At 37.2% G+C, this 132,130-nt stretch overlaps 3 protein-coding genes across 3 annotated transcripts; 1 reads left to right on the top strand and 2 right to left on the bottom strand.

The window, feature by feature from the left end:
- Positions 1 to 10,329: 10,329 nt before the first annotated feature.
- LOC109107297 (alpha-2,8-sialyltransferase 8E-like) lies at positions 10,330 to 23,484 on the top strand. Its single transcript, XM_042751161.1, has 8 exons — positions 10,330 to 10,602; positions 11,497 to 11,605; positions 17,818 to 17,898; positions 18,101 to 18,187; positions 18,516 to 18,657; positions 19,406 to 19,521; positions 22,507 to 22,590; positions 22,744 to 23,484. The coding sequence occupies exons 1-8, from the start codon at positions 10,590 to 10,592 to the stop codon at positions 23,204 to 23,206; spliced, it is 1,095 nt and encodes a 364-aa protein (XP_042607095.1). The 5' UTR covers positions 10,330 to 10,589; the 3' UTR covers positions 23,207 to 23,484.
- A 2,610-nt stretch (positions 23,485 to 26,094) lies between these two features.
- Positions 26,095 to 31,126, bottom strand: LOC122142001. Its single transcript, XM_042751186.1, has 6 exons — positions 30,047 to 31,126; positions 29,730 to 29,866; positions 29,452 to 29,545; positions 29,001 to 29,336; positions 28,685 to 28,870; positions 26,095 to 28,598 (listed from the first exon to the last, which is right to left on the bottom strand). The coding sequence occupies exons 2-6, from the start codon at positions 29,780 to 29,782 to the stop codon at positions 28,482 to 28,484; spliced, it is 786 nt and encodes a 261-aa protein (XP_042607120.1). The 5' UTR covers positions 29,783 to 29,866; positions 30,047 to 31,126; the 3' UTR covers positions 26,095 to 28,481.
- A 4,684-nt stretch (positions 31,127 to 35,810) lies between these two features.
- On the bottom strand, positions 35,811 to 80,642 carry opn7b (opsin 7, group member b). Its single transcript, XM_042751031.1, has 6 exons — positions 80,264 to 80,642; positions 48,425 to 48,512; positions 46,127 to 46,289; positions 44,274 to 44,401; positions 37,119 to 37,453; positions 35,811 to 36,836 (listed from the first exon to the last, which is right to left on the bottom strand). The coding sequence occupies exons 2-6, from the start codon at positions 48,510 to 48,512 to the stop codon at positions 36,345 to 36,347; spliced, it is 1,206 nt and encodes a 401-aa protein (XP_042606965.1). The 5' UTR covers positions 80,264 to 80,642; the 3' UTR covers positions 35,811 to 36,344.
- Between the last annotated feature and the right edge of the window lie 51,488 nt (positions 80,643 to 132,130).

Here is a 132,130-nt window from a genome sequence, read left to right as displayed (position 1 = left end):
CTCAGTGCCCAGGTGTGCATAGCAGATTCGAGCACTCCAGGCACATTCTTCGTGGTAGAGGAAGGTATTGCATTGCTAGGTATGGACTTAATTAGCAACTTATATCTCTGTATAAATGCTGATACGATCACCACCTCAGATGCAACGGCAGCTACTCCTGTTCTTTCCACAGCCACTACTGAACCACTAATTACTCCTCCACCTGAGATTGGGTGTGTGAAACAGTTCGTACACAAGATCAAAGTTGATCCTATAGTCCAACCTGTGTGCCAGAAACTGCGGCGTTTACCGTTCACAGTTAGGGCTGCTGTCTCGGCTGAACTCGATCATCTCCTGCAGGCTGGCATTATAAAGGAAATTGATGCATCTGCTTGGGTTTCTCAAGAAAAAAGAATGGAGGCATACGAATGTGCACAGACCTTAGTGAATCAAACAAAGGTTGTGGTCACCGACTAATACCCTCTGCCACACGTCGATGAGCTTCTCTTCAGCCTGCGAGGTGCTACTCTTGTCTCTACTATCAACCTGGCCAATGTGTACTACCAGGTGCCACTTCACAAGGACAGTAGAGACATTACGGCCTTCATTACAAACAAGGGTCTATTTAGATTTTGTCCGGTTCCATATGGCCTGGCATCAGCTCCATCAGCTTTTCAAAAGATGATGGCAACCATTCTGGTAGGAGTACCTGGTGTCCAGAATTATCTGGACGATTTAATAGTTTACGGTGCCACTGCTGATGAACACGATCAGACTCTCCATACTGTCCTGCTAAAACTCAAAGAGGCTAGACTGGTTCTGAATGATGAACAGTGCCATTTCAGAAAGACCATACACCGCTTCCTTGGCCGTGTCATTACTGCAGATGGTATTTTGCCTGACCAAGAGCAGGTTAATGCAATACTTCAAGCTCCCGCACCATCTGATGCTGCTGCCTTACAATCCTTCTTGGGCTTTGCTTCATGGTACTCAAAGTTTATTCCGAATTTTGCAATGGTGGTGGCTTCCATGCGTGAATGTGTCAAATATAAAGAGACTTTCACATAGTCTGCAGCCCAGACCAGTTTGGATGAGGTCAAGCAGCTCTTAGAAGGTTTGTTCAGGCGCTTCTTTGGCTCATTGATGTGGTCATTTGTCTGTGATTATGGACTGGGTGCTGTGTTTGGTGATATTTTTGCTGATGTTATGGAGGATGGTGTAGATTTTGCTTTAGATTTTGTTTAAATTGCCAGAGCGTAAATACTCAATTGTGGAAAAAGAGGCACTTGCATGCATGTGGGCTACAGAAAAGTGGTGCATGTATTTGTGGGGCAGGTGCTTTACTTTGCGCACGGACCACCAGGCACTCACAACCTTACTCACTACCAAAGGAATGAATAGGGCTGGATTGCGCATTGCCCTCTGGTCAGCGCGTCTACTTTGTTTTGACTATGATGTCGTTTACAAGCCAGATTCACAAAACCATACAGCAGACTGCCTTTCACGTCTCCCTCTGCATGTGCTAGCGGATCCTTCTACAGATCTGGAACCCGAACTTGTAGCTCTGATTTCTTCCACACTGAGTTCCCTTCCAGTCTCTGACTTTGACAGTGCTTGTTCCTCATGCTCAGATATGGTGGCTCTTCGTGAACAGATTAGCCGTGGCTGGCTTCCATCTATATGGGCTGTTGCCCAGAATCTAATGCCCTACTACAAAATTAGGGATGAACTCTCAGTGCAGGGTCCTTGCATCTTCCGTGGTTCCAGATTAGTGGTGCCTGTCTCATTGTGTCATACACTGATCACGCTGGGCCATGAAAGCCACCAGGGGATTGTACGCACTAAACAGCATCTGCGTGACCTTTACTGGTGGCCTTGTATGGACTCTCAGGTTCAGACCTGTATATCTGTCTGTGACCCTTGTCAGTCTAATGACAAAACAGCTCTCACTCGTCCAGTGCCTCTACAACCTGTTCCACTCCCTGATGGTCCCTGGAAGAAATTAGGCCTCGATATTGTTGGGCCATTCGAGACTTGTCGGTATGATGTGACATTGACCGACTACTATTCAAAGCGGCCTGAACTTGCCTTTTGCCCATCCGCCACAACTGACGGTGTCAGACTTTCTGACCACCATTTTTAGCCGTCATGGAAATCCGGAAAGCATTGTCACTGATAACGGTATGCAGTTCACATCAGCTGCTTTTGCTGAAATTTCTTAAGACCCAGGGTTTACACCATAACAAGATTTCTGTGTACTACCATGCAGCAAATGGAGCTATTGAGGGGTTCCACCGTTCTCTGAAGGGCTGCATACAGACAGCCATCCTGCAGTCACAGCCTTGGAAGAAAGCTGTGACCAACTGGCTTCAAGAGTTTCATGCGACACCTCATGCCACTACCTCAACCTCACCTTATGAACTGCTCTATGGACGTAAAATGCGAACCAGACTGGACATTTTGCCTATTGCTTCTATGTCAAATTCATCTGTCCATGAAACTGTGGAAAGGAAACAAGCCAAGATGAAACAGTACACTGACATTAAGCGGCATGCACGTACCCCGTCTTTGGCTCAAGGGGAGAGAATGAGGGTCAGAATATCTCGCTTTGTCCCTAAAGCACACTCCAGATTCTCTGCTCCGTTAACAGTGGAAATAGACTATGTAGTATTATTTTCAATGGGAGAAATTTAATTATTGCATAAATATTAATTAGTACCATGAAATTCTCTCAAAATACAAAATAAAAAAAAAATGTATATATTATTGAATAAAAATATTGATTTTACTGAAAATAATAATAATAAAAAAAGTTACATTTCAGGTGTTCGGTCACTTTTGACCACAATCAACACAAGTGTGAATAATACCACAGGGTGGGGGGCTTATTGATGAATTAATTATTTAAATGGAATTGAAGCATGTAACTTAAACTGCCAGTAGGTGGCAGCAAGTCATTGTCTTTATGAGCTGAGTTGATTATTTCAACATGAGAATAGAAGTGTCTGTAGTTTTGAAAGGACAGCAAATAAAACTGCTGCATTACAACAAGATATTTGTGCCAAAAGAGGTTATAGTGCAGCAATATTTAGAGCAAGAATACATGACAGAACTACATACTTTTACAGACATTGTATTTCGTCTCAAACAGCTACAGTTACATATGTTCCCAAATCCAAGGTAAGCATAAAGAAATGAACAGGTTTTTCAGTGTTCACTACAGTAGGCATTATTTTAGCCCTTCGGTGGATTGAGAGAGAGAAACAGATGATGTTGTCATATATTCTGATTCATCTTCAGCTTTATCAAGCATTTTAAGGGTACATGTTAAACAGGATAAGTAATGATGAGTACACTGTAAAAAAAATAATCCTTTAAATAACAGAAAAAGTACTGTTTATCAAGCATTTTAAGGGTACATGTTAAACAGGATAATTAATTATGAGTGTAAACTGGTAAAACACTTGTAAAAAAATAAATACAGAAAAATTCCTTGAAAATATTCAGTATATTGTGCACTATTGTTACAGGTTTTTAGAGTGTATGGAGGAGGATAAAGGGAACTGGTCATATGGTGATTAAGAAGAGAAAGTTGAGCATGTGATATTACATTGCATGACATGTGAAGAAGACAGAAATTTTTGCACAGATACTGAAGGATAAATGTGACAGCCAGGACAAGCAAAATATACAGGACATTATAAGACAACTGGTTTAGATGGAAGGAATTGAATGAATATTATAACTGGATAATGTTTTGTTTTTCTTCTCCTCTCTGCCAGCGCTTCACACTCCTGTCCAGTTGGTGGTGGTAATGCACTATTTTAGCTGGTTTGCCAACCGCCACAAATCCTCAAAGAAGAACAGAGATATTTTTTTCAAATGGCTGTTTGATTCTGTACAAGAACCATGAACTGAACTAATTTATTTAAACACAGATTCATTCAGTAATGAAGAACTCCTGTGTATGGCTTGGAGATGCAAAACAGTTCAGCTGTGATTTCATTTGGAAATGTTCATTTACACAAGGCAAAACAGACATTGTTATATATATATATATATATATATTGTTATATATATTGTGTCTAAAATGTAAGTGACAATAGTAACTGTTTATTGGACTGTTTTATAAAATCCATACATTTGCAGTCGTGCTGATATTCAGGGGAAAATAACTCTTTTGTTTGTGTGATAGGCTATTGCTTATCATTTGGTATAAATATAAAACAAAAATATGGCCCTGCATGCATAATTATTATGCAAGGTGATATTCTGATCATATTTTTTTTTCAAGCACATTTTACCAATTCCAAACCACATCAATCTTATAACTAATATTGATTTTATATTGAATAATTTATGTGATATAATTGTCCATGAAGACTGGAAGTGTTAAACTTCTTATATCCAGGTGTGCAGAATTATTAGGCAGGTTTTCTTTTACTGATAAAATGAGCCAAAAAAGAGATTTGACTCAGAAAAAAAATATTAAATGCACATGAGAAATGTTCAAAAACTAATGCAATGCAGTAATTGCAAAGTAAAGGAATGATCTCTGGACAGTGAAATGCTCACTGGGACAGCGGAGCCAGAAAAAACAGGTGGAGAATGATGCCATATACAGTTGTGGGTGTTTCAATTTTAATTTTATGGACGCTTCAAGTGCAGTTAATTAGCCAGATTAAGCTAATCAAAAATCTCTGTTTACTGTTTACATGGTAGATTCTTAATCAGAGTATTGTATTAATCGTGTTAAAATTGGAATATTGTTGTTGATGTAAACTTACTCACTTATATTTTCCTAACATTGTTTTTTTTTTTTTTTTTTTTTTTTTTTTTACTTTATTGAACAATGTAAACTTTACAACCATAAATGGCCTGTACAAAAAGGAAAATTTCTTATTCAGACAACAGACAAGCATCATAACATAAGGAGAAGAGGAAGAAGAAGAGAGAAAAATAATAATAATAAAATAAAATAAATCAATAAAAAAATACTAGGGGTTTTCAGCAAGTTTAAGATTTTCTATTAAATTGCAGAAATTTAAGGCATTCTTTTTCTTCATTTGTGTCAGTGACAAAAAGTAATGACATAGTTCCTTGTGAAATACGTAGAAATTTGGAAGAATTTTCAGGAATCTGTTCTTATGCAAAAAGAACTTCCCAAGAATTTTCCCTAACATCTTACTGGAAGAAGAAGAGAGAAAAATAATAATAATAAAATAAAATAATTATTATGTCCCGCCCCCTGAGCTGAAACGGAAAACCCGATTGGTTGGAAACTACGCCACGCGGCTAAACTGAACGTTCTTATTGGTTTGTGAATATCGTCAAACTTGTCGGTCTTGTCCGTGCCTTCAGTTTCACACAGGGATGTGCAGAGAGGTTCAGGGGCAGGGGCTCGAATGTAAAATAGGGGCAATGTAAAAAAATATATAGGTCAAAAGTTCGGATACATTATTTTTTTATTTTTTTTGCAAGAAGTGACTTATGGTCATCAAGCCTGCATTTATTTGATCAAAATTTTAATATACTTTAAAATACATTTTATGCAATGCTAATTGATTATCAGTGTTGGAAATCTGTGATACTTTTTCAGGATTCTTTGATATATAAAAAGTTTTTTAAAAGAACAGCATTTATTTAAAGTATAACTTTTGTAACAATATTCACTACCGTTCAAAAGCTTGAGGTCAGTATTTTTTTTTTTTTTTGAAAGAAATTAGTTTTTATTCAGCAAGGATTTATTAAATTGATAGAAAAAGTGATAGTAAAGATTAATATTATTAGAAAACATCTACATTTTGAATAAATGCTGTTCTTTTAAACTTTCCATTTATCAATGAACCCCACAAATATTACAGGTTACAGATAAATAAATAAAATTAAGCAGCACAACTCGTTCCAACATTGATAATAAATCAGCATATTAAATTGATTTCTGAAGATCATGCGACACTGAAGACTTGAGTAATGATGCTGAAAATTCAGCTTTGATCACAGAAATAAATTATATTTTAAATTATATTAAAATAGAAAAACATTTTTTTAAATTGAGTACAATTACTCTTTTAAATGCATTTTTTTTTTCTGTATTTGTGTTCAAATAAATGAAGGCTTGATAAGCACAAGACACTTTCATAATGCTGCATAATTATCAAAAATGGTAATATAATAAAGCCCTTTCACATCGCCATTTCGCCAGCCTACACTTCACATAATAGGCCTGCAGGTGGCACCTGGGTTTCATTATTTATGATAGTTTCATGAAACAGTAAATTTAGATTAGATTAGATTAGATTAGATTAGATTAGATTAGATTAGATTAGATTAGATTAGATTCAGCTTTATTGTCACTGCACATGTAAGGTACAAGGCAACGGAATGCAGTTAGCATCTAACCAGAAGTCCAATAAGCAGTAAGTACAGGATCTACAGTGTGTACAATTTGTTACAAATGTACAATAATTATACAGATAAGGCAGTATTATGGACATAATTTACAGATTTTTAAATACTATCAGCATGATATACAGATAGTTATACTATGAACATACTATACAGATGGATTATGTAAAGTGTATGTGCACTATAAGCAGAAACTATGAACATATGAACATCATTTACTCTAGTGCAATGGACAGTAAAGTGCATAGAAAATATTTCAGTGTGCAAATGGATTACTCAGTATTCTGGATGAACAGACAGTGGTGCTAGTAATAACAAGTTTACTGTTTTTTTTTGCTTGTTTGTAAATCAGATGTAGTGATGAGGAGGGGTGAGGAGTCTGTGTGTATGGTGTGGGGGGTGTCAGAGGGCAGAGTTCAGCAAGGAGACAGCTGTAGGGAAAAAGCTGTTCCTGGATCTGCTGGTCCTTGTCCGGAGGCTCCTGAAGCACCTCCCGGAGGGCAGGGGGTAAAACAGTCCATGGTCAGAGTGAGAGAAGTCCTTAAGAATGCTGGGAGCTCGACGTAGACAGCGTTTCCTCTGGATGTCCTCAATAGCAGGAAGTGGTGTCCCTGTGATGCGTTGGGCAGTTTTCACCACCCTCTGCAGTGCTTTGCGGTCAGCCACTTTACAAGAAATGCATAGTACGGAAAATAATGAAATCGGCAAGGCACTGCAGAGGGTGGCGAAAACTGCCCAACGCTTCTGATGGACGGGTGTACCATACATAAATACAAGTGAATTGAATACTGGTTACCAATCTTGCACCTTTTGGCGCTGCATGGTTTTGTGCAGTGCTTTTGTAGGCATTTAGCATCCGTTTTCTCAGCAATGTAATTTGATTTATAAAATGAGACAAACCGCAGATCCAGATCGCTCCACAAATCATCTGTCCATGTCATTTTCAACTGATTTATGAATAAGAATAGAAAAAACTGACCGCTCCACTTCTCATTATTGTCCAATGAAATGTGAACTTCTTGTGCCAGATCATGATTGGTAGAAACACTTTCACTTTACAAACCAATTTAGGATTCAGCGTGTTGTGTCGTGTGGTTAAATGAAAGATCGTACTAATAACGAAGGTAACGATTGAGTAATATTGTATGATTACACATTAAATTCACAGATTTTGGAAAGCGAGTAAGAGAGGTTTATTTCCCAGGATGAAAATGAAACTAAACAGGAAACCACCAAAATGGATCCTCACACATCACATCTATAAAGGTCGAAGGTAATGTATAATGTAAAGGTGTATCTGATCTCCTTTTACTTAAAACAACGTCTTGTACATGATCCTTTTTAATCATCATATTTGTAGTCTACCTTCCATAACTGAAAATAAATGTGGCCACAGTACTGGACACACTTTCTCAAGCCAACCTAAATATTGGAGAGGGTTTTTTCACCCGGCCCCTCCTCCTCAGACTTGACGCACACGCAGGTTGCCAGATTGACTACACCAACAGGAACGAGTGCACTTGACGATAAATGAAATGAAATACGCTGTGTTTTCGGCCAACTGGCAACCCGGGGTGCCGAAATACATTGGGTTTCACAAACCAAAACAAACACCGACATTCCAGGCCAGAACACACATTTTCAAAGGAGAATAACTGACTGTAGCATTGTTTTTCAGATAAACAGCTATGTTAACTTAGCATGTTTCTTAAATATCTGTAAACATATTATGATATTGTTATGCTTTAGCAGAGGCAAAAACGTACATACAGCACCTTTAAGTAAGTAGGCAAATAAGGCTAATAAAACACAGGTGAACAGATTGACACAATCAGACACGAGGGAAACTAGGTCACAGCACACGAGGGAAGAAAACACAACAAAAGACCACGAGTCTGACAGATAGACAGGAAGTTTGGTGAGAATTTTTATTGTTTCCAGTTTAATGATTATGATTTTTATTTTTATTTTTCACATTGGCCTTTAAACATCACAGTCTGAGTTTATAGGCTATTTGTCATACATTTAAAAAAATAAATAAAAAATAAAAAAATAATTGGTTGATTACAGTCTGTAATTTCACTTCTTGCTACACGCACATAAGCTATTTAATTGTTCATGTGTGTAGTAGAATTTTTCTCTGCTTTCTATTGAGACAAACCAAATGTTAGCACAAGAGGGTGCTTTAAAACTGGACAAATACCAAATATATGAACACACGAATAATGGGAGAGTCCAGAACTATTTGTAAGGGAACACAACAAAACAGAGATCATTACAAACACACACACACACACACACACTAACACACACACACACACACACACACACACACACACACAAAAAAAAGATAAAAAAGAAGAAGAAGAAAAAAACTGTCACCACTGACAAAATGTGTGACACAAACACATTAACCATGAGATACTGTATAAAAGTTCATGTCACGTTAAATTCTTCTCAGAAACACATACGTATTCCTGTCATCTGCTTTAATGCTGTTCCTTGAGCCCATTCAACAGTGCACATTTATATAAATGTCTCCCTAATTAAACAACTTAACTCAAGTCCATTATTATTTGAATAGCACTTTGCACAATACAAATTGTTTCAAAGCAGCAAGCTGGTGATAATACCTTAGTGCTTAATCGTCCACATTCAGCCATTTTAGAGCTGAGCAATAGGATAGTTTGGTGTCAGTATGAACTACTAAACAGCTAAGATTAAATTGCTTAATCTGTGTACTTATGCATGCTGATATTTGCTGGATATTTATAAGAGCTTAAAGGGGTCATATGATGCTGCTAAAAAGAACATTATTTTGTGTATTTGGTGTAATGAAATGTGTTTTTGATGGTTATTTATAAGAGATTATTTTGGACATACTGTACTTTATTGTTTCTCCTCTATGCCCCGTCTTCTGAAACACGTAGATTTTTACAAAGTTCATCGTTCTGAAAAGTGAGGTGTGCTGTGATTGGCCAGCTATCCAGTGCGTTGTGATTGGACGAATGCCTCAAGATGGAAATGTTACACCTCTTAACATATTGTGATGCCTTGTCCAGCCGGAGCTACGAGACATAAACAGAAAACCCATTATAAACATGATATAAACATGTTTTCTAGTCGTGTCAGCTCCAGTCAGTCATGTCAGTCGTGTCGGATCAGCTCCAGGCATGACGAAGCGGATATCGTCCTCTTTTGCAAGGCCAAACAAAGTAGTTTCGCTTTCACAGTGAAACACACAGCGTCTATACGACCTGACGGTGGCGGCAACAACAATACTACAACGAGAATAAAAGGTACGCCTTCTTTCTTTCCGTGAACATCTGGGCAGCGTTATGCAAATATTCCCACATACTGATGTAGAGATGTGGGGCGTGTTAGAACGAGCCGTTTAGGGGGGCGTAGACGAGTGTTAACTTTTATAAAGAAAATCTCTTTGGATTTGAGACTTTAGTCTTTGCAACTTCACAGATCTTCTTTATTCACCAAGAGCTTGTAACACTCCAAAGAGAAAGAAAACTTGAAATCGCATCATATGACCCATTTAAGTTATTAATTCATTATGTGATATAGAAATCTGTGACATGGAAGGTTTGAAAAGTATAAAATCTTTAAGGTTTTGGTCAATTCATAACAGTTTGGTGATCACTGTCATGGGTAAATGATGCATTTAAATGACTGGTTTTAAGATTTTTTTTTTATTTTTATTTTATATGAGCAGTTTAACTGAAAAGTTAAATGAAAGTCATGCCACAATTTTTAAACAAAAGACATACTAATACTTAATCTTTATTCACCTAACATGCAAGCCAAAGTGACTGTGGCAAGGAACAAAAACATCAAAAACAAACCTAAGAGAAAACCAGTCTCCACCAGGAGCCACTTCTATATAGTCTGAATAACATCAGTAATAAAGTACTGCATTTATTGAGGGTGTACAGTAAAAGGGTTTGTGAGGTTCATTTAGGAATATACAGACAGATATATTTAGCCTATTCAGAAGCAGCAGTTCATCCTCTGATCGAAACACTCATGTCTCATTATGTTTTTTGTTTGAACTTTTGACCTATAAAGCCTTTTGCTTTTTCATCACTTGTTAATGAATTCTCCAATAGCTCTAAGTTGCAATATTTACATAGCCTACTATGTAAATTTTGAGGTCGAGGCATCTTGTCAGAAAGAGGAACACAGGCACCAGGATGTGCACCACGGGTAAGTTAACTCTCCTTATTTTTAACATAGAAAAAAATAAAAATAACTGTATGAAGGTATCTAAAAGCATAAACGTTGTCATTTTTTCTCCGCAAAGAGCACTTTCAAACATATCTCTATGAACTTCTGAACAAATCGGTATTCTATAAACCAAAAGATCAAATATCTATGAAAGGACAAAACAAACAAAACTCTTCACTAAAAAAGCATACGCTTTATACCATCAAAGCAAAACTTCTACAAAACCTTTGCAAATAGGAATTATTTTACAGGTTAACCGTATAAAATGGAAAGTATGCGAACACTACTGTAATATACTGTAACTTTTACATGTAACTGTGAATCCTGTGAAAGTCATTTTTAAAATGTTTATTTGTAGAGTATTTTGATGCTGAAAGTAAGCTACTGTAAAAAAAAAAAAAAAAAAAACTAAATAATTAGCGTACAACATAGTGTAATTTGTGTGTGTGTGTGTGTGTGTGTGTGTGTGTGTGTGTGTGTGTGTGTGAAACAAGGTATATTGCGTTGGCACACACACACACACACACACACACACACACAAAACAACAACAACAACAACAACAAAACATACTATGTGTTATTAGCCTCCCAATTTTGCAAATAAATACTTTGGGCTAGACATCTATTTTTAGTATATACTATTTATGAAGAATTTTTTCAAGCATTTGACCCTTGTAAGGCTACTTAGCAGCAGTTTATTATGAAGATTATCTCAGAGTTTAATGTTCGGCATTTATTTTTCTGAATGTCTTATATTAAGTCAAAGGGCTAAAAATATCATAACATACAACTCATGTTGCCACTGTTTCTGACTCATTCTATCATGATTTCAGAATTAAATAACCTGTTAACATTTGTCTGCCCTCTCACAAGCCAGAAGCCTTCAGATGGATCTCTTTAAATGGATCTTTGGACTTCTAATTGTTCTGGTAATCTATACATGCCTGTATTTGACCTACTGTGGAAAACATGAGATGATGGGGTGAGAAATTGATTCAGTCTTCATTTTTATTTTTATGTTTAATCTATCCACACTTCTCAAACTATGTACTAATCTAGTACTAAACTAGTACTAATACTATTTTGTATTTTAAATGGGTCATATGATGCTTTTTTAAAGATAATTATTTGGTGTATTTGGTGTAACAGAATATGTTGACAAGCACAGTCTGCTCTGATTGGCCAACTGACCCAGTGCATTGTGATTGGCCGAACACCACAAGCACTGGTCAGAAATGTTAGGCCCTTTTCTATAATCGCAAGCTTCATCTTTCAAAATAAATGTAAAGACAGTTAATGATGTAATTAGTTTAACCATCAGTTCAAGCCCAAAAGGCAAACAGATAGTACCGTGACAGACACAGTGATGAAGCTCCTGTGTGTTTGCAGTACACAAGCCACAGACGGTTAAGACAGCTGACTCCACTGTGTGACCCTCTCTCTCACTCACTCACTCACTCACTCACTCACTCACACACACACACACACACACACACGCGCAAAACTCCTCATTTGAACAGTCAATAGCAAATACTTAAACTAATAACAAAACATACTCACAGTAGCTGATTCAGAAGCACCAGATTGTGGTAGGAAAGACAGAATTACCTCCTCTCCTAGGTTCAGGAAACGGTCGTCCATAAAATGTGTTGCTGTCCTGTTGTAAGTAATCTTAAAGATTCCTAAATGCATCTACTTTCAGAAGACCAAATAAAGTGCTTTTGCTTTCGCCTAGATACACACAGCACCTGCCTGAAATGGCTGCTTCAACACTTAAGGCTGATTTATACAAACCCGATTCCAAAAAAGTTGGGACACTGTACAAATTGTGAGTAAAAATAGAATGGAATAATTTACAAATCTCATAAACGTATATTTTATTCACAATAGAATATAGATAACATATCAAATGTTGAAAGTGAGACATTTTGAAATGTCATGCCAAATATTGGCTCATTTTGGATTTCATGAGAGCTGCACATTCCAAAAAAGTTGGGACAGGTAGCAATAAGAGGCCGGAAAAGTTAAATGTACATGTACGGAACAGCTGGAGGACCAATTTGCAACTTATTAGGTCAATTGGCAACATGATTGGGTATAAAAAGAGCCTCTCAGAGTGGCAGTGTCTCTCAGAAGTCAAGATGGGCAGAGGATCACCAATTCCCCCAATTATGCGGCGAAAAATAGTGGAGCAATATCAGAAAGGAGTTTCTCAGAGAAAAATTGCAAAGAGTTTGAAGTTATCATCATCTACAGTGCATAATATCATCCAAAGATTCAGAGAATCTGGAACAATCTCTGTGCGTAAGGGTCAAGGCTAGAAAACCATACTGGATGCCCGTGATCTTCGGGCCCTTAGACGGCACTGCATCACATACAGGAATGCTACTGTAATGGATATCACAATATGGGCTCAGGAATACTTCCAGAAAACATTGTCGGTGAACACAATCCACCGTGCCATTCGCTGTTGCCGGCTAAAACTCTATAGTTCAAAAAAGAAACATGATCCAGAAGCACAGGCGTTTTCTTTGGGCCAAGGCTCATTTAAAATGGACTGTGGCAAAGTGGAAAACTGTTCTGTGGTCAGACGAATCAAAATTTGAAGTTCTTTTTGGAAAACTGGGACACCATGTCATCCGGACTAAAGAGGACAAGGACAGCCCAAGTTGTTATCAGCGCTCAGTTCAGAAGCCTGCATCTCTGATGGTATGGGGTTGCATGAGTGCGTGTGGCATGGGCAGCTTACACATCTGGAAAGGCACCATCAATGCTGAAAGGTATAAAAAAAAAAAAAATAATAATTTAAAAATAAGAATAAAAAAAAAAAAATTAAAAAAAAAAAAATACAAAAAAAAAAAAAAAAATTTATGGATATATGAAATGGGTTTTATTTTTATATCCTAGTTCTAGAACAACATATGCTCCCATCCAGACGTCGTCTCTTTCAGGGAAGACCTTGCATTTTCCAACATGACAATGCCAGACCACATACTGCATCAATTACAACATCATGGCTGCGTAGAAGAAGGATCCGGGTACTGAAATGGCCAGCCTGCAGTCCAGATCTTTCACCCAGAGAAAACATTTGGCACATCATGAAGAGGAAGATGCGACAAAGAAGACCTAAGACAGTTGAGCAACTAGAAGCCTGTATTAGACAAGAATGGGACAACATTCATATTCCTAAACTTGAGCAACTTGTCTCCTCAGTTCCCAGACGTTTGCAGACTGTTATAAAAAGAAGAGGGGATGCCACACAGTGGTAAACATGGCCTTGTCCCAACTTTTTTGAGATGTGCTGATGCCATGAAATTTAAAATCAACTTATTTTCCCTTAAAATTATAAATTTTCTCAGTTTAAACATTTGATATGTCATCTATGTTGTATTCTGAATAAAATATTGAAATTTGAAACTTCCACATCATTGCATTCTGGTTTTATTCATAATTTGTACAGTGTCCCAACTTTCTTGGAATCGGGTTTGTACTTCTGCGCTGGACATACTCCATAGCCTCTATGTCATAGGATGTGCGTCATTTTTCATTTATACTTCTGCATCGTTGTCCGCATCGACGTGGAGTACACATGCAAACCACATGTTGCTTGTGTAGCCCACAGATCATGGCAAAAGCCAAAGAAGAAGCAGCTTGTCGGAGAAGAGATAATTTATTAAAAAAAAAAAAGACGACGACAATGGAACAGCAGAAGATGCCATTCTTTCAATCTCCACAAGGACTTGTACCATGGCAGAACAACTGTTTGTTGTGGACAACAAAGTGATGTAACGCTACATTTTATAATTAATAATAAGACACTTCACTTCAATGAGGGGGTTTGGCATCACGGCATCTTTGTTTCATGATGGAACGTTAAGTTAAATAACATGACAAACACGTCTCCTGGAAATATTGTATAATTTAATCGTATGACAACTTTGAAAGTCCTGAAGCTTTTGCAATTTTGTGTGCCGTATGCATCAGATGTTCAGCCAGCGGTCTTTGGGCGTGACGTCTGAAACTGAGACTCTGTGCCTCTAGCCTCTTTATTAGGCTGCTGACTTCCTGTGTTCCTGCTGTAGTTTAGTTCCCCGAACCCAACTATCATGCACACAAGCTGAAGATATCAGAGAAAACGGATCTATCTAGCACTGGGGAGGACATTTTCTGCGTTCCTGCATGGAAATATGGAGTGGGGCTGGGACTCAGTTTGGAGAGAGAGTGTTTTCCAAAGGCTTGAGTTGACTGCACTGTGGTTGTACCAGCTGGATATAAAAAAGTCTGTTGTAAGCCCTGTGCTTACTCTTCACTTGATAGTTACATCATCTGTAGCTGTGACTAGAAAGATTTTATGTAAATGATAATTATACGTACAGTGCTGTGAAAAAGTTTTTGCCCCCTTCCTGTTTTTTTTATTTTATTTGTATTTTTGGAAATTTGTCACTTTTAAAAGATTCAGATCATCAAACCAATTTTAATATTACACAAAGATGACCTGAGTAAATACAAAATGGGAAAAAGTTGTCCAAACCTGCCTGGCCCTACGTGAAAAAGTAATTGCCCCCTAAATTCTAATAACTGGTTGCGCCACACTTTGCAGCAACAACTGCAATCAAGCGTTTGTGATAACTGGCAATGAGTTGAATGAGTGGAGGAATTCTGGCCCTGTCTTCTTTGCAGAATTGTTTTAATTCAGCCACACTGGAGGGTTTTCAAGCATGAATGGACAGTTTAAGCTCATGCCACAGCATCTCAATCGGATTTAAGTCAGGGCTTTGATTTGGCCACTCAAAAACCTTAATTTTGTTTTTCTTGAGCCATTCAGAGGTGGACTTGCTGGTGTGTTTGGGATCACTGTCCTGCTGCATATCCCAAGTGCACTTGAGCTTGAGGTCACAAACTGACGGCCGGACATTCTCCTTCAGGATTTTCTGACAGTGCGTAAATTTCGTGCTTCCATCAATTATGGCAAGTCAAGCAGCCCCAGACCATCACACTACCTCCACCATGTTTGACTTGTCGCTATGATGTTCTTTTTATGAAATGTTGTGTTGGTTTTATGCCAGATGTAACGGGACACACACTTTCCAAAAAGTTCAGCTTTTGTCTCATCAGTCCACAGAATATTTCCCCAAAAGTCTTGGGGGAAGATTATAGATATTTTTTTTGGAATGTGTGAGGAGCCTTTGTGTTCTTTTTGGTCAGCAATGGATTTTGCCTTGGAACTCTCCCATGGATGCAGTTTTTGCCCAGTCTCTTTCTTATTGTTGAATCATGAACACTGACCTTAATTGAGGCAAGTGAGGCCTGCAGTTCTTTAGATGCTGTCCTGGGTTCTTTTATGACCTCCTGGAAGAGTCATTGTTGCGCTTTTGGAGTAATTTTGGTAGGAAGGCCACTTCTGGGAACGCTCACCACTGTTCCAAGTTTTGTCCATTTGTGGATAATGGCTCTGACTGTGGTTCGCTGGAGTCCCAAAGCCTTAGAAATGGCTTTATAACCCTTTCCAGACTGATACATGTCAACTATTTTGTTTCTCATCTATTCTTGAGTTTCTTTAGATCGTGGCATGATGTGTTGCTCTTTAAGCATGCTTCACTTTGTCAGACAGGTTATATTTAAGGGATTTCTTGATTCAACAGGTCTGGCAGTAATCAGGCCTGGGTGTGGATAGTGAAATTTAGCTTTCTAAAATAATGTTGTTAATTACAGTTCTTTCATGGCTTTAACAGGAGGGGGCAATTAATTTTTCACATAGGGCCAGGTAGATTTGGACAGCTTTTTTCTCTTAATAAATCAAATCATCATTTAAAAACTGCATTTTGTATTTACTTGCATTATCTTTGTGTAATATAAAAAATAGTTTGATAATCTGAATCTTTTAAGTGTGACAAAAAAAAAAAAAAAAAAAAAAAAAAAAAAACAGGAAGAGGGTAAAACCTTTTCACGGCACTAAGTAATGTGTTGAGTGCTTCTCAACATCTAAATAAACACAACACACAAATTAATGACAGCAGTGAGAAAACAGTAGTTAAGAAAGTTTTGTAGCATCGTCATGTGGATATGTTTGCATGAGCTCTGCAACTGACCGTTCGCAAAGACCTGCCCTCCTTAGTTACTGACTGTTGCTATCTCTGACAAACAGTGCCGCTTTCACACTACACAACATGTTCTCATGCAGTGAAATATACATCTCAGAAACTGACAACACACCGACAGACAAGACACAGCAGGTTACTTCTGGTATGAAACAAGGTCTCAGGACTCTCAGCTTTCACATTTTGTCATTTTTAAGAAATATTGTTTTGTGGCTCTTCAGTGTATCGTGAAAGATTGCTGTATTGCACCTCACGTGTATCGCACCACACGTAAACTGATCGTCTTTTCATATTTACTTAAAGCATGAAATAAACATTAATAAACATCAGAATGTATTTTATTTCAACTATGGAACACACTGTTTTTAAAGTTTAATCCACCGAAGTTTATGTACTGATCTGTCTGATTTGAGGTTATGGCTAGAAGGGATACAGCTGTGGCTACTGGGCATGCGCACATCAAAATGGCGTAATTTTTGTCACATTGTTCAACAATAATTACTGGTTTTGCATTATTGTTGCCATAGGGTTGGGATAGGTGTAGATGTTAATAAAACACGATCTAATAGGCAGAAAATTTCATTTATTGTTAGTTTCCAGCTGTCGGACAAGATGGTGGATTCGGCGTTATGATTGGTCAGATTGCCTGTCAATCAAGCTCTTTGTAAAGGGTCAATTCGCCACTCAAGCCAAGTTATGTCATGTTCATGTATAAAGTATTTTATACAATATTTTGCTTTAATTAAAGCAGCTTTACTGTATTAAACATGAAAAAAAAACTTTTAGGTTAACTTTCTATTGTACATCATCTCTCCAGTTATTTTATTTATTTATTTATTTTTACTCGTGGACATCTGAAAGACTGGTTTGCTTCTCGTTTGGATGATGTGGTTGTGTAGGCACGATTTTTGATTTGTGTTGATCATTCTTGACTAGGGGCACAGATTGAAGCTTAACAGCAATCCAAAGAATGTCTCAGTATTTCTATTGGCCTAAGCAATAATATTTGTGGCAGTCATTTTAATTGCCTTTGTTTGGTGTGGAATGTTGCAGATTACACCAGAATTTATATCTGCTTTGTTCTCTTATTCTGCAGAAGTGAAATGACAGACAGATTTAAATTACTGAATTGTATGAAACTTCATCAAAAGTTCTCCAACATCACTTCAGCTAACAGGTGAGAGGCTAAGCAAATAATAGATTATTTCACAACAGGGAGAATGATGGCATTTAAATAAGAATACGAGCAAATAATCTTATCTAAGAAATAATATACAGTGATAGTATACAGTGACCAGGTTTTGTATCAGCCTCTTTCTTTCTTTCTTTTTTTTTTATACATAAACAATGTAGTAATGTCTCTTATTCCTTTCCCTCAGTATTGATATGATGAATGTGATTGGGAATCTCTCAGCATTCATGAGCTGTCTACATGTGACCAATAGAACCCAAAAGGAGCTACACAGGTGTGTGAGGAAACAGACAATTAAAGTAAATATGCCTTTGGTGGTGCATAAGTGTAATGTGTCCAATTCTGCTCCTGGAGGCCCAGACTTCCAGGCAGGTGTGTTGATAAACAGATAAACTAACCTTTTAGAAGCAGGACTGCACACCTCTGGTATACATGAGACATGCAGTAAAATCATCCAATGCAGACAATAAAAACAGACAAATTATCTACCATAGATGTCACATTAACATATCTGCTTCTGCATATAGAGACAATGAGAAGCACAGGTTAAAGCTTTAAGAAAGTAATTATGTAAACTAAGTATTTTCTCTCTCTCCCCTTAGATTAAGACTGCGTTTCTGTTGTAACGGCACAGATTTATTATATCTGACAAAGAAGAACACAGCTGTGAATCAAAGCATTGCATATGAGACCTCAAATAGGGTGTACAAAGTGGGAGCTGCACTTCACAAAATGCTGCCTGAGGTCTGTCCTTTCCACCAGACTTTCACTGTTTTTCTGATAAGATGGGACAGAACTTTTTTTCACAAATTGTAGGCCTATAACACTGTGTCCTAACTACATGCGCTGTGATAAAATGTGTCTTTTCCATGTTAATCTGTGTTTTTGTCCTAAGAAGCTGTTTCTATTTCTGCGACGTCACAACAGGAACAACAACATAGAAACTATGACAATGCTTTAATGCTTTATTCAATGTTAAATGTGTATAATGTGAGTTGGAATATCATATTGCATGACATTTATAGTCATACAGAAAGCAACAACAGATAGTTTACCTCAGATCTTGAAAATAGGCTAAAGCAAACATGTACGGTCAAACTACGAACTCAGTGCGAGATGACAAAGAAGACACTGGATTTCATCTTTGTCATTACATGATCACTCAGTTTGAACTTTTAATTAATGTTAAAAAGGTTTAATATTCATTAATTAGATAAATTAGATTATAAACTTGTCCATGCAGTGCGCTTCTCACTTCTGAATGGCTGTGATATTTGATTGATTCTGTCGCATTGTCGCGTTGCGTCTAGTTAGGACACGGTGTTAGGTATCATGAACTGGCAATTTTCACAGCATTTATTAATCTAGGTTAATATTCGTTCATAAATACTCTATTCATAATTCATGTTCCTTCATTAAGTTATGTTCTTTTGTTAACAGTGACAGGTACTTTCACTATGTAACTGTGATAGTTTGTTCTTTCTTTCTTTAGGACTTTCCATGGAGTAGGCGTGGTCATCTGGGCCGATGTGCTGTGGTGGGCAATGGGGGGATTCTGAAGAACAGCAGTTGTGGAAGAGAGATTGACAGTGCAGACTTCATCATCAGGTACATCCTGCACTACCCATATCATATGCCATAATTTCTGACGTGCTCGCTTGCAGTATGTATAATTTTTGCATTGCGGTTCATGCTAACCTTATCAGACAACGCAATGCAACACAAAGCTGCACTGTACCATTATTGGTTATGGTTATGGTTATTTATTAGTTTTATTATAACTTTATTTTGTCTTTGTTACAGTGTAATTATACAGTAAAGTACTGTGTAATATTAATTAACAACATGTACTTACTATAGGTTTATGGTATATAATTATGTGTAATTTACTGTTATTACTATAGTACATACATACAGTGGCATGTGAAAGTTTGGGAACCCCTTGCAGAATCTGTGAAAAAGTTAATAAGTTGAACAAAATAAAAGAGAGATCATATAAAATGCATGTTATTTATTATTTAGTACTGTCCTGAGTAAGATATTTTACTTAAAAGATGTTTACATATAGTCCACAAGACAACAAAATAGCTTGTTGTCATAAGTTTGTGAACCCTTGGTTCTTAAAGGGGTCATATGATGCGATTTCAATTTTTCCTTTCTCTTTGGAGTGTTACAAGCTGATTGTGCATTGATAAGATCCCTGAAGTTGAAGAAGGCGTTGTTTCAGTAACCACAGTTAGTGTTGAAGCAGTCATTTCAGAGAGATGCTGTGTGTATATAGGCGAAAGCAGAAGCACTGTGTCTGTCACGTGACTCTGTTCCCCTTTCAGGCTTGAACTGATGGTAAAACTAAGGATATTATTAACTGTCTTTACATTTATTTTGAAAGATGAAGCTCGCGATTAGGGAAAGGAGCGTTACATTTCCGACGAGTGCTTGCGGTGTTCGGCCAATCACAATGCACTGGATCAGTTGGCCAATCAGAGCAGACTGCTGTTGTCAAAAGGAGGGACTTTGTAGAAAACGATATGTTTGAGAGAGGCGGGGCATAGAGGACCTACAATAATGTACAGTATTTGAAAAATAATGTTTTTTTGAATATAAAAGCATGTCAACATATTCTGTTACACCAAATACACAAAATAATGATCCTGAAAAAAGCATCACATTACCCCTTTAATACTGTGTGTGTTTACTTGGATGATCCACGACTGTTTTTTTTTTTGTTGTTGTTGTTGTTTTTATGGTTGTTCACAGGGACGATTTTAGGATTTTGGGGAGCACAACAGGGGCCACATTTAATACAGAGGGGCTAGTCTTATGTTGTGGATTTGGTCACACTATATTTTAAGGTCCAAATCTTGCTATTAACAAACCATTAATATGACTTGTCTCAAGAAACTCCTTATATGCTGCTTATTAATTGTAAGTATGGTAGTTGTTAAGTTTATGTATTAGGTAGGATTGGGGAAGTATATGGTCATGTAGAATAAATGCTTTATAATTACTAATAAACAGACAATATGTTAGTAATAATAGGCATGCTAATATACTCTGAGACTCTGATCAGAGGCGCCGGCGCCGCTGCTTCCGTGGCAAGCAGTTTGGATAGACTATTAGTTAATGTCACGTTGATTTTTAAATTATTTTTTAAAGTTTAATTGCAGAAATAAACATGGTATGATTTGATTCGCCATCTCGCTTGCAATATCAATTGCGTATCATCAGGAAAAAAAAAAAAAACAATGTAGGAAAACCCTGATTGTGTTTGTATTAGGCTACATTCAGCCACAGAGAATTGTAATAAGCAATAGCTTGGCTAACACTGAACCTTCTACTGGTTTTAAAAAAATCTCCGTCCACATAAATGCACGCTATGATGCGCTGTCAAGAGCATGCCAGACCAACAGGTAGCGATATAATCTAATAGCGATAATAAATCTAAACCGTAAAGCCATGTTGGCCAATCAGAAGGTTGAAAAAGTTTAAACTAGGCAGAGATAACAGCTCTGGCTCTGACATAAAAAGCCAAAAACTTTTTTGAAAATCCTCACCCTGGCAGGAATTTTTGAAAATGTTTGGTTTCAGTAACCTGGCGCTGCGTTTACATGTGGACGAATGGCCAAACCGTGTAGAAAAAGCTGCGGTTTAAAAAAAAAAGTCACATTCGTGTGGACAGGGCCTAAGTGTAAATAGCCATATTTTCTTAGTGATAGATGATATTTACATCTAAGTGCAAATAGCAGCATTTTTTAGTGATATGCTGTTTACACTAAGTGTAAATAGCGATAGATTCTATTTACACTATGTTAAAATAGCAGGATTTTCTGCTTTTTATAGTACTTATTGCAAATAGTGGCAATAGTGGCAATTACCAATTATCCTCAGTATTGTAGTACATTATAAAACAGTATGCAATAATAACTTGGAGTGTAAATTTTAATTCAAAATATTAAATGGATGCCACCTTATAAAGCAATAAAGTTCACCATTAGACAGATTTGAACCTGGATTGATCGCATCAAAATGAACACAACACAGGTTTTACCATCTGCACCACTGGAGCTGACAACAATCAATTGTCTTTTGTAATATTTCTCAGAAGGAAACACGATGCATTTAGAGCCGGGGGGTGAAAACTTCTGAACAGGATGAAGATCCAAATTTTTCTTTTGTTGAAATAGCATTTTTTTTTTCTTTCATTTAGTACTGCCCTTCGGAAGCAACAGAAGATATTTGCATGTTTCCCGGAAGACAAATTAAGTACAATTTACCTTGATCTTCAAATTCAAAAAGTTTTCACCCCCCGCCTCTAAATGCATTGTGTTTCCTTCAGGAGCATCAGTGAATGTTTGAACCTTTTTTAATAGTTGTGTTTGAGTCCCTCAGTTGTCCCTCAGTGTGAAAAGATGGATCTCAAAATCATACAGTTATTGGTTATGAGGATCTGTCATATAACTTCCAGAAAGGCTGTTGTTTGAATTCATGAAGCTCTCATTTCTATGACATTTTAATAGCTCTACTTATCAGAATTTTGCCTTGTTCAGTTGAGCTTTTAATCCAGCAATTTTAAAATATATTTATATTTTTCAGGTTTAACTTGGCTCCCATTAATGACAGTGATGTTGGGGTAAAGACTGATCTAGTGACCATCAATCCCAGTCAGCTCTCAGCAGAGTGAGATATTGATATTATGATATTAATGATATTAACACAATTATTAACATTAAGATTCAAATGAACATTATTTCAGTGACAAAAGTAAGGTAGAATTTAATATACTGTATTTATTAATGTTTCAACTGATCATTTATGTGTATATCTCTGCAGTTACAGAAATATGGCTGAGAATCCAGATCCGCTGGTGCGGCGCGTAAGTGTGTATGGAAATGCTTCTCTGATGATTCCAGCCTTTGCATACACACACTGCACTGCAGTGTCAGTTAAAACCCTCCAGGTGCTCCAGCCGATCAGACCTCAGCAGCCCGTGGTGTTCTTTAGTCCCTACTACCTCAAGACATTGGACTGTTTCTGGAAGGGGCTTGGCCTGAAAGAAAAACGCCTCTCCACAGGTTTCATGTTAGTTAATATGGCACTAGAGCTGTGTGATGATGTGCACTTATATGGATTCTGGCCATTTGACATCAGTCTAAAGCAGCAGACACTTCAACACCATTATTATGACAACAAACCACCCAAACCGTTCATGCACGCCATGCCTGAGGAGTTCGTCCGCTTGTTACAGCTTCACAGCCAGGGGGCGCTAACACTGCACCTACAGCCCTGCTTATAACACACACACACACACACACACACACACACACACACACACACACACACACACACACACACACACACACACACACACACACACACACACACACACACACACACACACACACACACACACCTTGTCATAGGGTGCTTTTTTCTGATGTTTGGACAAAAATATTTTAATATTTTCTATTTTGCATTTGTTTTCTGTTTTACTTGCAAAGCGTTCTGGCCAGGTGGCTAAAACATAATGTTATTAGAGTGCAAAGATATCTGAATAAATCCCTTTATATCGAGGAGGAGGCTGAATTGCTCAAGTTATGAAATGCAATAGATTATTTTGTTTTAGATTTAGCTTTACTTGATTTTAGCCAACACAAAATTTCGAATATACCCATTAAATATACTTGACATTCATATTTCAAAAATAATAATCTGTTAGGCAGGACATGAATTTTATATTATATCAAGTTCAAGTTTTTAGTTCTAGAGCAGATAAAGTAAGTCCGTCAGATAAGATGGTGCTACATTATTTAAGGATTTATAGACCAGTAATAAGATTTTTAAATTAAATTCTATACTGAACAGGCAGCCAATGTAGAGATCTCAGAAGGGGCGTAACTTGATCATTTTTTACATCCCATCAGGAATCTAGCTGCTGCATTCTTTGAGCTACTTGTAAACAGGGAAGTTAAGTCTTGGAAACATGTAATATAGAGTTGCAATAATCCAGCTGAGATGAAATGAAACCGTGGATAGCAACCTCTAAACAGGCTTTAGAAAGAAAGGTTTTAATTTAAAAAACACAGTAAATTTGAAATATGAAAAAACAACACCATTAGAGTTATTTTCAACACTTTGAAAGTGTATATATGAGAACCACCCACAAAGTGTTACTTTAACACTTTAAAAAGTGTTGCCTCATGCAACACCAACACAGTGTTCAAATATGAACATTAAGAGAGTGAAATATTAACACCGATGCAGATAAAAACAACACTGTTACAGACCCGGTTGCAGCTTTGTAGCAAACTCTTTGTAAAAATAGAAACCACAATATACTCAACTTGTGATTTCCAAAAGTTAACCATCCTGGTGTTGATAGAACACTTTTTTGGGAGTTACTTATGGTTCTGCATTACCTACTTAAAAACTGAAAAATAAACTAGAAATTCACTATGAAGAAAACATCACTCTGTTACAGTTTGAAAACTTTATTTCAGCACAGAGCAAGAAACCATAATGCCATGACATTATTACAAATAACAGTCCACAACAATGTAAAAAAGACTGTCATTGCCATAGGACATTTGTAAATCAAACAGCTTGTAATACATCAATTCCTCAGGTTTTCTGAGTACAAGACTGTGCTCTCGTTCAACAACACTGAAAGCATGAAAACATGATGTCAAAAAATTAATTCCATCCTTAATAAAAATTTGAACAATCTTTCAAAAAACAGGTGCATCATCAACAAACTAAGCAAACAACAAGATCACTGCGATACTCAGTACCATGACACTTTACCCACAGTGTGACCATGACCTCGCTAGAGATATCAATCTGGGCCCGGTTCCCCAAAACATTCTTATCGCTAAGTAGTTCTTAACCTATTCCTCAACCTCTCTCTTAATGTTATGGCATGATTCCCGACACGTTCGTACGCTAAGTATATCTTCTGTAAGTCACACTTTCATAAGGTTGGTCTGGACCATTCGTAAGCGCTCTCTTAGCGTTGTTTGAGCTCAAGACGCTAGTCGCCGCCACTGTGCAGCAGTCTTTAGAAATCAGCGCAGCACAGTACAAGTCCAACTATGGTATGTTGACAATGTTGTGGCTCAACAATGATTTTATGTTATGGACATTTTAAGACTAATAATAAAATATGTTCACAATGGATACAGGCCTATTTATGAAGTTGACTTTATTTGGTATCAGAACTAATATGGTGATCATTAGCCTAGGCTATTGTGTAATGTCATTAAAGCATTTCAATTGGCAATCACTTTTGATAATTAACATCTGGCAAACAATTTGGTTCTAAATGGCTAAGATGTATAAATGGTTTAGCATGGTGGTGTCCAGTAAGCGACCAACTATGGCAGCGATCCAACGTGTCCTTGTATTGAATCAAAGACGGCGCCGGCTGCGGAGCCGTTTAGTCCATGTCAATTTTTTTTATTCGGCAAAACTTAAGCCCTTTTGACATTTTGCCTGACGTGGCTATATTAAAAAAAAATCGCCTCCCAAGACAACTCATTATGGAGCTGCTGGACCTTCTCAGACCTGCGCTTGCCAGGCTAACGTGGCGGAATTTTGCTTTAAGCCCTGAAGTCCAGCTGCTTGCAGCGCTAAGGTTTTTTGCTACAGGGAGCTTCATCGAGGTCGTGGGAGAGGGCTACGGCCTAAGCAAGACCTCGGTGTGGAGGTGCGTCCACACTGTCACCAACGCCCTTCTGCGTCATGCCGGGGATTACATCCGGGGAATTCTGATTGTAAAGTACATTACCATTAATATAAAAGTGTATTACATAATTTTTAGAAGTCGTTAAACCCATGTCAAGAAGCGGCACAAGTGGCACAATGGGATAAGGAGGGTGGATGGTTAGCGAGGGATACCCGGTTCGTCTACCCGTCACAACATATCGTGTGAACATATTACTGACAATTTGATAATTTAATTAATAGTCTATATTTTACGGATAACTTAAACTATGTTAAAATAAATGTTACTGGAATAATTTGAGGAATGTTTCATTTGCATAGAATGTGTTGTCTGTCTTAACGCTGTAATGCACCTTCGCGTGAAGTGGAAAATTGATTCCTGAGCAATCGATGCCAAATAATTCAGCACCTTCACTTGGGACAGCGCCTTTGTAACGTCGAACTTAAGAGGCAGCGTGTTAAGAAGGTTCCTAAGGGACACTTCGGGGAACACACTTAGGAACATAAACAACTTTGGTAAGATATAAATTTCGAGTCTTCTTAGCACACTAAGAGTGAGCGTTATCGGGGAACCGGGCCCTGGAGCTTTTCACAGTTTTCTATGTCAGACAACAGCTCATTTGAAACAGGGCCAGACTACCCTTGATAGTACAGGACTCCCAGTGATAAGCAATGGCTAGCTGGTGTTTTTTGCAAGTGATTTGGTCAGGTTGTTGAATTTTTTTAGATTTTTCTTAAAAAAAAAAAAACACTGTGTTTTGCCTCATATTTCATTGTCCATACATGAATCAATGGGCCAATTTGTCTGATGCATTCAGGGTAGTGATCATAAGGTGGTGTTTTGGAATTAGATTCCTAGGATACAAATCCTTGAACAACTGATGATGCACTTTTATCAGATGCTTCAAAAATATTATATTATTAGGAGAAAAGATAATATTAACACTATGTAAGAGCAGCAACATCAAATGCCAGTGCTTATCTCCCTCTGGGACTACATCTCCAGATATGAGAGGGATGTTCTTAATGAGACACAATGTCTGACTTGCATTGAGACCAATGTTGTTTCGTGCTTGTTGAAGGTTGACCTTGGTTGGCCGGTTATTTCTTTCTAAAAAGCCATAGTTGAAGCCATACAATCTTTGAGGAATGGAATCACCAGAAATTAGATTGCAACTCATATATTCAAAAAGCAGTTTCATTCACTGTGCAACTCCCTCCAGGATATCATGCATAATATCCAGCACAAAGTTCTCAGATACATTAAATTAAGTCAAGGTATTGAGTATAGAATTTCTTTTAACACCATAACAGGATTTTTTATTGGGCTCCAATAAAAAAAAGATTCAACATAACCAAGAATACTATTTAGACCTAGGTTATCACCCGTAATTTGTGCAATAGTACCAAAGATGGGCTCCTCAGAAAATGACAATGTCATTCCCTTCTCAAGTACTTTCACATCATCAACCAATGGGGCAAGTATTTTGTCCATGCCATACTTTTTTCCATCTTCAGAATGGAACAAAGAAATAAGATGTATGTTCATTAAGGAAGAGTTCTTGTGTGCTGGCAGGTTATGAAGTACAAAATATAAACAGCCAAGTTTATGAATCCCTGCTTTAGACCCTAATGGGTTTGCTGTTTCAAAATCATCATAGTAAATTTGGATCTGAAGTGCATTGCTGTGGATAGAGTACAAAGGATGTTTTTTGTAATACTGTCCATCACAAAAATCTCGATACATGTCATTTTGCCGATCCTCTTGGATACGATTACACACTTTATCATTCCTAAGAATGAACTCAAGAGTCTTCAGAAGAAGGATATACATCAAAGTGTCATTAACTGTTGTCTGTTCATACATTCCAGAGATTTTATTTCTTCTTGAATCGTATCTGACACCTACGTGTATTTCAATAGGTTCAACAACCCCCCATTTCTCACTGAAATATTTTCTCCATTTTGTTATCCATTCTTATTAAAATCAGAGAATGGATTATTAAACTATTAAAAACTTCTTCAACTGAACTTCTACTTGTGCTGTCAACAGGCACAACATTTTAAATGTTTTCCCTTAAACTTATATGGAAATCATTAACAAAATCCTCCATGCTTTCAACAACTGATGTAATTACACTGTTTGCAACATCGTTACCCTGTAATTTGGCTATTATTGATGCACACCTTTCCCTCGAACTATCCCTTGAAACAGAAGAACATCATGCAAACTCGCATTATTATCTGATCTTTGCTCTGTGTCAGACACAACAAGTGACACTGCTTCACTGAGATCTGGAGCTTGATACATTTCCACTGCTTGATGCTACACCCCTAAAATGAAATCTAGTTAAATGTTTTCTAAATCCTTCATAACTTTTAAATGGCAAGGAACAATTCACAATCAGATCACAATCCAGATTTTTTACCAGGATATAAACCATGTACAAGTTTTAGGTGGCAAATTAATTTAGCTATTGTAGCAAACAGTGATTTAAAGATGTAGCATCTAAACATTATTCAAAAAGCTCTAAGGTCCTTTACTCTTGAGCTCTCACTTGTGGTGCCAACATCACTTCTGTACACTGTAGTCTTTTGACTGGAGGATCATAACTGAGACATAACTGGAAACAAAATGAACCTTGAAGAATTCACCAGTGGCTTCCAGTGAAGAGTATTCTTGACAGGGATGAGCTTTTCAATTTTATTAATTTATTATATTAACCTCCATTTTACATTTTATCCAATAGTGTAAAATAAGCCGAAGAAATTACTGAATCAATTCCAAGTTTACGCTTATAGCCCTTGTATTTTGGCACCAGTGTACCAGTTACCTACTTGGTGAAACACTACCAGATGGTCAATAGCCTGTGAAATACCGATCCTTTGGATTTTCTTTCTTCCTGAAGCCTGGGCTGATAGGAGATGCAAATGTAGAAGGAAGGATGATATATCCCTGTCCCATTCTGAAAAACACAGGACATTGTTAAATGTTTACACAAAAATAACTATGTATAGTATAATTTCACTGCAAACTCATTGCAAGTTTCACCTGGGGAATCCTGTGCCTCGCTGCTTTCTTGGCTCTGTTTGGCAGATGACAGTAATCTTTCAGCGGTGGAGTGGAAGTCAAGGTTTCTCCTAGTCTGAGAACCTTTGCTTTGAAAACAGTTGGCCACATTTCCAAAAGTCTGGAAGCAGTTTCTGGCCCAAAGAGGAGTGTAAAGTCCTGAAGAATCTGAAGCAGTTTGAAGAGATTACAATATATTGACAAGCTAAATGTAGTCAGTTTCAACAATGCAGACCATTAGACAGTTCTCTGAAACTAACATTTCAATTTTTTAAAAAAGGAAAGAGAAAATCCATACCAATCCTTTAGTGTCCAGGAAACAAGGAAAAACTGAGGGAATGGTGGTGTATCCCTCTGGATCATGGACAAGGCGCTGTCTGTATTCAAACGTTGCCTTCATCTTCTGCATGATGACCTCACGTTCGCTTGTATGATTCATCAAAGAGATGGCCTCTACACTTTGATCATTATCTAGCTGATGTTCTTGGTAACATAGCTGTCTGTCAAGCAAAGGACCTCCCTTTTCTTCTGTTTTTAGATCATCCTTATTTCCAGAAGGTCTTGTCCCCCTTTGTACTGTCTTGAGGCACCATGACAAGAATCCAATGCATTTTTGGTCATCATAGAAATGTTCCTGTTGAAATGATACAAATTCTAAATTTTAAACCTCCGTTAAAAATGACAACATCCTAAGACATTTCTAAATGAGCACAAAATATTAAATGTTCTGATCAGTGATAATGACGTACATATCCAGTCCTCCCTTGGGGATCTCTGAGTGAGGGAAACAAGGGGATGATTCCCAAACCATACTTCTGTTTGGTTAGTCGATGTGGGACCCTTCTGAAGAATGGGAACACTCAATGTTACTTTACGCTGATAGGAAATGTTAAAGAACATTTAATTAAACTGTAACTTTCAAAAAAAAAAAACATCTATATTTAATCTATATACTTCACAATCTATAGAGCGTCAAAATCACTAACAAACTGAATTATTCAACACTGAATTATATTTTTATAATTACCCTTCTGTCTCCATCATGTCTGCAACTAACATGTTCACCATCACTTTCCTCATGTCATTACTAATTGTCCCTGTATCTTCATACTCCTTAGGCAAATTTCCTCCACCTGGTCTTGTCTGTAGAATTTGTTTTATCAGCTATAAAACAAGGAATATTAACATAACTCATAACTATTATGAGAGAAGATAATGCAGTAATATCTTAATTACCCTTAAATATGACCCTGATCTGAAAAAGATCAGCATTATACATGGGGATTTAAAAAAAAAAACACATTAATGAAACTGCAGTGTCTGTGTAAGGCTACTGGGACTCACATCTCTGGCCTGTGATCGTTGTAACGCCTCATCATCATCATCCTTTCTGAATCCAGCAGGGTTCCCACACTTTGGTTAACTTCAAATTCAAGGACCTTTCAAGGACTTTCCAGGTCCAATACCCTCATATTCAACGACACATTTGTGGACACATTTCAAGTGAGAGCAAGGTTACATTATGTTACCTTGTAAGATACATTGTTACAGTTTTCATGTGTCAAACACAACTATGCAAAAAAGCCTCTTTTTTATATTATTTTTTATTAATTATTATTTTATTTATTATTTAATTAATTATTTTATATTTTGCCCATATGACAGAGATCATATATTCTATCTGTTTTGCATAAAACTGAAGAATATTCGGTACTTATGTCATTTCTGTGTCTACAGTTATATATGTGTATAAAAGGTGTATAAAGGTTCTCAGAAATAATCACATTTGTTTTGCTTAACCTATGTCCAAATATTTTAAAAAATAAAGTTTAATGTCATACAAAAAATGTCAGGCATGTTATACACAAAGCATCGGCCTGAGTAAATTTTACCACTATAGAATTGTGACTGCACAAGTGTAGTAATTTAAGAGGTGAATATACTGTAAAATTACACGCAATATATGGTAAAATATTTTTCAAGTATAACAACTGAATGTCTATGAAACTTCAATCAATAAAGCATTTTATTTTTTTAAACAATGACATGTCAAATTTTTAACTAAAATGTTATTGCAACCATGTAGCCTATGAATTCATTAAAATTAATATTTTTCAATTAAAGAGAACTTGGAGTGTGTGGGCTGCTTTTGGTGCTTGAATTTGTTCTTCAGTATTAATTTGGTCCAGATTTAGGAATATGCTAGAAGTTACCATTTTAAAAGTGTTTTGGACTAAACCAGTCACTCTCTTCACTGCTTTTTGAAGTTAGAGTGTGTATCTGTATCTAAGCTGACTGAAGATTGAGGTGTGGAAGATCCTGTTAAACGATTACTCCACTGCAAAATGAAAATTTTGTCATTAATCATTTACCCCCATGTCGTTCCAAACCCATAAAAGCTTTGTTCGTCTTCGGAACACAATTTAAGATATTTTGGATGAAAATCGGGAGGCTTGAGACTGTCCCATAGACTGCCAAGTAAATAACAGTGTCAAGGTCCAGGAAAGACATCGTCAGAGTACTCCATCTGCCATCAGTGATTCAACCGTAACATTATGAAGCGACGACAATACTTTTTGTACACGAAGAAAACAAAAATAACGACTTTATTCAACAATTCCTCTCATCTGTGTCTCTCCAAATCAGCGTAGCGCCATTTTGGCGAATCTGAGCTGTACGCAAGCGGCGTACGCTCTTCTGTGTCACTCTTCAACAGACTCCTCCTCGTGATTTTGTTCCTGATATGTAATGGTTTTGTTGGCTAATTTGTTTCACATGGTGCTTGGAATGCCTTATTTTATAAAGCTCAGATGCTGTAGCAAAGTTTTCATCACTGATATTTCTTGGCTGTAACTCAAAAGTGACATTCCCTAACAGGCCTCTTATCTGATTGCTTCTTTCTGCACTTAGTCCAGTGATGTCCCAGTAGCGGCTCCTTCTCCAGCTGCCACGTATTCTGAAAAAGACAGAGGCCAGGGCTAACTCCTTTATTTTATTACATCAAAACCACCGGACAACTTGTGTCTAACAACAATGACCAGAATTCTTTTAATAGCGCTCCACCTTGTTACTTATGCTATTATACTGCCACCTAGCTGTCATATGCAGAATCACAGTGTTTCACAGAAACCAACACATTCCCATGTCTTAAATAATATAGTTATGTCAGGAGCGTCCATTTGATGACTTCCTTACATCTATGCAAAAAAAGAAAAGTGGAAGAAAGAATGGAGAAAAGATTCAGTTCCAAAGGATGGTTTTACAGATACAGCCTTGATTAGCATGTGTAAGGCATCTTGTAGGGAATAGGTCACCCAAAAATGGAAATTTGCTTTAAAAAAGTTGAGAAATGTAGCATTCCATCACTTGCTCACCAATGAATCCTCTACAGTGAATGATGAGTGGGATAATATTGGTTAAAATAGCAATTTTCAATTGAGCTGGTCACAGTGCATAGTTTTTGTAAGAGTTTCATCCTCTACATTGAATGGGTGCCATCATAATGAGAGTACAAACAGCTGATAAAAACATCACAATAATCCACAAGTAATCCACACAACTCCAGTCTATCATTTAACATCTTGTAAAGTGAAAGGCTATGTATTTACAAGAAACAGCAGTTGTTTACAACGGTCCCACTTTATATTAAAGGGGTCATATGATGTTGCTAAAAAGAACATTATTTTCTGTATTTGGTGTGATGCAATGTGGTTTAAGATTATAAAAAAAAAACATTATTTTCCACATACTTTACATTATTGTTTCTTCTCTATGCCCCGCCTTTCTGAAACGCGATGATTTTTACAAAGATCATCGTTCTGAAAAAGCGAGGTGTGCTCTGATTGGCCAGCTGTCCAGTGTGTTGTGATTGGCCGAATGCCTCAAGCATGTGACGAAAATGTTACGCCCTTACCATACTGTGATGCCGTCTCCCGGCACAACGAGACAAAAACATTAAAACCCATTACAAACGAGGCATTTGTTGCATCCAGTGGGGACATAATTACGGATTATAATGACTTATACTGTGTTTTGACTTAATGACTTATACGTTGCGTATCGTGCTGCGTAAACATAAAACCATGTCTGCATTTGTGATCTGAGAAACAACAAACAGCAAGTGCTACTCTACATGGCTCAAAACTCGCGTTTGAATCATCAGTGGCAAATTCTTTGAATATGAAAACATACTTACAGGCTGTGAGTCAGAACAGCCGGTATTGTAGGTTCAGGAAACCTCAGTCCTTTGTTAAATGGATATTTGGTTTGAACTGTTCTGGAACAGTGTTGAAATACAACGTAACCACTGATTTCTACTTTTGCTCTCTTTTGGAAGGCCAAACAAAGTAGTTTAGTTTTCACAACGAAACAACATGGTGGCGGCAACAACAATACTACAGCGAGAATCAAAGGTTACCCTTCTTTCTTTGCGTGAACATTTGGCCGGTGTTATGCAAATCTTTCCACACAGTGACGTAGATGTGGGGGTGAGTTTAAACAAGGGGTTTTAGGAGGGCGTGGACGAGTCTTAACTTTTATAAAGAATATCTCTTTGGGTTTGAGACTTTAGTCTTTGCAACTTTAGGGATCTAATCTATGCATGAACAGCTTGTAACACTCCAAAGAGAAAGGAAAAACTTCAAATTGCATCATATGACCCCATCATATTTAAGTGGCCATACATGCTATGGATATTTTAGTTAATCTTTTGGTACAATGCACTTATTGTGTACAAACATACATGGTTTTGCATTGTATGCATGTAGTTATATCTGTAATTAATTACTGTAATTAACCTACCCATACCACCAAACCTGTCCCTAACCTTACCCATATCCCACCTTTAATAGCAGTAGAAGTGTTTTGCAGTACAATATGAACACAGTAAGTGCAATGTACTTTTTTTTAAATTATTATTATTATTTTTTTATGTAAGCACATAGGTAATGCCACTTAATATAAAGTGGGACTATTGCAACCACCTTACCAGAAATCTGAAAGCAGTGTAGGTCACAGTGTAGGCATATTAATTAATTATTATTATTTTTTTTATTATTCCATTTCACCTGTGTCAGCAGATAAAAGGCTATATAGTTTAAAAAATGGGCAAGACTTTATTCTGAGGGTCTCTTTTGAGCATTCTGTTGACAATAAGTAACTTTTGCACCTTAGTCAACTAAATCTTATTATAGTATTAGTAGACTGTCTGATTAATATCTGCTTTAAATTCTTTATAGTGATGGTCTCTCAACAGACACTCTACTGACTATCAGTAACTTTCCAAGAACATGTCAGCTTATTCTAACCCTAACCCTACCAGTCTACTAATACTCTACTAATGAGGTACAATGTTACTTATAGTCAACAGAGTGTGTTAAAGGGACCATCAAAATAAATTGAAAAAAAAGGCCCTTGCAATGTTAATTTTTTGATCTGTCCACATTAAACAGAAAAGCCTTTTTTATGTGAAAAAAAAAAAAAAAAAACACCTTAGATCAAGGCCTAAAAGTAAAATCAAGTGGACTAATTAGTAGGAACAAGAGCAAGAACACCACTGAAGAGGAACTCATCTGGTTTGATAACAAGCATTGAACCCTCATGTCACGATCAAAAGAACTTCCTGAGCCCTTCAGAAGAGAAACTGTTGAGGCTTACACATCTGGAAAGAGATTTACAGCCATTTCCAAGCTATTTAAAATCAACCATTCTATTAAATGTACAATAATTTTCAAATGGAGAAGGTTTCACACCACAAGTAAACTGTCCAGGCTCGGTCATCTCTGGAGAGACTGAAGTTGTTTGCAAGTTCTGACTATGATGTTAGACAAAAACCAAACATTCCATTTGAGGAAAAGAACCTCATGCTGACCAGTCTCTCTCTTTTACAGAAAACAGCTTACTTTTGCGTTGAAAAATAAAGTGGATAGGGGTGTATTTATTTTTGTGTATATATATATTTTTAATGGGGGAAAAAGATTAAAAAAAAAAAAAAAGCATTTTTATTTAATAAATTATATTACCTTGAACCCATCAAAGTTTCATTATTGATATGCTCACATATGTTGAGAAAGGGGTTTACTTACCTTTTCATATCACTGTATGAGTGAGATCATATTAAAATGTATGCTTTTTGTATTCCAGCATATCAATCAAGAAAAACTTTTTTTTTTTTTTTTTTTTTTTTTTTTTTTAATTTTATAAATCTTTTTTCCAGTGATTCATTAGGACCTACAGCATAAATTGCTGTTATATATTATATATTTTATATATTTATATATTACTTGCATTTGAGCTTCATTTAAATAAATAAATAATTGAAGAGCTAAAACTCTCACTTAAGGAAAAAATAAAATAAAACTTTTTAAACCAGTAACTGGCTACAAAAAGCCTGAATGAAAGGTTGCCACATTGATTCAAGTTTAAAAGTTTAAAAAAGGAACATTCTGTCATTAACATCCACCTTCCAAACCTGTATGCTGTTATATATTTGAGGAATCTTCATGCAGCTCTTTTTCATAGTTCATGGCAACCACGTCTACTGTAACTAAGCTCAAAAATGACTAAAACAATGTCAAATAGCTCCATACATATAGTACATGTAACTTGTGCACTCCAAGTCTACTATATAGCCACATGAGTTCTTTGCAAGAAAAATACGAAAGGTCCCCCCCAATATTTGAAATTCTTGCACCAATCTGCTGCACTCCATCACTCAGTGCTCTGTTTTTAGGATGACAAAAATGGTTAAAAGTTAAATTTTCAACCTGGTCTGCCTCAGCGGGCTAAACAGTTAAATCAAAGTAGGTGAGGTTTACCATTCACAGAAGCAGAGCACGAATTCCAGTGTGATGGCATCAGTTTAACATTGAAAAAAGCATGATAAGAAATTAAAAATCTAATATAAAATGTATTATTAGTCAACTGTTTTACAATAGAAATGTTAAATGGCTGAAAAAGTCACAGAGTTGGCAAATTTCTGTGCTCCTGAATGTTTCTGTGTGTGTACAACGTGACTGGGGAGACCAAACTATATATACAATATATAGAGTGAAAGAGGGAAAGAGAGAGAGAGAGAGAGAGAGAGAGAGAGAGAGAGAGAGAGCACCCACCCCCCCCCCCCCCCCTCAAATTTAAGATATGGTTACGGCCTTGTTTTTGACTAATTTGACAATTATAGTTATTGTTATTGACTGTTATTGAATAATCCGTAGCACAAGAGGGCGCTGCTCTTGTAGCGACCGGCAACACTACTACACGTCCAATATGATCCTTTCAATGCATCTGTCATTGGACCTCAATAATGTCATGAAGCATTAATGATTTTTGTGCGTCACTGATAAATAAATGCAAACTCATGCATACAGGTTTGGAAGGAATGAGAAAGAACACATAACGACAGAATTTTTCATTTTGGATGAACTGTTATCTGAAAGTGGCATGTCAAGTCCAAGTGTGCCATGTAATTTTGCTACCAAATCAAATGTTTCTTGGTATTGTGACTTACCAGGTAGCCAAAAAGTATTTTTTGCTTAATTAACAAGTCAAGTGGTGTAATATCCTCTTGCATATGGAATACTAGTTAGTATGAGACTTTAAGGCAACCTTTTTTTTTTCGTTTTTGCTACGATCAGTTTCTCATGGTCTAAAGGAAGTCGCTGTTGATTTCATTGGAGAGTTGGCTCACTGCCACCTCACTGTGGGTGGAGCCGATGAGGATGCGTGCTGTCCTTTGGGGGGTGATGTCCAGGTAATGCCCTGTTTGTCCTTCTGGACATTGTCTGCATGACTGGGGGCTCTCATTCAGTCCATTAGAGACCCATTTGAGGTTACACTTATCCTTTGTGTTCAGTTTTGAAAGGCTTGTTGTGCTTTTTTGCTGGCTGTCTGTCTGGCATATGCAGGGACAAAGTGTTCTCTTGCATCTTGTGGCGTCCCGGCACAGGGATTTTCGAAAGCTGGGCTTAAAAACGAGGTAGACCATTGGATTGTAGAGGGTGGATGACTTGGCAAACATGGCCGCCAGGGCAAACGCTATTGGAGGTACCAAGTCTGGTTCAGTAAAGGCCACCCACATGGATACCACAGCGTACGGACTCCACGCCATCAGAAATCCAATACATACTGCCACTGACAGCTACATGAAGAGGAAACACATACACAGACAAAAATATCAATACATGTCCTTTAATACAGATATATACATTTGCAAAGGGTCAATGATATGTTTGATTGATTTATGGATTACTAAGTGTATTCAAAAGGACATTAAAAAGCAATTTACGAACAATGAATACAATGACATTATTAAATGTTTTAAATACAAGATATGGTTGCAACTAGTGAGGAATCAGTATTTCTACCACAACCTCCAACAAGATCAACAGAAGTGGAATATCTATTCTCCTTCAGCTCTTACCTTGACGAGAAGTGTCTGCATGTTGGAGATTTTGTTCTGAGGAGAGACGTGCTGCTGCACTGCATGCTGGGCCCCCCGGACCGTCACCAGGATAAGCGTGTAGGAGAGGATGATGATGGTGCAGGGGACGATGTAACAGAAGAAGAAGAGGCAGACTATGTAGACCATGGCAGGTGTGTTGTAGCTGGGCGCGTGCCAGTCGATGCAGCAGGCAGTGCCGTAAGGCTCTGAGCCGTACTGACCCCAGCCTGAGAGCGGACCTACTGCAAACACTGCAGCATAAAACCACACCCCAACCACCAGCAGACGCGCGTTGGACGAGGAGAACTTATTACCTGATCAGAAAAAAAAATGTATCATGTGCATACTAGCATACTATTTCTGCTGTACATCATATACAAATTTCAGGTGCACTTTAGTAGACAGCGTGAGCAAATAAATGCAACCACAGGCAGAATACATTTGGAGTGAATTTCTTTGAATGGGGGGTGGCATAATTACGTGTTTCATAGTACATAGCAAATTGCATTCAACTATCTTAACAAGTTTTTTTTAATTTCATAGAATCACAGCCTGCAATGAAATGCAGTAATCTGTGAAAATTTTAAATTATAAACATCCATCTCCTGCCCCCCCACCACGCACCACACACTTTTTTTTTTTTGCATTAGAAGCTAAAAGTGGGACTTTTTCAAATGCTGAATATGACACTTCGGCTTCAGCACAACAAGATCACAATATATGTGTGAATGAGTCAGAGCCTCAGTAACTTACCGTAAAAGAGGGCAGACAGAGTTAGCCTGTAGGAAAATATTATCGCTCCTCCAGTAAAGGAAAGGGTTTAAGTATACAGCTAAACTCACTCGCAGCAATGAGTGAACGAGAAGGGTTATAATCACTTTAGCCTTTGGCTTTAAAGTACCACCATAAAAATATTACAGTTAAAAACTCATAGGAACTTAAAAAAAATAAGCATTTTACAATGGTTAAATATAAGCAGTGTACTATTAGCAGTCCACAGTTTGTGTTCAGGGTGGAGTGTAATTGTTAATCTGACTTGTTTTCAAGCTATCCTAGATTTCTCTGCCTCCACTGAAAGTTCATTCCACCGCAAACCATGATACATTATTTTCATATTTTAGCTTCTGTTTATCATTTAATGTGTGAATAATGTTTTTTGTAAATAAAAGCCTATAAATCATATAAATCAAAAGTGTCTCTTCAAAACCACTCAATTCATACTGATTTTTATTTGTGATGTCTTTATTTGTGATGTGATGTTTAAACTCGGAACAACATGAGGGTGAGTAGATATGATCCATTTAATATGAAACAGCTAACCTTGAATAATTGAATTTATAATTCATTTATATAATCTTGGTTTTGAAAGAAAGGAGACCTGCTGTCGACATCCAGAGTTTCTGTTTGACTCTACAAACTATTTGAAGTGCAACCGGCTCATAGACAATATCGACACAATACAGTCTGTACTTCACGGAAACAACACAAGACAAATGAACCCCTCCAGGAAGGATCTGGCCCTGCACCTGCATTTAAAGGAAAAGAGTCACAGTCTCATCACAAGCGAAGAGACAGATGGTTTGAGAGGGAAGGCAGATTCTATGTTATTTATTTTGAACAGCTTCTCATCGTGTTTACAAGTCAAACCATCAAGAGTCTACAAGGAGCAAAGTGTGTCAAATGAGAAAGTATTCATGGAAGTATTATTATAGAAACTCTTCACCTTTGCTTGGTGAGCTTTATGATGTTGTGGCATATTGTCAATGAGGTTAAATATTTGGGAATTGCCACATGCCTTGATGTTCTCGAGTTAATGTCCCAAGAAACACATTTTAAGGGCAAGATCATGCACATGATGGTTATCTCATCTGGGTAAATCTCAGCGGTTTAAATGAATAAATAATAACACTAAATTACCCACTGACAGTGAAGATTCATTCATGATTTACTCATGTTATTTTAAACCTCCATGGAGCACAAAAGCAGATGTCAGACCTGGTGCAACAACTTCACACAGCATATTTGTATAACCACGCGAGAGAAAGTCATTCAGTTTGGGAATAAAATGAAGGAGAGGACAATAATATCTCTCATAGAAAGAAACCTGTCATGAGAATAAAGGTGGCTGCCTCTGTCAAACTGGCAAACAGACTCCATGTATGAAGATGTGACCTGCAACAGCATGATTTCACACCTCCCACACAATTACATCTTATCATAAAAAAGTTTAAATACAGATGACTCCTCGCTACCAGATAACTAATGAAAACACTCTGCAGAGAGAACATCCTCAAAATCCAATTGATTATGAAAGCAATTTGCAACCTCTTCACTGTAGCAAAATCAGTATGTAGCACAAACTTGCTTTTATAAAAAGAGCTACATTATTTTGCTCTTTTATATTATTAAAAATGGCTACCATAGTCACGCTGTTGCAGATCTTTACAGGTGGAGCTGGGGAAGGTGGAGGGTTTCTGAAATGTGCTGCAACTGCTACCACAAGCACTAGCCAAGTATTTGAATGTTGAGCAGCAAGCTCATTGGCTACCGATACAAGAGAGAACTTATCAGCTGTGCCATGTGATAATGATGTCATTATGTCATTTTGAGTTAGACCTATCAGACTGTGCCATCTAGAGTTTCAATCCAGAACTTTGGATGTATACCCCTCCAAAATTTCTAAATAAATAAATAATAAAAAATGAAATAAAGAAAATCACAATATTAATTTAATTGTTGGCTGCTTAACAGTTTCCAACACTCTTAGAAATATGCAGAAATCGCATCTTTAGGGGTAGTACCTTGGGGCAGTGCCCTCAAAACCACAGCTTTGCACTTTACTTGTTCCTAAAGGGTTCATAGTAGCTCCATAAGACAATGTTTATTAACTCTAGATTCGGGGATGAACCTACCAAATTGATTTAGATGTCTCACTAATTAAAACACCTAATTCAACTCATCAGTTTCTTAGTGTGTTGAACAGGGTGACAGGGCACCCTGATCTAAAATATTGTGGGAGGTGGGTCCTGAGAACGAGAGTTGAGAAACACTCCTCTATGGTTCTGATACCTAAGTTAAAATGTTTATTTTAGGGTACTGGCCTAGTAACAGACTGTTGTGTGCCTCAAAAAAAGATTTTATTTATTTATTTATTTATTTTTTTCTGACAGTCAAGCAACCTAATATAACAGATAAATGAATTTAACTGATACATTGGCAACAGTTCCAAAAGTGTGTTTTTGTAGTGATGCCATAGAAGAACCATTTTTTGGTTCCCAAAATAACCTTTCAGTGAACAGTTCCTAAAGGAACCATTTTGAAGAACAATTTAAAAATCTAAAGAACCTTTTTCGACTTTAAAGAACCTTTTCTGCATTTAAAATGTTTCATGGGTGTTCAAGGTTCTTCATAGAACCACTGATGCCAATTAAGAACCATTATTTTTAAGAGTGTACTTAACTTCCCACATGGCTCATTCAGTCAGACTGTAGAGCCAGAACTATACTGCTTTAGTGAGAGGCTGTGTCTGTGCATGGCACTCGCTTGACTCTCCATGGGATTCCACCATGTTATATAACCATTTTATGCGGTCTCAGATTTTAGAGATCTTCGCTTCATTTTCATTTCGTGGGATAGAATTATTGCTGCTCTCATGGGATTGAATTATTGCTGCTCTTACTGCTGCTGCTCCTGAGTTTGAAGGTACAAACCAGAAATAGATTTCGTAGAGGGCCATCTGAATGGAGCTTTCTGAGCATTGGAGTTTTTGGAGATATTGTGTGTTCAATGATATGTCAAAATCGTATGTATGTAGTTTTTTTTTATGTATATGAAATTTGCCAGATGGTTTTCCTTGGTCATTATTGTGTATTTTAAAATTAAAATGTATAAATAATACAAAGTGTAGGCCTATTTGAAAAATATCAAGAATACTGTCTTTATCCCTTTGTTTTGTCATGTATCTGATTTATTATTTATTTGGCAGAGATTCAGTTTCACACTGTAAGAGAACTGAAGCAGCACATGCATGTTGTGTTTTTACATTCTAAAAATACTTTAACTTAAGCTATATCTATAATAATTTTAATAGATTTTGTGTTTTATTTTTAAGCAACTCGTGGCAACAGTGTGTTTTTGTTTTCTTTGTGTTACACAGTCCTGAAAGTCATATCGTGACATTCTTTATCTTTTGATATAACCGTTTTTCTTGCATCAAACTGTGAGGATTTTGACAATAAACAATGCACTGCCACTTTAATTGAGGGTGAGCAATGCTGCGAAAATGATCACAACACTGCTCCTATAAGCATGGGCTGGCCCTGATGCCAGTTAGTTAAATGGTGTAAGACAGCTCTCTTATCACAGCAGCCTGCCTCTCCTTGACATGTTGCTCAGTGAAATCAGAATAAAAAGGCCCTTCATCAATCATTTGTTGGGTTGGGTTGCATACAATAGCAAGAGTCATGGGTGGGTGGCAGTTTCAAGGCTGCTGTGTTGCAGAAATTGAGCCGCTGCTCACCCAAATACACACTCATGGCCCTGTTTCTCCTCTATCTGCTTGATTTCACTTTACAACTGATAACACAAACAATCAGTCCACAAAACAATTTTCCTGTGCAGCAATGACAATTCTGTCATCTTTTGACCCATTTAGTGTCACGGTGAATGAGAAAGATCATGTGTAGATGCCAGAGTCTGAGCTGCTGTGCTGCAGAACCTAAATGTTCACTCCTCGCCCCTTTTCTCCTCTCATATGCTTGATTAATCTAAGTCAAACCATTACAAACTTCAAACACAAAACAATGGGTTGCTGGTGTGTAACCAGGTGTAACTGCTAATTCTGATTAAAGCTAAGTAAAAACACACTTGTGATCCCACATTTTATATTAATAACAAATTTAGTGTCTGTTTACTATATATGTATGAGACCCCTGCTTTTAAAACAAAACAAGAAATATTCAATTTAATAGAAAGTATGACCGTGAGCCCCCATCTGACGTGACGTGTTATGAAACAACCTTTTGTTGTTATATAGGTGTAAAGGTTATATCAGTCTTCAGTCTATTAAGTCTCTCAAGTTATAAGCAGTTTCTTTCTTTCATTCTTTCACATTCTCTTTTTGTTGCTGTCCTTTCTGTTGAGCAGTCTTGTTTCTGTGTCTGAAGCACTGGACACGTTGTTTTCTTCCCTGTGAGGAACAAGACTGGCTTTGACATTTCCAACACAATTACTAACCTCACTCTCACACAAAAACCTAAAAGAATTGTTGTCCAGCTGTTTCCTGCTGAAGTGTTCATTTGCAGCATCATGGACTGTCTCCTGTCCACTCGAACCCATCAGGCTCCTGCAGTGTGACACTGGCAGTCCAAAGAAGGCAGAGCCTCCAAAATTGTGTGTGTGTGTGTGTGTGTATATATATAATATATATGTATATATATATATATATATATATATAATATATATATATATATATATATATATATATATATATATAATATTAGAGTCTATATTTTACAACTGTTCATCTGCTTTCCAGTGTATGTAACTCAGATGAATACAATGCATACACTAAATTTACCCTCAAGGACTGAATTAATTGAACTCAATTAAATGGTTTTGGCCTGAATTACATTAGTACAGTACACACACCTCCTGCTAATCAAACCTAGCACCATGCTAAACCAGTGCTAGCAACAGCTGAGCTACAGGTACATTCATAGTGACTATTAACATATGAATTTACATAATTAGATAATATATAATATGTTATTAAGGAACTAATACATTATGACATTTAACTAATAACAATTTATGTATTACTTCATCTATGAATCATTTAGAATGTTCATTAATTGCTGATGCAGTAATAATTAATATATGGTTTGGTTCTTCATGAGTTATAAATTAACTATATACGATTATCTGTGCATTAGTTAAGCATGAATGCTTTTTAATAAGCATTAATGCATATTTGTAAAGTGTTATCAAAAATACACTTTTTAACATTATATAATAATGACATTATAAAATACAAATGTTCCTTAAAAATAAATAAATAAATAAATCTAGTCACAAGAGAAAAAAGTAAATATGGCAACTGTTAGTATAATTATTATTATTATTATTTTTATTTCTAAGAAATCTGAACAATATCTCTTGCAGAAGTGAAGCCTGGGGTGAAGATAGTGATCGTAATCATTTGGCTCACACCAGCTGCCTCTGGTACAGTACGCACAGTTAATAAATAATCTTTTTTAAAATACAGTCAGTGTATTTTAATATCATAAGCTTTCTAGGCCAGCCAATAAAGAGTTCCCAGATAAAAAGCCCCCATTTCATTTTGTTTGTTAAATAAACACACAGTGAGCATTGTATTCACGTGTCCTGCACCAAATTTACCAGATTTTTCTACTTTGGATTTCATGAAAGCAACAGCATGTGAAGGCTTGAGATCTGCTTTATATTTATTATCACATGACACAAAAGTTTCTAAAATGTTTCTGATTTCTTTCTTTCTTTCCTTCTTTTGAACCTAAATGAATAATATAGCCACAAGTGGCACAAATGTGGAGAACGTGGCAAAAACAGCAAATTTGAAATACCAGATGCTGTTGTTTTTGTGGTAAGCTGTGCACTCATGTTCATTCATCAGCAATGTATGACATTTGTCAGGTATCATCAGATAGTACTACTGTACCAAGTTTTGACAATGCCTGCTGTATATCTGTCAGACAATTTGATGAAGCAAAATACTTTTGAAAGTTTTCTTTCTTAAAATTATTTTTGTCATAAAAGGGTCTGTGGATCAGCAAAATACTTCAGGAATTCAGGGAAAAATAGATGAAAAAGAGTGCAAAAAGAGTGAAAAAGACTGTTGCCGTGCACTGTGCATATTTTCCCACACTGGCATAGCAGAACGGTTGTTTAGTGATAATACAGATTCTTTGAGGAAATTATCAAAAAAATTTACATTACATCTGGACCTAACCACCCCATAATGAGTAACTTGGCTGAGCTCTCAAACAGCCGTGTGCCTTTGGCCAACAGGAACCACAGGAGGTGACAGGAGATGCATTTGATACACATTTTAACATCATATTCTGCTTGATTATGTTCAAACAAGACCAGTCTTACCGTAGTTGGGGCAGCAGACTTTGAGCCAGCACACACATGACAACACGGTCAGGTTACTCAGGCTGCAGATACCAAACAAAACTCCACAGAAGGCATAACACATACACATCACCTCCGTGAACAACCACCTAAAAAGAGAACAAGACATGTGCATCATGTAATCCAATTTTTGTTGTTTTCTGTTATTATTGCTATTGGACTGTTTGCCTGAGGCTCTGGGGTACAGGTGAAAATGTTGTAAATAATGTTCAGTTTCTTGCACAGACCAATCATTTTGCTTTATAAAACCTCAATATATCATCAGGTATTAATTTTATGCTGCCTGTATATGCTTTTTTGAGTCTCAAAGAGATGGTAGCTGTGGACCTGCATTTTATGAATCCCCAACTTTGCATTTAGTGAACAAATTCAAATTGAGAAAACGTTGTGTTAGTGAGGACAGTTTTTCAGACAAAAGTTGGGAGAAACTAAAAACTGAATACATAACGTTGTTAATGCAATTTATGCAGTTTAGTTTATTCTGTGTACTATACTTGATAGGTATAATACTAAAACTGTCCGTATGATCTCTTGAATGCTGGTTTTTGCATTGTAATAATAATAATCATAATAATAAGCAAACTATATAACACTCCAAATTAAACAGCAGGATGTATAGTGTGGACTTGTGTACATGCCACAATTTTATTGTTTATAAGTTATTTATATTGAAAATTTCACTGGCTGCATTAAAAATGTGTATCCGGGTGTGTGCACATTGAATACTAAATATTGAGAAAAAAGTGCTAAAGATTGAGAAAAAAGGTTCAGATTGCTGCATGCAATGACTTGAGCATTATTTTCCACCTCATGGATCAGAGATCAAAATCAGAAAATAGTGAAAATAAATGTCCAAGACTGGTTTAGTGGGGCAGTGTTTTATTTGTTTTATTTTTTTATTTTTTTTATTTGTTTATTTTGTGTATGGTCATAGGTAGTATTTGTGAACTTTGTACATAACCTATGAAGCAGTGGCAATAAGGTATATAAAAACATTAACGCAAAAGTAGAGAGTCACTGGTTTGTAACAGTTCAATGAAAATTCATGTTGCAGTTCCATATGATGTCTGCATAATTTCCTGTTTAATTAATTTTGCCTCATTTCATAAGTTCATCTCGACACTGGTCCATTTCTCACTGCATACTACTGCAACTGTAACTGTATGACCAGTTTAGAAATAACCAATAGTAAAAACCTGGAATAACAGCTCAGATTAAGGATATGTGTGTGTTTATTCAGCAAATGTATATACTTTTATTGAAATACTTTACTAGTTTTATAGTGGATATAGTGTCTCTACCTGCCTTCCATTCTTGTCCTTGGAAAATAATTTTGCATGAAAAATGTACAGGCTTGACAAACTCTGAATATTGATTCTGTGCTATTTAATGTAGCCCCAATAATACCAAATTAAAACAGCTACTCTTGCTTTATCTTTATTCTTCATTATTTATTAGGTTTGTGAAGGGGAACAAGGTTTAGGTTTCAAAAGCAGAGTGGTTCCTACATGATCAATGATAACAGCTTACTACACAAATTAAAAGAGAGGAAAAAAAGGAATAGTATCATCAAAAGGGTCAATCATCATAGAGATCCAGCTCTGAGGACCCGGAGGCTGCTCTCATGTGTTTCCAGCTGTTAAATCTGATTTAATTTGCTTTTATTATGCTGACGCCTTTAAGCCGATGAGGGAGAACAAGATGACCCCCTTTAATGAGTCTCAAGAGGACACAACAAAGATATGTATATATGTAAAGAGAGATGGGAAGACTCTCATTGTACAAGAAACATCCCTGACGTGAAAGAGATTTACCTGTGAGCAAAAGCAGAGGGAATAGCAAAGGGAAAGAGGAAGATGGTCATGCCCAGGTCACTGATGGAGAGGTTGATGATAAAAAACTCGGCAGGCTTTAAAGACAATTTCTTACGATAGGCTACAAACAACAGAGTGGTGTTTCCCATCAGAGACAGCACACCTGCAGTGAAAGAAAGACATATGCAACCAATCAATCAAAATTAATGCTAAAGCTGCCTTGAAACAATAGCAAAAAGCACTATAACAGGGGTGCCCAATCCTGTTCCTGAGATCTACCTTCCTGCAAAGATCAACCCTGATCAAACACAACTGAACCAACCTCATTCTTCAGATCTCCAGGAGCTCTTGATCATTACAGACAGGTGTGTTTGATCAGGGCTGGAATTGAACTCTGCAGATATGAAGATCTCCAGGAACAGGATTGGGCACTGCTGCGCTATACAAACAAATGTGAATTGACTTGAAAAGATAAGGCTATTACAGTAGTACACAGACTGAATCTGTTATTTTAAGGGTTAAACAGATAATACTACACTTTTAGTAGCTGAAAGCTTTATTAACATCAGTTTTATTAGATGCACAGGATGCAGGTTTTAAATGACCGTCATTCCAATTCTGTGGAATTCTGTAGTGATTTCTGGAGGTGCAGATTTTGTTTGGTTCTAAAGGATATTAGGCAAAAAAAACTTCAATCATGGAAAAATGTTTCTTGCTTTCTTTTCTTATTTTTTTTTTAAATAATTAATTAATTAATTGTACCATGAACACCAAAGTGAAATGAGTATGTTATTTCTTAATCAAAAACCATGATTTTTGATTTTATATTTAAATTGTATTTTTTCGTTATTAATGTTTTTGTCTTTGGGAAAATAAATATTTTGGATCAATATTTTTTTTAAAAATCAAAGGGGTCATGAACTGTACTCATCATTGTACTATAAACACATCCTGTAAGTTTCAGAACTCAAAACTTTCTCATTAGCCTAAAAACAGTTTATACTGAAGGCAGTCTGCCAAAACAACAGCTTGTGGAATGTGCCACTCTGTGATGCAATAGTGAGGATAAACTCCACTTCCACAAAAGAAGATCAATGCCTGTTTCGACATCACTGCCTGTTTAGCCCCACCCACCGATTCTATCTCAGTGTCTGTTAGGCCCCACCCACCTATTCTACATCATTGCAGGTTTAGCACCTACCCATCAATTCGACATCGATGCCTGTTCGACATCACTGCCTGTTTAGCCCCACCCACCGATTCTACATCGCTGACTGTTTAACGATCCTACATCGCTGCCTGCCCACCGATTCTACATCACTGCCTGTTTTAGCCCCACCCACCGATTCTACATCGCTGCCTGTGCATTTAGCCCCACCCACGATTCCCACACGCCTGTTTCTAGCCCCACATCACTGCCTGTTTAGCACCCCCCCGCCCACCGAGGTTCCTACCCATCAATCGCTGCCTGTTTAGCCCCGCCGGCACCACCCACCAATTCTACATCGCTGCCTGTTTAGCCCCGCCCACCGCTGCCTGTTTAGCCCCGCCCACCGATCCTACATCGCTGCCTGTTTAGCCCCGCCCACCGATTCTACATCACTGCCTATTTAGCCCCACCCACCGATTCTGTCTCAGTGTCTGTTAGGCCCCACCCACCTATTCTACATCATTGCAGGTTTAGCACCTACCCATCAATTCCATCAATTCGACATGCCGATGCCCCACCGATTCTACATCACTGACTGTTTAGCCCCGCAAACCGATTCTACTTCACTGCCTGTTTAGCCCCACCCATTATCTGACAGTAATATCGCAAAACACAAGTGTGAGTAACTGTTTTCATTACATGCTCACTATTGCTTTGTCTGTTAAACAGATCGTTTGAATTTGTTAGTTACTTTTTTCATTATCTGTGTTTATTCCATCTATGAAGGACATGGGGGGGGGGGTCAAAAAAGGAGACACAATGGCCTATTACTTCTAAATTATGATGTTTTAAAGCAAAAATATTGATAACATTATAAGTGGACCTCAGAGAACAGTACAAAAACACTAAACAAAACAAAGGCAGTTCATGACCCCTTTAAATGTTTGCAAACCATAAATATAATTTGAGAGAGGGAGAGAGAGAGAAAGTATTTTTCAATATAGAACCTGAACCAATTAATCTTGGTTCAGTATTAACATGATTCTCAGTTATTATTCTTAATTAAGCTTATGCTTTATAATAAGTTGCTTACAGAATTAAAAACAATGTTAAGCCAATATTTTTAGGCTACTTTGACAGACACTTACCAAAGATGGTGTAGACAGTTCCCAAGAGCAAGTCATTCTCTTTCGATATTCTGGACTGAAACATGCCTGTTCCAGATGAGTTTTCCATCTGTGCAGAAGAAGACAAGGAGCAAATGTAAGACCAGTAAGTATTTGTTTTATTTTGCACACCATCCTCTTTAAATCTGAAAATCCATGTTGTTGGATTCAGTCCTTTTCCCAGAATTGATCAATGATCAATGCATTTCCATTAGCACCTGCTCCAGTTTAAAAGATGAGAAGTTCTCCAGAAACGAGAGAGTCTCATTATGTCTTACCATAAATCAATTTTGCTCTGAAGTGCACACAGTCCACATGGCAAAGAGATGTAGCATGCGCGCACTGATGCATACAGCACACACACTCACAGCACTAGAGCATGACGGTGTGTGTAGAGACTCTAAATGGGACCACTGGATGAGATGATGAATATTGTGAATCATACTACAATCCTATAACATTAATCTGGAGTAGTTTAAATAGAGCACAGAGACTATTCCGAGGCAACACATGTGTGGTAATATGTCGGTGCTTCTATTGCTTTCTCATTACTAAAACATCTTGCCTTCCTCTACTTTCATCTTTAGCCTGCGGGCACCTGACCCAGAGGAATATATCACACACAACAAATGATCCAGTGCTCCATATCCTCTCTCCCAGCCTACGGCAAGATATTTTATCATACAAAATATCGCTTTTTGATATCAAGAATAAAACATTTATATTCATCCCACAACCAACAGATCAGATCCCCCGCAGTCTGTTCAGGAAATGCTGGGTGCAAGACAACAGTTCTTACTTTGATTTATGGCTTTGCCAGTTTAGCTGTCAGCCAGATGTGAACGTATGGGTTATTTGATTGATGCTCTTGAGTGTCGAAAGCTTTCACACGGTGGACAGCAGAGCATCTTGCCAACATCCAAGTCAGTTAGCAGTCTCACCAGCAGATATGCATATGAATGAGACCACTGAACGTCAGCCAGCAGATGCCTAACATCTCATGTTCAAGATAGAATTAATCTTTCACAGCCTAAGATTAAAAAGGCCATTCTTATCCTCAATTAAATGTCTCTCTGTTTTCAATTTGACAATTATCTGTGTAAGTCTTGCTCCTAGATGAGTTTCTATACAACATTGGGTCACACTTTTTTTTGAGGCCCAATTCTTGCTATTAACAAACCATTAACTATGACTTTTGCCTCAATAAACTCCTAATGTGCTATCTATTAATAGTAAGGTAGTTGTAAAGTTTAGGTATTGGGTAAGATTAGGGATGTAGAATATGGTGATGCACAATATGTGCTTTATAAGTACTAATAAACAACCATTATAATATTAATAGGCATGCTAATAAGCAACTAATTAATAGTGAGAATTGGCCGTTATACTAAAGTGTTACCCAGTACTGTATTTCATCAAAACAAGTCTTTTTTTGCACTAGAATTTAATGTGTAAAAACCACACAAACTACCATTGTTGATTGTGATAATACAGCACATACATTTCAGCTGTATAATTTCCATATTATATTCTGTAATTGCGATTTCAGAGACGTTCGACAGTGTACTCATTGAAATATTTATCAGTTTTATCAAATCTCAGTATTATATTAATTATCTGACAAGTGGGCAAATAGGAAAATAAAAATCAACACGAAGGAAAAAATATATATCACAAATTAGACCTACAGTGCTTATCTTAACTCTTTCTCTAAATAAATAAACAAATTAACATACAATAATATTAATTATAATGAGATTAAAGGAAGAGCAAAAAGACACTCAATATTAATCTCACGTTGCTCCAGAAGAGTTTCAAAAGAGCTCAACAATGTCTCAAAATGGGCAAATAATGATTCAGATGTAGACTATGCCTATTGATTTGGATGATACTGATGCTTTATGTTTATTAGAAGCATGTTAGTTAGGATGGATTTTTTTTTATGTTACACACATATGCTACAAATTTCATTTTTGGATGAACAGTCCATATCATATATCAAGACATAGATATACAGTATATAATATATCAAAAGTTGGTTTGAAATATGCGGTGATGGATTGTACAGTCATGCATTCACGAATAAAAACAAAATAATACTTTCTTTATAGTGGTCTGACACTATAAAGCATCGTTATTCAGTCCAGGTAAGAACTGAAAATCTTCCTTATCTATGCTTTAGTCTCTGGTTAAATATGAATAATCTGTCAATAATGCTTTTCCAATAAAATGTATGGTACACCTGAAGCAGTCTGTGAGTATAATCTCTGATTTATCATGATTCTCATGACTCATATTATTACACTATTATCATTTAATGGCAGAGCTGATTATAGGACCATATCTCTATATTTTCCTAGTGCTGGTTGTGTTCTTGATGTATCAGACTCCTTGTAACTTATCCACAATAATTCATTAAATGTTTGTCTAACCATAAAAATGAGTATATTGCATGTTTGATATCAAAATAACCCTCATTTGGTCCACTACACTCCTCATAGCATGCTTTGTATTCTTATTAAATTGAGTCAGAATAACATCTCTGGAGTTTAGTGTTAGTTGTTTTTTCATTCTTTTTAGCATGAATTGTATTTCTGTTAATTTGATTGTTTGTGATTATTTTTAGTGCTTGTGCATAATTGTGATACCTTGCCAGATTATTGACTGTTTAGCTGATTATTGTGTGTCGTTGTCGTGATTTGGTGTATGGTTGGTGTATTGCATGGCTTTCCAAAAATGCTCTCTGTGAAACATATTATAGGGCAGCATCCTACTGGTTTTGTGAATATCGTCAAACATTAGAAACCACAGAACATGTACTTTTAAGTTGCAGAAGTTACGAAGAGCAGAGGAGAAATATGAAATAAGAAGAGATGGGTTGGCAGAGACAGGTATTAAATATATACTGCAAATTGCGGTGATTAGATAAAGCAGGAAAGATATTTGTCATTTCTTAATTAGAACATGCTTGATGAGGGAAATATGATTGAGGAAAACAAGCTGGGGAAAATAAACTGGAATAAAATTGCAGGAGAATAATCCAGAAGATGGCGGCAATGCAATGCTCTTGGATGCAAGTCACCATTAAACCTCAAAGAAGAAGACTCTTTGCAAATTATTGCCAATATCACTGCCTTACCGAGTGTTCTATTACCATTGCCTGTTGATATTGTGTATAACTTCTTGCCTGTTTGCTTTGATTACTGATTGTTGGATTTTCCCTTTATTTTGGCTGCCGATTGGACAGTTTGACTGTGTTTTGACAACTGCCTGTTTTCTGACGCTGATTCTGGATTTCCCTTCAAATAAACTTCTGCACATTGATTCTCACTCAGCTTTAGCCTCATTGTTACAGAATACTTTGCCTCTTATGAATTCATTGGAAGTTAAGGAGCTGCAAGCTGTTTGGGAGTCAGATTCACTAATCCGTAACTCTTATGAATACTTTAAACAACAGCTATGTGATGTGTTTGAATATCCCGCTGGGGGCAGGGATATTTTAACCCAATTACTTCTTATGTCCCAAGGAAATCGTTTGGCAGTAGAGTTCAGAATGCTGGCAGCACAGAGTGGATGGAATGATGTTTCGCTGAAAGCAGTTTTCCAGCGAAGCCCAACTCAGGAACTTCAAGCAGAACTGGCCTGCAAGGGTGAGACTTCAACTTTCTCTGAGTTTGTGAATTTAGCCATAAGGATTGATAACTTAATGAGGAATGCTTCTAAGAGAAAACCTGCTTGTGGGTTGTTGTCAAGCACATACATTTTTTCCCAGTCACACTCAGTTCCCCTGGTCGCCAATCAGGAACCTATGCAGCTGGGTCTCTCAAGGCTCTCTGGGGAGGAAAGAGTTTGACAAGGACAGCACAACTTGTGTTTCTACTGTGGATAGGCTGGACATCACAGGTTGAAGTGCCCACACAAGACTCGGATGTTCTCCAATTCCATTGTTACATTGAAGAAGCCTTAAACAATGGATTTATCCACCCTTCAACATCTCCAGGCACTACAGGTTTCTTCTTTGTAGAGAAGAATGATGGTGGACTTCGTCCTTGTAGTGACTACAGAGCTTTGAATAATGTTAACAGTCAAGTTCTGCTACCCATTCCCTCTGGTTCCAGCAGCCCTTGAGCAGCTCCGAGAGGCAATTTTTTTTTTTTTCTAAATTGTATTTAAGAAGTGCATACAGCCTGATCTGTATTTGCGAAGGTGATGAGTGGAAGACAGCCTTTCTCACCACTAGGGGGCACTACGAGTACCTTGTTATGCCGTATGGGCTAGACAGTGCTCCAGCTGTGTTCCAGTCATTCATTTAATGAGATACTGTACTTTGTGATCTGTTAAACCAATATGTGATAGTTTATATCAACGACACCTTAATCTATTCCAAGTTTGAAGCTGAGCACATCCTACATATCAAAATGGTTCTTTTACGTGAGTTCCACGTTTCACACACAACATTTCTGGGGTACAACATCAGCCATCAACGGGTAGAAATGGACAAATCAAAAGTGAAGGCAATCAGCGAATGACCACAACCAACTACCATCAAGGAACTGCAGAGGTTCTTGTGCTTTGTTAACTTTTACAGACACTTCATCCCTCTACAGCTCCATTGCCTCCCCACTGACTTCTCAACGGTAAACCATCCAAACTGAAGTTGACAAGAGATGCTGCCAAGGCCTTCAATACCCTCAAGGTTAGCTTCACAACATCAAAAGCACCAAATGTCTGAATCCTCGTCAAGCTCGATGGTCCCTGTTTTTGCACACTTCCAGTTTACAGTTACATTCAGACCTGGAAGTAAGAACAGTAAAGCAGACGATCTGTGAAGGGGCCATGACTCTACTGTCATTCCTGGTCCACTTGAAATTATACTGCCACCAACCGTCATCATCGCACCAGTTACTTGAGACATCATGGAAGAAATTCAACGAGCCCATCAGCAAGAACCACCACCAGCTGACTACCCCCCCAACCAAGCATCACATACCTCAAGCTCTTCGTCACAGAGTGTGTATTTATATATATTTGTGTATATGGTTTTTATGTATATATGCGCATGATCATATCGTTCGATATATTGTCCAGCCCTAGTTCAGGTCATCTAGGGATCTCACGCACACTCAACCTGCTAAAAAATTCTTTCTGGTGGCCCTCAATGAGTAGATTGATGTCAAAGAACCCCAAAAAATTGCCCTCCGGCCTGTTACAACTACTACCCATTCCACAACATCCCTGGATAATACGATCGACTTCCTCACTGACCTACTTTCCTCTGATGGATTCACTACCATTCTGATGATCATCGACCGGTTCTCTAAGTCATGCCGACTAATACCCCTCAAGGGTCTCCCTACCAACCAGGACAATGGGTCTAGCTCTCAACGATGGACCTCAAGCTACAGCTACCTAACAGGAAGCTAAAGGCCCCGATAAACTTCGAACAAAGTTCATTTTCATTCTTCGTTTGGGGGCAAAAAGAAGTTTGAAAAGGCTGAGTCACGGTATACTATTTCCGAACTTTTCAATGCCCCCACACTGCTAGAGGTGGGATGTAGATTAATGTTTCACAACACTCGCGCGTATGCCCTAAACAGAATAAAGATGCAATGATGGGTTATCTAGGTGTGAAACAGGTACTGATGGTCAGATTATAGACAAAAGAATAATGATTACCAGCAGTTCAGAGTCAAGTTTGCAGTACTAAAGAACCTTTCCATTTCCATAATCAGTCCTTTAAGTGTGAATGTAATGCCAGGCCAGCATGCCTCGTTGGTGCTTCGTTGGTGACTTCCTGTTTGGCAGCCATAAAGCATGGCTTGCCCAAACACTCCCTCCGAAGTATTGCCAATCTCACTGCTTTACCGAGCGTTCTATCACCATTGCCTGTTGATATTGTGTATAACTTCTTGCCTGTTTTCTTCGATTACTGATTGTTGGATTTTCCCTTTGTTTTGGCTGCCGATTGGACTGTTTGACTGTGTTTTGACAACTGCCTGTTTTCTGATGCTGATTCTGGATTCAAATAAACTTCTGCACATGGATTCTCACTCAGCTTTAGCCTCATCGTTACAATAATGTGACTTGCTACATAATCTACATAATATTTGGCCACTAAATTATAATTTCTTATACTTGATATGAAATTACACTGAATGTTAGCTGGACGAACAGATTAGTCAATTATAATATTAATCAAGTCAAGTCACCTTTATTTATATAGCGCTTTAAACAAAAAAGATTGCGTCAAAGGAACTGAACAACATTAATTAGGAAAACAGTGTGTCAATAATGCAAAATGGCAGTTAAAGGCAGTTCATCATTGAATTCAGTGATGTCATCATGCAGCTCAGTTCAGTATAAATAGTATCTGTGCAATAATTTGCAATCAAGCAAACGATTAATCCTGCTACAGTTACTTCTGGCAGCTGAAATAAATAATTATGTTTAGTTGTAATTATTTATTCACATTTCCCTTTTGAGCTAATTTGCTACACATGCTTACTTTTAGATGACTGTGAGTTTTACAGTATGCAAATCTTTTTGACTGGTGGCAGAGACTCCCTATGCAATATTTTTCTACGAGATATGGCCTGCTTATTTATGGTCCCTGTCTTCCAGCTTCTAGAATGTCTGTCAAGGATAAATAGAGGAGAATAGAAACATATATTTATCTTGACAAAGGAAGATGTATTTCCCTACACAAGAGACACAACCAATCTGTATTTAAAAAGTTACATAAAAAAAAAAAAAACTGGAAATTTGGTGATAGTGATCTCAGTGAGAGTGAGTCATTGGCTGTTTCTTAATTCTAAGAAGGTAAAGAACGGACTCGTTTTCTTGTGGAGACTGGTCTTGCCTTCTTGCGGTCGGTCTTGCGGTCTTAAACAAACTGTGAAGGACTTGAGGACACAGAACACATTTTTGTGAGAACTGAGTTGTGTCCTGATGCCCAACTGTGCTTTGTAAATGTTCAGATTTTATTTTTTATTTTATATGCCAATAATAAAAAAAAAATACTGCAGTCTTTAAATTAAGCAAAATAAAACAACAAATAAGCTTATTTACTTTAAATATTTACTAGCCATCACATTTTTTAGTTTGCAGCAAGAAGTTTTAACGCTTATAAGCTTCAGTATGTCGTCCACATGCAATGTCTTCTGGTATTTCTGGGATTTTGATTCTCTCAAGCCTGCATTAGATGCATCCTCTCTATAATGAACACATCCAGGTACTTTCATGTGTCCTCTGTACTGGTGCTATTGTGTATTGGAGTGGATTTCAGTGGTTGATGATGACTTAGTACAAGAACACAAGGACTCAAGATCGCTTAGGAATGCATATTGAGAAACAGCAGTTGTTTCCCGGATGTTCCATATTCAGGGTTGCACACCAGTAAGGCTGGCTTCAGCTGCATCCAAATTTGCATACTTCCCTATTATATGGGTGAAAACATTATGTTACAAAAGACATGTCTGAATTCACAGTACTCATGAGTACAGTAAGTACCCGGATGACCTACAAGAGTCTCTTCTCCAGCTCTCGATTCTGGAATCTGGTCCTTATTTGGCCGCGTCAGTGTAGTGATGAAGTGAGACTTCAACAAAGCAAGATTAATTCAATCTCATTCTACTCATTTCCTCATCTGCCATTATAACAGTTTCATAGCTCATGGTAATTTCTTAAGATCAAAAACTGTTTAATAGATATATGGATAAAGAATGTACTGTATTCTTGCAGGGTGTTCAATGAAGCTAATGTATCATGACACAAATGTAGGATGAGATTAAAGTTTTTTTTGGAACTGATTAGTTGTTTCAGAAGTAGAGCAAGATATTACTTTTGGATAATAGCTTATGAAGATAAACCCTTTTCCTGTGGAATAATAATGTGGACTAATAAAGGCAGTACAGTCAATTCAGATGTAATGTTGTCTGTAGTACTTCTAAAACTCTGTTCCTTTCCAGAGTCTTCGCATTCGCTGACACTTGCTGGTCGCACAAGAAACATCTAAAAACACAATTACGGGCACTTTGTGTACCCCTTACTGACTAGACCCAGTTTCATACTTATTCTATCATATCTCTGTAGTGGCTTGCATTCTAGTTGGTTTTAAAACTTCAAATTGCACTTCTTACATTATATCTTAAAATGAATTGTTTTTGTTGAAATGCCTTTGGATGAAAGCATCTGCTAAATGGATGAATATAAATGAGTGAAATGCACCCATGTGTTTTGAAAATTTTTCCTCTGATTAGGTTGGTTGTGAATTACATAAAATTACATTAGTGTGTAAGCACAATTTTTCTCAGCTTGCAGCCCAGCACACAGTTTATGCTAAAGAGCTTTCAAAGGCTTGTTTTCATATTTTCAAAATCCCTTTTTAAAATTCTCCACAAGTTTATTTTTTCTCTTTGTCTACTTGCATAGGAACAACTCAGAAAAATTTGACATTAACTTCAAAAGATGCTCATTCTCAAGCTCAGCACAAGTGTGCAACACTTTCTATGTGTTACAGCCAATACATGGATTACAATCCAAGTGTGCAGGCCAAAAGCTCAATGTGGGTGCGCAACCACAAACAATGTTAGACAGGAAGAGTACAGTTGGCACACCACAGCTCCAAAAGTAGAAAAATATTTATTCATGTTCTCACCGCAGGTGATGTTTTGAGCCTACAAGCTCTTTGTCAGGTCTCAAAATCAAAATTTGTATTTGTTAGAATTATTTTATGCACCTAAGTCAACGTGAACTAACAATTAAAATCGAGTTATATTTTTATTAACTAACGTCAACAAAGATTAATAAATGCTGCATGAAATGGTTTGCTGTTAAAAAAGTTAATATTAAAAGTTAATATTAGCTGATACTGCTTTAACATTAACTAATGGGACCTTGTAAAGTTTTATTTCCATAAAAAAAAAAAAAAAAAAAAAAGATAGCACATTGGTTTATGGACCGGTTTCCACTAGTAGCTAGTTGCTTATTATCATGCATATTATTAGCATTTTAGCTGTTTATTAGTGTTATAAAGCACATATGAATGCCTTTTTCTGCATTTTCTAGATCCGTTAATCCATCTCATACCTGAACATAACTACTACAACAACTAGGCTATCTTATCAATAAGTAGCAAATTAGGAGTTTATTAGGGCAAAAGTTGTATTTAATAGGTAGTTAATAGTGAGAGTTGGTCACCAAACTAAACTCAGGAGACTTAACTGATTGTTCACATAAATTTGATTGTTAACAATTAATTGTTTAAGTATCACTGCTGTCTCATATGTGTGAACTAGTTACAAAGTCAAAAGAGTCTATTTCACCAAGTAAGAGAAATATGTAAGGGTAGATGAGGTTAGATGGAGATAGATAAAAGTTCTGTAAATAATAAATAAAGAAAGGAAATTCTGGAGATTTAATTAAAGCCAATGAAACAAGGGACTTGAGTTACAACAATAAGGCTGATTATGTAAACAGGACATAAGCGATTATCTTCCGTCCCTGAGGGTGCATATGGATAGACTGTCCTCTCTTATAGCTTCAGTATTACATCCTCCAAAGGAAAGTACAGAAATGAAGATCCCCTGTCCTCTCAAGCTACTATATTTATATTAATAATCTCTTCGTTTATACAGCTATCTCTCACTGAAGCCTTTCACTAGCTGCTTTGAGAAAACCATTTAAAAAGAGTCCCCATACTGATGGATTATTTACAGTCAAAACCTGATCTCAGCCCATCTCCAAAACACTGTCTGTGTTGTGTTGGAATCCTATTCATTTTAAAGGATTATGCAAATCAGGTAATGACACAACCATCCCACCAGTAAAAATGAATAAATCCCAGCTGAATGCAAGGTTGTGCTGAATGAAGAGGACCACTGCTATGTTATGATGTACATCACTCTACCAATATGATCTTGGATTTTCAATCGGCTCTTTACTGCTTAAGTCCATTAAAACCACATTTTGAGGTAGACAGAAACACAATTATTCCTCAGTGTCAGCAAACACCTATTTAACCATGGATCAGTGTAGGAAATAAGTAGAGAATCCAGATTGGATAACTTTAATCACAATCGGAAAAGCACGTATTCACATTGCATTTCTCATGAACATGCCGTCACTTGGCACTTAATGAATACTTGCTGTTCTGGCCTGCGTGTCCTGTAAACAATGCAACTTGTTGATTAATAGAATGATGCATCATTGGAGAAACTAAACCAGCTAGTCGCAACTGTTTCCAGAAACTGTAGAAGCATGGTTGTTACTTTGAACCAACCACGTTGTGGTTATGAAATAATATAGGACTGTCAATAGTAATGTCACAGCCAGTGTTGGGAAGGTTACTTAATAGGTAACAGATTACAAGTTAACATTTTAAATGTAATAGTAGTGTAAATATTTCAATTACTTTATTAAAGTAATTTAACTGATTGCATTTGATTACTTTTCTAAATTTTTAACAAATGTTTTCAAATGTTATTCATTTTCGAACATTTAAGGCAGGCAGAGTTAACTTTACAGTAGGACTCAACACTTAGTACTGTCAGACTTTCAAAATCCTTGATCAGTTGAATTCAAATTATAATCATTTATTTGAAATTTTAATGTATGATTTGTTAGCTTTGATGTTGTTTTTGATTTAAGATAAAAAACAACTTAATCTTAAAAAAATAAATCATATACATAAACCCAAATAGGAAGTTATCAAATAAGCATGTGTCCTATTCTGTGTCCTGAAACATTGGTGTCTCATATTTTACAGCAGTCAATGCAATTTAGGAAAGAAATCAATCAAATCTGTATGTGTGTGAAAATATTCAGATGTAACCTCCTTTGTAATCATTAACATTTTCATAATTAACTAATTTAATTACAGCCAATTACAGTTACATTTATTTTGTAATTAAATAACGTAATTCCTTTACATATAACTAGTTACTCCCCAGCACTGGTCACAGGTATGTCGGGGAGTAATAACTACTGTTAATTAAGTGACTGAGATCTCTTAGATTCTGCTATAATGAGCATGGTATTGATGACTATATTTCGCGAGTACTAATTACTGTTATTATTTATCTTAACTGCTCTGTGTACCTATTATTACACATGAACTAGACAAAATGACTGGCAATATGGGCACTATCTTCTCTAATACATTAGAAGCTGTTGCCCCCATCAAATTGAAAAAGGTTAAAGAAAAAGGTACTGTGCCATGGTACAACAGTAATACCCACGCTCTCAAGAAAGAAACTCGTAGTCTTATGCGCAAATGGAGAAAAACTAACTTGGAAGTTTTTAGAATTGCGTGGAAAAACAGTATGTCCAGCTATAGACAGGCTCTAAAAACTGCCAGGGCCGAGCATATCCACAAACTCATAGAAAACAACCAAAACAATCCAAGGTTTTTATTTAGCACAGTGGCTAGATTAACAAATAACCATACGCCACCCGATCTAAATATTCCCTCACAGTTAAATAGTAATGACTTTATGAATTTCTTCACTGATAAAATAGATAACATCAGAAATACAATAACAAATGTAGATTCTACAGCGTCTAATACTTTAGGTTTATCTATCGCACCCAAAGATAAACTGCAGTGCTTTACAACTATAGGACAGGAAGAGCTAAATAAACTTATCACTGCATCTAAACCAACAACATGTTTATTAGATTCTGTACCCACTAAATTACTGAAAGAGTTGTTACCTGTAGCAGAAAAACCGCTTCTCAATATTATTAACTCGTCGTTATCTTTAGGTCACGTCCCATAACCATTCAAGCTGGCGGTTATTAAGCCTCTTATTAAGAAACCACAACTAGATCCTAGTGAACTGGCAAATTACAGACCCATTTCAAATCTTCCATTTATGTCTAAAATTTTAGAAAAAGTTGTGTCTGCTCAATTGTGCTCCTACCTGCAAAAAAATGATCTCTATGAAGAATTTCAGTCGGGTTTCAGGCCCCATCATAGCACAGAAACTGCACTTGTTAAAATTACAAATGACTTGCTTCTTGCTTCAGATCATAGGCTGCATCTCATTGCTAGTTTTACTTGATCTTAGTGCTGCGTTCGACACCATAGATCACGACATACTCATAGATAGGTTACAAAACTATACAGGTATCCAAGGGCAGGCTTTAAGATGGTTTAGATCCTACCTGTCCGATTGCTACCACTTTGTTTATCTAAATGGGGAGTCATCTCATTTATCACCAGTAAAATATGGAGTGCCACAAGGATCTGTCCTAGGTTTCCACTGTTATGCTGATGATACTCAACTATATCTCTCAACAAGACCAGGTGAAACTTCTAAATTATCTAAGCTAACAGAGTGTGTTAAAAATGTAAAAGATTGGATGACCAATAATTTTCTCCTATTAAATTCAGATAAGACAGAGATATTACTTATTGGACCAGAAAACATTACACAGAATCTCGTAGATTACAATTTGCAACTAGACGGATGTACTGTTACTTCCTCTACTGTAAAAAATCTGGGTGTTATATTAGACAGTAACTTGTCTTTTGAAAATCATATTTCCCATGTTACAAAAACAGCATTCTTCCATCTTAGAAACATTGCCAAGCCACGAAACATGTTAACTGTTCCTGATGCAGAAAAGCTAGTTCATGCATTCATGACCTCTAGATTGGACTATTGTAATGCACTGCTAGGTGGTTGTCCTGCATCCTCAATAAACAAGCTACAGGTAGTCCAAAATGCAGCAGCTAGAGTCCTTACCAGGTTCAAGAAAATATTATCATATTACTCCAATACTACAGTCTCTGCACTGGCTACCTATTAAGTTCCGTATCAGTTACAAAATATTATTACTTACTTATAAGGCCCTTAATGGCTTAGCTCCTGTGTACCTAACTAGTCTTCTACCACGCTACAATCCATCATGCTCCCTAAGGTCACAAAACTCTGGACTTTTGGTAGTTCCTAGGATAGCAAAGTCGACTAAAGGAGGTAGAGCTTTTTCGCATTTGGGTCCCAAACTCTGGAATAGCCTTCCTGATAATGTTAGGGGTTCAGACACACTCTCTCTGTTTAAATCTAGATTAGAAAACACCTCTTTGGCCAAGCATTCAAATAATGCATCTCATAATTTTGGACTGCAGTTATATCTGATCAAATGTGCATTATTATTCTTTAGCTTGGGTTAAACAAATTAATTTTACTTGGCTGGAACAGCATCTACGCTAATTATGTCTCTATTTGTTTCTCTGTTTCTTCTGGATTTACATCCCGTGGTAACTAGGATTTACACAAGCTCCAGTCTGGATCCAGAACACCTGAGAAGAGATGATGCCTACCCCTAAGAGGACCTCAGATGATGCTAACCCAGAGACCACATATAGAACTACCACATTTTGCTATAAGTTTGATTGCATAATTGCTGTTAATAGTGTTATGTGTTAATCGTCTGTTTGTTTACGTCTTTTTATTAATTTTTCTGAACATTTCTGCCATATGCACATGAACTGACAGTCACCACTGATAAGCTACTACTAAATATTGTAGAAACTTAATTTTCTGTAAAGTTGCTTTGTAATGATTTGTATTGTAAAAAGCGCTATACAAATAAACTTGAATTGAATTGAATTGATAGATTCTGCTATAATGAGCATGGTATTGATGACTATATTCTGGGTTCCCTTATGCATTTATGCACATGTGCACTCTTCAAAAATGGCACCGACTGTGTCTAACAGTACACGTATTCTGTACTTTTTTGGTTTGGTACTTGAAATACTGTGTTCAGAATGCAGTTTCAAATGAATTTTACCTCTAGTAAGGGACAACATTGGTTATTTCAATGTACTCTGATGTTGCATCTGACAAAAAACCATGAAGGACAATGGCTGGATAAGTGCACTATCCAAGTTATCTTAAACATGAGATCAGATGTGTGCTGTTTAATGCATTTGAGATTTGTGTTGTGCACTGTTACTAAACTAACTAAAACTAAAACATTTATATTTTTAAATGGAATGAACAATATAAAATGTATTGCATGCTAGCTTGCTTATTGTGCCCAAAAGCATGAGTTAAGTCAGAGTTACACTAACAAGAAACTATGCTTCTAATCACAGGTCGAGAGCTGTAGTTCCAAGCATGTACTTTTGCAATATGTTTTTAATCAGAGTTCTAGTGATGTGGTTCTATGCTTGTAATTTTGGGTAGAGTCACTGAACTATGTTAGTAACAACAGAAATTTCAACCAAATAATAATAATAATAATAATAATAATAATAATAAATCACTATATGGAAATTCAATGGTGTTCACATGGCAACAGATATTCTGCATTTTCTTTTTTAGCTGATTTCAAGATCAAAGACTACAACAGGAAAGAGAGAGTGGAGAATTTACTGTTCCCCACATTTAATGGAGATAACTGTGTACTGAGTTTCAGCATATGATGCCACTGGTGTAACAAGCTCTCCCTTTACTGTATTTTTTACTGTTTTGGGAAGAGTAAAATTTACATATGAGGCTTTAACATCCAAATGCATTTACACTTGTCTAGTTGTGTCTTGAATGAAGTGTTTTGTGCAATTGTAATCTTTCTTGAATGCATTTCATGGCATTTACACCTGTTTATTCATGGTCAGATATACCCGACAATGACAATAAGCATTCCACTTAAAGGAAATAAGAGTAAACTCTTTGTCTTTGAGAGAAGTGGTATGCCTTACCAACAAGCAGTTACACACTGATTTAATGATGTATAAAGTCACAAAATCAAAAAAACTCAATCACAAGTGGGCACTACCACTGTGATTTAATGATGTATAAGATTGCTCATGATGTCATGAAAGTGAAGCCGCCGCGCCGCCATATTGGTAATCCCTAGTGTGCGTAAACGTTCTATTGAATTAATAGGAAATTGTATGATTTTAATGAGAAAACATAACCTTATAAAGTCAGTGTTTATAAGTGTTTATAAATCTGAAGTATTTCTGTACATTATTACAATGCAAACACCGTAGGCATGTAAATTTCCCCAACTTATTAAAAACCTACGTTCATTACAGTAGTGAACATCATGAACATGATAAACATCAGACGGACACGACCTCAACATATAAAACAAACGACAACGTGCTCATTCTGAAATCTGAATTTATTCAGAGAAATAACTGACTATATACAGTACGGATTTAAAGACATAAAGCTTTATTTCCAAGATAGTAAGTTAAGCTTTTCATTTCATTATAGAGCAACATTAACAACATAATTGTATTATTCATTGTAATACAGGTGCTGGTCATATAATTAGAATATCATCAAAAAGTTGATTTATTTCACTAATTCCATTCAAAAAGTGAAACTTGTATATTATATTCATTCATTACACACAGACTGATATATTTCAAATGTTTATTTCTTTTAATTTTGATGTTTAGAACTGACAACTAAGGAAAATCCCAAATTCAGTATCTCAGAAAATTAGAATATTGTGAAAATGGTCTTTCAGTCTAGTTCTGTAGGCTACAGAATCATGGGGAAGACTGCTGAATTGACAGTTGTCCAAAAGACGACCATTGACACCTTGCACAAGGAGGGCAAGACACAAAAGGTCATTGCAAAAGAGGCTGGCTGTTCACAGAGCTCTGTGTCCAAGCACATTAATAGAGAGGTGAAGGGAAGGAAAAGATGTTGTAGAAAAAAGTGTACAAGCAATAGGGATAACTGCATCCTGGAGAGGATTGTGAAACAAAACCCATTCAAAAATGTGGGGGAGATTCACAAAGAGTGGACTGCAGCTGAAGTCAGTGCTTCAAGAACCACTACACAAAGACGTATGCAAGACATGGGTTTCAGCTGTCGCATTCCTTGTGTAAAGCCACTCTTGAAGAACAGACAGCGTCAGAAGCGTCTCGCTTCAAAAAGGACTGGACTGCTGCTGAGTAGTCCAAAGTTATGTGCTCTGATGAAAGTCAATTTTGCATTTCCTTTGGATATCAGGGTCCCAGAGTCTGGAGGAAGAGAGTAGAGGCACACAATCCACTTTGCTTGAGGTCCAGTGTATGTGGTCAGTGATGGTTTGGGGTGCCATGTCATCTGCTGGTGTTGGTCCACTGTGTTTTCTTATGTCCAAGGTCAACACAGCCGTATACCAGGAAGTTTTAGAGCTCTTCATGCTTCCTGCTGCTGACCAGCTTTATGGAGATGCAGATTTCATTTTCCAACAGGACTTGGCCCCTGCACACAGTGCCAAAGCTAACAGTACCTGGTTTAAGGACCATGGTATCCCTGTTCTTAATTGGCCAGCAAACTCGCCTGACCTTAACCCCATAGAAAATCTATGGGGTATTGTGAAGAGGAAGATGCGATATGCCAGACCCAACAATGCAGAAGAACTCAAGGCCACTATCAGAGCAACCTGGGCTCTCATAACACCTGAGCAGTGCCACAGACTGATCGACTCCATGCCACGCCGCATTGCTGCAGTAATTCAGGCAAAAAGGAGCCCCAACTAAGTATTGAGTGCTGTACATGGTCATACTTTTCATTTTTTTATACTTTTTAGTTGGCCAAGATTTCTAAAAATCCTTTCTTTGTATTGGTCTTGTTATATTCTAATTTTCTGAGATACTGAATTTGGGATTTTCCTTAGTTGTCAGTTATAATCATCAAAATTAAAAGAAATAATCATTTGAAATATATCAGTCTGTGTGTAAGGAATGAATGTAATATACAAGTTTCACTTTTTGAATGGAATTATGGAAATAAATCAACTTTTTGATGATATTCTAATTATAAGACCAGCACCTGTATATTCAAATACATTTCTGATACTAATACTTTCATGTTTAATAATTCCTGAATAATTATGTTCATAAAGAAATAGGCTATATTTTGTGTTGGATCTTTACCTGTGTCGTCAGTGCGCAGCAGACACACCCACCCAAACGGTTTAAATATACCGCTTATACTGCCCCAAAAGACTGCAAACACTGCAGAAAACATCTGAAGTAAACATTAATTTACATACACATAAAATAAAAACTAGTCCCGTTTGACTGATTTGCTTCAAATCGGGTAATTTTAGGTTAGTGGTTTGAATGTGACTCAATGGTGCTCTCTGCCCGTAGGGATTAGTAAGATGGCGGATCGAACACTTCCGGTGGATTCACTGCCTGCTGGCAGTTTAGAACGCGATGAGCGATCCAATCATATATAGATCAGTTACACACTGATTTAATGATGTATAAAGTCACAAAATCAAAAAAACTCAATCAAAGATGAACAGGTTGTGATGTCACTGCACAGCGACTTCTAGTGAACAGTATTTCACACACTAGATAATATTCCAGTAATGTTTACTAAATAATGGCTAAAGCTGTCATCTTACTATTCATAAATAGATGTGCAATTAGCTGGTTGAGGTGTGTTTGATTGGGGCTAGAAATCTGCTAGCTCTCCAGGAGCAGGGCTGCTATACACAGATATATTACACAAGGTGTAAATAAGAACCAAAGCTAAATGTACTGCTGTAAATCTCACAGAGATCTTTAGACTCTGTGTACATAAGCAGTGGATGCTAGCTTTAAGCTGCAAGAGCACAGAAGGTGAATGTTCACATAATCCCACTAATCAGCAGTACTGCACTAAATAATCATCTGCCTTCTCATTCACTCTGAATCTCCTTCCACCCAAATCCATTTTCCCTGTGGACTTTGGTCAAGGACAGAACTGTGAGCTGTATGAGGCAATTACAGCAAATCAAACTCTGCTTACCCTTTCCAACTCCCATTTAGAGACTATATGAGCACATGACCTCATGACATAGTGATAAAAATATCTGACAAGCCAATAACCTCATTAGCTGCACACCAAAGAGGCTGGAAATTAAATGAATCAAAAGTGTGGCATGTGTAATTAACCTGCTCCTCTCCTCAGTATGGAGACCAATTAATGGGCCATATTGTTAAAGAAGCAAAACAAAAAGTAAATGTAAAGGAGCATTACTGGAGTGCAAGCAGATCAAAATAAAATAATTGAGCCACCAATTCACCAAAACATGAAATAGTGACAAACCACAATGAGATTGTGTTGGATTTTGAATTTTGCATATTTGAATTAGAGTACTTGGTGATTTCCAAGGCAAACCTGAAATGGCAATATCATCATGATTATGAATTATTTTAGACACTTCAGCAGCAATTTTAATAGCTTGATCCCCTGTATCTGCATTATGAAGGTCAATGGATAAATCCATGGATCAGCAACTGAATGTGGACTATGACTCACTGATCAGTATGAAGGGTTTCAGCTGTAATCTTACCTAATCTAACACTGCCCTAATATAGATTTTTGTTTTAATAAAACAAAATTACAGCTCTGTTTCAAGGGCATTGAACTGCTTTGCTTTGACCTTTAGACATAAGGCATGAGCTGATAGAGCATAAGCAGGGATAGAAGATGGATGGACATAAAGTTGCAGCTGTGTGTCAGTGAGTGTATATAAATAGCAGAAACACATTTGTTTGTGTTTTTTTCTTCTTCTTTTTTTCTCTGTATTAAATACATTCTTGTCAAAAAAAATTCATAAAATGCTGGGTGAGTCACTATCAACCACAGTAAATAGATGGTGTAGTACGCAGTTGAATGTCACTTTGGATTAAGTTTCTAATGTATTAGTAATTTCTGAGTGAAAATTGTTTCTACACAACCCCAAGTTCACCTGCACTTTTACAGTTAGTTTATGGAGTACCCTAGTTTGTTTGTTTCATTCATTGATTCGCTCATTCATTCATTCTTTCTTTCTGCAAACAACCACATTTCAGAATCTACTGGTACGATGTAATTTCTTTATTTGATTTAAAAGTCAATGGATTTGTACTTATGCACTTGCAGCTTGTTTAACATGCTTAACATGTTTAACACCTCTTTATTCCATTGAGCACTGAACACATATACTGTGGTGTGCAGATGCTTCGAGCCTTCTGCTGACAGCTTCATAGGAAATTATAGAAAGAAAATAAATAAATAAATAAAATGACTCCAAAACGAAATGAACTTAAGTCAATAGAAGGGTTAATATCGGTGACTTTGAGGGGTTTTCACTTTCTGTCCAAAATCAATTCTCACTGCTTCACAAGATCATCAAATCCATCACCACTCAATCAAGACGGTTTTAACCAGCGGTTAGAGCTTCTAAGAGGTATTTAAGTGAGCTAGTTCTCTGTATGTATTCCTCTTTATAATTTTTCCTCTCACTTGCTCCTCTGCCTTTATTCTCAGCTCTTTATTCACAGGCCATGATGGCATGTACAGTAAACCATTTGGAATACAATCCACTACAACTACAATAATATAACCCAGAATATTAGCAATTGTGTTTGTGTGTGTTTAAACACTGAATTCAGATTTCTAGACCCCTGATCCTGCTCACTTATGTAACTCAGAGCTCAAGAGAGGCTTGCTTTTGGCTTTATTTAGTCACTCATTAACAATGTAAAAGCGTTTTGCGCAGAGGAAAACACAACATTAGCACGCACACCTGACTTACTCTGAAAACAAATCACACAAAGCTGACTATAGCATGGAAACACAATTTTGACAACTTCTAGGTTTGTATTTTATTGTATGAAAAGAAGCTTCTGTGTCACAGTGGGCTAAAAAAAAAGGCATGTATGTGTAACAAGAGGAAGATTAAATAATGACAATATCTATTTTTGGGTTTTGAAAAAGGACCAAACTGGCAAATACACACACAAACATACTGATGTTTTTTCCCAAAAAAAAAAAAAAAAAAAAAAAAAAAAAAATCCATCTTGGCAGATAAGGCACCAAATGTAACCTGATTTTGTTAACTACCAAATTAACTACCAAAATTACGTTTCCAAAAATCCACATTCTTCATTCCTGTTCTTGAGGAGGAAAAAAAAGAAAAAAGATTTGGAACAGCAAGAATGTGAGCAAATTATGAGTTTTCTTTTTTATGTTCCTTGCAAGCACTTCAGTCTCATTACTCATTATTATTATCATTTCATCCAAGATCTGTCAGTGAAATTAAAGAGTCCTCAGAGACATTTCAAATGTCTCGCTCTAATCCTGAGTCCAATTCATGGCGTTTAATTCTCAGAGAGCTGCGTGCAGATCTCATGTCCATCATACTATACTCGTGTCTGCTTTAAAGTGGACAGTTTCCTCACACACAGCCCGATTCATCTCTGCTTCCGTGAGGATCATCTAGGCCAACTCTGGGAAGAAGATACAAGGAACAGCACACCAGACTGACACTCACTGATCAGTCAAAGATGAATGGCAGTAGAGGAGAGACGTTTGATGTGTGATCAAACTCGACATCCAAGCAGGATCGGTGCAATTGGTGCAAAGGCTAGATATCTGTTTCTGTCAGATGCCACCTCAGCAGATGACTGTCTTACAGAGAAGTCGAGCGCTGTCTCTCAGCCTGCAAAGTGCTGGTGCTCTGCCAGACCAGTGATTGTTTTGCTCTTTGTTCTGTGAATCTGCTGCTGTAATGCCATGGGCCAACATCAGAGCACATGAATAAATCACCAGATCACCAGAGAAAAAGCTGTTTGAAAACAATTATACTTATGTATAATCATGTATTCTAGAATAAATCAGTAAGACATATAAATCTATTCATTATATATATATATATATATATATATATATATATATATATATAATTATTAAAAACGTTACAAACATAAGTGGTCCTCAGATGGCCCATCTAGTGTATATCAAACATTTAGTGTAGCTCTTGATCTGGATTTGCTCTTGACATTGTGTGTCTGTGTGTGTGTGTGTGTGTGTGTGTGTGTGTGTGTGTGTGTGTGTGTGTGTGTGTGTGTGTGTGTGTGTGTGTGTGTGTGTGTGTGTGTGGATAAAAAGTGTGTGTGTGTTTGTGTGTGTGTGTAGATTTCCTTGTCAGCTCTGCCAAAAGCAGGTTCTTGAGCTCTTCACTTTGTGTCTGTTTGACACGCTGCTAAAGCTGCTCGGGGAGATTACTCCGAAACTCCTGCTGACTGCAAGCAAATCATCAGCAAATAAGATCAGTGTTCAACTGTCTTGTTAGGGCTACTAATGAATGTTGGAAGTGGACAAACGTTCAAACAGCACTGCTCACAATTACAGTAATTAAAACATGAACTGACTTCAATACATATTAACGTCATGCATCACTTGCATCTAGAAGCACAAATTAGAGATCACAATTTAAAAATGCAGTACCTCTAGTGAAAATGTATTTATTTATTTTGATTCATTGATTGATTGTTTGATGGTAGCCACCATTGAAAAATACAGGTCAGTTTAGTAGTACATATGTTTTAAATAAACAAGAGTAAAGACTGCATTCAAACTTATTGTCTGTTCCGTGCTTGAGGGGCAAACCCATATAAAAGGGTTACAGTACGCTGCTGTGTAGCAGAAGTTGGGTGAAAGTACTGAGCTGTGATCTGGTGCTGAAGTCAACATAAAACACTCTAAAATTGCACTATAAACCTATTTATCAACACTTTTTATTTTGCTATATAAGCTTTTATGAAGCAACTTAAAACTACCCACCCATTGCTTGAAAAAAAATAAAAAGAAAAGAGTTTGTTGGGCTGAATTTCAGTTCCACATGCAGTGACAGGCACACAAACAGCACGTTCTATTCCTTTACAGATGATTTCAACACTTTGGCATCTTCAGGTAAATTAGACATCATAATGATCAAGTTTGTCTCACAAAATACCAAATGTATGTTTACTATAAAAGGAAATACTCAGTGGAAGCCAGAAATCAAGCTCTGTTACAAAGCAGAAGCCCTGTGTATAACACTGTATGTTCATCATCCTGAAATCTATATAACACAACGTAAGCTGAGTTCACATAATGCAAATGTAAAATAACATTTTATACAAATATTTTTATTGCAAACTGTATTATCAGCATAATAGTTTGAATTATAAACTAATGAATGATCTTGCTTCTGTTTCTAGCTTCTAAGAGGCTGCTGGAGTGACATTTAAGGACTGCTTAACTAGACACAAAGACTCAATCTGCTTCCTGTCCTCATGAGCGCAGGATGATAAATTACCCAGCGAGGACCTCTGATCCCTTGTTAGCTTTGGGGTTGAAACGGCTGTCTGCTAATATAAGATGGGAAAAGCCTTATAGAAGAAGCGTTTTGACAGAGGCAAGACTTTGAATACATTTCACTGATAATGGTTTTAATAAAATCAGAGTGCAAGCAGCAAGCTTTTAATCCCTAATGAGAAAACTGAAAAAAAAGACCTTATTGAGATATGGATTTAAACAGTATACTGACATGTTCATCATACTGAGTTGTTGTAAATGACTTTTGTGCTGTATCTAAAATATGAAATACTGGTGTTTGGTGTTTTTATGATGGGTTTATACAACATGCGTTTAATTTGACCTGAAGTGTGAGATTTAAGTGGCTTGACACACATGCCTTGAAACCAATTTAGAAAATGAATAAATTAAATTCATTGAGATGACTGAATGTAACTCAGTAATTTGCTGCTTATTAATAGTTAGTGCGGTAGTTGTTACGTTTAGGTATTGGGTAGGATTAGGGATGTAAAATATGCTCATGCAGAGTAAGTGCTTTATACTGTAAGTACTAATAAACAGCCAATATGTTGATAACAGGCATGCTAATAAACAACTTGTTAATAGTGAGAATTGGTCCCTATATAAAAGTGTTACCAAATAAAAAAATTGAAATAGATTTTACAGTCAGTAATATTCAATAGGTTTGAGTCATGGTGAGTTTTTCTTGTTTCTTTTTACAACAAACTTCAATGCAACCCTCAGCCAGTGCTACGTTTACTCTAGTAAGGATATGATATGACATAAGTATGGGATTTCATAAAATATAGGAAATATAGGAGCTCTAAAATATAAATCACTGGTATAATCATTAAGTTTATCTAAGTGTATTTGGGTAAAGTCATGGTTTGTCATTTGGATTTGTTTAGCAATCTCTTACTAATAACTTATTAATAATTAATAATAATTTCTAAACTACTGCTAAAATTGAATGTATTATCATGCGTAATATAATAGTAATTAAAATAGTTTAATATAATACTGTAAATTAAGGCAATGTCTTTTATGTCTGAAACATTTTTTTTTTTTTCTCATATAATTGACCCACGTCACTCACTAAATTAACAACTTTTCCTGTAGAACGTTCACATTGCTTTCATTTACTAACATTTCAGTTTTGTCACTCTCCAGTGTCCTTGTGTTTGGTTATACATTGCATGAATTATTTATTTATTTATTTTCTTTTTTAAGATGCCTGTTAAAAGTTGCTCATGCCTCCCTCTGACTCTATCTTTTCTCATTATATATCAGCAAAGTTTCATCTCCCTCTTTCTTTAGAAGTCAGATCAAACTAGACCACAAAAGCACATCTTCTTCCTCTCATGATCATTTACATAATCGTCTCACAGATACACGTCTCACACACAGCATGTATCATATCTTCAGTCGGGCCATCACACATTTTAATATTCAAAACCCGCCCTGGCGACAGGGAAATAATCCGCCACTGACATCAGGGGTTCCCTGGTTTTTTGTTTTTTTGGTTATTCGGAAGAGCTTACCAGCTCCTAAGCACGGAGTGAAGTTTAATTAGCGGAGTGAGATATATAACTTCAGCAGGAAACAGCCGCTCGGTTCCAGACCTGGGCTCTGTCTTTATAATGAGGCCATCTGTTTAAAAAAAACAAAAAAAAAACATAATGATCAAACATCTAACCAGAGTTCCACCGACACTGAAATCAAGAAAAGCTATCAGCTGAGAGAAGCTAGAGAAGAAACACCCGCCTGTTAAACAGACACATTCTAAATGGGCTCTGTGACCGCTGAACAAGTTTTGACCATATCAAGGTTACTGGAGGATAACAAACTTTCTGTTTTGTAGCAAGAGCAAGAATATGATTCATGAAATGTACATCAAGGGAAAATAAAGCAGAGTGTTAAGAATTAAATGAAATACTCTTGGGGTTAGAGCTGTTTCACTAACAGCTGATGCATGACTGTTGCTCCTCAGAGACTTTTTATTGCTTTTGCTTCTGTGCATTATGTACAAATAGTGTTAGTACCACTTGTGGCTCATAATTAAGTTTTATCACAACCAAAATAACCTTCTCTCTCTGTAATCCACTTTTGAATATGCAAAAGGGATTTCATTGTGCCTGAAAATGTCTACATCCCCCAAACATTTCTGTGTTGAAATACACCTTTGCATAAGCTCAACTGCTTCCCAATGCATTCTGTGACATTCACATGACAGTAACATATCCCCTTAACAATTTATCTAGTGCATCTCTTATGTTCACTATTAACTAAGCGTTTTCCCGTCAATAAACTGCTAATTTGCTGCTTATTGATAGTTAGTAAATTGTTTAAGTTTAGGTATGAGGTAGGATTAAGATTCCTAAAATATGGTCATGCAGATTAAGGCATTAATATGTGCTTTATAAGTACTAATAAACAGCCAATATGCATGCTAATAAGCAACTAGTTTATAGTGAATAATTATTAATAATTTGAAGTTATGCATTATTTTGAGATAATATTTAATTGTTTTAATGATGTTGTAATCTGTACTGTATATGTTTGCAATATGTTATAGCACATTATGTAAGTCACAAAAGTGAATCACCACCCACCTGACCCGTCTGAAACATGCCACAACCACTGAACAGCTGTACTGTTCCCCTCTGATCTGCAGTCTATGCATAAGCTTAAGTCTCTAAACCTTTATTTACTAAAGGTAAAGTATTTTGGTCTAAACTTACTAAATTTGTTCTTTGAGGTGTGCCTTCAAAATAAAGTCCAGGCCCACAGATATTAGATGAAATAGCAGCCACGGAGTGATTTACCAATCATAAAAGTAATTTCAGAAATGGCAACTGGTAAATTATCAAACTCACAAACTGAACAGCTTGTATTTTCGTGATTCTCACTGCCCCCCAAGCTGTTTTTGTGACAAAACAGAGACTTGATAATCTATTCTTGTGAAAAATGTATTCAAAATTATATTTAGTGTAGAAACTATAACTGAACTTAAGACATTATTGTCATATTGATGCTAAATACACAGTGTGTAACTCTATAAGCATACGAAGAACACTCCTGCAGTATTTTAATCTCTTAAAGGCTACTGTTTTTAATAGCACTATATAGCACCTTTTTAATTATATATATATATATATATATATATATATATATATATATATATATATATATATATATATTGCATCATTCACTGCATGGCACAAGCTGATTGATCTCTGTTGCATCTTAAGTCAATGAGCTTTCTTACACAACATTTAAATAGTTTGGTTCAGTTATTATCAGAAACCCTCCACCTCCCCCAGCTCCACCTGTATGGATCTGCTACTGGTCATTCAATGTATGCTATTTGTGCAGCAGCAGCATGTCTTAAGGCCCCCGATATACTTCAAACGACCCGGAGTTATGCAAAAAGTGACGCAGAGAAACATCTGAGAAAAGTTTTCCAAAGCCATGAAAAGAATGAAAGGAAAGAGTAAAGATATAAGGTAGCAAGTACCAAATACATGTTTCAAATAAATACACCACACTGCTGCTGCTGCTGCTGTTGTTTTTCTTTTAATAAGTGAATTTAAAGGGTATAGCCTACAATAAATGAAATGCCAAACGAACATACAATAATAAACCTTTGTTTTTATCAAAAGCAAATCATGACACCACATAAAATATAAAAAGGTGTAATAATTTATCCAGTTCAATAAAATAAATGAACACTAATAAAATAAAGTAACAAACAGGTTTGTGTTATTGAGAGTATTTGTTCCACATCATGCTAAAGTTTTCAGACTATGAGCCATTCACACTTCCCATAAAGGACTGATTATGGTTCTTTTGTTTTGCAAACATGATACTTGACTCTGAACTGCTGCTAATCATTATTCTTTTGTCTATAATATTCTGACCATTGGTGCCCGTCTCACACCGAGATTGCCTACACTTCTTCATTTCAAATTTGTTGTGTTCAGGGCATACACGCGCGAGCGTCGCAACGTGTTTACATTAATCTACACCCGCCTCCAGCAGCGCAGGGGTGTTGGAATGTTCGGAAACAGTATACAGTCGCTCAGCCTTTTCAAACTTCTTTTAGCCCCCAAACAAAGAATGAAGACGAACTTTATTTGAAGTATATCAGGGCCTTTACATGCTCACAGTAGCATGTCTATGGATGGATTGGCAGTCTCTGTACTTGCTCTGCAGCAGCAATAATCAACAGCAGTAGCGGCACAGCAGATCTTTTCCACCAAGACCAAATGCACTGTCATATCCGCTACAATGCTAAACTCCTCAGAGAGTTGTCATGATTGAAATAAAAATTGTGGCACTTTTCACATTTTAATTGAATACACTGAGTAATGACCCATTGTGCAGGGTTGATAAAATAAGTGAAACCTTGAATTTAGTAACTTGTAGATCATCCTTTAGGAGCAAAACCTCAGCCAAATATTTTCTGCAGCTGTTTTTTTTTTTTTTTTTTTTTTTTTTTTTGGACCATCCCTACCAACAAATCTGTTTCAGTTTATCAATATTTCTTGGTTGTCTTGATAGCTCACTTTAGGTGACACAACAGCAGTTGAATTGACTTGAAAGGGTAGTTCACCCAAAAATAAAAGTTCTCTAATTAATTACTCACCCTAATGTTGTTTCAAACCTGTAAGACTTTTGTTCATCTTCAGAACACAAATTAAGATATTTTGGATGAAATCTGAGCGCTTTCTGACACTGAATAGAAAGCAATGCAACTGAAATGTTCCCAGACCCAGAAAGCTATAAGGAAATCGGTAAAACAGTCCATGTGACATTAGTGACTCAACCACAATTTTATGAAGCTACGGGAATACTTTTTGTGCACAAAGAAAACAAAAATAATGACTTTATTCAAATATTCTTCTCCTTTTGATCTTGAAGTCATTGCTGCCCTGACATTCTCATGTCTAATGTCTCGATATAGTTCATAATTTATGGGTGTCAGTGATCGCAAAGTGTTCAGACCCTGAGGCAGCAAAGCAGCATTAAACCTTTATGCTCCTCTACCATGATTCACAGATGAGGTTTTGGAATGGGTGTGCAGTTCGCTTTTTCCTCTAAACAAAACGCTGTGCATCTTTGCCAAAAAAAACCCTTCAAATTTAATTTTAAGGTCCAAAGAACATTTTCTAACTGTTTAGGTAGTAGACACATGAAGTAAAACTTCTGCAGTTTGTGGTCTTTTCTGGAGGTCTTTTGCTGTCATTGGGATCAAAGCATCACTCTAAAAAATGCTGGGTTGTTTCAACCCAACTTTGGGTCAAATATGGACTAACCCAACCATTGGTTTAAATTTTTACATTCTATTTTTAACCCAAAAAGTTGGGTTAGTCCAAATTTGACCCAAAGTTGGGTTGAAATAACCCAGCATTTTTTAGAGTGATGGCTAACACTAAGCTTTTAGAGAAGTTGTAACAAAGAGGTTTGCCTACTTTTTCCAGCCTGTCCTATTAATTATCACACAATGTCTTCAATACAAAATTGAAGAGAACAACTATTTGTCTGTTATTGCTTTAGTCAGATTATGTTAGTCTGTAACTGCAACTTAGAAGAAGAATATCACATTTTACTAGTAATCAGTGCAGAAATGTGGGCATTTTCAAAGGGTCTACAAACTCATTTTTGGCACAATAAATATAAACACTATTCTAAATAAAATAAATAAATAAAATGGAGTTTACTTAGAGCTGGAAGTGGCTAAAATTGGGTACATTTATCACACACAAAAAGCAATTATTCTTAGTGAATGATTGGACATCATTTGAACTGCTCAAGCAATCAGTACCCTTTATTTGGGATCTTAGCACTTCAAGCTTTAGTCGCTTAGCTGGTGATAACAGCCACACTCTGCAGTTCAGAGGACACGTGTCTAAACAAACTACACAGCCTCTCATTCCAAACGCTGGCCCATCTACAAATGTGAGATCTAAAGGATTGAGATGGACCCTCACCGCAGGACTAACTTCAGCTGTTTGTAAGCGTGGCATGAGAAAAGCTCATGCTGTTATTTTAAGCTACGCCTTCAGCGATCAACCAAATCCCACTGGCTGTTTATCAGTCAGTGATGAACCAAATCCCATCAGTGCCCCATCCTCATAACAAAGCAGTGCTAGAGAAAGCTTTCACTACAGTTATGTATACTTCATGTTCTGTAATTAATTTATATAATAAAGAATTATTTTCTTACTTGTTCTGTTTTCTTATAATTCATATAATCTTTTCTTTTCTGTTAAAAATGATGACTGAATTACAATGTCCAAAACACACATGCATGTAATACACTGATTCAGAAAGCATAGTGACAGGTGCTCCACAGACTTTGGAAAAAGGATTTTCTGTGGACTTAGCTAATAGTTTTGTCTTGTATTTGGCAGAAGCGGGGTTGGGGAATTGGAAGCACTAAACGTTTGATAGACACATCAAGTCTCGCAAAATCCAGTTTTTCAGGACTTTTCAGTAATAAATTTGATGATCTCACAACTCCATCAATAGACTGCTGACATACTATGAGCTCATGTCTGCTCATTTAAACAGTGTTCTAATGTTGTATATGTGTTGTCACATGGACCCCCAGTCCACTTGTGCTGACAAAATGCCAAGGTGGCAAAGACATTGGCTGACAGCTGGGAGAGACATAAAGTGTGTGTCTGTGTGTCATCAGTCCACCATACACACACCTTGTGTATCATAGATGACTTAACCAACATATTTGCATCAGTGCATCCATGTGGTTATTAAAATTCTTGCACACACAAATAACCCTAAAATTCTCATGAGCTGCCTGCATTTAATCCTCCATAGCAGATATCCATAGATATAAATACATCTGAGCCCATGTTTGTGGATGTGTGTGCGTGTGTGTGTGTGTGTGTGTGTGTGTGTGTGTGTGTGTGTGTGTGTGTGTGTGTGTGTGTGTGTGTGTGTGTGCGCGGTTTAAACACAAGGCAGAGGCCACAGTATACATGATAGTAAATGTATTGTGCCACAGCTGATTCTTTTCTCAGGATATAATATCAAACTTTACCCTACATTTAATCCAGAAAGAGAAATGGGGCAAAGAGAGAGGAGAGAAGCAGTGAAGCAGATAAACACAGATACAGAGAAATGAAAGAGCGTGAGAAAGAGAGAGAGAGAAAGTATGGAAATGACTTGTGTTCTCACTGTATAGAACTGACATCAAAGCAAAGTGACAGGTACGATTGCGCAGAGCAGTGAATGCCCTGGGTGAAATCTGACACACAAATCTCATTTCGCACACCCCGCTCTGTCCATCTCTCTCGGATTCATCTGTACGTCAGCTAGCGGCACACATCCAGAGCATGCTAAATATTATATTCCCTTTCCTTGTGAAATGCAAACCCCACCACCAACAGCTATTAGACTTCCTTAGAGATCATTTCTTCTGCAGGTTTACCTTCAAGTGATCAAAGCACAGGCCAGTTCACACATGATGAGCAAAGTAAACATACTGTATGCAGCAAAAAAGAGCAACAGCAGTATGTGGTCTCTAGCTCAGGTCTGTACTTTAAAGTGAGTCTAGAGGATTTGGTTAAACTTTACTTCAAGAGTCCACTTTAGACATTCTACCAACTATAAGTAAAGTTGCAACTATATATCAACTAACTCTCATTAGAGTATTAGTAGACTCTTTGGTTAGGGTTAGTAGAATAAGCTGACATGTATTTGGCAGTAACTAATACTCTAATGACTGCTACTTGACATGTAGCTGCAAAATTGGTAGACTTAAACTGTAGTTAGTAGAATGTCTAAAGTGGACTATCGAAATAAAGTGTAACTAAATCCTCTAGACTTACATTTAAGGTAAGCAAGAAACTAACCTTAAACCCAATCCTGACCATATTCCTATAGTACATTTTGTTCATTTATTACTCTGTACTTACATTGTAATTACAAGTAACAAAGACACCAGCACCACTAATGATCACCAAGAGAGGATGCACAGGAAGTTAAAAAAATGATGACAGTGTGTCTGTGGAGAGCCACACTTCACAGTCAGAAAGGTTCAAGATTCAATGACTCTCTGTAATGGTTTGAAGAAATCTTTTCAGTGAGACGTATGAGAAACTGGCTTTTGTACACGGCAATTTAACATAAATCAGTCCTTTCTCCTATGACTGGAAAAACAGAAAAACATGCAAAAAGTGAACATGCATCATACATTTATCATGGTGCTCACATAGGAAATGCAATTTTGAGTCTGCCTTGGGCAATTTCCCCCAGTTCCCCGTCCAGCTCTTATCAATTTCTGTCCTTTCTCAGCTATCAATAAATAGTGTCCCTGCTGTTTTAGCAAGAAAGATTTATACCGTCAAGCTTTTCAAAAAAAAAAATAAAAATAAATAAATAAATAAACACTCCTTGTGTGCAATATTTCATACAATAGTTAACAATAGGATGTTTTATAGCATACAATAGCGCTGAAGAATAACAGACCACTTGATATATTCATGAAACATCTTCCTCTCTATTGTAGTGCATCACTGATGTCGCCTCTCACAAACCTCTATTTCTGAATCCAGGAAAACCTGGATATTGAAGATGCCATGAATGTGATTTAAGAGCTATGACAAAAGGGGCAATTACCACTGAATAACAATTTCCATCTTTATATGTGTTTGTTCCTCACACAAAGCTCCTCATATGACTTCAGAAGATGCGGAATACAATGCTTCTGTTGCATAGAGTACTTTTATCATGTTTTCACACTGCTTCTGTGATGCATGAAAGAAGTCAAATGGTTTAGAACAACATTTTAGGTAGTAAAGCATGATGTTTTTAGCACCAAATGGCTAAACTCAGTGTAAACTCAAATCAGTGTAATTAAGGCAAAAATGCAGTTTAATTAAGGCAGTGCTGTCCTCGGAGCAAGAGTTACTTTATATGCCTTTATGAACGTGCATGCTTCTTCAGCTCAGTTTTCACATTTTGTCACAGTCCATAAGTTTACTTCTTGTTTCACAAACTCTTAAAGTCACAGTGCTTAAAATGCAGAGTTTATCACTAAAAGCCATGTATAGACACTCTGTGTGCTCACAGGACGTGTGGATGGGGCTTGCTGGAGGTATTTATAGCCAGACTTTAAATTCTCCCATCACTAGTATGGGTGGACCATCAAACCATGTGACAGCACACAGTGTAACTAAGGGTTTCCCAACCCTGCTTAAACTCTTCCTAATCAAACACACCTGATTCACCTCATTAGTAGAGGCTCCAAGGCCTGAAATGGATGGGTTAGATAAGAGAGACCTCCAAAGTGTGTCCTGCTGATGAGGATAGGAACCACTGGTGTAACTGACTACCGCATGTTTGTTACATACAGTAATACAGCTGATATGTTTCTTAAAAGATGAAATCTGTACATGAATGAACAAATAACACATTCCATATTCCGTTCACTTTCATCTCCAAAAAAAAAAAAAAAAAAAAAACAATATACAAGTTTGTCATATTGATAAAAACCATAAAACAGGTTTACTTTCTCGTTTTTTTTTTTTTTTTTTTTTTTTTTTTTTTTTCCATTTTGAAAATAATAATAATTAAAAAAATGCTGATAAATAATAAGTAAAAATATATATCATATAAACAAAAACATACAAAATAGACATTAAACAGACTGTGCTGCACACAAGCATGACGGCACATCGGACAGTTATAAAATTGTTACTGCTATTCTTACCTTACAGAGAGACTGGTGGTGGTCCTTATGTCCGTTGCTAGTTTATGGAAAAATCTGAAGTCGGTGAGCCATCAGCCTTGAACAAACAAGTTTGTTTTGGAGGGAAAGAAAATGGGAGAGGATAAGGAGAGAGGAGAAGGTCGAGAAGTCATTGTGCGGGAGCTAACTCTGCCTGCTGCTGCGGTGGGAAACATACTGAGAGACACAAATCACAGCGGTGCTATGAAAGATTCACTGTCTCGCTCTCTCCTGCTATCCCCCACCCTCTTTCTGTTCCTATCCTTCTCTCTCTCCTCCTCCTGTTCTTGTAACTAACACTGCTCTTTGTGTGTGACTGTCTGTGATTGTCACATGTCTAATGCTTCTCCTTCACATCCTCTCTGTCAGTCTGCTATAGGGCTTGCATGACTGCTTGTTTTTTATAGTTGACTAGTCGTAAATAATAAAGTAAATGAGCCACAGTACGGCATGCAGCTTCAGCAGTCTTTGCTGTTTCTGTCAGGTCGGGCATTGTGTTGAGAGTGTGTGAGTGGAGAAAACATCCACACCGCTGAGATGATACGCATGAGAAATCAAAGTGTGGATGTTTCTTTTATCTGTGTCCTCACTTATAGTATCTATCAGACTGTGCAACGCTTGATTATTATTTTCTGGGTGGTTTGCAAGAATTCTGGCTTCTGTGTGAACTCTCCAAATAAACTCAGGCCCCCTTAATTGTCTCTCTCTTTCTATACAGTATGTATAGGGTTCAGTTTATTGTCACATATGTGTCCCTGGAGCACAAAACCAGTCTTAAGTAGCACAGGTATATTTGCAAAAATAGCCAAAAATACATTGCATGGGTCAAAATTTTGATGTTTCTTTTATGCCAAAAATCATTAGGATATTAACTAATGATCATGTTCCACATATTCCATGAAGATATTTCGTAAATTTCCTACTGTAAATATATCAAAACTTAATTTTTGATCAGTAATATGCATTGCTAAGAACTTCATTTGGACAACTTTAAAGGCAATTTTTCTCAATATTTAGATTTTTTTATCTACCCTCAGATTCCAGATTTTCAAATAGTTCATATATATCTCAGCCATATTGTCCTATCCTAACAAACCATACATCAATGGAAAGCTTATTTATTCAGCTTTCAGATGATTATGATTGGTTTTGTGGTCACAAATTTCATTAATTGCAAAGGAATTTCCCTTTAACTTGTATCATCTGAATCCATTGGGAAGCTATTCTTTTCAGTGTTATAGTAGCATATCATTGATATACTATTATCCACCTTATTTTTCAATGCAAAAGTAAGCCATTTCCTGTGAATGGGCGAGACTTCCAGTTCATTAGCCACTGTAGGGAAATAATGAGAAGAATAACAAAGTGCAGTAAACTATTTGCACTGCAAACTGGTGTGTTCACAATTAAGATAATAAATTGAAATAATATGGTAAGACACACCAGTCTGCTATATCAAGCAGCAAAACAAGCTGTTTTGTACAGCTAAAAATAGCTGGACGTGGATGAGACTAGAAGCCAGAATTGTAATAATATGGTAAGACACACCAGTCTGGATAGTTTACAAATGCACGAGTGGGGCGGGGCCCGAGAACGTGGAACCAGGCGGTGGAGTGATTGGGAAATGAGCCACCTCTCCACTCACCGGTCCTCGAGTCCCACGGAGGATATCGGGAGGATACAAAAGAGGAGCGAGCGAAGTGAAGGACGAGAAGAGAGGACAGGCCTGGGCTTTATTTTGTGTTTGGTTTTTGTTTGTGCATGGGCAGTCGCCCGTGAGGGGCTGTCGCGCTGTTTGTATTATTTTGTCATTAAAGATTTATTTGTATATGTTCGCCGGTTCTCGCCTCCTTCTTCCCTTGATCATGGAATTGTTACACTGGTGCCGAAACCCGGGAGGAAGGAGGGACGCGCTGTCGAAATCCCTTGCCGCTGGGGTGAATCCGCGGTGCCATGGAGCAAATAGCAGTTCTGGCACCATGGACGCTCGAGGCGGTGGGCTGGAGTGAGTTGCCGGGATGGACGAACTCGCTGCCGGCCGCCCGTGATGTGAGGGGCGGCTGCCGTCCGTAAGGGGAGCGGGAGGAGTCGGCGCCGTTCGCCAGGTGGCCGGAGCCTGCTGCCATCCGCCAAGAATGGGGAGGAGCGGGGAAACGGGGGACTGCCGGCTGCTCCGAAACCGGAGGAGCCCGTCGCCGTCCACAGCGGCGGCGGAGAGGAGTGTCTGCCGTCCACGAGGGCCATCCATTGCCACCAGCCAGGCACCGCGGAGGACTTCACACAGTGGAGGGCCGAGCGGGCAGCGTTCTGGGTACCGGAATTTTTTTTTTCTCCTCTCTTCCTCTCTGTCTCCCGTCGCTCCATCATCCTTCAATTTCCTTTTCTCTCGCCTCGTCTCCTACCCCCAGGTTCCCGCAGGTTCGTGAGCGGTCCCTATGTTTAAGCTTTAATGGACGGGGAAGAAGGAGGCGGGACCCGGCGAAACACTCAAATGTTTATATAAATTTAAAACAGCGCGACAGCCCCTCACGGGCTGCCGCGCAAACAAAACCAAACACAAAATAAAGCCCAGGCCTGGTCCTGTTGTCCTTTAGCTCCTCTTTTGTACTATCTCCTCCGTGGGACTCGAACCGGTGAAAGCATGGTGTCGCTCATTTCCCAATTACCGGCCTCGCTCCGTTCCCACGGCTCTCGGCCCCCGCCCCACTCTCACATGGACGTGGATGAGACTAGAAGCCAGACCCATAGAATTTACAAATGGCCACCCACTCTTGTTGGTATTATAATTTGGATTTTTTTTGGTTTTGGTAGTTTTGTTGTTTGATTTTGTCAATTTTATAACATCTCTATAGTTTTCTATTATGTTTAAGCTTTTTGTTTTAGTTGTTTTAGAAATTTAACTAAACAAAAATAAAAGAAATGTTGCCTTAGCAACTAGCTTAAATAAAATGTTTATATATATATATATATATATATATATATATATATATAATATATATTATATATATATTTATATATATTTAACTTTAGATTGTTATTTCAAATAATCCTATAATGCTAATAATTATATTTATATGTTATTTTGGTTTTTTTTTTAAATTATTCTTTTATTGTTATTATTTAATTTTTTATTTTAATTTTTTTATTATTGATTTTTTTATTTATTTTTTTTATAAAGCAAAGTAAGAGAGAAGGACATGAAATCAGAAAGGATCACTAGCCCGAGGACACTCAAAACACTGCACGTCAGAGCACTTCTCCGAAGGCTATTGTCTGTGGACACTGGGAAGCAGCTGATGGATAGATGAATTTGCCTCCAGGTGCTGCATGTATAGAACAAACCTATACAGTAATACATCAACTAGTGGCAGAACTAATCTTCACCAAATGGGCTAACATATATTTCTTGTTTAGTCGTAATGTCACTAAAAAACAAAACAACAACAACAACAAAAAAACATTTAACCAGGTCTTGATATAGTTGTATTATATTTATAACCAGCTGACTTCATTATCCATTCAAGGCATTTAACAAGTCAGCTGTAAAATATTGCGATTCTTGTACACAGTGAAGTCATAAGCTTTGAAAATCACTGTGAGAGTCTTTACCCAGAAAGCAGGTAATCGCAATACAAACCATTAGAGAGGCAATTCTCACAGTGATTATGATTCCCACTACAGGGACTCTTTAAATCCCGTAAACAGAATAAGATAAAAAAGCAAAATCAGAACTTCATAAACCAATTTAACCTCTAGAAATTCAGAACATCAGTCTTCACTTGGTCAGTATTAGGCCTTTAAAGGGTCACAGTAACCCAATTTGACAGAATGACTTTTTCCACAAAGAACCTTTAATATCTTTGTAACTCGATTGCAAAAAGCTTCTTTGTAGATGACAAAAAAAGGTAAAAAAAAAAAACTAAATTGCCAAAAGTGCACCATTTAAAATATTTTAGAAGAATGTCCAATCCTGCTCCTGGAGGGCCAAGATCCTTCAGAGTTTATCTCCAACCTGTTCTATCACACCTGCATGAAAAATTATATTAGTGAACCCAAAGAACAACTGGTTCATGTGTATTTAATTGGGGTTGAAACTAAACTGTGCAAGACCTCCAGAAGCAGGATTGAACACTCATGTCAGAAGAACCATTTTAGTTTCCCTAGATAACCTTTCAGTGAACCGCTCTTAAAAGAACAATTTTCATCTTTCTGTGAAGACATTTTAATAAACAGAAGAGCCTTTAGAGTCACTGTAAAAAAAAAAAAAAAAAAAAAAACTTTTGTGCAATAAAGAGTTTCCATGGATGTTAATGGTTCATCTTGGAATCACAAGATGCTTTTCCACTGTCTGGCCAAACCATTTTCATTGCTTAACCGTTCCTTTCTCTGTCAATCCGACCCAGCCAGCACACATGGATTCATTTTCTACAGTGGGGATGATAACAGAGCTTGTACAAATGCATCAGGCATTGCCTTGGTAATGCATGTGTTCATACTGTATGAGAAGTAAATATTGACCGTGTTATGGAAAATAATCCGATATTTCTGTTTACTTCACTCAAATAGCACGCTTGGCCAGCTACAGAGAGAAACTAGTAGCCAGACACCAAACAAGAGTCCAATCCTGAGTGGAATGCATTTTGCCAGCATGGTCGTGCTGAATGAAGCGTTTCTTACTGTTCTTAGAACCATCCAGCCCGATGGTAAAAAAACACATATTGTTGCCAATAAAGAACCTTAGTTTTTAAGAGTGTATGACATCACTGTAAGAAACCCTTTTGGATACCTTTATTTTTAGGAGTATATGCAATCATCAGAACCACTTTCCAGCAATTTCCAGGTTATCTGAGTCAAAAAAGTGAGCTGAAGAGGCTCTAAACGATTCAGTGTAAATAAACTTTCCTCTAGGGTGATTAAAGCATTATTTATGTCAATAAATAATCTTGAATCTGTGCAACACACACACACACACACACACACACACACACCCTGTGCTCTGGTACAGAGATACAGTAACACAGAGCAAATCATATGCATGAGCTGATGCAGACCATAAAACATCCACATCGTTGCAGGATTCAAGACCAAACTCGGCTGACTTGAAACTGACTCCAGTGTTAAGTGCAACAACACAGCAGAAAAGTTTTGTGGTCTGTGCCGACTCACACTTATGATCTGCTCTGTGCTGTTGTGTCTCTGACAAGATCAAGGCCAGCACGATGAAAATGGTCTTGAACTCAGGACAATTTGAGGTTGAGACCAAACTTGAGTACTTCAAAGCTGCTGTCCATTACAGGGGTGTTGGAGGGAAGGATGGTGTCTGAGATACCTGTCACAACACATTTAATAAAGCATCGCTACATCCAAAATCAAATACTTCCCTAGTGTGAGAAAAACAGTTCACTAAAAGAGTATTTTGAATTTGCAGTATTTGAAATACCTTAGACAAAAATACCTCCATTCTGAAGTGTGAGTTCAGTGGACACTTTACTATGCCATGAAGCCACAGGAAAGAGGATTTATGAATGACACTGAAAGGACACAACTAACAATGGTAGGTCATGAGCCATAACACATCCAAATTTCATTCATATGACTCATATTCATACAGAACATTCCTTTTTAACAGTTGTGAAATAAGTTCAAATTCAAATGTAGTACGCCATTTCAGATGCACCACATAGCCTATAATTTTGCTGAATGTGCACAGCTAGTCTACCACATGGTTTAAGTGGACAGACAAATTCTGCTGTAGTTTCCACTGGAATTCCCATTACAGAAGCAGATCTGTTTTGGCGGCATATAAGTCAACTCTATTCAGTTAAAAACTTTTTGATATTTTCATCTGATGGCTTTGGATTTAAAACCGTATCAAGGTGCAGACCACTTTTGTTGATGGGTTCAGCAAAAGAGATCTTGTTTGGTGTTTTTTTTGTTTTTTTTTTTTTGTTTTTTTTTTTGGCAGTTTTAATGTGATCGATTTTTTGTGGTTGTTTTTTTGGGGATGTGTTATTTGGGATGACTGTGGTCCTGACTCCTATCAACCTGAAAGTCATCCTGAAGAATCCAAGGCTGTAGAATGGGATGCATTCCTGATGATGAGCGTGACTTTCACGAATGTCTTATGTTTTTGTTTACACTGTTGAAACAAAGCCATCAACACAAGGGGCCATCACTGTTCACTGATAACACAGTAATCTGTTGTCAAGTGTCAGGCATGTGGGCACCCTGTATCAAAAGGTGATTCAGAGGGTAGAAAAAAAAAAAAACCTTGAGCTTGAAAACTAAATAAAGCAACACTGATTACATAAACATTGTCTTCTTGAGCTGATAAGAAAATTGTGTATGTCCCAATTTCCCACAACAATTAGCGGTTACAACAAACAGAGATGATCTATAGAGACCAAGAAGGAAGAGAAACGGAGAGTGACAGAGTGCAACTGAATAAGATAATAAGGGCAGGCCACTCCATGCATATGTGACGGCTGATTTCTGTCTTCCTTACCCGCAACTCCGGCACACATTCCCATCACATGATAAAAAAAAAAAAGAATTTTAATTTTTTTTAGACTAAGTAAGAAGAATGAATGAGAGCAGAGTATTATCAGTGGGCTTTATCTCTGAGAGGAAGAATGCAGCTGATTTCTTATGTCATAGAGCTCTAGGCTCTTTGATGTTTTGTTTTCTTAGTTGAAAGTTCAAAAACAAATGTCCTCACAGCAGCATGACTGTATGCTCTAAGAAATAGAAGTTTTTGTACTGGATCTTTAGCCATATGCAAATGAATATGCACTTAGACCAAACCGTTATCCATTATAACACCATTATATTACTTTAAAATGTATTATTACAATTGCACTTTATTTCATAGTTCATGCACTTACAGTTTTCTACTTCATAGAGTGTCCACTATCATAGGTGACAGCACTCTGCTCCGATACGCTTTGAAGGATTGAGCCGCTCGAAAAACAAGAGGCACTAATCCTCAGTGTAAACACACTGGCAGATCAAAGCGCTGTGTGCAGAGTGAAACACACGGGGAAAGAATTTCACCGTCTCTTTCTCCGAGGTGACTGGAAGAAGAGAAACATGAGCGGGGGAGGCAGGGCCGCCCAGCGCAGCATTCTGCTCTGATCTGCCTAAAAGGATTGAGCCACTCGATGTAATGAGGAAAATTACATCGTGAAAATTTGCACTTTAGAAATTGTTATTTTACAATTCACCCGATAGCTGCTGGGAACGAGCTGAGAGCTGTACGGAGCAAGAACAGCAGAGTGGTGCAGCTCGCTGAATCAGCTTCTGTCCGCAGCGAGGCACAGTAAAATATAAATTTTAAAGTAAAGTCTTACATTAAATATTTAATGCACTTAGAAAATTATATACATTGAAATACACTGGAACACAGTTTTTAGTATTTTAAAATTTCTGTTAATTTGAAATCCATACCTGTGGCTTTAAGAAATTATATTTTTTTCTATTTTCATCATGTAAAATTAATCTTAACATAACTATAATCAGGGCAGCACTGTTACCTCACACAGTTCATGCCTCGGTTGAGCCAGGAGAACAGAGATGGAGTTTGCAGGTTCTTCCTGCATCAGTGTAGGTTTCCTGCAAGTCCTTCAGATTCCACCACAGTTCAAAGACAAGCAACATAGGAAAACTGACAATATTAAATTGTCTGTGTGTGGGCCCTGTGATGGACAGGACATCCATCCATGGTGTTTCCCCTGCCTGTGGCCCGAGATGGTGGGATAGGCTTTGGTGACCATAGAGAGCATGGTTTGGAGGAGAGATGGATGAGTAGAAGCCATGGTAACACTTTATTTTAACCACCAGTTCTCTCTACATGAACTATTTGCTTATTAGCATGCACTATCATATTGGCTGTCTATTAGTACTTATAAAGCACATATTAATGCCTTATTCTGAATGACCATGTTTTAGATCCCTTAATTTAACCCCATTTCTAAACTTAACAACAACCTTACTGATATTAATAAGCAGCAAATTAGGAGTTTATTTAGGGAATATGTGTTCCCTAATCTGAAGTGTTACAGAAGCCATGTTTCCATCTGAATTTTTGGAGGATTTTTGCATAAAAAAAAAATAAATAAATAAATATCTGGATGTTTTGGACGTTAAGAAATACATCAGGTAATAAAACATTCATAAAAAAAAAAAAAGTACTGGGCATTTTGAACATCTAAAAAGCATTCAGAAATTGTGTTTTCATAACATAATGGGAAAGTTAACCTTCTAAGAACATATATCTATTAGTTTATGGAATTATATTTGCTTAAAAAAAATTTACGTAACATTATAAAACTGAACTTAACTTTTTCAGAAACTATCAAAAATATGCCATTACAAAAGAAGAAAAACACAATGAAAATGAAAAAAAAAAGAACTCTGTCGCACAAATTTAACAGGCTCTTCAAATATGCTTCATTCTTTGTTGATGTTTTTCAACGATTCGTTTTCGCTAATCATGGATTCTGAATGCATTGCCACAGATTTCGCTTACGCTTCGTAGTTTTTCGTTTGGTGTTTTGACACAAACCTCACATGGGGGCGGGCTTAACAGTGATCTACTCTGATTGGATAGTGAGCTTTTGATGGACAGGTGCTCTCTGACCTGAAAGTACAGACGTCACATGAATTGGAACATGAATTTTTATTTCAGTCTCTACGAAAAATTGGCTTTGGCGATGCTTTTTGCAGGATGGTCCAAATGCTTAACATAAACGGAAACGGCTCTATCAAATTAAGTAATGGTACTTCACCTAGATTCTTTTTAAAACGAGGAGTTCGGCAAGGATGTCCAGTTTCCCCTTATCTGTTTCTAATTGCAACACTGTTTCTTAGCACACATATAAACAATAGTCAATTAAAGGGTATCACAATTGGTAACACTAAAATAAAAATTTGTCAATTAGCGGATAATACAGCTTTATTCTTGAATGATTCATCACAAATTAAATTGGCTTTGGGTATTCTTTTCTTTAGTTCTATTTTATTCTTTATTGTTTTTTTTTTTGTTTTTGTTTTTTTTGTGGTTGATATTATGTGATGTATGTTTATACTTTTGTATGTTTTTGTTCTCTGCATTAATAATATAAAAAAGCCTCTCGCGGTGATTTGTATGCAATACGTCGTGCTTTGTATTATTAAATATGTAAATAATATTTGACCTTTGATCGTCTCAGTCTGTAAAGATGAGCTCTTGTCCTTCAAGGTAGCTTAAATTAAGCTTGTGTTACTGAATGACAATAATAATCTGCAACGAACTGTAACATGAATAAAACTTTTATCAATGTTATTGGTTACTTCAGTAACACAAGCTTACTTCAAGCTGCCTTGAAGGACAAGTAGAGGAGGAAGATGATGCCGCTCCGTGTCTCTCCTGAGAGCTCATCTTTACAGACTGAGACGATCGAAGGTCAAATATTATTCACATATTTAGTAATACAAAGCACAACGTATTGGATACAAATCACTGTGAGAGCTTTCCAATATGCGCGCCACTGAGTGGCGTCTGTACTTCCCGGTCAGAGAGCACCTGTCCATCAAAAGCTCACTATCCAATCAGAGTAGATCACTGTTAAGCCCGCCCCCACAAGAGGTTTGTGTCAAAACACCAAACGAAAAACTGCGAAGCGTAAGCGAAATCTGTGGCAATGCATTCAGAATCCATGATTAGCGAAAACGAATCTTTGAAAAACATCAAAAAAGAATGAAGCATATTGGAAGAGCCTGTTAAATTTGTGCGACTGAGTTCATTTTTTTCACTTTAATTGTGTTTTCTTCTTTTGTAAATGCATATATTTGATAGTTTGTGAAAAAGTTACGTTCAGTTTTATAAAATTACGTTCATTTTTTTTGAAGCAAATATAATTCCATATTAGCTGGGAATGGTTTTCATCTCAACGCATTTCCATGGATGCCATTTTGGACAGTAGAGCTATGAACAGTGACCTTTATTGATGCAAGAGGATTTTGGAAGGTTTTTTTTTTTTTTTTCATTTAAAGATATTTCTCTCACTGTGGTTGTTTAGAATTTGAAACTTGATGTCAATCACCTTCTTCCTCAACATTTCTGTAATTTCTTTCACCTTTGGTATAGTGTTCTACTGGGTAAGACATTTTACAAGTACAGTCTACTGAAAAAAAAAAAAGGTTTATTTAAATTTATTTTCACACAGGCCTAGTTAGTATTTCAGATTTTTGTTTGTTTGATTGTTTGTGTTTTTGCTTTTGTTGTATGCTAGATTTTGGTTTTCATTTCTGAAACCATTTAGTATGCGATATACAAAAATTCTTATTTCCAGTCTCCTGTCAGTAAAACGGTGAGAAGACCAAAAATATAAATAAATAAATAAATAAATAAAAAGAGAGAATGCAGCAGTCAGTGTCATAATGCAATTTATTTAACTGCATTACACATAACTGCAATAGTGTTGTTATAACAGAACCAGTGGAGAATCAACAGGAAGCATTTCATTCCATCAGTGGAAATGTGCTATCCATGAAGCATCAATGTCCAAATGTATAGAAACATACAGCATTTTGACAGAGGACCTGCACATTAAACAGACAGTGAAATCCTCAGGACCTATTATGGTCTGATGAAGAATGTTTCTATATTCTTGAAAACTGTCCATCCAACAATCCAGTCAGTGATGGATAGAAGGTGGAGGTGTTTTTGTGATGTAATAGGCCTACAGCACTCTAGATCTTAAATCCTTATATAAATGCCGACCGGCTTAGGGGGGCTTGTTTTTATTTCCCTGACAGGAAGCTTATTTTAACACGGGCTTTTGTGCCGTCCACTGGTGCTTCCGCATGTCTCTCTGGAGCCTCTCAAAGCTGGCATCTTTCAATCAGCTCTGTCTCAGTGATGGGAGAAGCTTTCCTTTCCTTTAGTGATTCAAGGGTTATTCAGACTCTTGTAATTCCCTCTCATGGCTGTCACAAGCGTTTGCCTTTGACTATAACGGCTGCTTTGACTTTAAAGATTCCAAGAAAAGCATTACCCAACACCGTCTGTAATGCTCTCGTAATACTAAAGAATAAATGCCTTCTCTGATGAAATAAATAAATTAATCAAATTCCTCACAGTTTGAAAGGATCAAACTGAATTCTCCTCATTCCATATGCAAAATTCTGATGCAAAACATTTGCTCATCTAGTCAGTGTCTTGTGAAAGAACAGCAGGCCTTGTAGCACCACTTCATCTCACAAGGTAATCTCATTTGTGTTCGTAAGTGTTTAAAGTATACATTTACATTTTTGAACATTTATATAGACACAGAAAATTACAATATATTCTCAGTATCTTATGCATTCTGTAGTGTGAGCTGAAATTGTCTCAGTCTTTGCCAGCCTTTGCCAGGTCATTTGATGCTTATTGATTTTCAACTGCATGTTGGTTAACTCTCATTAGAGTATTAGTAGACTGTTAGGTTAGTGTTAGTAGAATAAGATGACATACTTGCAAAGTAACTTAAGTCAGCAGAATGTCTAAATTGGACTTACAAAATAAAGTTTTACCTCAGATGATATATAATTTATTTGTAGCAATCACAATCTTTATTTTCTTCTTAATTTATGTTAAAAAAAATTAAACTACACTAATTGCCACTTAAAGAGATAGTTCACCCAAAAATAAAAATTCTGTCATTAATTACTCACTCTCATGTTGTTCCAAACCCGTAAGACCATTGTTCATCTTCGGAACACAAATTAAGATATTTTGGATGAATTCTGAGAGCTCTCTGACCCTGCATAAACAGCAACACAACTGTAATGTTCCCAGACCCAGAAATGTAGTAAGGACATCCATAAAACAGTGGCTCAACTTCAGTTTTGCAAAGCTACCAGAATACTTTTTGTATGCAAAGAAAACAAAAATAACAATCAACAATTATTCTCCCCGAGTTACTGGCTTCCACCATTTTGGAGAGTACCACGACACATAGGTGTGCTTTCCCCAGAACATAATCAACGTTGTGTACTTTCAGGAGAAAGTGTGTGCATGCTGAACATAAACAACTCTAATTGCTTTGATAACATTCTGGGAAAACCGCAATGATGAAGTTCAGAAGATTAACAAAGATCTTATGGGTTTGGAACAAAATGAGTGTAATTAATGACCGAATTTTTATTTTGGGGTGAACTATCCCTTTAGTGACACTTATATTTACAATGAATATAACTACAAAACACCAGTATTTACAGTATAGTGATGGACAGTGGCATTTTACAAATATTTAACCTCAAAACAGAAAATATAAAATGCATTGCAAAAAAAAAAAAAATGTTTATTTGTTAAGAATGATTTATTTTAACCATTTCAGTCACATTAACCGTCAGAACTAATGGATTTACTAAAATAAACTCAGACTTCCAAAACTTTCAGAGAGAGCTGGCACATTATTACCTCAGTTTGCCTGACTGTAGAGATTTGGGCATTGTATACTGCGATGTGATATAAAGACCAGTAATGAAGTGTTCTGTCAGACTACTTACTGGAAAAAGTAGCTTGTTATATCAAATCTACACCATAACTTCCAATCACCTCCATAACTTGCACACTTAGAATTAGTAGTTCTGGAGTTCAAACATACCTAATAATGAATATATTTATGAATTTAGATAAATGTAGTCTACATTAAAACTTCTCGCATTTGGTTAGAAGTGATTGAACTGCTCTGTCTTGTTTGCTCAACACTGAGTGCTGAATCCAGTGTTTCAAAGGCCATTAAGCTCACTTTTAAGAAATCAAGCTTACTGTAACAAACTGTTTTACCGTGGCTGCTTTTTTGGGAGCTAATGTTGCATATTTCACAGATATTAGGGACATTTTTTTGTAGCTGTATACTAAAATGTCACATTAGGCCATCAAACAGTTTTAGAATACAGTTAGTGTGTCATATCTTGTTTGGTGATGTGTTGAATGAGAGAACACAAAGTGCACTTGACATTCATGAAAATAAATTACAAAGCAAAAATGTCCATGAAGGCCACAGGAACAGAGCCCCAGCCTTGGCCTTGTACTGTATCTGACAGTAAATCTTTGTATAAAATGTATTATACCATATAGAATCATTTTCTGAAGCATCATTCCAAATAGATGTTTAATAAATGTTTAATTTGCTCAACTACAATATGACACTCTTTTGCATCTTTCACAGTGCAGCATAACAGATTTAAGCAGACAAGTTATGAATGTCAGCATATCATGCCGATCTACTGTAAAGTCATTAAGGTCTTGAGTCATTGGTTACATAAATTCTAGAAATATGTTTAACTAGAAAACTGGAACATGAAAATTAACCAGTGTTAGAGACAAAACCAAGAAAAATTATAAATTATATTTATGGTTACCTTAAATTTGGTAACACCTTATTTTAAGGTATCCTTGTTCCACATTACAGTACATGTACATACTATTGTAAAAACAATCAATTATGCATAATTACATGCAAGTAACTCTAAGCCAAACCCTAATCCTAACCATATAGTAAGTACATGTAGTTAATTAATATTACTCAGTACTTAAATGTATAAGTCAAGTCAAGTCAAGTCATCTTTATTTATATAGCACTTTAAACAAAACAGATTGTGTCAAAGCAACTGAACAACATTAATTAGGAAAACAATATGTCAATAATGCAAAATGACAGTTAAAGGCAGTTCATCATTGAATTCAGTGATGTCATCCGGGTAATTGCAGTGACCATCTGATCTGGATACAGACTGGATCTGGTGGCTACGGTGACCTCGGAATAAGAGAGAAAAATCTATACAATGTTTAATAGGCAGCCAGTGCAGTGTTGACAGAACCAGGCTAATATGTTCATACTTCCTGGTTCTAGTAAGAACTCTAGCTGCTGCATTTTGGACTAGCTGGAGTTTATTTATTAGGCTGCAGAACAACCACCCAATAAAGCATTACAATAATCTAACCTTGAGGGCATAAACACATGGATTAACATTTCGGCATTTGACATTGAGAGCATAGGTCGTAATTTAGATATATAACTACACTGCAACAAGGACGCCTTAAAATAAACTGTAACATAAAGCGTATCACTGAATATATAGATAACACTTTAGTTTAGGGACCAATTCCCACTATTAACTAGTTGCTTATTAGCATGCATATTACTAGCATATTGGCAGTTTATTAGTACTTATGAAGCACATATTAATGCCTTATTCTGCATGATCATATTTTAGATCCCTTAAATCCACCTCATACCTAAACTTAACAACTAACTTACCAACTATTAATAAGCATCTTATTCAGGGAACCCCTTAGTTACTTATTATTTACATACTTTTTAGTTATACAAAAAAGGGAATAATTTATTTTAAAGATATTAATTATTAATTAATACAAATATTAATAAAAATCACAATTAATTGTGCAGTCAGTAAACCTAGCCAGTACATGTTCTGCACATCAACACTCTGGAGTCAAGCAAAAATCATATTTAAACAAAATGGGGAGTGTTATTTACTTGTAGAAAAACAAGTTTAAGCTATGCTTTTTTTAATTACACCATTTGACATAAAATGGATTTATGTAGAAGTCATAATGCACTCTTTGATCTTTACAAACAGAAGCAAACACTGCCTCAGTTGTTAAAGAAATCTAAGGCTTGTGGATCTCATGACATCTCAGATACAGATGAGACTGTATGTCAGCAGTTCCTTATGGCCTATTTAACTAACATTACCCTTGACAGAATGACTTCTGTTGAGAACATAAACACAATGAGACCATCCTCTATAATTCTCAGTATTTGTCAGCTTATAAGGCAGATCTAAGATGAGTACAGGGAGTGAGTCCCATGTGACGCTTGCACATGGCGTCTTCATGACAGTGAATGCTTATGTTTATGACTCAGTCAGAATAAGGGAATGCCACTAGAGCTCAGATAAACTGAGTAGTTAGTCTTACAGCCTGGGCTGATGTATCTTACACTATTCTCTTTAAATGTAAATTTAATTTGTTTGGCAGATAATGACAGGTCTCCCAAAGCACTAAGCAAACAATTAGTACCATGTAAGTCATATTCTATCTCTATGACACAATTCTGAAAGGCACTGTTCATAAAAACATTCAGAAATTAATGACTTAAATTACTTAAAACAGCTTTAATAGTTCATGCTTTTAAAGTTTATCAGAGACATTAGTATAGCTACTAATTGTAATGAGTAAATAGACTCTGGGAGTGGTATCCAGGAGATAGACTTACTGTCACACCTAGGAGTGAGAGGAAAGATCTCCAAACTCGGGAGATAAATTGGGGACCTCTGATACAATGTCTTCGGGGATGCCAAAGTTTTGAAAGACAAGTACATCCGCAGTCTTCATGGCAGTTGGGAGTCCTTTCAGGGGTACCAGCCGGCAGGCCTTGGAAAATCTATCCACTGCGACAAGGATACTAGTATTACCATCGAATGGGGGTAAGTCTGTGACAAAAAACGACTCCTAGGTGTGACCAGGGATGTCGAGGAATGGGGAGAGGAAGGATTTTCCAGATGTTAAGTGGCATGGTGTCTTGGCCATAGCGTATTCCTGGCATCCTCTCATGTACCTTCTGATGTCGTTTGCCATTCCTGGACACCAGAAGCAATCTTGTAGCAGTTAGAGGGTTTGATTGGTCCCAGGATGACCAGTACCTAGGGAAGTATGCGCTGTATGGATTAATGGGGTCCTTTGGCTGAGAGGAACATAGGTGTGGGTCGGGGGGCACAGAGCAGGATCAGAGACAATGGCGGCCGCAATATCCTCGTCCAGGGTCCACTGAATTGGGCGGACAATCGGACTGGATGGGAGGATTGGTTCAGGATTCTCTCATGATTCTTGGTTCAGGACAGAGAGTTGGGCTTGCCTTTCAGGAGGTTGGTGAGAGGGGCTGTGATGGAGCTGTAGTTGTGAATGAAATGGCAATAGAAATTTAAAAAACCTAGGAATCACTGGAGTTCTTTGATGGTCGTGGGTTTGGGCCAGGTCTTGATGGCTTCTACCTTCCCCTTGTCCATCTGATACCCTGGGAGCTAATTCGATAGCCAAGGAACTGGATGGATGCTTGGTGGAATGTGTAGTTGTGAGCTTTTGGGGATAGGTGTTGTTGACAGAGTTTTTGGAGGACCTCAGGGACGTGCAGGCGATGTTCGGCCTCATTCCGGGAGTAAACCAGAATGTCGTCCATGTAGACCAGCACGAAGCGATGTAGGTACTCCCGGAATACCACATTCAAATATACCCTTGGAAGATGGAGGGGAAGACATACCAATCCATATGGCATGTTGAGATATTCATAATGGTCAGTAGGTGTCACAAAGGCAGTCTTCCACTCATCCCTCTCAATTATCCGAATGAGGTTATATGCACTCCTGAGGTCCAGCTTGGTGAAGATCCTGGCTCCACACAGCTGTTCCAGTTCAGATGAGGAAAGGGGAAGTGGGTACCAGTATTTTACTGTAATCTTGTTTAAAGCCTGATAGTTGATGCAAGGCCGCAAGCCTCCATCCTTCTTGGCCACAAAGAAAAAGCTGGATGCAGCAGGGGAGGTTAATGGATGGATGTAGCCTTGCTGTAACACCTCCTCGATATACTCCTCCATGGCCTCCTGTTCGGGGATGGAAAGGGAGTATATTTTACCTCTGGGTAATGGTTTGTCAAGGAGGAGATCAATGGCACAGTCCCATGGTCGGTAAGGTGGTAATTTGGAGGCTTGTTTCGGGTAGAACACATCACTGAAGTGGGCACAGTCCTTGAGGATGTTGACAGAATGGTTTTCTAGGGGGCTCTCTATTGAAGTGGAGTTGATAGGGATTATTGGAACCGACTTGATGGGTCTTGGGAGGTGAGGAAAATACCCAGGGAAACATTCATTGCTCCACTTCTCCTGTTGCACACGAGATGGAGGGATTATGGGAAATGAGCCAAGAGCGCCCAAGGACTATCCCAGCCGTGGAATCCTCCAGAACCAATAGACAAATGTCCTCCACCTGTAATTGGCCCACACAGAGCTGGATGGAACCCACGCAGTGTCAAACTTGTCCTCAGTTGAGAGGACTTCAAGTTATTGACTGAATTTTATACAGGATGTCATTGAGTCTTTTCTTGAGCTGGAGCTGGTAACAAATGCACAATTAAAACAAATACACTCTGCATCTTACAACTCAAAGAAAACAGGTGTAGCTACATTAACTTGTTAAAACATAGAAGTTATTAATCAATCAGCTATACAGTATGTGACCCAGAAGGACGAAATGTTCATCTTACTGGTGGAGATGAAGTGGCTGTGGGACCTGGCGGGGTATGAGATTATCCATAATAACCTTACAGAGAAGTCAATTTATTACTATTATCATAACCATTATTATTATTATTATTATTATTATTATCACTATTGCTGCTGCTGCTCCCACCCCTATTTCCGCTACTATTATTATTAGGCTTACTATTATTATTACTAATATTATTATTCCACTAGGACTTCACCTTTATCCTACAATCTTAAAAGTAGGGCATCATCTGTCAGTGCTATTATTGCATGTTTTATCAGTTTCCATCTACATAATGACTATGAAATAAGAGCTGTTCCTGCATTAAAGGTTCTTCATGGCACACTGTTCTGAGGTTACTCAACCAAATTCCAACTACACTTTAATGGGATATGTTTAAATGCTCATTAAATTGATGATCAAATATATTGCTCTTTTTGCTGTATATTATATTATAATCTTATTACTATTTAAAATGTCTACTTAATACATAGTGCAATTGCATCTATATTCTCATCTTGTACCACAATAACACAAAGAAATTTGATTAATAATAATATTAATTACTATCACAATTCACTAAACTATTCACTTAATTCTGTATCTGGATTAGAATACTAGATGAATATTGTTCTCTGTTCAGAAAAGATTGCATTCAGCAGCTCCTCCAATGTATCTCAATGTGATTTTATTCTTAAAATTCATAACAGTTGCTTGCTTGTCAAATTCTGATTTTGCTGACAGATTGACACAGGCTGAACATTAGCCTGTGCTAATCTAACAGCAAAATCCTAATAACCAGTAAAACTTTGGCTATTTTACATCAACGCATTCATTCATCAGGCTTTTGTCTAATGTCACTCCTGTATCCTTAATGAATCCTCAGGAAACACCCACCATTTTAGCTGTACACATATGTCCTCTTACAGAGAATTTACATTTTAAAGGTTTTCTCTTCATGCAGCTTCAAACGCTTGGTATTTGATGCAGGGCAAATGAACAAGCTCTCCCCTTCTCGTTCTACATAAAACTGAATAATCTAGTATTTCCTAACCCTGTTCCTGGAGGCACAGCAACATCACATTTTGGATTTCTCTCTTGTCTGACTCATGAATTTCAGTCTCTGTTAATGAACTGAATTGAATCAGGTGTGTTTGATTAGAAAGAGTTAGAAAATGTGTTGTGTCGTGTGCCTCCAGGAGCAGGGTTGGGAAACACTGGTATAGACAGAATAGTAACCCACAAGAAAACATACAAGTTCAAAGGAATAGCAATTCTGTTGAGGAGCTGGGGGAAAACATTTTAGTATAAGAAATCACAATTATACTGCTGCAATAGATGTGCAATTTATCAACTATTGCCACTGAATGAACTTCTTGTTAGATATAATCATTTTGTATTTTGAGTCACTGGTTTTATAGAAAAATGGCAACCAGGTTTTGCCATTAGCTTTGGCTAACCACATGTCCACTGCTTTTCATGTGCAGGCTCATTCTCAGCCTGTTCAAAGCACTCAGAACATTTAATGAACAGGTGCAGGTGATCTGAACAGCATCACCGCTCATGATCCATTCATCTCTGTAACAAACCCTGCATCACATTGTGCCTACTATCCATCCTAAATAGAATGCAATATTAGAAGTGTGGATCCATGCACACTCTAACAATTAATATTGCCCACACCCCATTGTGCATTGGAGAATGATCCAGTTCAGAAATACAAATGTCATGTGCACTTGGGAAACTAAGTCAGGATTCATTAATTATGACATGTCACAAATTCCAAGTCAGAAACATAACACAGATGTTGCCTAAACAAAATAAAATAAATTTACTGTGAACAATATGCAGACTATGAAATTTGAGAGATTTCACTTTATACCATTCACTATGGACTTTTGATTTTTGATTGTTGATCTCAAATCACAGATTACAAACACATTATATAATCTGTAATCTATATATAATCTTATAGATCAGTATTACTGCCATGGTCATATCGATATTCCCCTTCCAGCATCACAACTTGGCAACTTGTGTATCATCTAGAATTCTAAGTTGGCCACTTATAAATGCAGCTTTGCTTTGTTTGGGAATGGAATTTACAATGTTTCAGACTGCACTTTAAAGGGATAGATCGCCCAAAAATGACTGTCAAACTGTCGTCATTTACTCACCCTCAAGTTGTTCCAAACCTGTATGAATTTCTTTCTTCTGATGAATACAACAAAGAATGTGTGTAACCAAACAGATGCTGTTCCTCGTTGACTTCCATTTTAGTAAAGAAGGTTAGACTTTATTTTGATAGTCCACTTTAGACAGTCTACTAACTATAAGTAACTTTGCAACTACAGGTCAACTAGCAGTCTGTTTGCTATATTTGATAGTATCAAAATAAGTAACTTAGCAAGTACATGACAACTTGTTCTAGTACCAGTTAATTAAAGTGTAGTTACTTAGTTAGTAGAATGTCTAAAATGGACTATTAATCAATCAATCAATAAAAATAAATAAATAATAAAAATAAATAAATAAATAAATAAAATTTATTTAATGATGACCAGTCAGGGGGGCCATGATATTATACATGTTCAGCAGACGTTTTAATCCAAAGTCACTTACAAAATAACAATTCAACTAAATGATTGATTGTAAGGTTGCATCTGAGTTCTGATTGTCTAAATATTTATTTTATTTAAAATATTAAATGTACTGTATTACTTAATTGTTACTTTATTTCAGCAGAACAGCATAACAGCATCAATACATTATTCTAAAAATACTGAAGAAAAATCAGCATGCTCTTTTCTCTGCTTCATACTTTGATGAGCACAGGTAAAAAAGAATGGATAAAGTGTCACTCTTCTCCAAAAACTACAGAGCAGGGTCTTCAGATGTGGGAATTAAGGGCATTCCTCTGTAGGTTAAGTTCTCTGTCAAATCTCTAAACAAAATGACAAGCCAGTAGCAGTGGAATCATATTCCCCTGCAGAGCCTTGTCATCCTCTTCAAAGAGAACCTCTAATGCACTCCTCCTGACTTTCTGGCAAGTTGCTGTCTAAAATGCAAAGATGTGCATTATTAATATCAAACATAAATTTTGCTGTCAAACAATGTCTCCTTACTGTGAATCTACATTAATCTCTGACGAGTTGTTTTGGTTGTCTTAAATTTTTCCCTTTTCTGTTTTGATACCTTTAGATGACGAGTTGTTTTGGTCATGTCCTGTAATTGTGTAGCTCAATGAAACACACCTGCCTTTATTTTTTTGATTAGACTTAATTGGAACTCTGTTGTTTTCAGTTTGTAACAGTCGATCCCAGCACTGGCCCTTTACAATGCAATCCAATAGCATATTGTGGGCAAAAGTCACTATTTGATTGCGCATCTGTTGTCAGTTTGTAAGGTACTTGCCACGATGCAATGCAAAGTTCACGGCAAATATTATCAGGTCTTGTACTTTCAGTTGCAATTTTAGTCTGGCTCCGTGTTCAGTTCCAATTTTAAGTGATCGTGTTTCCAAAATTTAGGCTGTATTATAACTGTGTTTCCAATTTTAAGTGATCATTAAATTTAAAAAACTGATCACAGATATCAATTATGTATTAATTTAGATATTTGATTATTCTGGAAATCCCATACTTTCAGTTATTCATTCATTAAGGACTCGGTGTCACATAGAAATTCACTTGGCTGTTTTGTGAACTCACACAAACTCACCAGTTCTGATCTTAGTCAGGAGAGGCAGGGTGATTAAAATATCTATGAGTAGGCTGCTCCCTCCTTGCCCAACTAACATAACTTCATATGCATTTTTCACAATAGATCATCATGCATCTGTAAAATCAAAAAATGTGAATTCTGGTATCTTAAGATTTTTTTGTTTGTTTTCCATATTACTCTTTCTCTTTTCTGCATTTCACCCATGCTCTAGTTTGTTTATTTCTAATAAACCTGACATTGTATACTATACTGTATATTGTTGGCTCCATGACTAATTGTTCCTTTATTCTTCCATGCTGATGGCCATGCTGCAGAGCTGGAGCAGAACTCCTGTTGAAGAACATCTCCAAGGTGCTATGAACCATCTGACTAGTAAGTAGTAACATTCAAAAGTTTATCTAATATTTATCTAATATTAATAATTATATATATATATATATAATATCACATTATTATATATATATATATATAGACTGTATATTGCTATAGACACAATGTTCTGTATTGTAAAGTTATTAAGTTCCCAATGTTTAATTTTATAATTTTCCTGTTAGTTAATTAGCACGTAGAGTGGTCTGGGCTACAGTCTGAGGTAAAACTATACTAGATCCATTTAGTTGAAACATTGTTTAAATACTTATATTTCTATTATTTTTGGAACTTTTGAAACTTTAAACGCAGTAAAGTGTTTGTTCAAGTAGACTTTGTTGCTTGTGGAAACCTCACACGAGTCTGAAATGTACTTAAAACTTAAAGTTTAATTTGCACTCTTGAAGACTGTTCACCAAAGACTAAATTTCAGTCTGGCAGAATTTCCTGCACACTTCACTACCAAAATGAGCTGTAGAGGCAAAAATGAGCATTGTTATTGTAAAAGCCTCACTTTACATTTATAACAATCATTGTTAATGTTTGAATTGTATTTCAGGGCAGTTCATGAAGACAGATAATCAAATGATGTTGTGACAACCTGTGCAGAAGTCATTTCCAGATCCACCTTACACACAAGACCTCTCTCTCACAAGGATTGCTGTCTACTAGCATATTATGTGATCTCTTCAGATTTAGGTGCATGCAGATATTACTCAGGGACATGAACACTGCAATACTGCAAGAATTCGGAAAGTAAGAATTACTTATTATTATGTGATTTCTTCAGATTTAGGTGCATGCAGATATTACTCAGTGTGTGTAATACAAGGCATGACGTAGTGTGTGTGTGTGTGTGCGTACACATATCATATACATATATATATTATCCACAGGTGCATTTCAATAAATTAGAATGTCATGGAAAGTTCATTTACGTGTACAGTTTTTCAGCATCTAATTCAACTCAAATTGTGTAACTCGTGTATTAATTAAATTCAATGCACACAGACTGAAGTAGTTTAAGTCTTTGGTTCTTTTAATTGTGATGATTTTGGCTCACATTTAACAAAAACCCACCAATCCACTATCTCAACAAATTAGAATACTTCATAAGACCAATAAAAAAAATAAATAAAAAAAAAATTCAGTGAATTTTTGGCCTTCTGGAAAGTATGTTAATTTAGTATACATGTACTCAATACTTGGTAGGGGTTCTTTCAGTTTTTTTTTGTTATTTTGGTTTTTATTTTAATTTATTTTATTTGTTATCAATACTTGGTTTTTTTTTTGTCTTGTTTCTCATTTTCCTCTTGACAATACCCCATAGATTCTCTGTTGGGTTCAGGTCTGGTGAGTTTGCTGGCCAGTCAAGCACACCAACACCATGGTCATTTAACCAACTTTTGGTGCTTTTGGCAGTGTGGTTAGGTGCCAAATCCTGTTGGAGAAATGAAATCAGCATCTTCAAAAAGACTGGTCAGCAGAAGGAAGCAAGAAGTGCTCCAAAATTTCTGGTAAAGAGGTGCAGTGACTTTGGTTTTCAAAAAACACAATGGACCAACACCAGCAGATGACATTGTACCCCAAATCATCACAGACTGTAGAAACTTAACACTGGACTTCAAGCAACTTGGGCTATGAGCTTCTCCACCCTTCCTCCAGGCTCTAGGACCTTGGTTTCCAAATGAAATACAAAACTTGCTCTCATCTGAAAAGAGGACTTTGGACCACTGGGCAACAGTCCAGTTCTTCTTCTCCTTAGCCCAGGTAAGACGCCTCTGACGTTGTCTGTGGTTCAGGAGTGGCTTAACAAGAGTGTTTAAGTAAATAAAATGTTATATTCAAACACCATCAGTTATTCATTTACCCATGCATTTCGAAAAAGTGGAGATATGTGTCCTCCAAGCTGTGCGGGGCATGTCAATCTGAGTGGAGGCAGGGTGAAGTTATGAGGTTTTGCTGAGAGCTTGAGGATCTAATGGCATTACAAAGTTTACTGACAAGCTCTTTTTAATGCTTATCATTGGTTAAATATTTGTAAAACCATCTGATTTAAAATATATAATAACAAATTATAATAGAGATATGAAGTTTGGATAATGTTTTATGGCACACCTGACTGGGCTAGGGTATGGCAACTGCCATACTCTACCATACGGAAACGCCGCCCCTGGTGCTCACTGCTTTACCACCTCTATTGTTCATTTCTGTTGGAATCTGTTGCAGTGATATGTACTTATTGGTATGTATTTCGCTTTTTGTTAAAAAGTATGGTTTATTCATGAGATCAGGTGTATAGTAGAGTATTAACACATTTCAATGTAATAAATAAGGTCTAATTTAACAATGTCTAGAGGTATTTTGCTGTCATCCTTGGGTTCTTCTCACCTCTTTCAGGATTGCCTGTTATTTTCTTTAAATTATCTTTTGCAGGATGTCCGCTTATAGCAAAAGTCCAGAATGATCCACTTGTAGACAGGGTCTCCCATATATTTAGCAGTGCTTTTGATGCATATTTTAGCTTTGTGCATCTCTGTAATGGGTTTTTAAGCTAGGATATAGGCATGGCTCACACTAACCAATCTTTTGTAATAAGACAAGATTTATCATTAATTGGGATTTGTATTCCTTTATTTAAACAACAGGGCATCTGTGTGACGCACACGTCCCATCATATCTACTTAATTGATTTCAGTTAGCTTTTGGACAAGTTGTAACACAGAGATTTACTTTCTCCAGCCTGGCTTGTCAGTGATCACTCAATGTCTAATAAAATTTAAAGTATAACTGTTTGCATGTTCTATAGGGGTCACACTTTATTTTAAGGTCAAATTCTCACCATTAACAATCCATTAACTACAAAATTTGACTCAATAAACCCTTAATTTGTTGCTCATTAATAGTTAATAAGGTATTTGTTAATTAGTTTAGGTATTGGGTAGGATTAGGGGTGTAGAATATGTTCCATCTTTTTTCTATTTATCGACTTTCTGTAAGTCTATATAAAATCCTTTTGCATTTCAAGCAATTTGTTTTCAAGCAAGAATTCATCAAACCAACATTCAAAGTCTATGTTAAATTTCTGTGCTGCGTTGGTATTAACCACCCGTGATCTGATGGGGTTTAGGAAGGGTCATGTTAGATTGATGCTTCTACCAATGCTACATGTTGTCACTGATGCTTTTCTTTTTGGCTGCAGCATGTCATTTTGGAGGGATTCACACTGATACTGACCCCACAGCTTTGTTTCTCATGACACTGCTTGGTCCAATAATAAACATTGCTAGAGTAATGTTATTGAGTGTAGCAATAAAACAACAATGTATCCTGTTAGAAGTATGCAGGAGGCAGGGTCATTATAAAAAAAAAAAAAAAAACAAAGAACCATAAGAAAACATTTTCATTACTTTAAATTATTCAGTTAAATAAACTTGAACTGAAATAAAACAAGAATATAAAAACAAGGCAATATTTATTATTTTTCATTCTCAGTTTCACTGGGCCCTGTTCTTCATACGTGGACTACTGAGTTATCTAGATTTAGCTGTTGACTTCTTCCATTCTTTGAATCTCATCTCAGAGTTGTTGCCATAGCAACAGATAATCTCCGGTTACTGTCCTAACCTCAGTTCCATGAGAACGGCAATGAGAGATTGTAAAGCAATCACTGTGGGAACTCCTCCCCTTCTCCGAAATCCTTAAGTCTTGCAGGATAACGCTTAATTGTCTCATCATCTCACCAACTGACGAGAGAGGCAATTACGTCAGAATCTGAGGCTTAACGCTGCACTAGTGATGGAGCAGTGAGCGCAGCGATCTTTGCAATTTCTCATTTGCAGTGTGTTAAGGATGAAGGCTCTCATTCCAGTGTCTCAGCTCTCAGGGAACCGATGTTACGACAGTAATTGGAGATGTTCCCTACCACGCGTTCACTCACATCAAGAAGCAATAGCTGTGGGGACAGTATACAATCCCACTGTGAGAGCTATGAAGATCAGCTCAACCAAGGCAAAAACCACACCAGGCATTGGGGTAGAACAGACATTCCCCAACCAATAATGACGCTTGCTAGGATAGCTCGTAGATAATAGGTGTGGCTAAACAAATGAGCATCTTCCACTTAGGTATACCGAATTTGCATATCCAGCGAAAATGAACAAGCACTGCACTAAATACAAGGCAAACACAGCAAGGTAATAAGCATGTGAAAATACACATAGACCTAAAGAGTCTACAGCTATATGCAGTGCCAACTGGCTCAAAGCACATATAACAATGCACATAATCTGCAGAATGTCACCAGCTATACACGCTAACAACTGTCCAAAACACATATAAGAGAATGTACATAAGTCTACATAGTGTCAACAGCTTTATGCGGTAACAACTGGTAAAAGCACATATAAAATTGTACGCAAGCCTGCAGTGTCAACAGCAAATGTGGTAACAAATGTGCTAAATTACAAGCATAGTAATAGCCCAGCAACAAGAAGGTTAGAGCCCGAAAGCACTTGAAACGCCAGGGACAGCACATCCAGAGAGGACCAGCCAGCTACAAAGCATATATCCTGAATAGATGTGCCTTTAGACCAGGCCCATGACGAAGCAATAGCCATGTCATATGGGCTTTGATGTTAAGAGGGCATTCTTGTCCCTGGCTCATATAAGCTGACACGATAGCATCCACTATCCAGTGAGAAAGCTTCTGCTTCCATACTGCTCATCCCACAGTGGCACTGAAGGCGAGTGTGGGGGATGTAATCTCCTCACTCCCCTGAGAAACCTGGCCACCAGCATGTGCTTCCCAATCTATTGCCCTTCAACCAGGGAATGAAACAAAGCAATAGCAGCCACATAAACCTATAGTGTGGATAGTAGGCTCCTGTCAACTAGCCTGTTCTGCAGAAAATCTAGAACATCCAACATGGGGCAGCTCACTGGGTCGATATCTTTATCACAGCACCATTTCACAAACACTCCTCATTTAAGTGCATACAAACACCTAGTAGAAGATGCACAAGACTCCATGAGTGCGCCAAACAGAGAGGCAGGGCCCTTAAAGTAACCAAACGTGCAGGCTCCACAGCTCCGGACTGGATTGCCATATTGATTCGTCCACTTGAGACAGCAGGTCCCTTCTATGGGGAATCACCAGCATATCCCTGAGGTCCAAAAATTAAAGTTTGATTCGGCCAGTTTGGGGCAATGAGGATCACTGACGCAAAATCTTCACTGGGGGAAATTCATAAAGTCTGGCTTTTGGCCTGCTCAATGTCAGCACATCCCCTATCAGCGGGGAGTGGGACAGAAACATTGTACAGTGTGTGTTCCTCTGTGAGGAATTCTATTCCTCAAGAGCATGTCCACTCTGTAGTTTAGGAGACTGGGGATATGCACCGCTCTGATGGAGAGTAAATGACAATCGTCCCATAACAGAAGGCCTGCAGCCTGATTGAAAAGGGTTCTGGAGTTTACGCCACCCTGGAGTTTTATGTACAAATCTACAGATATGTTGTTTGTGCGAATCAGCACATGCTGCTGCTCCAAATGTGGCAGAAAGGCCATTAGGGCTAAGGATACCGCTTGCAATTCCAAGCTGTTTATGGGCCACATGCTCTGAGACTCTGATCACTGTCCTGAAGTCAGAACGCCCTCGTACACAGCTTCCCAGCCTGTGGTTGACGCGTCTGTCATAACCACAGTGCAATCTCAGCAGTGAGGGCTCACAGAAAAGAAGGGTTTAGAGAAACTGATTCTTTGACGTGCTTTGCACGAGTCGTTTATGAATCATTTAGGTAAAATTAATCTATTTTTTTAGAAGTTTTTTGACCTTGAATGCATGTAAATCTGTTTTAGGAGACTCATAAAACAATATTAGTAACCTTAAAAATGGCATAACAGGGGCACTTTAAAGGGATAGTGCACCCCCCAAAAAATATTTATGTTGTTATTTACTCACTCACATGTTGTCCCAAACCTGTATTAATTTCTTTCTTGTACTGAACACAAAAGAAGATATTTTGAAGAATGTGGGTAACCAAACAGTTGCTGGTTCACATTGACTTTAATAGTAGGGGAAAAATACTATGGAAGTCGCTGTGGACCAGCAACTGTTTAGTTACCCACATTCTTCAAAATAATTTTTTATGTTCAACAGAAGAAAGAAACTAATTCAGGTTAAAAACAACTTGAGAGTGAGTAAATGATGGTATAAAAATAAAACACGATGACAAAATTGACAGACAGATGACAGATTATGACAGATTTTGGGTAAACTATCCCTTTACTATTAATAAAAAAAAATTAGAATATATATATATATATATATATATATATATATATATATATATATATATATATATATATATATATATATATATATATATATATATATATAATTGATGTATGTCAGACTCTGTCCTGTGTTTTGTGTGTGTTTTTGCTCCTCATGTGCCTTCCACATGCCCATATTTGGTCCTTCCTGTTCCTGTTCCCATTGTGTTGATTGATTTAGCTCCAGGTGTTCCCTATTTGTTTTGATTGTATCTCCATCCTACACTGTTTGTTTTATTTGCATATTAAGTGTTTTTGTAATGTATATATATTTTGTTCTTATCTTCTAATGACAAAGATAAAATAATGACAAAGATTTTTTATCCCCGCCCACTTTGGCCTAAATGTCTGCCTCTTTATATACATATATATATTTTTTTTTTTTTACAACAGGGAAATTAGATTGGCTGTACTGCTCAGGTAGCTTGCAAAATAGTAAAACCAACATGACATGATAAAATCGTGAATTGTTGTATTCCTGAACAAAATGGTGATATATTTTTGCCATATCGCTCACCACTAATTTGTGCTAGAACAGTTTATCGTGAATTGTTGTATACTTGATGGTGATATGTGCAAATATATATGATATAATATATATATATATATATTATATATGGAATTTATATAAGCAGTTCTGTCTATACATATAAATTTAGTGACTGCTATATACATATACATATATATATAGTAGTAAACTCAGACAAGGATGAGGCATTTTTGATGCAAAAGGTGTGTGAGGCACTCTTATGAATACAATGGTGTGTAGGTTTTTTCTCAATAGACTTGAACATTCAGTAACAGTTCCAAACACAAGAAGGAATAAAGTGCAACATTAACACTGAACACATTGTTTTCCACAACACAACAACATTCTGAACACATTACACTACCCCCTTCTTACTGAAGTCCTCGACACCGTGGACAAAGTCTCTGAATTTGACTGGGGTTCTCCTCCTTTTCTGATGCCCCCTGAGGAGCATGTGAGTTTGGCCTTCAGGTGGTGATTCCTCTGAGCCCTGTGAACGATCGCCCTCATATATGTCAGGTAGCGATGCCACCTGCTGGCTGCTACTGGCCATATCAGCTGATTCAAATAACCTCCTCTGACCCCTTTGGAGTCTCAGTGTTGTGTGAAGGAAGTACTGTGCTGCCCTGTGGTGATGTGGTGCCCCGGTATAGGGCCAGCCTATCCCTGTGCAGTACCACTTTGCGCCCCTGAGGAAGCAACTGCACACGATACACAACCTCCCCCAGCTTTTCCAGTATTGGGCATGGTCCCACCCAGTGGCTGTCTAGTTTTGGGCGCCTCCCTCTACTGGGCTGTAAACCCAAACTAGCTCCCATAACCCAAAGTTGTGCTCGGGTATGCAGATCATAAGCCCTCTTTTGATACATTCCTGCAGACAGCTGCCTCCTGGCATATGCATGGGCAGAGTCCAAGTTGACCTGGAGTTCCAAGTTGACCTGGAGTTCCAAGTTGACCTGGAGCTGTCTTGCATACAGTATTTAGGTCCAGCAGGAACAAGTGGAGCATCTGGGAGCCGACCAAAGGCCAACTCTGCATGGGTCCTTATTTCCCTACCGAACACGAGCAAGGCAGGTGTGCATGATGTAAAGTCCTGAATCGCAGAGCGACATGCCATTGTGTGTCCCAATCGTGTTGATGAATAGATGTTAAGATGGACAACTGTTAGCGTCCTGTTGAATTGCTTCACGAGCCCATCACTTTGAGGGTGGAGCGGGGTGGTGCGAGTCTTGTTGATTCCCAAGTCCCCACACATAGAAGAGAATACTTTGAACTCAAAGTTTCTGCCTTGATACTTTGCCCACACATAGAAGAGAATACTTTGAACTCAAAGTTTCTGCCTTGATACTTTGAGGAACCCCAAACCTACTAAACATTCCCTCCACCAAGGCATAGGCAACTGTCTCAGCCTCCTAGTCAGGCAATGCAAAAGCCTAAGGCCATGCAGTATACACTCCGGCCGAAGCCTTCTTAACAAGAACAGACAGCTCCTCAACAGCTGTCTTCTTTTTTTTTTTTCATTTTTTTTGAGAGCCGAAGCCTTTTTAGTGAGAATGAAATTTCTTTTTTATGTTTTCATGATGAGGTTTCTGGGGATAGTGAGAGATTAGGGTCTCGTTTTGGAGCTGTCTTCAGACTCCTGTTTTTAGGTTACTTTTGGGTTGATGGGATAAGGGATTATGATTTCTGGTTTCATGTCAGAAGCTGAGCTGGATTTTATCATTCACATGTATTTAAAATACTTTGGGCTTAAGGGAATAAGACTTGCCCTCGCTGGAAATCGATTTGCTGTTTCTTACCTCATGTTTGTTGTCCCTTTGTAGTTCCCTTTTTGATTACCCCAGATTATTGGCATCAACCTCTTGCCCGTTAGCCCTTGTAGTGAGAATGACAGTCCTAGATCTGTCTTTTGAGGCTTCTGTTCTTAGTCAGAGGAGGGACCTTTCAATGGAACACTCATACTCTTTTCACTGCTGGCAAGAAGATATTCATTATTTCCCAACACTCTTTAAATCAATAGCAGAAGCCAAAGTTTAATCAATTCAACATCAACCTTACTTTCTGTTAATGCTATGTGAAAATGTTGGATGTTTGCAATAGCAGAGGCCAAAGCTATGTTTAATCAATATCAACATCAACCTTACTTTCTCTTATTTTTTTTGTTTTTTTTTTTTCATTTTTTTTTTCTTTTTGTTTTTTTTTATTTTTTTTTTATTTTTCCTGTTTCTTATTTCATGTTTGTTGTCCCTTTGTAGTAGTATCATTCTAGTGTTTCAGCGATTTGTCAGACCTTGACCTTTCGTTGACTAAAAGCTCAGCTCTGCTCGCTGCTGAAGACGCCTTGCAGTGAGGATTCGTTGACTAAAAGCTTTCTGTTGCTCTGTGTTGGTGATGTCTTGGATTGGTGATTCCTTTTATTCTTTGATTGCGTTGAGGTGATGTTGTATGTTTAAAGTGTTTATGTTTGGTTTTTAGCATGAGTGTGATGTGGGGAAAAGGATCTGTTTTGCATCATTACAGATGGGCTGATTGAGTGCGTTTGCCTGGGCTGTGCAAACCACATGGAGGTTTTAGTCACTAGAAAGGGCGTTCATGCTATACAATTGCAGTAGTTGGAGTCTCCCGTTAACAGATCATGCTTCACAAGCTCAAGGTTAGATTATTCTAATGCTTTACTAAAAGCTCATTCTGCACGCTGCTAATAACTTAATAAACACTTTAGGATTCCCTGTGGCCCATGAACGGTTTAGTGCCTCCTGTAGAGCAATGTTTCTTAAAGACAAATTTTCCACGTCGCTGCATTCCAAATTTTAAGCATGCGCTGTTTCAAATGTCGCGCCGCGAGTGTGGCTCATGCAAGGATCCCTTGCATGAGAAATTTTAAGCATGCGCTGTTTCAAATGTAGATGGGCGAGTTTGGTTCGTGGCTTGCCTGGGCAGTGTTCTGCTCTATCAGTTTAAATCTAGATTAAAGACCCATCTCTTTAACCTGGCTTACGCATAACACACTAACACTAAATCCGTTAAAGTATTTTTAGGCTGCATTAATTAGGACAACCAGAAACCGGGAACACATCCCGTAACACCCGATGTACTTGCTACATCGTTAGAAGAATGGCATCTACGGCATCTAACTAATATTAGTCTGTTTCTTTCTTATTCCGAGGTCACCAGATGATTCTTCTGCACAATGTGACTTTGCTGCAGCCTGGAATTGAACTGCTGGTTTCATATGGCCAGAGGAGAACTGGCCCCCCGACTGAGCCTGGTTTCTCCCAAGGTTTTTTTCTTTGTTCTGTCACCGATGGAGTTTTGGTTCCTTGCCACTGTCACCTCTGACTTGCTTAGTTGGGGACACTTAAATTCCAGTGATATTGTTAAAAGCGATATAAAAATAAAGGTGACTTGACTTTACTTGACACCCATCTCAGCTCGCGGATCACCTTTTTTCAAGAAGGTGGTCTCTCTGATTTCCTTTCTCTCCCAAGAGGAAAAACAGCATAGCGACGGCTCTTTCTCAGCGTGCTCGAGCATTGTCACGTCGGCTCAGTGCCCATGTGCTCCGCCCACCCCACGTCCTCCAGCCTAGATGGTGTGCTTCACACAGGAAGACCAGCACCCCTCTTCTGTCGCGAGTGGCTTGGTCTCATTCGGTGCGTCTGAGGAGGATGTCACCATTGAGGAGAAAATGGCCTTCCTCGACTCACCGGTCTCGCCGAAGGGCTTGTTCGACCCCACTGTGGAGTGGTTTGTGTAACGTTTTTAGAAGCTCAAAAGACATCACAGGCGCTGCGTCATTTCCTCCCAAAGCATTCTGGCCCTGCAGCTGTGGGCTGCCAGAAGAACCCAGCCACTCAGCCTGCAAAGCCAGTGCAGCCTCAGCTTCAAAGGAAATCCGAGCCTGGGCTGCAGCAGCGCCGCCGGATGGCGAAACACTTCCCCTTCCTGAAGCATCAAGGCCCCCGCTCTCGAGTAGTGCTGGACTCTTAGTCAACTAAGCTGTTCTGATGTGTCAGAGAAGAAGAGGAGGGGCTCTGAAACACCCGCAAAAACAGCTCGCTTTCATTCTCCATCCTTCCAAGCATCTCTGAGCGATGGGGCTTTTTTTTTTCAGTGGGCCATGTCCTCCAAGAGACACGGCAGGCTCAGACCCATCTTGGATCTGAAACATCTGAACAGCTCGCTTATGCGTCTGCCATTCAAGATGTTAATTATCAAACAGATTTGCCCCAAGGACTGGTTTTTGACAGTGGATCTGAAAGATGCATACTTTAACACCCACATAGCCCCCCGTCACAGACTGTTCTTGAGATTTGCATTCAGGGGAGTGATCTATCAATATGCAGTCCTTCCGTTTGGACTGTCTCTGGCCCCACGCACTTTTACGAAGGCAGATGGGAATCCACATTTTGAACTACCTTGACAATTGGCTGGTTCTAGCCAGATCAGAATGGGAGTTGGCTGCTCAGCCACTTAGAGCACCTCATGTTGGTTATCAACCCACACAAGTGTCCCCTGTTGCCCAGAGAGGGGGCTGTCTTTCGGGGACAATTTTAGACTCAGTCTGAATGCGGGCATGGATTACACTGGAGCGATTCCTGACCATTCAGCGATTAGTGGCATCACTCAAGCCAAGGACGATGCGTCCCCTGAAGGTTTTTCAGAGGTTACTCGGCCTTATGGCGGCAACTGCCTCTGTAATTCCTCTAGGCCTGCTTCACATGTGGCCCCTTCAGTTTTGGCTCAAAGCCCGCATTCCACCCCAAGCTTATTTTTTAAATTTATTTATTTCAGGTTTATTTGACAGGGGCAATGCACATCAATAATACATAAATGTACAATGTGCCAGAATTAGCCAGAAGGCTATTTTGCATCTGCAGTCCTGGACTGATGGTAAAATTATACATAATACTTACATACTCTAAAATACACATACCATTTACACTGTTCCTAAAAAAAAAAAAAAAAAAAAAAAAAAAACATCCACTTAAAAGTTATACTTTACACAGAACCAACAAATCAATACCAGCTCACTCATATACACAATCCAACTGTCAAACAAAATGACAGTGTATCAATAATATCATAATATTAATTTACAAACAAAGATAATGTAAGCATACAGACAAGTAACAGCAGTCCTAATCATTCAATCAGACCTAAACCAAACAACCTCATATAAATAACATAACATAAAAATTTAAAACTAGCAGAGCAAAAAAGACAAGACAGCAGCAGAGTTTAATTAATTTATTTAAAAATTAATGTTGACAGTGCTGACTCTCAATTAACCACTTCTTTAAGTGAAACTTAAAGGAAGCATAAGTATTGAAATTTGTAATATTGGTTGGGATGGGGTTCCACTCACGAGCAGCCCTAATTGAAAACACTGTTTGACTGAATGCACTTTTTCTTAAAGGGACTATGCAATCACCTCTTACTGCACTTCTCGTTAATCTGTAACCAGACGGTGCTACGTTTACAAACTGTAAATGTCTGATTTTATACATAAGATAAAGATCTGTATATATAATCAAATTTTCCCAACTTAAAATTTTGTATTTTACCTAAATATCACAGTGATGATGGTGTATGGATTTCTTTTATAGCTTGGCGCCTGGGGTGGCTTCCTGTCAGGGTAGACCACCACTGTATCAAGGCTGTGGCCCCCTGCACATCCTCTTGCCTGTTTTAAACAGGAATGAGGTTAGGGCTGACCTCCAAGAGGAAGGTAGTCACAACGAATGCTTCCAACTCAGGTTGGGGTGCCCTGTTGGAGGGCAATCCGGTGTTTGGCTCCTGGTCAGTCTCAGAGCAGCGCCTGCACATCAACTGCCTAGAGATGCTGGCGGTTTTCTTAACTCTGAAAACCTTCCTACCAACCTTGAGGGGTCACCAACATCTTAGTCTGGTTGGACAACATGACGGTGGTGTCCTACATCAATCACCATGGCGGTCTCAGGTGACGCACTTTATACAGGATGGCTCATTGCCTTCTCTTTTGGGCACGGAGAGAACTCCTCTCATTAAAGGCGGCTCATGTGCTGGGCAGATTGAACCCGGCACAGATATGCTGTCCAGAGGCAAGGTAGCCCCGGGCGAATGGTACATCCTCAAATGGTTAAAAAAATTTCAGACAAATCTCACTGCCCAACATAGTTCTCGATACAGTGAGATGCTCTGGCCCATGATTGGCCCAGTGCCCACCTTTACGCTGTTCACCGGATCGCCCTGATTCCTCAGGTCATCAGGCGGGTCAAGGAGATCGGGTGCTCCCTTCTCTTAGTGGTCCCGCTCTGGTGGATCCAGGTTTGGTTCCCAGAGCTAGTGCAAATGTCAGTAGCAGCCCCATGGCCTCTCACAGGCGAAAGGCATGATTTGGCATCCTCGGCCGGAGCTGTGGAGCCTTCACGTATGGTGCCTCAATGGGAGCCTAACCAGCTCCCAGTGAGAGTAAATAATAACATTTTGGAGGCAAGAGTGCCATCTATAAGGCCCCTTTACAGACAAAAATGGTCAGTCTTCTTTAATTGGTGTCCTGCCTGGAGTTCAGTAAGGTCTCTGAGAGTATATCTGGAGTGCTCTAGCCTGTTCAGACAGTCCTCCAGATGCAACCTCCAGATGCCTACAAATACACAAATGCCCATTTACAAATCTATACACAAGTTTGTAGAGACTATGCTACTATACAATACAATATACACAATACACTACAACCCCACAACAGTACAATACAATAAAGAACGAGGCTGCGTCTGCCCAGACTTTTGCTCAAGCTCCAGCTCTTTTAGCTGAATTTCTCTTTGTGTCTCAAGCTATAGTGCTCAGAAGTGTAAAAGCTGACACTGGTAATGTTGCTGGCATAATTCCATTTCTTACTCTTCTAATTAGATTGCTAGCAGTTGTTCTTTTATCAGGACCTTGTTTGGTTACTGAGATCTTTGTGGATGGGATCTTCAGATTTGGGCTCTCCTTCCACAGCTTCCAAATTAATTGCAAGTTAAATTTTCAATTTCATTTCAATTCTATTCAAATTTATTTCTTTGGTGCTTTTCATGATACAAATTGTTGCAAAGCGGTTTTACAGAAAATGTAAGTTTCTATAAGTTTCTACATAATATTTAGTAGTAGCTTATCAATGGTGACTATGTCACGTTGATGTCCATATGGCAGAAATGTACAGGAAAAATCATGTAGTTAGTTAATGACATGTAATTAACCAAACGGTGAACACTATTAACCGCACTGATCATATAATGTGAATAAACTTATAGCTTAAAGTGCCTATGTTATTGCAACACCTGTATCTATATCCTTAGTTTCAGTAAGATCATATGTTTAAGTGGCTCCTTTTGAAAGACTTGGGTTTTTCTTTCTTTCTTTCTTTTGTGTAAAACTAATCTATATACTACCTACCTCACTAAACAGAAACCACTAGTCAAACAAGGAAAAAATAACTCTGTAAAAGTACATGAACATGTAATTTCATATAAACTTCCAATTTCAACTCAAAGATTAATAGCAAAATAATGATGACCCCCACATTTTCATATTACCCCTCTCTATGGGAAAAAGACGCAACAAGAAAGTCGTTTTTGGGATTTCAACTTCTTTCTATGATTCACCTACTCTTTAAAGGTAATTAAGGTGTTGCTGGATATGGCTGCACCAATCAGGAGCAATGAACTATCAGCTTTTGTTTCTGGACACAACAGACACTTCCAAAACAGGGATAGGACAAAACACAACAGCTGTGTCCCAAAGTTGAGTGTGCACACTTCGAAGGCCACGCCTCTGAAGTGCACGAAGGGCCCTCCGAAGTGCATGAAGGACGCTTCGCCTTCACAGGATTTCCTAATTGCGACACCAGAGGTTCCCGATTAGCGCTTTGTCACATAGCAATGGTGCGAGAGGAGAGATGATGAGAGGACAATCCTGCCAGGATAGGTGGAGCCAGAATTGCTAATTTTTGTTTTTATCTTTTACGTCATAATGGAGGAGAGGGTGATGTACCTCAGGCTTAGCCAAGACAGAGGCCAGGTAAATTACACTGGTTTGCTGTGTCCTTTGTCGGATTACAACTTTAAATGCAGGAATTGGCTTGGAACTTACTTGAATATTGTAATGATACATATGAAAAACTACACAATACACACACACATAGCAGCTGAAATGCTGACTGATATCTTACAAAGGTGTGATTTTATATAGTTTGTTGTCTTGACCATGGTGATCATATGTAGACAGGTTAGCAAAAATAAAACTGTGAATAAGAAAAATAGATAATAGTACAGCTCAATGTTCAGCTGCAGCTGTCACAGTTAATATTAATGTTAATATTCTGACAAAATGTTGATTATTTCATTTTCAGAATAATCAGAGGTGGACTGTAAGCAAGTACACTGGTTAAGTATTCTCGAACAAATATGAAGTACTAAGTTTTCTTTTTTTTCCTCACAGACAGCAACACTGTGGACTGTAAGCAAGTACACTTAGTAGGCAACTTGAAATTGAAACCATGAACATATTCCGCAAGTAAAATGCAGATTACTCACCCTTACGTTCCAGGTTTGGAACAGTACTATCCCTTTAGCTAAGGTTTCAAATATGACTAGTAGTTTTTCCCCAATGTGGTATTAGTAGTTTCTAAAAGTAGTTTACTAATGTAGCTCTATGGGAATTTTGAGTATTTCCTAAAATCATTATTTTTATTTTGTTTATTTTCTTCAAAAATGTAAATTTCATGATGTTAAAAATGTTTAAAAAATGTTTATGTGTGTTAAAAATTTAGTAAGTTAAAACTAATTTACCCGGAAGAAAGATCCAATCAGGAGTCAGGGTGATAGGTTGTGGGGTTGGGGTGGAGAAGAACGGGAGGAGAAGATGGACAGACATGAGTGAGAATCGCGCTGTGACTGTCACGTTAGAAATTTGGTAAAACACCAAGTTAATGTTTGTGATAGTAGATCAAGTCAAGTCAAGTCATCTTTATTTATATAGCGCTTTAAACAAAAATGATTGCGTCAAAGCAACTGAACAACATCAATTAGGAAAGCAGTGTGTCAATAATGCAAAATGACAGTTAAAGGCAGTTCATCATTGAATTCAGTGATGTCATCATGCAGCTCAGTTCAGTTTAAATAGTATCTGTGCAATAATTTGCAATCAAGTCAACGATATCGCTGTAAATGAAGTGTCCCCAACTAAGCAAGCCAGAGGCGACAGCGGCAAGGAACCAAAACTCCATCAGTGACAGAATGGAGAAAAAACCTTGGGAGAAACCAGGCTCAGTCGGGGGGCCAGTTCTCCTCTGACCAGACCGAAACCAGCAGTTCAATTCTAGGCTGCAGCAAAGTCAGATTGTGCAGAAGAATCATCTGTTTCCTGTGGTCTTGTCCCGGTGGTCGTCTGAGACAAGGTCTTTACAGGGGATCTGTCTCTGGGGCTCTAGTCCTGGTCTCCGCTGTCTTTCAGGGCTGTAGAGGTCCTTTCTAGGTGCTGAAGTAGATGTACTTGTAGCCTGCACGAAGAGTGAGTTACAGACATTTGACTGTTTACAGCGTGAAAGTTGATGGTTTTGAGGAACTCGGTCATTGTTTTCCACGAGGAGAAAGAGTGAACTGCTAGTCAGCATGATTTACAGTAACAAGCAAGTAATAATTAGGGAATTACATTTAGCGCATTAATTAATTTAGAGAGAGATCTTTTGATAAATAGGAATTCGGGGAGCGCGCTCCACACTAATAGTTATACATGCGAGGGGGCGCTACACTAAAGTACCTCGATATTTCCTCTACTAATTAAGTTGTCATAGCTCTAAACAGTTTCTCTTTTCCTTCTTTTCCTATATAAATAAAGCTGAATGTGGCAGTGCTGGACAGGTTTTTAACAGTTTTTGGCTGAGCAGGGAGGCCCTGACAGTGCTGCTGGATCTTCTGAGAGGTAAACGGTAACACAGATGGGGTGCCACAATCCAGACCCTGGTGTCGCAGAGGAGGTACAGGCCATTCACCAAGAGATTCACCTCCTGAAGACCCCAGAACACATGGAGGCAGGACTGGGCTTAAAATTGATGTTTTGTTGTTGTTGTTGTTTTCTGATGTTAAACCTAAGCTATATTGTAAATAATTGTAAAAAGTACTTTAAATGATGTATAGAACAATGTGTTTTAATGTGTAAAAAAAAATTATTTACAGGACAAAAAAAAATAAACATAGAAGAATTTGAGTGATGTATTTTTTTATGTTTTTTTCTCTTGCAAATTTATTTTGGCTAATACATAATGTATTTTTTAAGCATTCTCTCAAGAAGAGAATTGATTTTGTGTTTTTTTTTTTTTTGTTTTTTTCTGTGTTTTGATATCCTCTCTGAGCAGCTCCACCAGCTTCAACTTACTCTCTCACCTGTCCCGGGTGCTCTCCTGTGTTCTTCTCTTCTCTGTCTCTCTCTGGAGTTTGATGTCCTCTCTGAGCAGCTTCACCAGCTTCAACTTACTCTCTCACCTGTCCCAGGACACTTGCTCTCCTGTGTTCTTCTCTTATCTGTCTCTCTCTGGAGTTTGATATCCTCCCTGAGCAGCTCCACCAGCTTCAACTTACTCTCTCACCTGTCCCAGGACACTTGCTCTCCTGTGTTCTTCTCTTCTCTGTCTCTCTCTGGAGTTTGATGTCCTCTCTGAGCAGCTCCACCAGCTTCAACTTACTCTCTCACCTGTCCCGGGACACTTGCTCTCCTGTGTTCTTCTCTTCTCTGTCTCTCTCTGGAGTTTGATGTCCTCTCTGAGCAGCTCCACCAGCTTCCAATCACTCTTTCACCTGTCCCAGGACACTTGCAAGCCTAAGGAAGAGCAAGTAAACCATGCCTGTTAACAACAACAACACAATACATTTCAGCAAAAATGTGTGTATTAACTTGCTTAATTTGTATTTTTTTAGTCTTTCCCAGTCTTTCTCCAGAATAGTACTAAAACAAGAAAATGTAAACACTTATGAAAAATTTAAAGAGAGGTTTGCAAATATGACACAACAAGACATGCATACAAAATACTTAAGTGCTAATCTTGAATGACAGCACCACAAAAACACAAAAACGGGAAAGACTATTGCCTTATATAGTGGTTATCTTATTGTTTGTGGGATTTGTTAAATAAAAAAATAAACAAACAAAAAAATTAAAACCTTTGCTTTTAACACTTGTTTCACTAGGTAGATGAGTAAATGAAAACACAATACTTACATTTCAATGTGAATTCCCCCACAGAGTTCTCACCCGCAGTGTTCTTTAAATATAAAGACCGTCGTCATCTGTGCACAAGTGATTCTGGGACATGGAAGGGTGTGAAGTGTCCATCAGATGTACACTTCATTTTCCTGGGAAATGAAGGCCGCATTTGAAGTCGCTTTCGAAATTCATCAGCCTTCTCCGCGCCGACGCAATCGGCCTTGGAATGCGGTCTTTGGAGGGTCCATTCTGAATAGGGACAGCTTACGTTGTGACGCTGTTATACAATCACACTTCAAATGCGCACTTGAGAGTCCGTGCACTTCAGTTTGGGACACAGCTAAAGACAAACAATGGGGTCATAACAGGATACTTATTGACTGTTAAAAAACAACAACAACAACAACAAAAAAACGTTATGTTGGATTCTTGCTTTGTCTTGTTCTTTTTCGTGGGTCTAATTCATGACTGATCTTTAGAGAGTACCATGTTTGTTGGTATTTCAGTACATGGAGAACCTGTGGACAAACACACTGAAGATTAGAAATACTGAATGTAAAAAATGAAACAGCAGAAGCACCCAGTTATTAATATTTCACTCACATCAGTACATGCATGATTCATTCACACGAATTGAAATCCATAATTTTTACCAACCCACTGGTCCCAGGGCAGACATCAAACAGATATATGCATATACTTTATTGATCCTTGATTAAAAGAAATATGTAAATTCATTCATTCTTATTCTGTTGCTCCATTTCATATGGTTTACAAGAGAATGCCATTAATAATAGAGCCCAATGGAGAGTCTCACAGGATTTGTGATTGATTCTCAGTATGCCCGCTCCCCCACTGATCCTTGTTAAGTTTCTTATATTGGTTTTTAACACTCCTCTTCTTGTTTCCGTTATCAATTTTGCTTATCCATGCCAAACTGCATGAGCTGTAATTGGCTCTTACATTAATGCATGCAAATTAGAAGCTAATCTATGGAGATTTCAGAGGACTGGACTCACCAAATTGGCAAAAAATTCACAGCACAACCTCTGCTCTATGAGTAACACAATTAGTATATTTACTGTGAAAATTGCTAATTTAAGTTAAGGGAAAGGCTGTCAGAATTATGGAAAATTGGTGGAAATGAGCAAACATTTGATGAGGTCAGTGGAGAGTTGAATGAACAAACCCCTGCTGAATAAAGAAAAACAGATCACAGGCTAATGAATATGCATCATGTGAAACCATTTAATGCTGGGTCTCAAAAGAGTACAGACCTCTTAAACGAGCTCTGACGTTTTAGGACACATTTATGTATAAACAATCCATACTGACCTAAGGGTAAGATTATAGAAATATGGGAAGGAATGTCACTTTAAGCCCTTGTCTGTGTTCCATAGGACCCTTATATTTTAAAACCCCTTGTGGTGAAAATCAAGTTTTTAACATTGTTTACATGTCTGTCTGGTGTTTTTAATATACTTAAAAACAAACCATGTGCAAACTCATCAGTCAACACTGTTGCTGAGCATTTTCTCTTTAAAACTGCATTGTACCAAAGGCAATCTGAAAAATACAGTTTGAAATCGCCACTGATTATAAGGGGAGAAGGGATGCTCAAACTGACCGTTTAACCGTTAACCAACAGTAACAATTTTAATCGATTAACGGTTTAAAAGGGTTTTTTTCTAAATTTTTTTTTTTTTTACGTTTGCTGCATGGTGAAAGAAAACATAATGCTGTAGAAGTTATTTGTTTACTCACTGGCGCGTGCCCAGGCTATACAGACATATTTCGCTGAGCAAGCACCTCCTTCACCTTTATTTAGTTAACTGATGTAGTAAATGTAACACAATGGCAAGTGGCAATATTGGATAAATGGTTATCAGAGAGTGAATCTGTGAGTGAATGTATTCACATTCTGAATGGATTTTTATAGCCTAGAAGGTGTGCAATGGGTGCTCTCCTTTTTATCACTGGAAAGCTGTCACTCATCTTACTGTAGGCTAGTTCATCGCGATCCCACAAATTTAATAAAAAGTAATAAAATAACCTTTACACTGCGCAGTTAATCTCTTATTTACATCATGTCTGCACTTTCTTTGTTTTAATGAGAAAATTTGTGAACGTCAGCAGTACTGAACGGCATTTTGGATGGTGAAAGGATTGTAACTTAACCACTTCTGAATGGCCACTGCACTAGTGAAATCAACAGATATGTCTGTGATTTGCTATATTGCTCAATGCTGCAAAAACGTGCTGTAAATAGGTTTGTAACATGACCAGTGGATGTAAAGTCCCCAACCGCAAATTGATGGTATTTTTGTGATGGTGTGCTATATTGCTCAATGCTGCAAAAACGTTTTTTGAATAGGTTGTGTTTTTGCCTCCAGTCTATCCATACAGCACGTCCACATGTTACTAAAAAAATAAAATAAAATGTGTACACTGAAGTAGGCCTGCTATATAGTTTTATGTCTTATAATATAGAGCCATAAAGTTTATTGAACGTTATGTCTTCAATAAACAAGCTACAGGTAGTCTAAAATGCAGTGACTAGAGTCCTTACAAGGTCAAGAAAATATGATCATATTACCCCAATTTTACAGTCTCTGCACTATCTACCTATTAAGTTCCGTATCAGTTACAAAATATTATTACTTACTTATAAGGCCCTTATTGTTTTAGGTATTGTGTAAATTGCTTGTTTTTTTTTTAGTTACAATCCATCACGCTCCCTAAGGTCACTAAATGCTGGAATTTTGGTAGTACCTAGGATAGCAAAGTCCACTAAAGGAGGTAGAGCTTTTTTTGCATTTGGCTCCCAAACTCTGGAATAGCCTTCCTGATAATGTTCGGGGTTCAGACACACTTCCTCTGTTTAAATCTAGATTAAAACACATCTCTTTGGCCAAGCATTCAAATAATGCATCTCATAATCTTGTAGTGCAGTTATATCTGATCAAATGCACATTATTATTAATTAACTTGGGATGAACAAATCATGTTTGCTTGGTTGGAACAGCAGCTACGCTAATTATGTCTCTGTTTGTTTCTCCAATTTTTCCAAGGGAATTAAAATCCCGTGGTAACTAGGATTTACACAAGCTCCAGTCTGGATCCAGAACACCTGAGAAGAGATGATGCCAACCCCTCAGAGGACCTCAGATGATGCCAACCCTGAAACAACATTCAGAACTACCACATTTTGCTACAAGTTTGATTGTATCATATAATCATTGCTGCTAATAGTGTTCATCGTCAGTTTGATTACATCATTAACTGAATTTTACCTTACATTTATGCCATATGTAGATCAATTTGACATAGTCACCACTGACAAGCTACTATTAACTATGTTGTAGAAATTAATTTTCTGTAAAGCTACTTTGCAACGATTTGTATCATGAAAAGCACTATACAAATCAACTTGAATTGAACTGAATGTCTGACGGTAAGAACAAGACCGGTACCATTCTTCAAAGCGCATAGAAGGATTCAGTGTGTGATTTAGTTTTGTCATCTTAATTAGATAATTATTTAATTTATAGGCTATATATATTAGGGTAAGCCTATTTATTTTATTATTATTATAATTTTTTTTTTTTTTTATACTGATTGTCTCTGTTTTTAGAAGTGCTGCTGGTGCGTGATTATTTGAGGATGTGTGAATCCACGTTTTGCTGTTGCTCTGTATGCTGCTGTTTGCCCGTTAAAATAAAATATTTGTTTGTATTTTTTATGTATCATCACAGATACTTGTCCATTCTATTTAATACTAATTTATTATTCTAATTTGATCAGTTAATGGTTAATGTTGGTTAATGGGCAGCGGTTGTTGGACAAGAAAATTAACCGAAATGAGCATCTCTAAAGGGGAGCGCTCTTTTTTTTAATAAATTTACTCATGGATTTACTCTTCGATAACCATTTAACCAATATTGCCACTTGCCATTATGAAGCATTTACTACTTCAGTTAACTGAAAGTGGAGCAGGTTCAAGCTGGTGCGATCTTAGAATGAATCAAACATGATCAGTAAATGAAAGTGGTGATGGTTAGAGCTGGTGTGTTTTTAGAATTAGTCAAAAATGTTCATTGTTTTGGGTCAAAATTGTCGATTTTTCTTTTATGCCAAAAATCATTAAGATAATCATCAGTAAAGATCATGTTTGCATTAAGATATTTTGTACATTTTGTTATTGTTGTTATTTTAGATATTTATTTTTTTTTTTTTTTATTAGTTGTTTGGATTTTTATTATGTCAACTTTTTTTCCTTCTCAATAAATAGTGTAAATTACAGTATGTTGCTAATGTCATATAATAGCATTGTTTACATACAAACTTTTAATTTTGGCACACTTTTTTCCCTATATAGGGTTGATATGTCAGCTAGCATGCTGTAAATTTGGTTATGCTAGCATGTGTGGAAATATTTACACCACGCATTAAAATTAACTCTTGGTTATGATAGCATGTGTTGAACTTTATTTAGAAAAATGTTTAAAATTGGATATGGGTTTGTGACCAGAGTCCCTCTTGAGAACTTCTGACCTCCTCCTCACAGGACTGAATTCTTCACCGCTCTTGGAATGGCACAGAGACTGCCTGTACATATCAAAATTGCACAAGATCATCCGAAAATGATGCTAAGAGGGCTTATAATCAAACATCACTATATTGAATAATTCCATATCATGTCTGTAACCCACGTTTGACTATCATGCTTATTAATATGCAGATTATAAATGGCATTATGAATAACTACTGAATAGTTTATACGTTGATCTGTGTTTTTGGTATGTGTGAATGATAATTCATGTCTAAAATCCTAATATCAATCAATTCTTGGTAAAGTGTATCATTCTCATTAAAATGAAGTCTAAATTATACTCTGCAAGAGCAGGAAAACTCAGAACCCTGTGAATAAGAAAGATAACATGTTGATGGATGAATGGGTGATTACACACTTTTTTGTGATTGTTTCCTACCTCTTGGGCTGGAGACTCAAAGCTTTGTATCTGTAAATGTCTCTCTCATGGGCCAGAGAATCAGAACAAAGAGTGACTGGCTCTTCGCTACTGATGTTACACTTTCATGTGTATGCACTATATGAACTCAGGATCAAAGCATGAGTTGACAAAGAAAGTTTGTGATCAGTGTCATGGTACCAACAAAGCCTGATTTGATTGGTTTGCTTTTGTCAGCTCAAAACAACCATTGCAGTACAGCCCACTGGAGACTGTTCTTTATGTGTTTATTTCACTGTTGTTATATGATACTGTAAGGACACTATGCAGCTGTAGTTAGCTATTTTTTATTTCTTCTGTGTTTGTTTTCTTTCTTTAATATATATATATATATATATATATATATATATATATATATATATATATATATATATATATATATATATATATATATTAGGGCTGGTCAAGTTAAAGCGTTAGTATCGAGTTAACACATTAATAAATTAATGCCAACAATTATTTTATTGCGCATTAATGCAGTTTTATTGTTATTGTTATTGTTATAATTATTATTTGTATTATTATGAAAGTCTGTTGCTCACTGGCTCTGAATACACATACAGACAAACCATGGATCACAGGAGGGGTGGGATGTTGATCAGTACTGGCTTGGGATGGGTGTCATCACACGTCTCAACCAATGAAATCAAATTATTTAGGCTAAGCATCAATATTCACAAACCACTGTTAACTGTTGTTTTTAACAGAAAAGAATGTAACGTGCTCATAATCATGACTTCATAAGTGGGAAATAGAAAGTTTCCGATAGCACAGCAGAGAAGCGCTCGCTCAGCACAGGAGTGCATTGTTTTGTTAACTTTGGTTAATCATTTTGAATCATTTGGGACGCGGTAACACATGGCCCTCTCACAATATATTGCTTTACAGATCTATCACTTTTGCCACACAGAAATATTCACACAATCATGCTGCACGCATCAGAAGTTCAGTGCTCCGACACTGCATGCGTACTGTGCCCGAGCCCAACTGAACCGCACTCTGGCCCACCTCTTCCAACCGAGCCGGGGCGGCTAAACGAACCGCGCCTAAGCATGGCACGGCACGATCACACTGCTCAAATTAACCGGTCTTTGGGGGGTCAAACGCGCACAGGCACAGTTAAGATTGCTAAGTGTAAAACAACCTTATTGTGCCGCATCCCGCACACACAAGTGTCTACCCGCCCGCACCCGCACTCGTCCATCAAGTGTTGTCCCGTGCCGCACTCTGCTGCATCGGGTCCCGCGATAGTCCAGGTCTCTACTCTGAAGGTGCCTGTAATAATTTTATGATCGAGGCTCTGGTCTCAGAGCATAACTTGTTTTTCTATTGAAAACTAGACAAACATTAATGCCCTGGCAGTGGCAAATAGCTTTGGTTTTATAATTAAATACATTAATGTTTAAGTTGAGATTTACAAGAAATATTTGAACTGCTACTAACTACTGTAAAAGGAATACTGCTGTTTGTTTAAAGTGTTTGCAAACCAAATGTTATTGCACTTTTGTTCATATAGCATTTTTTTATGAAAAAAGTGTGCAATACACTACATTTGAATTCATTATTGAATTTTGTGCATAACAATGTGATTAATCGCAGAAACATCGTGATTAAACATTTTAATCATTGCCCAGCACTGCTGTTGACTTGAAATTTTCACCAGATGTCAGTAACAACCCAAGTATTTCAAAGACACAAAGAAAACAAAACAAATAAGTTCAGAAATTAAGTTCAGTGTAATAAAGTGGAATGACAGGGAAAAAGTATTGAACACATGAAGAAAAGAAGGTGCAAAAAGGCATGGAAAGCCAAGACACCAGAAGAAATCTATCAGTAATTAGAAAGCAATCCTGTCCCTCGTCACTGGAAATTAATATTAGCTGGTTCAATCCCGACACCTACAGTGCCAGGATGATGAAGATGAAACAAGGGTGGACATTTTAGCAAGACAATGATCCCAAACACAGCCAAGGAAACTCTCAGTTAGCTTTAGAGAAAGAAAGTAAAGCTGCTAGAATGGCCAGCCAATCACCTGACTTGAATCCAATAGAAAATAAGAACTAAAGATGAACTAAAGAGTTCACAGAGGAGGCCTACAGAACCTTGAAGATTTGAAGACTGTTTGTGTGGAAGAATGGGCCAAAATCACACCTGAGCAATGCATGAGACTAGTTTCTCCAGACAGGAGGTGTCTTGAAGCTGTCATTACAAACAAAGACTTTTGTAGTAAATATAAAATAAATTTCAGTAGTTCAATTCTTTTTCCCTGTCATTTCATTTTATTACACATAACTTAATTTCTGAACTTATTTGTTTTGTTTTCTTTGTATGTATGGATTACTTGGGTTGTTACCGACATCTGTTAAACAATTTTGTGTCAACAGCACCTTTAGAAATATATTTACTTGGAAAATGGTGACGTGTTCAATCCTTATTTTACCTGCTGTATATATAAAGTATATTAGTTATGGTTGGCACAAGCAGGTCTCTGTATGTTTTAACATTTTCTCTTTTTAAATCTTTCCACAGCATCCCTCCTACACTCTATAAGATGAAAGTGTTTTATAATTTACCATGAAATGCCCTTGCATTACTGAATCTTTGAAATACTGCTGTCTCTGATAATTGCAGTAAAAGTAATAAAATCGTGAGCACGCTTTATTTTAGCGGCATGTGTGCATATGAGTTGTACATTCCCTAGAAACTTCCTCAAGCTATATATTCCACTCAGTTCCCTCAACCCAGTAACATTTTAATCACTTTATACTTTCATGTATTTCAAGTGTTCTCTCTCTCTCTCTCTCTCTCTCACTCTCGCTCTCAAAAGTAATTCTTGCAGTTCACGCCCAACTCGTGTCATAATGACCCCCATCTTCCCCACTTTCACAGCGGGGTACATGGCACAGCTTATTATGCATAATTTGCATAAGACATTGAAGTTTTTCATTGGCAATAACCTCATGATCTCTGTACTTAGTCGGGAAAGGTGTGAAATAAAGAAAATAAAATCAAGACCATGTTCCTATAGTGAGAGATAATATTAAATTTGATGACTTTAATGCATATATTAAATAAAATGTTTTCAGTCTTGTTATTACTAGTCTAAGTGGTAAAATAAATTATCACCAAAATAACACAAGAAACATGGGTGTAGGTGCAGTTTAACTACAAACCATTTGACAGAAGCACAGTTCTGAAATAAATGTATGCACTGCATCTACTTACCACGTATAATGCAACAACTAAATATTAGAATCTTTTCTCACAGAGAGTCAACATGGGTTCAATTAATTTTTGAATTTGAAATGTAAGATAAACTCTTAAAAATAAAGGTTCTTTATTGGCATTGATGGTTCCATGAAGAACCTTGAACATCCATGAAATGTTATTTTTAGTGGAAAAAGGTTCTTTAGATTTTTATAATGTTTTTCAAAATGGTTTATTTAGGTACTGTTAACTGAAAGGTTCTTTGAGGAACCAAAAATGGTTCGTCTATGGCATCACTGCAAAAAAAAAAAAAAAAAAAAAATCTAGCCATCTTTATCTTTTTAAATCATTGACTCTGCTCCTCCTGTCTCCCTCCGTCTCTCTGTTTGTTTCTCATTCTGTCTTTGATGTGTCTCTAACCGTAGCTTTGATCAATGGCACAGTTATACACTGTGTCCGTCTCACATCTGTCCTTTAAATACAAAGTCAAACATCTCAAATGACAAAGACAAATCACAAATAAGATCTCTTAATATCACAAGTCCAAGGAGTGTGCTATTACAATCTAAGCAGTGACCATTAAAACAAAGTCAAACTAAATTATGACTATTGTCATTCTAACATGTAGAATAGCCCTTTACTGCTCAAATATACGTTTAAATGTCTATGTGTCAGAACTGCTAATAAATACAGCTCGTATAAGGGAGAGTTCACACATAAACACATTTGCAGCTTAAATGATTATACTGCTCCAAAGAAAAAAAGAAATGCATGACGAATCCTTCTGTTTCATATTTAGTGTGTGCATAAAGTGATAAGGATTAGTGCTTTGCTGGCTGGAGCCTGTCCCAAAGTGATCTCAAATCTTACCTCTTCATGTGCCACATTCTCTGTACACTCAATAAATAATCTCATCATCTCACCTCTGTCAAAAATCCAGGGAACGTGAATTTGTAAAAGTTTGAATGTCTTTCACAAAACCAGGACAGTATGCTGTAATTAATGGTTGATGCTAGTAACATTTTTTGTAATATATTTATTTTTTAAAACACTCACTTAGCACTATATGGAGCACTATGATTAATGGTTAGTGCCTCTCCAATTCAGGCTTCAATTCTTTAAAGTAGATATGAATTTCATAATCCTTTTAGATCCCTTTTTTTTTATCACAACCCAAAGTTCTTCTCTGGGTTCAGATCTGGGATTGCCACTGAAGAAGAGATTCACTGTCACAGAGTTGATAAGGTTTTTTTTTTTTTTTTTTTTGACCAGTATTTTTAATTAAATTAAATTAAATTAAATCTTATTTTTTTTTTATGTATGCCCCCTTAAAAATCACTTCGTCTGTCACGGGCTGAACACACTGAATAAACCACTCTTCAATAAACATGCCACCGGTTTAATTCCATGCTCTCCAATCCAGTCACTTTTCTGTGGTGCAGATAATGCCTTGGGAGAATGAGATAATTGCTTTGAAATATGACTTCTTAGGTCATGAAAGTAAACATTTCTGAACAAATTAATATAGAATATTAAATTGTTATTGAAATAGATGGAAAATATTATTTAATATGTATGGCTACTTCACTTGTTCAGCAGCAGAGGTAGCTGTTGCATCAAGATCCATGTGCTGATCCAAAGTTGCAGTTTAGTATCTTTTAGCAGGACCCCTCAGAAGAAGGCTACTGTAGACCAAGTACAGGCCATTTTGCTGTACTGTACACAGATTGATCAGAATAAACATGATGCTTTTCTCTTATTGCCTTGATATGTTTACCAACAAATAAAAATAAATAAATAAAAATCTGGTTTTTGGTTGAAGACAACACCAGCCATTTCAATGTGCTAAATTATATATTAGTCCATGTAAATAAAATATACAGACAAATTTATACTCTTTTTTTTTATTTTTTATTGTATTGTATCCAGAGGTATCAGTTCAGTATTGTGGCCTATTGCTCTGAGCCATGGACAGTGTAGTCGAATATACACACATACAACCCCAATTCCAGAGAAGTTGGGACATTTTGTAAAATAAAATCAAGAATCTGTGACTAGAACAGTGTTATATATTTTGCTGACTTGTGTACTTACATTATCCCAAATGTTTCAAAGAATGTTTAAATCCAGAGAAATAAGCACTTTTAACTAGTGACACGGGCCGTGTCCACAGTGTCATTGTGTCGCCTGCCAATGATGTCATAACCCCTCGATTTCTGATTTTGTTTTGTAGAAAACATGGAAACACCAAAGACGCTTTAATATGTTGTGTTTTAACAGACCGGTGACGACCGCACAGAGTAGCATTATAACAGAACTTTCAAATGTATCTAGTATGATAAAACAGTGCTGCTTTACTCCACATACCCATGACCGGAAGGAGTGGAAGCATTCGACTGTGGCATAATAAAAGCTCTGCTGCTTTCGAGCCATGTGTCACACTCGTTCAGCAGCGTCATTTCGCTTCGACGGCTTTCAGCCTCACCCTGCTTCATTCTACGACGTTAATAAATCATTAGCTGGGTCATTCTACAGAAACGTCCATTTTTCTGTCCCTAGCCTTTACAGAAATATTACAATTGAAAAACACATTAGGGTTACAATTTTTTTATATATATATATATATTTTAAAATAAAACAATGTGTTATTTAAACAATTAGACCTTCTTGCGCCATCAATGTGGCAATATTTGTTAATATGTATTAGACATTAATGTGGCAATATTTGTTAATATGTATTTGTATATATATGATATAATGAAAACTGGTCCCCTGAAGTTTTGTCACAGGTGTTACCGTTTGACAAAAATCTGTTATTTTGAAATAAAAATTATAATGATGAAAACTTGACTTCCTCCTTCCTGATTTTCTAAAGATCTATGAAAAAAGGCCCATGTTTCCCTGTTTCTTTTCAGTTATTGAAATGTTCTCAAAAATCACAATGTTATTTTTTTGCATTTTTCATGAAAATTGTGAAGAAAGTATACACTTATGTATGTCACTGGTGATTCATGACTTCACTGGTCCTGTTTTTATTTTTTTCTTTCATCTTAAATAAAAACAATCTCCGTATTTCTTGCATTTTCCACTGTTTCTTTAAATTGAGTGCTGAAAAAAAAAAAAAATGTTCTCTTTCTATAACTCTGACTACATGTGCTGAAAAAAAAAAAAACAGTATTCTATTTGTAATGATATATTTGTATTTTGGTGCTAAAAAGAAAAATAATTAAGCTGTCATTTTTATGCATTCATAAAGTTGAAAGGTAATCTAATAATGTGGTCTAAGTTTAAATGTTAGAAAAAGAAATACATTTTAAGACATTTTGCCATACCAAAAGTGGACGTTTCTGTAGAATGACCCAGCTCATCCATGAACATGATTTCTGCCCAAGTCCCGTCGGATTGCATCGGCTGTGGGAATGAAGATGACAACTCCCATGATTCCACACTCAGCCACCGCATCAAACTACGCCTTCGCTTGTTTGTTGTTTTGAATACGCACCCTCTAACGGCGAAAAATTACATATTCTGCCTTTAACGTTTATTTAAATGACAAAATTACAAAGAAAAGTTTTCCGAAGTTTTCACTGACCAACGTAAATGTATTCCAAAAAAGATGGGACAGCGGCATGTTACAGTCATATCAACAGTCCTTTTAATTAAAATGTTTCATTGTTTGGGAATTGAGGATACTTGTTAAAGTTTTGCAAGCAAACTTGTCCAGGCTCGCTTGATTCAAGACTTCAGAAGCTCAGCAGTCTGTGATCGTAGTTGTCTGATTATCCTTTTCATGACAAGCCATATTCCTGGGCCCATTTAGTAATGTCAATGACAGAATCATGCCGATGAGTGATGCAGTGTTATCTGAGTCCCGAAGACCACAGGCATCCAACAACGGTCTTCAGCCTTGTACCTTACACACAGAGATTTCTCCAGTTTCTCTGAATCTTTTGATGATGTTATGCACTGTAGATGATGAGATTTGCAAAGCCTTTTTAAAACAACATTCCTCAACGTCAGATTGCAAAGTATTCCACAATCTTTTTACATGCTCTTTCACAGATTGGAGAGCCTCTGCCCATCTTTACTTCTGAGAAACTCTGCCTCTCCAAGACATCCCTTTTA

The sequence above is a fragment of the Cyprinus carpio genome, chromosome B23 (assembly GCF_018340385.1).
Source record: "Cyprinus carpio isolate SPL01 chromosome B23, ASM1834038v1, whole genome shotgun sequence".
Classification (NCBI taxonomy): domain Eukaryota; kingdom Metazoa; phylum Chordata; class Actinopteri; order Cypriniformes; family Cyprinidae; genus Cyprinus; species Cyprinus carpio.
The sequence above is the reverse complement of the archived record's forward strand: the minus strand, read 5'-3'. Positions and strand labels throughout refer to the sequence as shown.

Coding starts and splice junctions, on each gene's coding strand:
- LOC109107297 (XM_042751161.1), top strand. Junction 19,522..22,506: donor AGTGCAGACTTCATCATCAG/GTACATCCTGCA, acceptor TATATTTTTCAG/GTTTAACTTGGCTCCCATTA. Junction 22,591..22,743: donor CCCAGTCAGCTCTCAGCAGA/GTGAGATATTGA, acceptor ATATCTCTGCAG/TTACAGAAATATGGCTGAGA.
- LOC122142001 (XM_042751186.1), bottom strand. CDS start 29,782: ATGAGGAAAGTGATGGTGAACATGTTAGTTGCAGACATGATGGAGACA. Junction 28,871..29,000: donor TCCTGGACACTAAAGGATTG/GTATGGATTTTC, acceptor AAACTGCTTCAG/ATTCTTCAGGACTTTACACT. Junction 28,599..28,684: donor CGAGGCACAGGATTCCCCAG/GTGAAACTTGCA, acceptor TGTGTTTTTCAG/AATGGGACAGGGATATATCA.
- opn7b (XM_042751031.1), bottom strand. CDS start 48,512: ATGGAAAACTCATCTGGAACAGGCATGTTTCAGTCCAGAATATCGAAA. Junction 37,454..44,273: donor AGTCTGCTGCCCCAACTACG/GTAAGACTGGTC, acceptor TTTTCTGATCAG/GTAATAAGTTCTCCTCGTCC. Junction 36,837..37,118: donor TGCAGACACTTCTCGTCAAG/GTAAGAGCTGAA, acceptor CTCTTCATGTAG/CTGTCAGTGGCAGTATGTAT.